This window comes from Apus apus, chromosome 3, assembly GCF_020740795.1.
Source record: "Apus apus isolate bApuApu2 chromosome 3, bApuApu2.pri.cur, whole genome shotgun sequence".
Classification (NCBI taxonomy): Eukaryota; Metazoa; Chordata; class Aves; order Apodiformes; family Apodidae; genus Apus; species Apus apus.
Window position 1 is genome coordinate 23382436 of NC_067284.1, and position 141510 is coordinate 23523945.

At 38.3% G+C, this 141510-nt stretch overlaps 1 protein-coding gene across 1 annotated transcript; it reads left to right on the forward strand.

The window, feature by feature from the left end:
• The first annotated feature begins 48265 nt into the window (after positions 1-48265).
• On the forward strand, positions 48266-104370 carry BMP5 (bone morphogenetic protein 5). Its single transcript, XM_051615641.1, has 7 exons — positions 48266-49454; positions 73152-73344; positions 79123-79271; positions 90772-90969; positions 98194-98270; positions 100023-100133; positions 103721-104370. Exons 1-7 carry the CDS (start codon positions 48971-48973, stop codon positions 103868-103870), a joined length of 1362 nt encoding a protein of 453 aa, XP_051471601.1. The 5' UTR covers positions 48266-48970; the 3' UTR covers positions 103871-104370.
• Positions 104371-141510: the final 37140 nt, after the last annotated feature.

Sequence of the window (141510 nt, forward strand, 5' to 3'; positions counted from 1 at the left end):
GGGGAAGTCCCTAATTAATTTGCCTGGGAAAATTAAGAAATCATTAGTTTAATAGTATTATAGTTAGTTTACTAGTATACTTTGTATTTTAAGAGCTCACATTAGTACCAGCTCTTGTGCTTTGGACATTTACACTGGCTGTGCCCACAAAAGCTTTTGTCCACTTGTTACTGTTTGAGGTATTTATAGACAATCACTGTTGTCCTTACCAGGAGTGTGGTTCCTATTTTCCCCTACTCTAAATCCTACATGAATACATATAGTGCTGATTTCCAGGTAACATTTAAATTATCTTCCTACTGAACAAATGAAATATTTATGAAAGTTATACCAAATAAATCTCTGATATTCTAATAAGGTCATAATTTTCATGATATGAAGGCTTTCAGATTTTGTTAGCACTCTTTGCTTTAGAGTGAAGCCATGTAAAGCATTCAGCAACTTGACAAATTACTTTTTTTTTTTTTTTTCCCCTGATTCTCATGCCACCTTAATCCATAATCCTCAGTGATTGAAATTTCTCCAGGACTTGCAGGTGAATATATCAAAAAAGTTTCTTTCCTTTCTTTTCAGTTGTCTCACAGTAGTCTCTTTGCAGCATAGAGAAGAAACCAAAGTGCTTCAAAGTTGCAGCAGGGGAGATTTAGATTGGACATTAGGAAGAATTTATTTTCTGAAAGAGTGGTCAGGCACTGAGATGGCCTGCCCAGGGAGGTGATTTAGTCACCATTCTTGGAGGCACTCGAGAAATGTGTAGATGTGGAACTTCAGGGCATGCTCTAGTGGCTGAGGTTGTGGGGGTTTTCGTTGGTGTCTTTCGGTGGAGTGTGTGTGGTTGGTTGTGTTTGGGATTTTTTTGTGTTGATGGCTGGATTTGGTGATCTCAGAGGTCCTTTCCAACAATGATGGTTCTGTGATTCTGTGCTACCAGACTAGTTACGCACATAAACAGGCTATATTTTATCTTCCCTCTACTAACTGCTTTTATTTTGTCCACCTATCACTGAAAGCATGTGTATAAAACATATTATCCAAAAGAGGTCAGTCATGGTCTAGCTTTTTCATACATATAAAAGAGTTGAGTAGAATATAATCTGAGCTTCTGCTCTAATAATTTCTGATCTGCTCGCTTTTGGTCCCAAAGGAACCATCAATGCATATGTAGGTTAGTAACGTGGTGGAGTAGCCTGTGATTCAGATGAGCCCTGGCAGCTTTTCTGTAGTGATTTAGGGCCTTTGGCAGTGGCACTTTCTGATACTTCACAAGTCAGCAGATCCATTTTTCCATTCCTTCCCAGCACTGAGTCACAGAAGCACTGCTCTTTGAAAGGTATAAGCATCACTACAAAGACACAGAGTCCTTAGGGTATTTTTCTTTTTAAAATCAGTAGGGTAGACTTCCTTGCTGGTCACCAAGATAGCAATTGGTTATTGGCCTTGGCTGCTGGGGAGAAGCAAGCAGCATTTCCTGCCTGAGGGGCAGCCACATTCCTCCTCCACTGGTGGAGTTGCTTCAGATTCCCAAGGTAACCTGGAGCCTTCACACATCCAGATCTTCTGCTCCATGCAAATATATTTCTCACGTTTCTGTCTGCCCAATTCCTTCTCAAACTTTCCTGCTGTTCTTGAGAGCATCTACTAACAGCCACTCTCGTAATGGACTTTGTAATCCTCCTGACTTTCAGTGGATGAAAGACCAAGTTTTCAAAAATTCCCAATCAGTACATGCATGTATTTATTGGAATCCCTGTTTGCACACAGTTTTCACAGAAGCAGTGGTAGATCTGCCAAGGAAATGCCTACAATGAAGCATTGAGGGTGTTTTCATCCTTGTGTATTATTATGAACTTAATTTTCCTGTTCTGTAATTCTGACAGGAAATTCTCTGCAGCTACCTCTTAACTTCCTTTTTTTCCATGGTTTTCTGTAGGTGGTTAGAGAGGGGGAAATGCTCATTGGAGTATGTTTCTACAAGACTGTGATGATGGAAGTGTATGCAAGTAAGTGGTTATTATAAATTGATCTCTCCTTTGGGAGTTCTAGTGAATGTTGGTAGCCAGGATCTCTTTGCAGAACATTATTTAGATTAGAAAGGACCTCTGGAACTCATCTGGTCTCTTTGCTCAAAGAAGGGCCAATTTTGAAGTTAAATCCCATTTTGAAGTTAGATCAGGTTGCTGATCCATAAAAATGGACAGTTTTGTTAGGGCCCTTTAGTTATGGACAATGCTTCCTATTTCATGTGATGGCAGAGCTATTATTTTGTCTTAATCTTCTATACCCAAAAAGTTTATTTTTGTCTATGTTGAATAGATTTCCTGTAATTTGATGAAGAGCATGCAATACTGGATAAGTTAAAGGCATGATGTAGAAGGGACCAGACACCAAAGCAGAAAAAGTGCCCAGGAGCAATAGACAAGGGTAGGAACAGAAAAGCTGAGTTATTGTTGTAAAACCACTCATCACCAGTGCACCAATCATGGTAGAAGTAATGGAGATAATAGATTGGGAAAGCTTCCCTTTATTGACCTTTTGCATTGTTGGATGTTACAGTTCCTTCACACAAATCTAATATTCTAGATGTTGTGTTCTTGAAGGAGGAGAGAGAGGAGGAAAATAGGAAGGGCTAGACTGAGCTGAGCCCGGAGCAAGTAATAAAATACCAAGAAGGACTCCATACACGCCACACATTCTTGTACAAAATGTGCATCCAAACAGCCTTGGGGTATGTGGTCTGCTACAAACATCTGTATTTTGTGAGCTTGTACAAACACATTTGGAGCATGCTCATGTTTGCTGCTGGTTAAACTGGTTATGTTTTCAGTTGCATAGACTTCTGTATAGTTATTTCTCTTCTATGTCAGTTGTGCTGTTTTCAGGTCAGCACATCAGAAGAAAATACAGTGGGCAATCAGATCTACTTCGGAAGCTAACAGCTACTGCTGTCCAAAGCAACAGCTAGAGTCCTAATAGTAAAAATATTTGCTGGTGGCATAACAGCAAAATCTGTGGTTTTCCTTTGATATCTCTAATTACTAACCAAAGCAACTCCTGTCGAATTTGCAGCAATTTACACTGTAGTGTAGTTTCACCACAGAATATTCCAAATGAACCACGAAGGAATAAGGCAATGTCATATGTCTATTGAAAAACAAAAAAAGGTGATTTCAGAACATGGTTACAGTCATCCAAGTCCTCAGAACTTGTAAATAAATAACCTTACTCATCAGAATTGGTTATTAGCTATTACACTGAAGATTATTTTATTGTACTGTATTATAAGCTTTGCTACTTTTCCTCTTTTTTTGTTTTTCTTTAATTATTCAAATGTGTTGAGTGCAAAACAAACTACAAAGTTACTTAGCATATGTTCTTCCATGCACTGAAAATTGCCAGGAACCATCTAATTTCTAGCCAAATTATTTGCACAGTTTGCTAAGCTGGAAAAAAGTACATGTAGCTGACACAAAATTAAGCAGCTCCCATGTGCAGCTGATCTTTGGGGATTCTTACTTGAAAACTCTGAGCTAATAGAACTACCACATGTGTTGGCTACCAAATACATCTTCTTCCTTGTTGCTATGGTCATTGCCTATGGAAACTTACTTTTCTGCCTAATGTTAAAACATAGCACTTCTTTCTGTAAACATGGTAAGGAGAACTGGAAATTTCCTTACTAAGACACATTATTATAGATGTGAACATGATGTGCTCTAAGTTCATGTATACTGTCTTTTTTAACCATGTAATTACAGATGTGCTGCTTTGCAGCTGAAGCACTCCCTGCAATAACAGCAATATGCAGCAAAGTCTGTTTCTTTGATTTTTTGGCACTCTTCAACAGGCATCAGAATTTAGAATCATAGAATCATAGAGTCATTAAGGTTGGAAGGGACCTTAAAGATCATCAAGTTCCAACCCCTCAGCATGGGCAGGGAACCCTACCACTAGATCAGGTTGCACAAAACTTCATCCAACCTGAACTTAAAAACCTCCAGGGATGGGGAATCAACAACCTCCCTGGGCAACCCCTTCCAATTCCTCATGGCCCTTACAGTGAAGAATTTCTTCCTAATATCTAACCTAAATCTCCCCTCTCTCAGTTTAAAACCATTACCCTTACTTGTCCTATCACTGTCTTCTCTGATGAAAAGCCCCTCCCCAGCTTTTCTGGAGGCCCCTTCAGGTACAGGAAGGCCGCTATAAGGTCTCCCCAGAGCCTTCTCTTCTCCAGGCTGAACAGCCCCAGCTCTCTCAGCCTGTCTTCATAGCAGAGGTGCTCCAGACCTTTGATCATCTTGGTGGTCCTTCTCTGGACCCTTTCCAACAGGACTGTATCTTTCTTGTGCTGAAGGCACCAGAACTGTACTCAGTATTCCAGGTGGGGTCTCACCAGAGCAGAGAAGAGGGGTAGAATCCCCTCCCTGGCCCTGCTGGCCACACTACTTTGGATGCAGCCCAGGATACAGTTGGCTGTCTGGGCTCCAGCACACTGGCAGCTCATGTCGAGCTTCTCACCAACTACCACCCCCAAGTCCTTCTCCTCAGGACTGGTCTCCAGCCATTCTTCCTCCAGCATGTATTTGTGTCTGGGGTTGTGCTCACCCAGGTGCAGGACCCTGCACTTGGCCTTGTTGAACTTCATGAGGTTGGCACTGGCCCACCTCTCCAGCCTGTCAAGGTCCCTCTGGATGGCCTCCCTTCCCTCTTGGGCGTCAACCACACCACACAGCTTGGTATCATCAGCAAATTTGCTGAGGACACACTCAATCTCACTCATTCATGGCAATCAGTAGTTGTAAGCATTTCCTGAGCTGTGGGTCTCTTCTGGGCTATTGTGCTATGTAAACCTCTGACAGATCTGTTCCCCACGAGAATTCTTTTAAGCCTTTTGGAATCTCTTGGACTTTTGACCTCCACAACATCCTGTGATAATGAGTTCCACAATTTAATTTTGCATGAGATTTAATTTAACTATGTGTGAAAAATTACTTCCTTGGTTTGTTTTAAACTTTCTGCCTGGTAAATAAATTGGGTGCTCTCTGATTACAGTACTAAGAAAAATACTGAACAATGCTTCTCTATTCAATTTCTCCACATCTTCCATGCCTTTAACACATCTTTCTTCTGTCTGTCTCTCCAAACTGAAGAGACTATGTTATTTCTTCTTACATTGAAATTACCTTATATCTTTGTGCAAAGATGTGCAAGGATATGAAATGATGGAAAGGTAAGGCTGGTGATGCTCCTCAGGATAGTAATTCACATTAAAATGACTATGATTCCATTCCTTTTCCAAATTAGTGGGACTTCTGGCCAGGCAGGCCTGACTACTCGACTCTTCTGAAGTCAGTCTCTGCTCATATGTATACTTCTCTCAATGTATCTTAACCAGGCCATTTTCATGACTAGTGTATGACTTTATCTTCAGAGATGCTGGTTAAATTTCCAGTCTGGAATTACTCTGTCACCTTTACTTTCCTTTCTCCAGTCTAAAATCCAGTATACTTACCTATGATTTTTTATTTTAATTCAAGAATTTAAAAGTGCCGTTTAATTGCTAGATATTCTACACATCATCTCACCCAGTCACTGCCACAGCTACACTATATCTTCATGACATGCTTAGAGATTAATAGGTTAGTAATGCAAGTACCTGATTAACAGATTTCACACCTACAGAAAATGACATTTTTACATCTAGCTGCTTTGTGTCACACAGCAAAGATGTGAGTCACCTGGTTTGCAGCAGGGAGCTGCTTTGGGCATTGCTGTCAGTCATAGGTGTGAGCAGGAGTTGTGGGAACCAGCTGAACCAGAACTTCTATGAAAAGTGCCCAGATCCCAGATGTGCTTTGTTTTCTTGTTTTTCCAAACGTGGCACTTTCAATTGTAACCAAAGTAATAATAAATGTAACAAACCCTATTTTTATAATATTGATGTTTTTCCCTGTTGTATTAAAATTATATTTTATTATAATATTCAGTGATCCTTTTCCATTAAAGGTTTTCACATGTATGCAACGTATAATCTGTGAGAGAAAGCAAGCAGGAACTTGGGGCAGTCACTGTCTCAGTGACATTAAAATGCACTGACACCTTGTCAATGCAAACCTCTCTGGGCTTTGGCTTTTGTTACACTCTCAGGCTGGGTTCTCTGGGTTTTGCCAAACTTTTGGTGATTCTTGGTCCTATTCCTTCAAGTCAGGGCCTGGTTTTAAGTACTCTGGAAGCTGGACTTGGTTCAAACCTTAGAATAATTTATAGTTCAGGATAATATTTATATAAAACTTTGATTCAGCCAGAATTTAGTGGATTTGCATGAGCTTTATTTCTAGTTTTATATCCTATTTGAATGGATCCATGTAACTGGAATCTGAAGCTGATTAATGCATATGCTTATGGAAAAAAAAATTCTTAGCTTAACTAAAAGTACTAGCTGGTTTTGCCTATTCCTGTGAGGCAAAGAGTGAGATGAGTAATTTTCTTCCATTCTACATAATAAAATGAACGAGGTTCGGGGATCCATTGCAATACAGTAGTTTTCTGGCAAAGTGAAATAATGTACTAATAGGATCACACTGTGATCTTAAATTGTTCTGTGCCTACAGGGGCAAACATATACATTGTACACCTACCCCGTCAATATGAATCACTCCATGATGCTTCTACATTATCTGGAAATAATGTAGCACACATGCTAGAACATACATGAGATCTATTTTGGACTGGAATGTGTAGTTCTCTCACACACAACATTTGGAATGGTTTACCTCTTGCATGTTAAAGCGTTTCTTGCTCAGAGAGAGGTTGCGTAGACCAGCAAAAGACTTGACTGAAGGCCTACATCTGAGGCCCACAATGTTGTCACCTGTGGGTATGTTGCCGAGTGACTTCTCACTGGAGGTTTTCAGCTAAGCCTGAAAACAGGTCCTGAAATGACAAATAGACCCCAGAAGTTTAAATTCCAGTCTTTGTAGAAGACCATGATGTGCCTTAGTGTGAGATGGAGAGGCTTGGATGTGAGCAGGCTCAGGGACCTGGGGAGTTGGGGTCAGTACACACCAGAGGGTGCTGTCACTGTAACAGGAGGACATAGGCTGGTCCAGAGGACACATAAAGGCAGTGTAGGTGTAGGTGATAATTTAGTTCTTGTCTGCCAGGTTAAGTCAGTGTGCCAGGTCAGGCCCCTTTGACTTACCACAGTTGGATTCAGAAACAGAGCTAAGATAATGGAATTTTTTCAAGAATTTGTAAAATGCAAACTTTATCTCTCATTTTGCTTTGTAAGTTGCCTGCTTTATCAGATGTAGATGCAACATTAATTTTATGATTTTGTAAGATTAACGTTGATCAGTGGCTTTTGCAAGAATGATTACAATGTATGATACAAGCAGCTGCTTCAGTTTAATTTGAGAGAATGAGAGGTCTGTTTCTTTGAAAATATCTTAGATAATTGGATTTTGAGGCCTTGGGATTGTAGTTAATATCCTATAATATTTATTTAAAGTCAATCCTTGTGATGCAAAACTGAAAACAAAATGAATGCAAGCACACAAACTATTACAATACATGAACACAATAATTTCCTTACAAAAGGAATATAAACTTTTAGAAGCCAAAAATTAAATAGCATTTAATCTTATTATGATGAATTTTGAAAGAGGTTTAAAGATGCATACAGGGGCACATATAGGCTAGAATATCTGTATGAAGTCCCATCAGCCTGAGAAATTTCATAATTTACCTTTTTCCCCATTAGGGGAGATGATTTTACCTTGCTATTCACATATTCATACCTGCATTAGGTGAATTTGCCTCAACTGAGCCCTCAGTAATTAACCAAAGATTTCCTGAAGGTGCAATTAAAACGCATTGTAATTATTGAAGGCCTTACCTGATCTGCTGTTTTATGTGAACACAGAGACTACTTGGGTAAAATTTAATACTTGGCCAGGTAAGCCCAGCAATGAGAGAAAATTTGTATTCTCTAGAACATAGTTTACAAAATCACTTATGCTGAAATAATCTTTCAGGTTCAGCACTGATTTGCTGGAAAGTACAGGTGGTCAGTACTTCAGTTTTTCTCCAGCATGTCTCTCAGGAGGTCAGTATTAAATTAATGGTACTTGTGATGAGATTACCTATGTATGATGATATTACTTACTTAATCTTTACTCTGACATTTTTAATTTGTAATTCAGAATCTGATTATCTTAAATGCATTATTTATTCCAAAAGGAATGATACTCCTCTGCTTCCAAGACCATACAATAATTTCTGTGTATCCCAAATGGTACTAGACGTCTGTGTGAGGGCAAATGAATAAAATAATTTGTATTACTAAGAAGAATGGAAATGTTTTCCTTTATTTTAGAGAGCTGTCTTATTCTAGAAACAGAATCAAATAAAACATATTTACTTTTTGACTTGTATATGTTATTCCCATGTCTTCAGCTATACTATTAACATGAGCTGCTATCATTCAAACACTTATCAAGAGGAAGCCTTCAACTCACAGTGTGCACAGTGGTCTCAAGCCTTATTGTCTAATCCAAAGTCAGTAGAGTATAGCTGTTGCTATTTCCTAATCAGAGAGCTGTCTGGGGTGAAGAGCTGTAGGAAACTGACAGGAATCTCATCTGGAGTCCTAGGCAATCTGCCCTAACATTACTACCTAGTCAGTTCAATTGATATATTTGGTCCTCAGACATATTAAAGCAGTTGGAAAGACTCCAGTAGACTCCAATGGGCTTACATCAGGCAATTGTATTACTGCAGGAGGGCTGGAAATTGATGGGTTTTTACTTTGCGTAGAAGTTGTTTTGAAATCAATGTAAAATTGTATCAGAGTATCTTACCAGATATTCATCTTAGTGACATATATGTGGTTTCCCTAAAGCACTGCTAGTGCTGAAGAGTAAGGAGTGAATAGATTCATGGTTTAATAAAATATTTCCTTCCAGCTGAGTTGCGTGGGGATGGAAGCTTTGCAGTGTGGAACTGTGAGGGAGCTGGTACTGGCACGAGACTGCAGCCCTCTGCCTAGTGCACACCCAGTGATACTCCCACCGACTCCTTTAGGCACTGGAATGGCTATTTTCCTAAACTAGTTTCAGTATTGCACTTCCACTAAAAAAGTTGCCTTTTGTTTGTCTGACTTAGACAATTGTAGGTGTAATTGTCATTACTTCGTAAAAAAATTAAAAAAGAAATCTAAAATTTACTTTGCAATTTACTATTGCAAACAAGTCTTGGCAATCTGTATTCACTGCATGCCAGGTTAGTATCCAGACTCCTCACCTCTCTGTGTCTGAAGCCCTGAACTAGTGCAAACTTCCCTGTGGGCAGCTGGGAACAGCTCACTACATGTAAATGTTAGAAACAATTGTCCACTCTTCATTTTCTCCAGAGTGTTCTGGAACTCAGTAAGACTACAAGCAAAACCTTTAGGACTGAGCCATTAATAGAAAGCTTGGTCTTTAGGGCTTTCTCATTGATTTATTTCTGTTTGTAATGTACTGTAAGCTGTGCTGTATATAGAACACTTCTGATGTAATATTTAAAGATGAAATTGTGGTTTTGGACTAGTACTGGCTAGAAATCTTCAGAATCATAAATTAATATACTGAAGTCAGAGTCAATCCAAAAAGTAATCCCATAGGCCTGTTTGTTTTCTGGCCAAGCATTGTAGTCTTTCTATACTGATGCTTTGTATTCAGGTTTAGAGTTTCTGCAAGGGACAATAACTTCTAACAAGACAGATTTTTGTTTCTGTCTTTTATAGACTCTAGCTCTCTCAGAAATGCCATGAAGACATTTTCCTGGATAAAAGGGTAAGTCAAGAACCAGCACTGACTTTTTCAAATGGTTTTGTTTGTAATGGTCTGCCGTGTGTACTGTACAACACACAAAGAGTTAATAGAGTTTCATATCATGTGTGCTGACTATGAGGAATCAGTGTTGACATTTATGCATGCTTATTTCTGTAAGGAAGTACTTCAGTTATTGCCTTTTGTCTCATATTAGTTTCCTTTTTGCCAAGAAGCAAATTTTTTCAAATGAATCACTAATTTTTTTTTCCAACATTATTATTTTGTTTAGCTAAATTTTGGGGCCCTCTCAATAATCTGGAAGGAAATCTTGGCAAGAAACAAAACAGATACTGAATTAGTTGTCTGAGTCCATTTTTACACTTCTTTTAAAAGACCAAGGAAACAATCCAAAGTAGTTCAAAGAGAGGGAGTAGAACATTTGGTGCAGATGTGACTTTATGGCATGAAACTGGAAGTGAATGGTACTGCAAAATCTACATTTTGACTATCAAATATAAACAACTTTGTTTTTTACTGGTTTTAAGAGTGGTTTTTCTCCTTGCTTTATTTCATGGGATTAATTTATTGCATTTCAGTAGCTGGATTGACTCTGGGTTTTGAATTGTTTTGGTGTTTTTTTAATGTGATATTAAATCTGCATTGAGTGTTAAGTATTTATCATATGCTTCACTACAGCTTTCATTCAGTTGCAATTATTTTAATAGGTTATGCAGTATTTATAAATTATCATCTCAAATAGCTCTGTGAACAGAGTTTCAAGCAGTTAGATCTTTGACATATTTGAGTCTTGGGTAGATATTTAATAAAAGATGAACTGATGCTGTAGCTTTAAAGCATAAAAAAAAAAATCTGTCTTCTATTGATATGCTTATTTCCATGAACTTAATGGACTTTTTGCCAAATTTGGTTAACTTTTGGTTACTTAGAGATTGAAAGTCTGTGGGTTGAAGTGACAGTATGCCATATAAGACTGATTTTTTTTTTTTTTTCATAAGTATCCAGACAAAAGAATAGCACAGTAGTACTGAGCCTTATCTTGCTGTTCTGAGTCCTTTCCTCTCTCCTCAGCTTTTGGCAATCAGTGGCTTAGGGATTTCCTGAGCTAGAGGCAGCATCTGGACCTTCATATTTTAATAGCCACTGGTGCACCATTTCTCCATGAATTTGTCTAGTCTCCTCTTTAACTCTGTTTATGCTTTTGGCCTTAACAACATCCTGTGGCAATGAGTTCCAAAATGTAATTATGTGTTGTGTGAAAAAGTACTTCCTTTTGTTGGTTCTTAAATACTTGTTATGGGCAAAGTGTGTTTTTTGCTGAGTGATAACACTGATTCCTCTGCTGTGGTAGGGAGCAATCATACCCTCTTCAGTAGGTATTCAAAGCAGCAGGCCAATGTGGTTATATGTCAACGTTGGTGAGAAGACTTTGTTCTGTCATAAGAATATATGTAGGAACATTATACTCGTCAATAGGAACCACACTGTTGGGTCATTTATTGATGATGAACGGCATCCTGGGGTGCATTAGAAAGGGTGTGGTTAGTAGGTCAAGAGAGGTTCTCCTACCTCTTTATTCTGCATTGGTGAGGCCACATCTGGAGTATTGTGTCCAGTTCTGGGCCCCTCAGTTCAAGAAGGACAGGGATCTGCTTGAGAGAGTCCAGCGCAGAGCTACAAAGATGATTAAGAGAGTAGAACATCTCCCTTATGAGGAAAGGCTGAGGGAGCTGGGTCTCTTTAGCTTGGAGAAAAGGAGACTGAGGGGTGACCTCATTAATGTTTACAAATACGTAAGGGGTGAGTGTCAGGGAGATGGAGTTAGGCTTTTCTCAGTGATGACCAGTGATAGGACAAGGGGTAATGGGTGGAAATTGGAGCATAGGAGGTTCAAGGTGAATATACGAAAAAATTTTTTTACTGTGAGAGTGACAGAGCACTGGAACAGGCTGCCCAGGGAGGTTGTGGAGTCTCCTTCACTGGAGACATTCAAAACCCACCTGGATGCGTTCTTGTGTGATGTGCTCTAGGTGACCCTGCTCTAGCAGGGGGGGTTGGACTAGATGATCTTTCGAGGTCCCTTTCAACCCCTAAGATTCTATGTTTAACAAAAAGGACAAGTGTTTATTGTAGGCTTTTCCTCTTCCCTTACTTTGCATATGAACTGGAATATAAACTCTAATTTACCATACATGGTTAGATGAAAGTTTCCATGTTTTTAATAACATACAGTTAATATATTATGCACTGAACACTTGTGTTTGCAACACAGAAATATTGTGGTCTGACCCACATTATATACTTAATGTGTCACAGACTTCAGGATCATTTTTTTTTCTGGCCAAGAGCTCAAAAACAGCAGCTGTGTCATGTGATGTTGTTATCAAACTATGCCCCTGAGCATCAGGATCAATACTTTTGTTACTAAAGATATTTTATTTGGTAGGATTCAAGAATTAATGTTATTGTAGAAGTAAATGAAGGTCATTTTTTTTCACCTGGATTTTAAAGACTAGGATGAAATTATTATGAGGACATACCTGACTGCAGTATAATGTCATCTCTCTCACTTTTCATTAGATTGGACATTTACTTAACAATTAATAAGGAAAAAGGTGACCAAAGGAATGCCTTATTTTACTGGTAAAGGAAAATGAGATCTTGTTTTACATGGCGGTGACAAAAAATATAATAATATCTCTAACCAGTGAAAGTGTCTTGAACTGGAGCCATGAAAATGTGACAAATATCTCATTCCATGTCGTCAAATTGTAGGGAACCAACTGAAAGACTTAAGTAAGAAGGCAGTCTCTGTGTATTCCCATGTACAGGAATACAGAAGAGAAAGAAAGAAATCCAAAAGGGAAGGTTAAATTAAATTTGACTCCTACATCAAAGAGACACAACTGTAGGAGACAATCCATTGCTCCTCATCAGCTTTAACTTTTGGAGGTGCCTGGTTCTCTCCATTAGCTGTACAGAGATTTTAGCAAAACAAAGTTATTTGCTTGAAGTTTGTTGATGTGAATTTCTTCCCTGCAGGTCTTACTTCAGGGAAATGTGAACTCTTTTTTAGGCACTGCTAAGGTAATTCAGAAGAGTGTAGAAAAGAAAGGGAGGGAAATGACAGCATTCATATGGACTGTGGGATTCAGTTAGTGAGGAATTTCACTTCATTCTAGGTGCTTTTCAAGCACTTGAACCTACTGCAGTGATTTATGCAAGCTTAGGAGGATGGAGTGCAATAAATTCACTTAGTCCCCCTTAACTTAAATGTCACATCTAAAATAATTTCCAGTGAAATGTTTTCTTCTTTTGCTTCAAAGGAGACTAGCATTTTTTCATGTTGGTAAAACACTCAGCAATCAAACCAGTTGTTTACAGCCTGGCTTGCATCAGGGGCTCTGGAACTGTGCTTGCACATTTTCTCCTTTAAAACAGTGGTCAGAGGAATCAGGATAGATGAACTACAACTCCCAGTGTGACACAGTATAGTCCTTAAATAATTTCCCAAAATTAACTGGGAAAGTAACAGGTGTTTTTAGGGTTAAATATGTCACATGGTCTTTCTTGAATGTCTGATTGTGTAAATAAATAAAACCCTGTTACTTAGCTAGGAAATGTTACATTGATTGAAATGGAAATTGCTGAACACCATTTTCCAGAACTGGCACTGCACACAGAAGTCCATTCAATTAACAGCTGATCTTGCTTAGACTAATTGGCTTGGGTACTGATAACAGCCTTAGCCACAGCAGCTATGGCAGGATGAATCAGCTGCTGTCATTTTAAAGCAGATTCCCAGGTTTTACCATCTAAGTTTAACTCCCTAGCTTTATGGTTGTACTGTAAAGAGTACCTGAGTGGGTTAAGGTAAGATTGAGGAATGTCCCACCTATAGCTGCAAAGGTTGGCGTAATAAAAACAGTGCTTGCTATTCAATATTTTAATTTCAATATGCCTGTAGCATTGGCTGTGCTTGTTAGAAATATGAAAAAAGTTATCATGTCATACATGTTGCATACAGGAAGGAAAGTATCAATGGTTTGGACTCTGGCTCTTGTATATGGGTGGTCAAATTTTGTTTTGGATTGCTACAAGTAAATAAGAAAGAGGGAGTTGGAGCTGGGCTAAAAATAATCACAGCTTTTATTTCTTTGACTGAGACTACTTTCTGTATGTCCCTCACAGTCATAGGAATTGCATTGAATTTGCACACAATGCTCACTGCATGTACTTAATTTTTTTCAGTTTCTCTTAATAGACATTTAGTTCCCTGTTTGGAAAATAGCCTAGACGGTATATAAATATTACAATGCATATTGTCCCATATCACAATGCATGTTGTCTGGTTAAAATAAAATCTATAAACAACTGAACTTGCTATTTTGTGAAAACAGAAGCTGGACTCCCTGTGAGGTTTAGTAGAGCTCTGATTACACAGCTAATATAAAAATGAATCCAAAATCCCTTAAACATATTGCAGCATAGAAGGAATAGCATGCATAACTGATACTTTAAAAATATTAAGCTTTTAAATAAAACCCAAGAAATCCCTGTATTAGGAAATTAGGGAGGGTGAATAACACAGAGGATTTATTGGAAAATATTTTTAAGTGTTCAGGGCAGGCTTAAAACTTTTATCCGTATGGACAACATATGTATACATTAGCTGAAAGCAACATGTAGTTTCCACCGTCCAGGCACGTAGAATTTATTTCTTACAAGCAATTTTTAGGCCAATAATTGTAAAACATAATTCCTTATACCAATGAAACCTAAAGTTATTTGTTTATTGACCAGAGTAAGCAGGAGAAGAAAATCCCACAACAAAATGGGGAGTGTCCCAAGACTGAGTGTACACATCTCTCCATATACAGCTGTGGGGAGGAGGTCAGCCACTGAATCAAAAGCATCAGTCACTCATATAGTTTGTCTTTTATACATTTAGACATTTGCAAACAAAATACTAATAGCTGAGCATTTCAGCTGCTGGTGAGATTTTAATTTTCTGAACTTGTTTTTGGAGGTTGTTTGTTGTATGATCGTACAAGTGAGTTCAAGGTTTGCAGTTCTCTGCAATGGATTGAACTACATGATATTGCCCCGCCTCCCTCCCAACCCTTGTAGCCATGACTATCTACTTTTGGGTTATACATATTTCTGAGTGGTTTTGGAATTGAGATAAGTGTACACTCTTAGATATAAGAGCAAGCTGCAAATCTGTGACAAGCAGGGCTGTGGTCTAGCTGGGTGGAGCTGATAAAAGGTGGTGAAAGACAAGAACCTGACATTGCAGTGGAACAGAGCTGTTACGATAAACAGGATTAATACAGGCTTCCAGCTAGTAACTAAGATGGGACCTTCGGAAGAGGCGACCAGAAAGTTTCCAAGCCATCACTGTAGAAAGCTGAAATCTGATTGAGACCCTAGAAAAGAGCTTGGATTCACACTGAGTATCTGATGACACATAAGTCCCTGCTACTCAGAGACAAAGATCACATGAACTGTAAAGGAATGTGTCTGGAGATGGTGAAAGTTCAGCTGCTGGAACAAACTTTTATTTAGATTTCTCTCCATTGGGAATGCTGTAGTTTTCCTTACTATGTTGGAAGACTCATTTCTGTGTTCTTCACTGGTGGAATAACATGGCTAAAACTGAATCACTACATGGAAACAGAGACAGGAATTTCTGTGAGAACCAGTATTCATTATTATGGTGGTATGCTAAATACTTTTATGATATTTAGGCTTAAGTTTCTCTTTCTTGGACTGTAAAGCACATAATCGCCACACAAATTTTGTGTTACTGCTGAGAAGAAAAATCTAAGAAACACATTCCAGATTTTTCTTTTTTTTACAATCTTTAGGAGATTTTTAATGTTTCACACATGCTTTGACCTCTTCAGCTGTTGTTCTTTGACAACATTTTAGGGATTACAAGGTTTAGTACAAGGTTGAATGTTGTCAAATGAGCCCATGTAGGCTTGCTGACTTGCAGCTGAACACTAATACTGTTTTACTACAGCTTTTTGTTTTGAGCATCCTTTCCTTTTTCATTAGACTCTTTTAGAAATTGTCAAATTAAAAATTGTCTACAATACAACTGCTCATAAAAATCTGAAATTCCAAATTAAGCAATAGGAATACATAAGACTAAAAACTGCACTTGAAAAAAGGAAGTTGAAATTCTATCCCTTTGAAAAGGTTTCTGCTGAGATTTTCAGGTGGAGAGTAATATCTGCTTATCAGAGCAAATTAATTGTTGTTTTCTGGGTTGGTCTCATTTCCAGTGACAGATTGATCAGTACAGTCCTATAGATAAACTACTTGGAATTAATCAGCAAAGTTCTAATAATCTCCATGAAACAATTTATTCAGCCATTTTTAAGAATACATTGCCATCTGGTGTACAAAATTTTGATTTTTTTTTCTTTGCTATTTAAAATCTAATGTCCTTGAGCAGAAAATCTTCTGTTATTTCCAACTAACATCTTGTAATCAACCTATTGACTTCAGCGAGCTAAAATATAGTCTACTTTTCGATGTCAGTGTGTTGTACAGACTTTCTGAACCTTTGTGAGTTCATGCAATGGAAATAATATTTTAAAAGTGTTTCAGAGACTAGTTGCATTTAGAGGCTATTGGTTCCCCATACAACTGAAGTATCTCTCTGGTTTCATGTCTAAGCTAAGACAGGAAAGTGAACATAAACCTACAAAAATAAATTGTGCTTATATTAATAAGACAGGTACTACACCTAATGTCCTTAAGCAGAAAATCTTCCATTATTTCCAACTAACTTCTTGGAAACAACCTATTGATTCAATGAACTAAAACATCTTGACCTAGTGCAAAGGAAAGTTTAAAAAATGAGAGGTAGATCTTTACCCCTAATTCTATAGATTTTAGGGGATGTTTCTCTGGTTTAAATTAAGTAAAGTTTGGTTCCTAATGTCTAGTTTGATTAAATTGCATCCATGTCCAAAAAAACCATGGCTACCAGCAAATTTTGGAGAATTATTTCAATTTGGATTCCTAATATACAACTCTGAGTTTGTATTAACTCTTTAGAATATGTCTTTGGCTCTTCTGTAAGGGCTTATTGAGGGTGATAATGGTATTATGAAAGCTAGTAAAACCAGTTCCTCAGATAATACATTTAGGTATTATACAATTATTTTCCTGCTAAAAATGCATACATTTTTCTGAAGTCTAAATAAAAATCTAGTGTCTTAGAACCAGCAAAAGACCACACCAACCCCCGCACTGCAATGTAAATCCCATTCTCAGCTATAAACAATCTGAAAAGAAATGGAGCGGTCCCAGTTTCAGACTTAATAATGGCATTGATTCTGAATGTATGTGTAAATATTTTTTAAAATTACTTTAATGAAGATTTTAAGCATTGCCCCCCAGACCCTTCCCCCGTGTTGTTTTTGTTTTTGTTTTTGTTTTTTAAGACCTTATTTCTAGTTTGGGTGAATTTTGGGTAAACTAATAGTGTGTCTTTCTCACAATGGCAGTATACTTGCTGCTTTGTCTCTCTACAGTGTCTAGTACAATGGGATCCACCTCTCCTTGCTCATGAAGGACTGCCACGCTAATAAACATGTTTAACACTAATCTTTCTTATCTGGGGTTTCTGAGGACCTCTTTTTCACTTCTCATGGAATCTGAGGAACAAACACAGGAGGTTACTGGGTCAGGCTCTAGTCCTTCTAACAATGAACTTTGATTTGTTTAATTCTTCTGTCAAGATTTGTTTGGCTTTACATAATTACTTCCAGGCTTATCTGTGATAACTTAATGGCTTACTTTTGTAGTGACCTTCTTGGTAAGGTTGTATATAAAAGAAATGTACTGATTGCTTAAGAGGATGTGGGCAGTATTAGAAAAGACATTTGTTTGATTACATGATAATTAAAAAGAGAGTGTAATGACCAGTTATGACCAGCTTTTGTTCAGTATGACTCTTGTGGAGCTTAAAGGTCAGTCTATGCTATTGCTTAGAGTGATTATTACTATTTATTATATATATGCTAGAGTAAGAACCACAGAAATACAAAAACTACAAAATAGTTCTTGCTGTCCCTTTACAAAAAGTAATGTCTATAGTAAACTTCTAGGGAATTGCATTTTAAAACTCTTCCCATTTTTCTTCCTGAAGTTGCTCGCTGTCTACTCACAGTAGAAAGCTGATCCATAAAAACTCCAGTCATTTTCAACACAGAAGATCTTTTGGCACATCTTGCAGAAAGATAGAGTTGCTTTGATTTTTTTCTACATTCTGTTTTGGGATAATTAATGCTTCAAGGGAAGCTAATCCCTGCTGTGTATGAGGGTTTAAAGATATGGTTGCATAAGAATGGGTTGGCAAGTGAACATTTGCACCTTTTTATGAAAGAAGGAAGATTCCCTAAATCCGCATTGCACTATGACAGCTTTACTTTATCCCTAATAAATGATGATTTGCAACTGATTACTGGTGTGTCAGGAAAATGAGGAATAAACACGCTACAAATTAGAGAGTTGCTTAATTATAAATGTAACTAAGAAAAAGCTAAAGCTGTCTGATTAGGCAAAAGATTCAATAAAAAAATGTAAGTTTTAAGAGCAAGTATAGACTTTTATTTGTTTCCTCATCAGTATGATTTGCAACATTGTCTCTAATATTGTGATCACATTATAATTTTTAAATAAGAGAGCAATCTGTGTTTTTCCAATATTCCCATGCAATCATAGTGAGTTAATCACAGGATAAACTGGTGCATTTTGTTTTCTCACAGAACTGCCTTTTCATTTGGGACAGAGGCTAAGGCTAGAATGTGTGGTCTTGATCTGTGTTTCCACCCTTTTCTTGTTGGTCAATTTTAATATGTTTTAAAACTTGCAAAGCTTTGTAACATACCAGGCATAGTTGCAACACCTACATTTAACAATGGTCCCAGAGGCATAGAATATTGAAATGACATGTCCATCCAGAATCTTGTTGCATAAATTGAAAAAAACTTCCAGATCTTGGAATAAATTAGTTGTGTTTATTATTCTCATAATAATAATAATTTTTAAATTATTATTTGATTACTGTTACTTTATTCCTACATAGTTTTTTGGGGAAAAATGTTTCTCATTTACTTGCTTCATTATGTTGCCTGTGGATAGTGGCTATTTGTCCTTCCCTGTCTAAGATTGTAATCAGCCTTGGATGGCAAAGTAGTTCAGTTCATTTGTGTTTGGATTTTCAGCCAAATAGAAGACTTAATGAGTGTGATAATATTAAAAATAGACCTGTGTGGATGCCTTTCTGAGTGATGTGCCCTAGGGTTTTTTTTGTCCTGCTGTGGCAGGGGGGTTGGACTGGATAATCTTTGGAGGTCCTTTCCAACCCCTAAAATTCTGTGATTCTGTAATAGTAATTTTTCTGCAGGCTTAATGCTAAACTTGGATCCCCTCTTGGGTTTTGCTAATAGAGTTAGCTGTAAATTTGTCTTGGTCTATTTTTAAAGAACTTTAATATTGTAGTACTGTTCCTGATCTGCTGTGCTTGTGCCAAATTTAGATCTCTCCTCATCTTTATTTCTTCTTCTGGAGTTAAAATCCCAATTCATGCCAGCTGCTTAGGTAGCTAATGTCTAGGGGTTTTTTGGTCAGTAAAAAATAGGAAATAGTAGTAAACAGTCACTGTGGGTGGGGAAGATGAGTTGATTCTCTGCTCTAAATCAAGCACAAGCTGTACCAGCTGTACCATTCACACACCAGATGAATCTCCCAAATATTTCTGTTTTGACCTTTGGCTGTAAGTATGCTCTGAACAAGCCTGTAGGTTTGAGCTCCGCTAACAAATTGGGTGTTTTCTATAATGTTACATCTGTAAATGGCAGTAGCTGTAAATTGCTTATGAAGCTCCTTAGTGGAAAGTGTACCTTCCTGTGTGACTCAAGAGGATGGCAGCTTTGAGACCTAAGCTAGTGCAACTTAGGCTGTCCCTTCTCTTCTCTCCTGCTCATTTTTGTCAGGAGCAATGTATGATGTTAAGTTTGGATGTGAATATAGAACAGTTTGGTTTATCCCTTCTTTCCATTTGGCATGCAGGGCAGCTGGCTAATCCTCATCTGAATGTTAACTGATAGTTTTTTATGCTAACCGAAGCCATCTTCTGGTATGCCTTCAGCGAATCCACTTGCCCCTAGCCCTGCCTGGCTAGCGCAAACAGGATCACTTCTGAAAGGAACAGCTGTGGCATATACAGGGATGTAAGATGAAAGTTCAGAAATGGGTGTTTTGGGTGGTTTTTTTGTATCTGCTTCAGAATTAGAGAGAGTTTACAAGATGGCCACAGAGGAGAAGGCTGGATGCTGGTTTCATACCTGACACAGAGATATTTTATCACCCAGTAGAAATTAGTTCAGTGAGTGTATTAGATTTTGCTGTTGCTGTTTTTGCATTTGTTTGCTAGATTTAGTGTAAATGTTTAGACCATTGTGTCACTTGAAAAAAAGGTGGGTTTGAGCCAGGCAGGAATAGTAAATAAATATTTCCCTGATGCTCTTAGTTACTAGGGACCCCATGGAGGGAAAACAAATAATGCAACAAACATATGTGGGGTTAACCTTACTCTGGTATTAATTTCATTTTTACTGTAATAAACAATCTTCCAATGTAGGATGTACTTTTGTACTTTACTGCTACTTTCAGTATTATGAAAAATAATTAATTAAAATATAAATTAATCAGCTCCTCTAGACCCCAAGCTATACTGTGTGCAGGTGCCCCAGCGCTGGCAGCAGGGCTGCAGGAGGGTCTCTGTGAGGAGAGGCCAGGGCTGCCCCGTGCTGAACACAGCTGGTTCCACCCGACCCCCACAGGGGACAGCTGAGCCCTCCAGCCAAGCTAGCAGAGCCTCAGGGAAATGTGAGCAAGAAAAGGCAAAACCACTGTGGGGGACACAGAGGAAGAGAGATGGGGAGAGAGGAGGAGGGAACTGAGGAAGGAAATCAGAGGGAACAGCAAGGTCAGAGAAGGAGGTGCTTCATGGCAGAGCAGGCACACCCCTGGAGGGACTGTAGCCCATGTGAGAGGATGAAGAAGTGGCATAGAGGAACCAGTATGTGCTGACCCCCATCACCCATGCCACCCATCACCTCACCAAAGAGACTGAGTGGGACCTGTGGCAAGAACAAGGAGGGAGGAGAAGTGACTAGAGGGAAGGAATGAAGTGGAGACCAGATGTTGGGGAGGAGAGGTGCCTGAAGTGAAGTTGAGCCTGGGAGAGGAGGAGGGTTTTTTTTGCTCCCGAGTGCTTTGATGTTTGTCTCTTTTGTTTCCCAATACCTCAATCAGTAATTAAACGTTTATGTTATTTGATAATAAATAAATTCCTCAGGTTGAGTCTCTTTTGCCCATGACAGTGCTTGGTAATTGATCTCTCTGTCTTCATCTCAACCCATGAACTTTCTTACTCTAGTTTTTCCTCTGTCTTCTCCCTGGTTCCACTGGTGTGTGAGGAATGAGTGAGAGGCTGTGTAGGAGTTTAGCTGACAATCACTGCCAACCACCACACAAGCCCTTTCCTAATGGCTGTTCTTGGGACACCTGAGTCTCTTACACCTTGATCCTTGTGCTGGTTTGGTGCGGGTTTTTTTTTGTAGCAGGAGAGGGGCCCCAGCAGTGGCTCCTGTGAGAAGCTGCTAAAAGCTCCTACAGCTCAGGTGGCCAAGCCCAAGTGATCAGGAGAGGTTACAAGGCAGGTAGCTAAAGGTAATGTGTAAAATGGTTTCAAGTGGAACAGATTGAGGATAAGAAGTACAGGCTTGGTGACTCTCAACAACTGTGCCTTCTTCATATCCTAAGAAGTACAGTCATGGTTTGTGTTGGAGGTGGATGGATGGCACTTGATGAGTTCTTAGTAAAAAGTGACCCTTGCGAGGCTAAAGGGAGGACAAATGTGGAGCTACAAGAAAAGTTCATTCTGGCAGATGGCGCCAGCCAGAGCATGGCAGCTTTCCAAACAAGAGGCCGTAGATCACGACCCTCTTCAAGGGGTGCTGCTTCTAGCAGATCTACTTCTCTGTCAAATCAAGCTGGCCAGGCAGCTGCCCCATAAGCAGTTGCTAGAACACTGAGGGGAACACTGGTTCAAGGAAGTAAACTTAGACTGTCAGGATACCTAAAAGGGAAGGGTTTCCACTCTGGAGATGACAGCAGCATCCTGTCAACACCAGCTACCATAGTTAGAGCTCAGTTTGCAGAAACCAGAAAAACTCCAAGTAGACCTGGAAGCAAGGCTGGCAGCAGGACAAGTAGCCATTGAGGCAGTGATGCATCTGACTTTGACATTTCAGAAATCCAGTCTGTGTGCTCAGATATGTCAGAGACTATTCCTGCTACCAGCAGACCGACACCCCGAGCAGGTTCTCGGCCAGGATCAGCCAAGCCTTCTAAAATTCCAACTCCCCAGAGAAGGCCACTAGCCAGCAAATTGGACAAGTCCTTGAAGCAATAATATGATTGGCTCAGTAAAGGTCTTTTGCATTAAGTATTTAGATTCATAAGCTGTAATATATTATGTAGAAATTATTGTGAAATGTCACAAGAGCTGGATTTTTAATTCTTCAGATGGCCTTATCTGTGTTTTTGTCATCTTACTTTATGTGTACAATTTTTGTCAGATTTGCTTTGTTTATGCCGTATCCTGATGTTGGTGAGGAAGAAGAGGAAGGAGGTGCCTGAGCAGAAGTTCCCCTGCCACCCACGGTGAGATAGAAGGCTGTCCCCCTGCCCCCTGTGGAGAAGAAACATGGTAGAGCATCCCCTGAAGGTGCTAGGAGGGGCAAATGTGGACCTGCAACCCATGGACTTGGATCTGGAGCCATGGAGGACCCCATTCCAGGGGAGGTGACTTTTTCCAAAGCAGCCTGTGGGAAGCCCATGCTGGAGCTGAGGGACTGTACCTTGTGGGAAGGACCCACATTGGAGAGGTTTGGGAAGGACTCTCTCTCATGGGAGGGACACCATGGGGAGCAGGGAAGGACTGTAAGGAATCCTTCTTCCTGAGGAGGAAGGAGAGGCAAGAACCACCAGCCTGTGAACTGACTCTAAACCCCATCCCCTGTCCCCCTGTGCCGCTGGGGGGAAGGAGGGAGAGAAACTGGGAACAAAGTGATTTGGGCCCAAGAAGAAGTGTGTGTGTGTATGTGGGTAATGTATGTTAAGCCCTGCTCTTTGTGTCGTTTGCGTCCTGTGTGCATTTGATTAGCAAAAAATTAAATTATTATTTTTCCCCAAGTTGAGTCTGTTTTGCCCATGACTATAATTGGTGAGCAAAACCGTCCTTGTTCTTTGCCTTGACCCATGAGCTTCTAGTAGTTGGCCTTTGTCCCCCCCATCCCACACAGGCCTTTCTTTATGTGCAGTCTTTGTGGATTTAAGGTGCAGTTTTCATTATTGCTTCACTGTGGGAACGTGGAGGAATATTGCAGGAGCATTCTTGGATTCCTATCCAACATAAGTGCCAGGCACTGTTTTCCAAGGTGTACTTCACAGTCAGGATTGTACCTGTGTATGTATATTCTGTAATATATTGCATCTTAGGACTGACAGTTCAGATTTGTTTATGTGAGGTATTAAATTCCTTTGAAGCCTAACTAAAAATAAACCTAATAATCAGCTTTGGTACTCTTACAATGTCTTCTGGATTTATTTGGATTAATGTTGTAAAATTCTGGTCTTATTGTATATGGGCATCCTGAATGTAACAATCTAAAGTAACTGGGAGAAGTTTTGAAATCATGTTACCATTATTTGGGAGAGGTTTTGACAAGTATATGCATAGGTACATTGACTTTTAGCCCTTTGCATTTTGTTAGCAAACCACCTCAGGCTTTTCCTTTAAATGGAACCTATTACTTTGGATTCCACCTTCAGATTGCCTGACACTGTGGCACTTTGGTCTTTGGTATGTACTTGATATGCTTAACTACTCAAGTATACACTGAAGTACTTTAAGAGATAAAATTATAGTATTAAACACATCCAATGTTTGAAGTCTTAATTCAGAGAATCCAGTATGAAAGAAAACTTTTCTGGAGAAATATTTACATTAAAGGACATTTCAGAAGTGAACCCATTTTGTTGCTAATTGCATAACAGTTACAATTGCTTTTCCAGTCAGTGCAAGTCTTTTATCTTCTGCTTCTCAGAGCAGCATGGAAAAACCTTGCCTGAAAACAGCCTATGAGTCATATTGCCCACTAGATGGCAGAAGATACTTTGCACCAGAATATTCAGCAATTTATACAAAAATTACGATTACTGCATTTAAATACAAAGATTTGGCCACAGCTGCAGAGATTTTATTTATTAAATGTATATCTGGTCATAAATTATCCAGATTACTTTAAGTATATAGGCCCATTTTCTCTGCAAATAAATGTAAAAATTAATTCACAAGGGTTTAATTACAAAATTCTTTTCTACTTATGTGCCATTTAAATCATACATAGGTTATAAACACTTCTGTATTAAATAAATATATAGAAAAATCTACTAATCCAGACGAAGCTGCAAAGGTGAAATGAATCATAATGTTTCCATTGTATTATGCATTGTACAAGTTTTGAGAGCATATATATATATCATGTTATGTGTATTTTATGTGCTTCATATTAAGCAGCATATTGAGTTGCTGTATGGCAGTTTTTTTACCCAGTAACAGTTTTCACTAACATTTTCATGGATGTTCAATTTCATGTGGTTTTGGTACAACAACATGACAAAGCAGTAGTATTTGTTTTGTCAGGACTGCCTAGAGCCGTTGCCGCTCCAGCAGCTGGAATCTTCAGTGCAAGTGAAGCAGTATGCATGCAGCAAGTAGGCACTGCACATATATATTGAAATCCCTCTCTCTAGCACACACACGTATGCAGGTATGTATCTATGCTTTGACTTACTTTTCCCTAAATGCTTCTCTGACCATCAGGCAAATGCTGCAGTTGCTAATGCCATGGTTTACTGCAAATGTTTTCCATACAAGTTTGGCTTCAGTAACATCTGCAGGCTGAACACACTGAAAAACACAGCTACCTCTCAGGTATTAGGAGGGTGATATAATGTATTCTGAAACATTCAGTGGAAAGCAAAAAGAGTGTCAAGGACCTCAATTGCAACAAAACTTACCCTATTGTTTTATATCCATGGAACAGATGAACTACTGAGTATCAGTAGAAAGTTTCCAAATAAAAAAAACACTTGGAGTTCAGTTAGTTTGCCTTAATTAGCTTATACTTAGTTGACTTGTCTGTAGGACTTGAAATGTTTCCTAGATATTATGTAAATTATATGATATTGACACTAATAGAATCACCCCTATTTTTAATGTTGCCAGTTCTAACCCCCAGTTTTCAGCCCCTTATGATTTTCTGAACTGTAACACTTCTTCAGGGTAGTATTTTATAGTCTAGCTGTGCCTCAGGCTGAACTTTTTGGAAATTTTTGGCTGAGAACATTCAGCCATTTCCAAGAAAGCCTAGATAAAATGAGTTGTATATTCCATATTAAATAAATAAATAAAAATTAAAAAAACCCACCACAATCTGGGATCTTTTCTTTGAATGACTCTTGCTGTCTGGTGCTCTGAATGTAGAATTTGAAATTACACTGGGGAGGAACGGGTAAGAAATGTCAACTTTAAGTCAAAATATGACCTTTGCTTCTCATGATAAAACCTCTACAGGCCTTTGCAAAATCAATCCTTGCACGTAAGTGGTGTAATCTCCCTTGTTCTTGTAGCAAAAGTCTCCAGGGACCCTATGTATGCCAGAGAGGGCACACAGGAAGGGAGCAGTCTGGCTTCATCACCCTTCATTTCAGACATCTGTGTCTGTGTCAGCTGCTTTGTGCTGCTCCCTGTATGGGCTGTCTTGGGCAGAATAACATCATCTCTTTTAACTCTGAAGATGAGCTGCTGCCAGTGGGTGGGATAGCCCAACTAAAATATATACACTTCTAATCTGGATGAATCTGATCTGATGACTTCATTGAAAGAGTAAGATGATACAGTTCTGGAGAAGGAAACTGTGGCTGGCTGAGCATAAAGCAGGTACATATTCTCAGCATAAATTGCTGTCATGGATCTTGTTTTGCCTGATGGAAGAGTATTTCTAACAATATTCAAAGGCATCTCTGTATTTTCAACATCAGACACTGTCCCCACAGTAGCTCCTGCAGCTTAGTGACAATCCTGTCCCTTAGTTCCTGAAGTAAGCAGTTTCCTTGGTGTGCTTGGGTATACTGGTCCACCTTGAACAAAAATTCACTGTTCCTTAAGAACTCCTAAGCTACCACAAACATTTAAGAATGGAAGAAGTCTCTTTTATTCTGTTAAAACACAAAGTTAAGGTTTCATTTGGGTGAAAAGAAAGAGTTACCAAAGAACAAGAAATTGATATGCTGCTGGAATTTAGCCAAGCTTTTTCCTTTCTAGCCTCGAGAAGGAGAATGTGCTCTTGCAAGAACTGTCTTGAGCAGAACGAAGCCTGAGAAAACTACCCTAATGCCCAAACCCCAAACCGTCTAAATTCTCACCTTGTGTAAGGATGAGTAGAACACAAATGGCTTCTCAAAGGACACTCTTTTTACTGTTGTGTAGTTTGAGGAAGTCCATGGCATTATTTTAAACTACTGAAACCATGTCCTGATACAAGAAAATGATTTGTTAACTTACTAGAGCCTGCCCTTTTCTTTCATATATTTGTGTTTTTTATGCTCTCCTTGCTTCATCCTTTTATTAGATAGAAAATATAAACATGGAGAAATTTATTTCCCTTGTTTTAACTGAGATCTCTTTTCTTTTCTAGAAGCAATATGCTGTCTGTTAACTATATTTCTTGAGCAAGCTCAACCTTGCCTTCTCAGCTAGCATTTTCTATTTCAATTGTGAAATTTTACTATTTCACAAATCATTACTCTCAAGAAACAATTATTGTATCAATAATAATTATTGGTATAATTATTAATAGCACTTAATAGCACTGTGGAAATTAACTAGTCTGCCACAGTTCATAGAGACCAATTAGGCTAAATAAACAGATTTTATTCCAAAGTTGGAAGAAAATTTTCTGGACAGTATAATGATGCTTCTCTCTTCACTGCTTTAGGAAACTGTTCCAGTGGGGTCTGTCACATGGGAAGGTATAATGGTCTAGAAATAGTCTTTCTGCATGGAAAGTTGTCTTCATGTATATATATATATAGAAAGAGACATAGATATATATGAAGAATTTCATTTAAAGTACTGCTTAGATAATGTTTTTATACTTTCTATTGCTAAAAATAAAACAAAGAGAAAGTGTTAAGCAAAGGGAAGTGTTAATAGTTCCTCCTGTGAAACAGCTTCTTCTGATGACATTTCCAACTGATCTGAGACCCGCAAGAGTTCTGGGTGGGTTAGGGTAGCTGCTGCTTTGTGGTTGTGGTTCTAAGCAGGTTTTAATACTCCTGCTTATACCATATAAATATTCCAAGAAGACTTACACTTGAAACCAATTAAAAAACCAACTGTGTCATTTGGGGGTATATTTGGGTCTATATTCCCTTTGTTGTTGCTGCAAAAGATAACACAGCAGTCCTTTAAATATACGTTTCCTGTCTCCCATAAAAATCTTGGCTCTTAGTTTGCTTTCATGTTAGCAGAAGAGATTAGTTCCAAAAGACATTAAGAATCAAAGCTCAGCAAATTAAGGTGCCTTGAAAAATCTGACAAATAAATCCAATATAATGGATCGTTTCGTCTTGATAGTGAAACAAACCAAGTAAAAACAACATCCCATATCTGCTAAATTTTCAGTATGTTGCTGGAATGGAGGCTTCCTCGATTTGAAAAGGAATCCTGTTAGTGGGATAAGTAATCAACCACCTGGGAGAATATAAAACTAAAATGAGAGGTGTCCACGGAGACGCAGCAGTGCTGCCAAGTTAAAGATTTAAATCCAAATAAAATATTACAGTAGTCTCAGGTGATAGCATCCATAGAAGTTTGGACCTCATTAGGGGAATTGAAAAGCTTAGAGCTGTTTCCAGTAATAACACTCAATTTAGTTGGTTAAATTAAAGTCAAACTAATCTCCTTTCCATGAAGTGTTTGAGCAAGTTGTAGAAAACTCCCCCATCAGTTTTCTTGTAGGAGAGAATGAAGTGTCTTATAAATAGCACTGCAAAACTGAACTCAAACTCTTCACACCAACCTGGCAATTCCCGTTTACACTTTGGTGTGGTCATATCTCTTCACCTATTAAACAAATCTAAAACCTCAGTGTTTCATCCTTCATCAGATCTTATAAAATGAAACTTCTGGAGAGTGTTTGAGTTCATGAGTGTCAGCTTTACTCTCGTAAAGAAAGTGGTGAGTTCATGATTTCAACAGAAGCTGATGGAATTTAGTTTGAAAGAACTGGAGTAGAGTTTTCCTTTTCATGTGGTGTCCTTGGTGTTTTTTCATGTAGTGCTCAACTGCTTATAAAGATTCTTAGAAAACATTTAACTAGCCAGAGTTGAAATTAAGAGATGAATTTAAAGGAACTATTGAAGTAAGAAACAATGCATATTCCATACATTAGAAATCAGTACTGAACTGAAAATGAACCAAACTAAGCAAAAGCTATACTTCTTCTTAATTAGAGACACAAAGATGATGAAGGGAGTGGAACATCTCCCTTATGAGGAAAGGCTGAAGGAGCTGAGTCTCTTTAGCTTGGAGAAGAGGAGACTCAGGGGCGACCTCATCAGTGTTTATAAATATGTTAAGGGCGAGTGTCTGGAGGTCAGAGCCAGGCTTTTTTCAGTGATGTCTAGTGATAGGACAAGGGGCAATGGGTGCAAACTGGAACATAGGAGGTTCCATGTAAACATCAGAAAAAACTTCTTCACTATGAGAATGACAGAGCACTGGAACAGGCTGCCCAGAGAGGTTGTGGAGTCTTCTTCGCTGGAGACATTCAAAACCTGCCTGGACAAGTTCCTGTGTGATGTGCTCTAGGTGACCCTGCTCTGGCAGGGGGGTTGGACTAAATGATCTTTCGAGGTCCCTTCCAATCTGTAAAATTCTGTGTAATTCAAGGAATACCAAATGCAGAAAATGAATGTACAGCGTATGTGAATATCCTTCAGCAAAGACTTCCATGAACTGTGCTCACAACGTATCAGTCAAATGATAAATTCCAGGGTTTATTGGTGATTAAACGTAATCATTGTCCATCTCAGTCTTGATCTAGCCAGTCTTAAACAGTACTGTTTCCTCTCAGCCTTTGTAGTTTTCTGTGACACTTCTGAAACAAATGTCAGTGGTACAAATTTATTTTTCCAATTTTCCTTGGCATTGTTTATATGCATATATGCACATATATATATATATATATATATAGCCAGGCTGAATAAATTGTGTTTAGATATTACCAAGTATTTTACTTCAACTAAAATTAGAGCACTACAGAAAATGGGAGCTTGATATAATAATACATTGAAAGTTATGGGCACCATGAAGACAAAATTACCTTGTTGTGTATACAGATATTTAGTAAATGCATAGGGAAAAGTCTTGAAAAATATTACATATTTAGGTGCTGTTCCAGCACCTGACCACTCTTTCAGAAAAGAAATTCTTCCTAGTATCCAGTCTGAACCTTCCTTGCCACAACTTCAGGCCATTTCCTCTGGTCCTATCATTATTTACTTGGGAGAAGTAAACCTTACAGCCTTCTTTCAGGTAGTTGTACAGGGCAATGAGGTCTCTCCTCAGCCTCATTTTCTTCAGACTAAACAACCCTGGTTTCTTCAGCTGCTTTTTGTATGACTTGTTCTCTAGACCCTTCACCAGCTGGATAGCTCTTCTCTGGATATGCTCCAGCACCTCAATGTCCTTCCTGTAGTGAAGGGCCCAGAACTTCATACAGTACTCGAGGTGCAGCCTCACCAGTGCCAAGTACGGGGGCACAATCACATCCCTTCTCCTGCTGGCTACGCTATACCTGATACAGGCCAAGATGCTCTTGGCCTCCTTGGCCACCTGGGCACATTGCTAACTCATGTTCAGCAGCTGGCTGTCAACCAGTACCCCCAGGTCCTTTTCTGCTGGACAACTCTGCAGCCACTCTGCTCCAAGCCCGTAGCACTGTTGGGGGCTGTTATGACCGAAATGCAGGACCCAGCACTTGGCCTTACTGAATCTCATACAATTGGCCTTGGCCCATTGATCCAGTCTGTCCAGGTCCCTCTATAGAGCCTTCCTACCCTCAAGCAGATCAGCACTCCCACCCAATTTTGTGTCATCTGCAGACTTACTGAGGGTACGTTCAATCCCCTCATCCAGATCATTGATAGACATTGAATATGAAGAATTACATGAACAGAAGTTTACATGCATAGGTGCTTCAAACTGAGCTGTCCAAATTTCTGCTGCTCTGCATGTGTCCACAGAATCTAAAGGCTGTGAAGTTTAGCTGGACTATGTTGTTAATTTGGGAAAAGCTGGTAAATTTAGGTTGCAAAATTTCAGCTTGACATGTCAGTGTTGCAGGTATGACCATGTAGTCACTGAATGGACTACAGTGATTTCTGAAAAAAATAGTTTCTGCCTCCATCATAGATGGCCAACTGAACTGTGGGATTGTGCTGCAGAGGTTGGATTTAGCAGCCTGGGGGGTGACAGGAGCAGAAAGGCTCATTACTATGCCATGGATGTTTCCTTGCTGACCTATCCAGCCAGAGCTGTTGACTGAGACATCACCAATAATGTCTTGAATAACTTAGACGTGTCTCTAAAATATATTATTGTAAATGCCTTAATAGCTTGAAAAGTTGTAGACCAGCAACTGCCTTTTTTAAAACAGGAAAAAGCACTGCTAGAAAGTTCAAAGGTAAGCTGATATTCCATGTCAGATGGATATACCCTATTTTGTGCAATATTTGAAGCCATTTGCATTCTTCAAAGTACTTTGTGTCAAAGTAATCTGTTACATAACACAGCCTTAAAGACAGAATGATGCTCACCACATACTGAGTTGTTGATTTAGTGAGGTGTTGTTTAGCCTGTACTCTCTTCCTTTCCATGCCTTTTTCCTTCTCCTTAATCAACTTCCTTTTTGTCCTTTACGAAGCCCACTGATACACAAAATGATGTACCGCTCCTCCAAAATGTTCTTCAATACTCATTCTACATAATAAATACTACAATTAAGCTGTACTCATTTGAAACTCCCCTATAAAGAGGTCAAGATAGCAATTTTTGTTGAGACAAAATCCGATGGAAGCTGAGCTGTTGAAAGGAATGCACACTTGGATCCCAAATAATTAAAAAATTATAACATTATTTCATTTTACTCAGTGTTCTTGAAATTGCTAATTGAAGACATTAGATTATAGGACTGTATCATGCGCTTATTGAACACAGCACATTTTTGAAACTTATTTTTCATTTCTGCTTTACTCCTATTGCATAGAAACCATGGAGAGTTTGGTGGTTTTTTTTTTTTTAATAACCATGAATAGCTCTCTTAAACTGTGAGAGTCTCTTTGGAATATAAGCCTGTTTATTTTATTGTGCTCTGTTTAGTTATTCTAAAAAAAAAATTACAGACACATAATTGTAGCCATCTGTTGTGTTTTAAGTCCAATCTAGCCCAAAAGTCAAAAAAGTCATGGCAACGACTTATAAAAACAATGGCAATAATATGAACTCTCTATGGTTACTGGTGAACCTTTATTTCTCCCCTCAAATGAAGTAAGTTTCCTCAGAGAGTTATTTTAATGTTTGATTTATTTCTTTATTGTATTTGCCCACAGTACAACCAGCTTCTCTATCAAGTTTGTCATATAGCTGTCTCCTTGATAGTAAATCTGTTTCTCCAAAAAGGTGAGTTTTGTTGTTATACAAAACCAGGCTCTAAGGGAAACCTCAGTTCTTGCCATATATTACTCTATCATAAAACAGCAAGCAGGATTAAGATTGCTTAAGAAAATTTATTTGTGGGGCTGAATAATATTTATCATATAATATATTTAACCGATACTCTGACAGATTTAAAATCTGTTATTTATAGATTTTAAATATTTGATGTATTTGGTTTAATACTGACATATTTAGTAAATAGTTTCTTCAATTAATTTCATAAAAATGTCAATTACTTTTGTGAGAGGTTGTTAATTTCAATATTATTCTGTCTTCTAGACATACTCAGTTTGTAAGTGTACCACAGTTATTTTAACTAAGAGTGATGCGCAAAAAAATGGCACACGTTTTGAAAATGACCACTAGATGCACTGGATAAGTCAGATAGATGGATGTTTTCTGCTACTGCAGATTATTAGCATTGTATATTTTGTTAGTTCCCTTTTCTCTGTGTTTATGGAAGAATCATGTAATAGAAATCCAGGCGCAACTATTTTTACATAGTCATTCACACAGCTACCTCCTGTTAAACAGAAAAGCGGAAGAGTGTCTGGGGAACAGTGCTGTCCTCTTAGGAGAATTACAGAGCACAGTGGCTTGTAACTCCTTCAGAAAGGTGAGGATGCCCAGAGGCATGAAATTTATCCTGGTAGATCCAGTTCTCTCTTTTGACTATGTAGAACCTAGCCTCACGTTGATTATAATTTGAAGCCTCATGCAGTCCTTGCCATTAGGCAGATGGATATGCCCAAAGGCCACCTCTAGACAGATGGTGGCCCAATGACAAGAATCACATTTCCTTCAGGTGATCAAGCAGTGGGCATTGCTCTGTCCTACAAAGTTCCTTAGTAGTCACCAACAGAGAACGGCGTTGTTTCTGTCAAACCAAATTGGGCATTGTAACAGTGAAGTGAAGAGGGAAATAACAGAGATCAATTTCCAGTTTTTTAAGCCACCTCCATGGAAAATAGGAGGAGTTGTAAGTAGAGTTTGTAGCTAGTAATAATCTAAATAAACCAGTGAGTATTTATATGGAAGGTGAAATAAGAAATATAAAGGATGGTGTATGTGCAAATTTAATCCATGAGTATAAATGTCATGTAAGGCCAACTACTATTTTTTCACTTATCATTTACTGAGTTATTTAAGATCGTGGGTGGGTGGCTTTGCTTTTACTTCTGGTTCTTTTGATAAATATTTCTACTGAGCATGGGGGCAAATGCACTCTCATTAGTATCTGTCTCATACTACAGTTAAGTGATGGTTGGGACGTATTTTTACAGTCTATTGTTAACTATCCTTTTTCAAGAGTGTACAAAAAATATTGGTTTGTAATCTAAAGATGACATATTTACAGAATAACAGTAACCACAAAGCTTTAGGCCAAAATATCAGCTATTATTATATTTTTTCCTGAGAAATGTATATGGAACCATTGTTTATGTGGTCAGACTTCCCCTATATTTTCTTGAGCTTTCTATAGAACAACATCTCTCATTTAGGAGTCCTTGGAGACTGTCCTCCTTTTTGATCTCCTACTTCTGCTTTTATCAGGCTTCTGATTTTGTCCCATTTGAATTAATTGTCTAAGTTTTTATCATTATTTCTTGTTGTATATGCATTTGTGCTGAACTGTCTGTCTTAATGCCTGAAGTTATCCAGTTTGATACATCCCTTTATCATCCTTTGGGGAAGGACTTTTTACAGGGACTTGCAGTGAGAGGGCAAGAGGTAATGGTTATAAACTGAGAGAAGAGAGATTTAGGTTAGACATCAGGTGGAAATTCTTCAGTGTAAAGGCGGTGAGACACTGGAATAGGCTGCCAAGGGATGTTGTCGGGGATCCATCTCTGGAGGTGTTCAAGAGCAGATTGGATGGGGCTCTGAGCAGCCTGTTCTAGTGGGAGGTGTCCTTGCCCATGCAAGGGGGTTAGAACTCGATGATCTTTAAGATTCCTTCCAACTCCAAACATTCTGTGATTCTGTGATCCTTTATCAAACAACACAGTAACTAAAAAGCAACTTACTTTATATCATCCATACAAAGTACTCATTTACTTAGTACTTTATCAAACAAATCTTCTCAGACTTCTTGTATTATTTCCTTAGAAGCAGGTCAATGTGTAAAACTAGAGAATGCCCATGGTCCAGAAGGCAGGTGCTTGTGGCTATAAAAAAAAGAAGCTGTGCCAGACCAGAGTCTGATCAGTAGCACTGTTGGTAGCCTCACTCGGTCATCAGACACAGGCAGCTGGCACTGCAGAAGTTTCTGATGTTCAGGATACTCTGTCATCCACAGGAAGTAAGAGAAACAGTTTTTAGGAAAAAGACCTTAGGGCATTCTCAGTATGCAGCTCAGGAAGATGAAATACTGATGACACCAACCTAAACACAAGTAGGATTTTTTTGGTTGACTTTAAAAACAAGGTTGATTTTTAAAAAATTAGAACTCCTGAAGATCAGAAACTTAAGTTTCTAATCAGAGATCTCATCTGTTAAGCAGGTGGTTGCACATACCATTTGAAAAGTATTAGTGGGATCAAAATATCAGTCATGTGTTGTAGTGTTTGGAATGTCAGTTTGCTCTAAACCTCCCTCCTCCATTTAATCTCTTTCAGTCTCTGGTTATTATTAATCTGGGCTAATGGTGCAAACATTCTGGGTGTGATGCAACAAGGCATAAAAGCATGTTCATAATTTGAAGTATTTGTGTCGTACTTTTAGCTGATAAGCATATGATTAAGTGCTGTGCTGGAATGGGGCCAGAGTACATTTTACAGCTAGCTGGAATGAGTTTGCTCGTGTGCTGTAACACACACCTTAACATCTGACTCCATCCTTAGGCAGGATGGAGTTGGTACATTGTGGACTGGATTGTTATCACACTGAACAGCCAGGCAGTGTTCAAACCACCCTCTAGTGCCACACACACACAAAAAACCCCAAAAGATAGGAATCATGATCTGTGAGTGAATAAACCAGGCCAATTTCCACAGTTCGCATGAAGGGAAAATCTCCCACTGACTTAATTAGGTGCACTGCCTGACTAAAGCCTGCATGACTTGGCCAACGTTTCCTATCATTCCAGTGTTATGACAGAAGTCACCAGAACAATTCCAGCTGAGAAGTAGTCATGTTTCATACTTCTTTCAGAGAAAAAAATGGAGGATGACTGCAGAACCTGCACATGGATTGACAATGGATAATGATACCACATAATCCTGTTGCTCATCTGCTGTTGAGGTCTCAGATTTAATGACCCTTCTATTTACACAGTGACATGGAATATAATAGGCTTTCTGTCAGGTAAACAAAATGAAGCTTTTGCTCTTAGGTCTCGTACATCTTGTATAGGAAGTCCTGTTTTAACAAATCCTGTAAAAAAAGTATTTTGTTTCCAATAGAAACTGTTATTCTTTAATTTGAATTACCTTTTTGTTCTGTCATTGATATCTGGTAGCAGATATATAGTTTCATTAGTTTATTATTTGCATATGATTCTTTTGAGACTGATACCTAATTCTGTTTTCTAGCAGTCAGTCCCCACAGTATTTTTTGTTATCCCTCTTTTCTTCTTGAGTAGCCTAAATTTTGAGAATAGTACAAATTCACATTATCAGACATTTCAAGAGGAAACACTTGATTTTCAAGGACTTCTATGTCTATAGCTGTCCACCTCTTGAGCATAAGAGACAGAATTATTCTCTTCTATTTGTTTCCTCTGTCACACATTTCTTTCTGTAAATTTTGTTTCTGAAATACGTCTTCCTTTTCACATTTTTTGCTGTTCGTAAAAGGCATTATTAACTTCCCCTCTATAGCACAAAATAACAAAGTGCTGCAGTCAAATACATACTCCAAGGAGATGAGCTCTGCTGGTTTCTGATTTTACCTTTGTAGGCATCCTTTTCTGGGAATTAGGCCTCAAACCCAAAAAAACCCATGTGGAGTTGATAAGTATGATGCCAAGAGAATCAGTCTAGCCAGTTTGGATATAGGAGTCAGATGATGGGGCTGGTTGTGTCTTTTCTTTTTCATTGTCACGCAGTCTCCTCTTTTCCTGCAAGATGAAATACTGCTTGAGCTGTATTTGAAGGATCAGATAAAGAGGTGTTTAAACATATAGCCAAGCAAAGGAAAAAATATAGAACTGAATCTACAGTAGCACTTACTGCCATAGTTCTTCATTTTCAGTTCTCAGATCTACTGGCTTTTTTAAATCCCTGTGGTTGCACCTCACCCTGCTTCCTTGCTCTCACCACCACTCCCCTCTCAGGTGGTGATAGATGCTCCTCCCCTTGGACAATCCCAACCAAGTTGCTCCATCCCTAGCATAGCATCAGCTAATTGGAACTTGCTTGAAATCTTGCCTTAAAAGCTTGTTTCTCATTATTAAAAGCAGAGTGCAAGTCAGCATTCAGAAAATGATCTACCCCTGCATCAATTGGATTTTACTGTTCCTTGGGACCTCACCACACCTTGGCTAGATGTGGCCATCCTAGGCTCAGACTCCAGTCTTTCCAGTCATCCTGTAGATTATTGCTTCTTCACCAGTTTTTCTGCCCGAACAATATCTCTGAAGCATATTTTCCTGCCTTTTTTCCTCACAGAGTTGAAACCAATGTCACCTAACAAATAGCTGGTTAAGAGTAATATATAGGATATTTGAGACGTCAAATACAGATATTTGAGAATAGCCTGTTATATAATTTCTGTGCATTTTCTATCAATTTTCTTGCTTTGTATTTCTCCCTTAAATTTTCTTCACTTTGCATTTGTCCTCCAAGGATACAAAATAAATACAAATATTGTATTTTCAGTTTCAGTTAGCTGTAATTATAACTCTTTGGTAATATGATACAGATAGCTGTTTCAGGACCCAAAAGAAAATCAGATGTCAATGCCATTGTTTTCTTGCTATTTTATTATTTTTTTTTGCTAAACCATGTAGTGCCAGATTATCTCCTGTGCTGTTTTCCCTGTGTTCCACTTGAAATATCCAAAGACAGCAAAGACTTTTTGAAGGTCCTTTTGGCTGGAGGCAAAACTTCTGTAGGAGTAAGCAGGGAGAGATCTGCTGGTAAGGCTGACTCCTTTATCTCTTTTCTTAGCCTGGGAGTGTCTTGGAGAAAAGAAAGGAAGTGACATAATCAACTTTTATAATCTCTCCAGTTGGTCGATAGTCCTGAGGGAAAATGACTGCATCATTCTGAGGCCAAGCCGAGTGAAAGAAAGGGGCTGCAAGCAATGCTTCCAGCCAAAGTTTTGCTGTACCCAATGCCGGTCAGGCAAAGAAAAAAATAATAATCATTTGAAAGAAATATTATTTGAGTGCTGGACTGCTTCAATTAATATCTTGTTTTTCAGTCAAAAATGTTAAATGCTTCTGTCAATCTCGTTTGTGGATGTGCCTGTGTGGTACTACTATTACAGCACATTAAATTACACGTGCTGGTGTGACCCACTTAATTTTACACATACTAAGGTCCTTCTCTGAATACCTAATTACCATTGTGATTTTCCTGTCAGAATCGGGTGTGCAACACCTGTTGACCATACAAGTGAAGGGCTGATGTAATTTGTCGCTGTTGGCTCTGAGAGGACACAGTCCAGTGACATGAAGAACAACTGAAAAGAAAGCAAGAAACAAGGGCTAAGCTGAAAAACTGATTGAGCATGTTTGTAACAGCAACTGCTGTAGCGAGAAAGGGTGAGGGCCTAACCCCTGCCACTGGAAATCAGCTGATATTTCTCAGGCTACTGGAGTGCTGCATTTTTATTCCAGCAACAAATAACAAAAGGAGCTTGTGAAAGTAGTAAATACTGCTTAGTGTCCAAGAACTGAAATTGTCTGTAGTGTCTCAGCAGAGAAGCCACAGAGCGGGAGCTGCAGTGATGCCCATGTCAGAGCAGCATAGAGAATGTCCAAGAGTTTTGATGTCACTGGGTAACAGGCTGAAATACCTGCCTAGGGCATTAGAAGAACACAGCCAAAGAACATCCTTTCTTATGGAAGGCCTGCATGATACAGATGAAGGCAGATAATGCAGATGTTATAGTGTTGTATTTCTCAAAGATCTAAATTGTAAACCTTCCTGGTCACAGATGTGAAGAACAAAAGTCTCCATTAAAAATACAGAATAACTGAATCACCAAAAGACAGTTAATAGTGACCTATAAAATACATGCAATCTTCCAGTCAACAATATAAAATTTATTTATAATATGTAACCGAGAAAGACTACTACAGGCAACAGTCTCTTTTACAAGGGTGTCCTGGCAAGAGGGGCGGCATAACAGTCAATTATTACAAACAAAATCCAGGTTTCTTAATTAAAATACAAAATACTGGCTCTGCTACATAGCCCGTAATAAGTTATGTCTTGAGAAGACTGTAATTATGCTGGCGCCTGCTAGTGCCGCCATAGTTAAATCTGTCACCATTTCCATTATAAACCTCATTTTTAAGCAACTTATAATGTAGCCGTAAAAAATAATTTTAGATTGAAACTTGGCAAAGAAGCTCTTAGACCAAAAAGTTTTGTTTCTTTTATTTTAAATACAAATAATCTGTTTGGTCATCTTTATATTTTTTTTAGGAGAGCACTAAATAAGCCAGAAGTTTTATGGTTTCGAAACTTTCTGGCCTTCTTGTAATATAAGCATATTTTCTTTTTTCATCTGCATCAAGAGGATCTTTCTTTCATTGCTTGGAAGCAGGGGTTTTTAGTTCTTTGAAGGTCCATACATGCAGGAAAACAAACTTCACTATTCTTTACAGAAATAGTGAAGACTGATTAACTTTGAATTACAGTGAAGAAATGAGACCAAACAGAAATCATGTGACCTTGGGCTTCAGAATAAATAATTGCAAACTTTTTCTGCCATAAGACTGGCTTTGACTTTCTAGCCTCCTTCTCATGACAGAGGAAAATGTGGCTGGAGCTGGAGGCAGCAGTATCTCCCAGCTGCCTAAACATGTCTGGTGCTTCTAGCAGTGTCTACAGGAGGATGACGAAAAGATGTCTGAAAGTCACAGAAAATTCTCATTACTTTGTGCCAATGCACATTTTATCATCAAAGGGTGCTAAAGAGGAGAAAATGAGCACAGAAAGCAGTGGGCATTTGTTTTGAGAAACAGCAGTAAGAAGGTAGACGGGTGTGCTTGAGCTATGTGGAAGTAAAGCTATACCTGTTGATCACTGTTGATTTAATGCCTGAGTAAACTAATAAAGTTCTCCCTGCATCATCCTAATCTAAGCTATGAATGAGCAAAAATCTGTTTATTTTTATGGCCTAGTGCTGAGTTTCTAGAAAGGCAGATAGATTTTTTGATGAGTAGCACTGAACAATATCATTGTGAATCCACTTCTCAAAGAAAAAAATTCTCAGCAGCCCCAGTCTACATCTGTAGCTGTCTCATAATTTATGTGGCTTAACTAGAATTCCTCCAGGAAATGCCATTTGTTCCAAATTTAAGGTCTGAATGCTTAAGAAAGGAGCACTGAAAATAATAAAGCAGGAATAAGAATTCCTCCTGTGTCTCTACCATGTTGACATTACAGTGCAGTTTCAGATGCAAAGGTTGCAATGTAAATCATGCTCCCCTTGCCTATGCCTTGTTCACAAGGGACAGGGATTACTCTCCTTACAGAATCAGAATAATTCTGGTTGGAAAATGCAGGATGACCTTTAGGATCATAAAGTCCCACCATTAATCCAACTCTACCAAGTCCAGTGCTAAACAATATCCCTAAGCATCACATCTACTCATCTTTAAAATGCTCCAGGGATGGTGATTCAATCACCTCCCTGGGCAGCATGTGCCAGTGTTTGATAGCTCTTTCAATGAAGAAGTTCTTCTAATATTCAATCTAAGTCTCCCCTAGCACAACTTGAGACCATTTCCTCTTGTCCTGTTGCTTCTTACTAGGGAGACGAGACCAATCTCCACCTTCCTACAACCTCCTTTCAGGTAGTTTAAGAGGGTGATAAGGTCTCTCTTCAGCCTGCTTTTCTCCAGACTTAACAATTCCAGTTTCCTCAGATGCTTCTCATAACACTTGTTCTCCGGACCCTTTACCAGCTTTGTTGCCCTCCTCCAGACTCGCTCCAACACCTCAGTATCTTTCATATACTGAGGGCCCCAGAACTGAACACAGTACTAGAGATGCAGCCTCACCAGTGCCGAGTACAGGGGCACAATCATTTCCCTACTCCTGCTGGCCACACTATTTCAGATTTAAGCCCCACTAAACGGGTCATCCTGTCATAGAAGGAGATTAGGTTCATCAAACAGGACCTGCCTTTCATGAACCCATGCTGACTGGGCCTGATCACCTGGTTGTCCTGAATGTGCTGCATAATGGCACTCAAGAATATCTGTTCTGCAACCTTTCCTAGAGCTGGGTACCCAGTGAACAGCTGGTCCTACTACTAAAAACTGAGGAAAAGAAGGCATTAAGTACCTCAGTCTTCTCATCCTTGATCCCTGTGTTTCCCCCTGCATCAAATAATGGACAAAGAATGGAAATAATTCTCCTTAGTCCTCCCTTTGTAGCTAATATATCTGTAGAAACATTTTTTGTTATCTTTGATAGCTGCAGCCAGATTGATTTCAAGTTGGGCTTTGGCTCTTCTAATTTTCTCTGTGCACATCTTTGTACTCTTCCTGTGTGGCCTGTCCCTCTTTCCAAAGGCCGTAAACTCCTTTTTTGCCCTGAGTTGCAACCAGGTCTCTCTATTCAGCCAGGTAGATCTTCTTCCTCACCAGCTTGTCTTTCGGCACAGGGGGATGGCCTGCTCCCGTGCTTTTAAGAATTTCTTCTTTTAAGCCTTCCTTGACGGGTTTGTCCTTCAAGACTGGTTCCCAAGAGACTCTGTCAACCAGTTTCTGAAACAGGTAAAAGTCTGCTCATTGGAAGTTCAAGGTGGCAGCTCTGCTGACTTTACTCCTTACTTCTCCAAGAATAGAGAACGCTATCATTTTGTTATCACTATGGCCAAGATGGCCTCCATCTGTTACATCTTCCAAAAGACCATCTCTGTTGATGAAGAGCAAGTCCAGTGGGGTGCCTTTTCTAGTAGGCTCCCACCAGTTGTGTCAGGAAGTTATCCTGTATACACTCTAGGAACCTCAAGGACTGTTCCCTCTCAGCTGTATTATGTTTCCAGCTGACATCTGGAAAGATGAAGTCTCTGATGACAACAGGGGCAAGTGCTCAAGAGGCTTCTCTCAGATGCCTATGGAATATTTAATCTGTGTCTTCATCCTGGTTGAGTGGTCTATAACAGACTCCCACCAAGATGTCTGCTTTGTTGGCATTCTCCCTGATCCTTACTCATAAACACTCAATTCTAGGGATTCACGATACTCCCTAACATACAGGGCCACATCACTGTCTCTCCTTCCTTGCCTATCCCTTCTGAAGAGCTTGTAGCCATTGATTACAGCACTTCAGTCGTGTGAGTCATCCCACCACATTTCTGTGGTGGCAAGTATATCGTAGTTTTCCTGCTGCACTGTGGCTTCCAGCTCCTGTTTGCTGGCCATGCTGAGCACGTTAGTGAAAATGTGCTTCAGTTGGTCTGATGGTCTTGCCACCTTTTTTGCAAGAAGTTTTAATTCCTAGCTGACTGTTCTCGGGCACTTCCATGGTAACTAACCCACCATGTGAGCTGTCTCACCATGTTTCAGTTATTCTTAAATTTCTAACTGCACACAGAGCTCCAGTTCCTCCTGTTTGTTTCCCAGACAGTGTGCATTACTATACATAGGTTTCAGATGGTTGGTCTTTTGAGTCACGTCTAGGGAGGCAGCTAAGGAACATTTTTCACTGCTCCAATTGCCCTGGTTTGTTCCCCAGTTGACTGGTGGCATGAGCATTGCTGTTTTGAACCCTACCCCTTCATTTAAAGTCCTCCTCACCAAGTTGCCCAGCCTACTTCCAAAGAGTATCCTGCCTCTTTTAGACAGGTGGAATGCAGTCCTAGCAGGCTATAGTCCTTATAGAAGGACTTTAAAATGTCAGTGCATAACATCATTCAGATCCTGTTTTCAGACCTCTGGCTACAAAAGGAAAGTTTAACCGCTGAAGTTAAATTTTTCAACTTCCATGCACAGATTTTAGAGCAGAATAGGTATATAACTTCTCCAATATTTCAGTTTTTCTCAACCACTGTAACAAAGCTCTGAGGGAAACAAATGGATTTTCTAGGCCAGCAGCATAAACTGGCTTTTCAATTTATTCCTTTGCTCTGCTAGTTTAACAAAGTCTGGCTTGAACAGACTGCTGTAGTATATGTTGGCAGCCACTACCCATTGTTGATTAAATAAATTTCATCAGCTGTGGCCAATTGTAAAACTTTGCAAGATAAAGACATTACATGCTAGGAGGGAGTATAGCCTAATGTAAGAAATTCAGGAACCAAATATTTTATTTTAAAGACTTTTTCTAACTTGTGTTAGAGCCATTCCCACCACACTGCTACTGCATATTGGCTAATTGAATAAATCCAGCCCTGGAGACTTTAAATCATTTACATGAGGTGTTCACACACTTGCCTGCCCCCATGCATTTTGGTTACTGCCTTGTTTTAGTTTCTTAGGATGATAGTTTAGTAAAAGCACACAGGATACAGATAACATCCTTTCTGACTGACCTAGAGTAGAAACAATGCCAGTAGAACACCGTTTACGAATATTACTGGAAAATTTACAAAATCCTTGGTATCATACTGCTGCTGACTCTGACACTGTTTTCCTGAGAAAGCCATTGTCATTACAGCATTTTGCAGCTGGGTTGTTGTCAGTTCCTCAGCCAGCTCGGGGCTGCTTCCCTCATGGATCACCATGCATGAAAAAGTCTGTGTAGAAAGATCAGTCAGCACACACTGAAGATTTTAGGGTGCACATAGTCTAGCAATGGTCTCAAGCACATCTTTTTCTTTCGCAATCCTCCAACAGCAAAAGTCTCTCAAGGACTGTGTGATTCATGGTAGTGCTCACTTAGTTGAAAGTGCTGGAGCAGCAGCTCCTCTATTACTTGCCTGAGAGGCCAGCTGATCTCTTACAAAGGGGGAAACACTGCTAAACAAAGGAAGTAATTTTAAAAGTAGAAAATAACATCTGTCTCCAGATATGTGGGGAGGGAAAGAAGAAATGTGAAAATGGAAATGGTGGGGGAAAAAGGCTTAAAGCTTAAAAAGCTGAAAAATAATGGCCATGTGGGATCAGAGACAGAACATCCAAATAGCAGACCAAACGTCAAGAAACCTAGTGGGAGGAAGTATAGGAAAGAGAGGGATAGCATGTATTAAAAAAAAAAAAAACACACACAGGAAAAATATATAACACTCCCCCCCCCCCAATAATTTAGATATTGAGAGGCTGCTGCATCATCCAGTTGCCAGTAGAGGTGCTAAAGCCACGGCTATAGAATTTAGTGGCAAAATGCTCAAGGGAAGAAATAAATCCTGTATTAAATAGGTAGCATACTTCACAACATGAACAATAGTGGAATGCAGCTACCTAGAAGGCATCCGTTTAGGAGTGAATTTCTATACAGATCTGTAGATGAAAACAGAAAGACAGCCAGCAAGATGCAGAAAAGATTTTCAGAAAAAGTGCCGGGGCCAGCCTGGGACCACTACAACATGCTCTCGGTCGTGCTGCAGCCAGGGAACGATGAGACCAGCAGGTACCAGTTTGCAGCTAGGGCACAATAAAACCTCTCTACAAGCTGAGCCAAAAAGAATCTTCTTTAAAAGTGCTATGCTTTGCTACTTGTCCAAATGTTTTGTATTTGCCTCAGTGCAGTTCCTTTTTTTTTTTTTTTTTTTTTTTTTTTTTTTTTTTTTTTACTAATTAGAGGCTTATAGTAAACCAAAGAGGATTTCTGGAAGTTCCTTGGGTTTTTAAATTGTGCAAATGACAGCACTCTGATGTTGGATCATATTATTAATTGTATATTTTGCAGTTTACGTGTTCTGAGCAGTATGTGTAAAACAAGATTTTATTTTCCAGTTCTTTAACAAAATAAGTTTAGAAAAAAAAGCCTTCAGGCAGATTGCAAAGTTATTTTTCTCCATTTTCTTAATGTTAAATAGGAGTATATTTTTAATGCTACGGACTGTTCTGTGCTGATAGATAACTTTACAGCATTGTGCGTGTACTATGAATAGAACCAATTTCACAGATGATTATACTTAGAGCTGGAGGTCTTTCTGTAAATTTTAAACAAAATGTTCTATTAAATTTCATCTATGAAATGCTTGCTGACTTACATCCTAGGCTGATTTGTGTTTTTGCCCAAGCTTTTGAAATCCTGGATGAAAAACTCTTTTGCTACAGGAAACTGGTTTGTAACTGAAAAAATAGTACTATAATCCAAGTATTGAACACTTCTACATAGCAATGCATTCCTCTGCCTGCAGCATGAAATGGAAGTACTCTGTATAATGCGTAACGATCCCCAGGAATATGCATTTAGCATAAAAATGTCAGGTAAAACTCCAGTGGTTATCCTAAAATTCCCCAGTCATTAAGGAGCACAGTTATGTTAGTAGTTCAGGACCTGTCCTGATAGGAAGTTAAATAAAGTAATAACATCAAACAAATTTTCTGTTCCAAAAATTGTCATTTCTCCTTCTGAAATGATTCCTATCTATCAGTCTGCAAATGCTGTGAGATCATTCAGAGTAAAAGATATTTATATAAATACACAACGTTTACAAATATCATACTCAATTTATGTCTCAATTGCCAATTTCAGAAGCTAATTCTACCAGTTTTCACACTGTGCCCATTACAAGTGGAATTCCCTTTGCATCAGGAGACATTTTTCATCAATACAGAAAAGAATGTTTGTGTTTCTTTCTCATGTTGGCAGGATAAGAATACAACTGTCATAGAGCATCCAACTCAATAAAATAAAATAAGAAAACAAGTGAAAGATGTCATACATGTTTTGTTGATTGGACATTTAGAACGTATGCACATATGCATACTTATGTCCAAAGGCTCATAGATACACATGCAGTCCATACCACTATAAAACTGACTTGGATACAAGTAGTAAACTAGGTATGCCTAACTATGGTGTCTGTGTAACACTCCTGTCCCAAGAAAAATCCAGACAGCTTGCTTTCTTTTTGCTGGGGAATCTGTAGTTTTAACCTCTAATGATTTTCGTGCTTCATGAAATCTTTTCATAAAAGTCTTTCTCCATGTACCTTTTGCAGCAATAGCCTTGCAGAGAAATCACAAGGACAAACTGACGCATTTTAATGCTGGATTATCTGTTTATGCATAATATTGATCTGAATGCCAAATCTAGCTGGTCATTAAGTGGGAGAGAGCCAGCAGAATCATTCAGCATGCATGTGTGGGTTTCAGATTTAGACTGAAAATATCTTGGAGGGGGTCTGCATTTAGTGTATTACGTCAGACAGTTACAGAGAACCATTGCTGCAGCAAATCACTCTCAGTTGATGTGACACTGAGGACCCAGAGGGACTCTGCATTTGGCAGCCATCCACTGATACTATACATTTTTGAGTAGTGGGCATTGCCCATAAAAAAAGTTGCACCCTCAATGATTGCAGTGACCTGCTGGGTAGTTACAGTTTTTTTCACCATTGCAGTTTTATGATCCATTGGAATCAGAGGCTGGCAAAAGCTGGATTCCTGGGTTTCATTAATTCCCTTACATTATTTGCTCTAACATTTTTTAGGTTAGTACAAATGTAATGAGCTCTGAATTCACTCATCATGTACTTATATTCCATATTGTTTAAGAAATTCATGTAACTGCTTCCTACCTTATGCTGCCAAAGGTAACTGCATGGTGCTCTGCTGCTCTCCTGCTCTGGAGGTGCTCTGCTGATTGCATTCTCCTCTAGTAGATACCCACCACTAACAGGAGCTCACTTCTCTAGTAATTTTAGTTTTCTTTCTTGTAAAGAACTGGATAAGAGCTGGTCAGATGATTTCTTATGTTGCTTCCAGGTTGAGCATCTGGGGAAGAAAGGTCTATCTGTGTGTAGGCTTTATATGTCAAAATTTCAGTTTTAGACACAGGATAAAACTGGAATCTCTGGGGCTTTGTGTTCAAATCCCTGGTTTTGATTTTGGGTCAATACTTTACACTGATCTCAACTGCTATTTAGATTTGAGCACACCTAAAAGTGGCGTAAACAAGGCATTTCTTTTAAGTCTCCATATTATGCAAACAGCTCGGAATAATTCTTGTGTGGTAAAACGAAACCTAGATCTAAGGTGACTTTGAATTTGAACCCTAAACTACATCCAGATATCTTGGCCAATCTGGTTATATATATTATCAAATAAAATATCTTGACATGCTGAACCTGTATGTGGTATTTTTCTATAGAAAGAAATTGGTTTATATTGGAAATATCAAGTGGGACCTATCTGCTGTTACTGATCCCCTTCTCTAGCAAAGATTTTAATTTTTGGAGCTGGCTATATCTCCCATATATGAAATCTTCATGCTAACAATGATTGTTTATGGGAAGCAGGTTTACTACAAAAGGACGTTGTGTTTCATTAATAGAAATTATTTACATTTTCATGTTTTAGTTAAGAACATTTGGTGCCTCAGTGTTGGGTAGGTTAATACAAAATAAATCCTTTGTGCTTAGGTTGCATGTTTGGTTGTGGCTCCGTCTGAAAATAACAGGAGCTGTTTTCATCGAACATACGATTATTAGTTTGCATGTTTTCTTACTCAGTTTTCTGTCTGGAAAAATGTTTACAACATAAATGCATCCTCAAACTTGAGGGCATTTTTGGCTTTTTAAAGTGGGAAAAGACTCGAGACACTCTAGTGGGATAATATAGGAAGTTTCTATTGCTGGATGTACTGATAGGCTGAGGACTTAAATTCTCTGAGCAATCAATCCACTGGCTTTTATGAATGCTTAGGGAAAAAAAGGAAATATATTGCTGGAAAAGAGAAATAAACCTTGTTGCAGGATACGTGATGGCCAAATTCAAAAAAGACATATGTAGGGTAAAGTCTCATGTATCATTACAACTGTCTGAAAAGGACAAGTGAAAGCAAAACAGAACCAGGAAATAAGACTTTTCTTATAGCAAATGGATTTTGAGGGAAAACCTCAGCGAGAAGAGTAAGCAGAGTCTGATTCTGACTGCTCTTCTCCTAGAAACAGGACTTTTGCTAAATAGCTTTGTAATTAATTTTAGTGTTAATTCAGCAGGTCTACTATAAGATAAATCCTTCCTTGGTAGTAACATTGTCTATGACGTGTGCTGATTTATGATACACAATCAGCTCTATTTTAATAATGGCTGGACTAGACTGTAGGTATAGACTGGGACTCACAATATATGAGGAAAAAATAGCTTCTGCTTAAGATACTAGATAAATTGTTCCTGGCTTCTTAGAGTGTGACTATACTTGCTGTCACACTCTCCAGTTTACTCAAGAACTGTGTGATTTGCTGAATAGGTGCTAGTCATGTATGGGAAAACCCAACGAGATGTATTTTATATACCTGTTTTTTTCTTCAGCGTCATGTGTTAACCTTTTTTGTGCTTTTTTCTCCCCTCCGTCACAGCAAAGTCTCCTCAAGACTGAAGGCAAATAATAGGAGTGGGGAAAATGTTCACCAATAATATGAAATTTAACTCTGTGATTTTGTGTTAGTGAGAGGAAAATATCAGTTGCTGCCTGTGATACAACTCTAAGCTGAACTTTAACTTTGTGGGCAGCAGTTTTAAAATCTATTTAATATTTCTTATTTTTTCAGCTAAGCTCTTTCATTCTCCAGATAATAATAAGTTGTAGGATTAAATCTTAGCTTTTGATACTTATTGGGAAATGTAGTATAGTGATTTAGGAGTAAAAATGTACTTTGAATAAATTATCATTGCAAATTACAGTTTATGAAAGTTGTGACTATAACCATAATTGCACCATTGGCTATGCACAACTTGAAATCTCACTTGCTGAATAAATTTGGTTTTATTCAGGTTGCATTCCCGACATTTTTAGAAATAGTGAATCAAGCCTCACTGACAAAATTTCCTACAGAGTTTATTAAATAGGTCACCTTTGTTTGCTAAACTTACAAAAAATATAAACATTTCTGGAATTAATGAGATGCTATTTTAGTCTGTTACGAGAGTTTCCTATTCAAGTTTACTATACCAGAGACTCACAAGGAGACTCCCCAGAGCCTCCACATTATGCCATGCCTTTAGCTATCTACATATCCTAAAATTGTTAATCTTACAACTGATTCTGCAGCCTGTCAGGAAAAAAACAGCCGATAACCCAAATCAGGTATATTACTGTAAACTGGGGGACAGAGGTTTAGAGCTCTGTCTGGCAAGAGAAGGGTTAAGGACTTTTTTGCTATACCCGTTTCAAATTACAATGAGAAGCCTCTTCTTTCCCAGCAGGGTTGTGCTTACATTAGTCTTTAGATCTCTCTTGAAGAGAGCTGTTATATTTGTGCCTGCTAGAGTTGGAAATAACAGTTCAGAAGCTGAAAAGGGTTGACTGGATTTACAGGTTTTTTTTTGCGAGTAAATTCATGGCAACACATTAATTTGATTAGTACATGCTTTAGAATTACTTCACACTCAAGCGAATCAAAAGATGTTAAAGTTATCACCAGGCTGCTGGACAAATATGTGTTACACCAGCAAGGTACAGATCAAGACAAATCTGTGACTCAGGATTTTATCTTGGGAAGAGCGCAAGGTGTACGAAGAACTCAGAATAACGAGGGAAGATAACTCTGGGAACTACAAGGTGTCAGAAGAACAGCTCTTGCTAATACAGCTCCCCACCAAAGACCTGGTTATCTAAGGTTTATATAGGAATGCCTAGGTCAGCTGGCAAAATACTGGTCTTCTGCTCCATAAATGCAGAAAAAACGATAACAACAGTGGAAAACTGGAAGTCTGAATTTCAGCTTTCTTAGAAATAACTGCAACCTGACACATTCCACAATATTTAAACAGGGTGGGGGGAGAGAAATCGCCAAAGATGTTACGTTTAGAGATGACACTGACATGAAGAATAGGTAAATTTTGTTTTTCAGCCACTGGGAAAGCAGACCTCATAGGAACTCAGAACAAGTAGGAGAAAAGATTTTTATTTTTTTAATTATTTTTTTTTCCTTGTTCTTTTTCTTTTCAAAGATGAACCTAACTGCGCTTAAAGCTTTTGTGGGCTTGCTCTGGAATTGCTGGGTTCTGGTGGGTCACGCACAGCGAGGTTTAGGAGACAATCATGTCCATTCGAGTTTTATTTACAGGAGGCTGCGGAACCATGAGAGAAGGGAGATTCAGAGAGAGATTCTCTCTATCCTGGGTTTACCTCACAGACCCAGACCATTTTCACCAGGAAAGCAGGCTGCTTCTGCACCCCTCTTCATGCTGGACCTGTATAATGCCATGACAAATGAAGAGGATACTGAGGAGCTGGAGTATTCGCTCAAGGGATCCATGGCAGGGGAGAGCAGAGGGATACGGAAAGGATACCCTGCCTCTCCAAATGGATATTCGCGGAGAATACAATTATCTCGCATGACCCCCCTGGCCACACAGAATCCTCCCTTAGCCAGCCTGCACGACACCAACTTTCTGAATGATGCTGACATGGTCATGAGCTTTGTCAATTTAGGTACGTGGAAAAAAAATTTATTTCTGCTCTCTTTGACAAACTGCTAGCCTGATCTTGTGAGGGGCAAACCTCTTGGCTGGACCGTAACCTGTCCTAAACTGGCAGGATTGGGCCCGGGCTACTGTGCCACTGGTAAAAGAAAAGTCTTACTGATGGTAAAGTAGCTACGTTGTAGGTGGCCATGGAAAAAGATTTTTCTCACTGTTTATATAAAGTCAGTTTCTATAACTTCCCTCTGTTGGCTTCTGTTTTCTTTCTTTCATTGATGCAATGAAAATTCTAGCCTTAGGCCAACTAACGCTATTTTTTTTTTTAAATCTCAAAAGATCAAACACGTATGCCTACTGCTCAGTTATTTCCCTCACTGTTTTGCTTAAAGCTCAGACATGAACAAGCATCAGCTGTTAATATTTGAAAGCCTAGAATGTTATGAAATGGGGAAAAGTTAAACCATTTCCGAAAAAAAAATATCTTTGGTTGTTTAGTTGTTGTTTTTTTTTCTACTAGTAAAAGTCAGAGTTTTTATTATCTGTTCAGCTGGATGGCTGGATTTTAAATAATCTGTTGCTGTTTCTTTGTTATTTCTGTTTAATAACCACAGGCTGTGTTTTATTATACTGCCATGATGCTCAGAGTTCTCAATGGTTATTTTCTGTGTCATAAATACATTAAATAACAAGTAAAGTATTAAACACAAGAAACATGCCAGCAAAGAATGCTTTTGAAAATGATATCAATTCAGACAAAAAATTGATAAAAACGAAATTATATTGACTTCTGAGTGTAATAAACATGCTTACCAGTTATGTTGTTGCTGAAAAGCAGTTACAGATTTTTTTCATAGAAGGCAACTTAAATCTCGTTAGAAAGCTGCAAATAATTCATGAAATGTATTTACTATTTTTATAAGCATTTAAAATGCTGCAGGACTTATAAAGCCAACTAAAAAAACCTCTTTCTCTTTTGATCTGAATAACAAGAGATTTATTTGAAAACTTGAAGTTTCTTAATAAGCTGGTACAAAATGTAATGAACTCTAGCTTTCCAGGACAATGCTTTCTGTGGAAACTTTTTCGACAACGGCACATGTTCTGAAATACCTTTAGATTATCACTCACATTCTGCACCTTTTACGTCTACCAGGTCGTTAATATTGCTGCAAGATTAAAAATGTTTCAAAATGCTAAACTCCTCAACAACTTGAATTTCTAGTAAAATGACACCCTAGAGTTTGGTTGGCATAATAATAAAATTACTTTTCATTAATTATTTGGTAGATCAGGAGGTGTTCAGTTCGGAGATCTTTTTCCTTAAGAGTAATACATGTCTGCAAGTCTAAATACATTTACTTGTCTCTCTTGCTCCTGAAATAGCAAACTAGAAAAATGAAGTATCTGTTTTTTGAAAATGTGTTCCTCATCCTTAAGAAAGGGTTATGTTTTATCTGAGTATTACTTTGAAGTTTCCATTGTATGCCTCAATTTACCCAGTGTCTGGAGTCAGCTTAATTTGAAATGGTGATGTTATAAAGGAAAGTAGGCAATGCTCTGATCTCCTAAGGATTTGTAGAAGCCCTGATCCTGCAAAAGTTTTCCTCGTGTGTTCTGAGAAATACCCTTAGTAAATATGTTGCAGAACATTTCACCAATGGCTATGAAAACTATTTACAGGAGACATAGCCTTTGATTTAATGAAATGTCTTTGATTTCAAGAAGATTTGTTGCAGTATATGAGTACAAGTCTTTGACGGGTCATTGTCAGATATTTCCTAACCTGATCCTGCTGCACTTTCCCAGACAAAAACCCCCTCTGTAAGAACGCAGGTTTCCACCGAGTGTTCTACCTTGAAGTAGGGAAGTTTCTAATATTTGTCTCATTTTGTTGGGAATTTAATGTTGCCTTAAGAAAGTAATTGAGAAGCTAAAGCATATCTTATGTTTCTAAAATGTGAAAACTGGAGATGAGATGTTTTACTTTTACAGTGATTATGATTAATAGACACCATTAACTTATAAAAAAAGCACTTTGTAAATACCAGGTTTTGTTTGGCCTCTGTAAAACTAAAATGTGTCTCAGCTCTCTGCACAATTAAATCCTAATTCAGTTTAAATGCCCTTCCATGCATTTTGGAGATTGTGGTTTATCACACATTCCACCATGCAACAAGTGTAAGAAATACTGATGACCAATATAGATTAGCTTCAACATTTTTATTAAACAATCCTATGTTTCAGTATAATTAACATAAAAATGAAATAAATCATGGAAACAAGTAACCTTTTCATGTGATTTATGTCGTATAAAATCATGACAGATGAGGGCAAGCTCTTTTAATGTACAATGGGGAAAAACATGCAGTGATAAGTGAATGCTAACACTATCCCTTAAAATCAATAGATGCTGATGCAGCACAGCAATAACTCAACTGGTTTTAGATTTGAAACCTCAGTCAACTTGTATCAAATTAATCCGCTCTGGAAACAGTATTCACCATGTTCATACTTGCACACCATTAATTACATAAGGTGTAATTATAAAGCTTTATTAATCATCATGATATTTTAAACTGAAACTTATGTATACAGTTGTATCCAGTTATAATAATTTAAGAAATATGTACCTAAGATGTTGGACAGGAATTATTAGGCATACGATTGTAAAGGTTGGATAAGATTTAAAAGCAAAAAAAAAAAAAAAAATATAGACCAGGACAAATAATTTTATGTTAAATAACAAAATTTGAAACTTTTATGCTAATTTTGATAAAAATCGAACTGTCAGAATTGCAAATACCTCACTTTCAAAAACTACTTTAAAAAAAATCATCAAGGGAACTGCAATTATAATTCTGTCAAGCAACCAGGGAGAAAAACAAGACTGCGTTTTCTTCTGCTGACATAAAAATTGTAAACACCTGCTCTTTGTACTGGAATTTATACCAGAATTTCCATCTCTTTCTTGAAAGCTATGAGAAGACAGAGACTATGTCTTGTCCTGTATTCTGTATAAGACTGTGTGTGTTGGCAGCTCTCCATAAATATTGATGAGTGTAACAGAAGAGTTAACTGGGGTTGGTCCAGCAGTCAAAGAATAAATCCTCCACTAAATACATTGGCGTTTTCAAAGATCTGATTATATCACCCACAAGTTCAGGACTTTGTTTTCCCCACTGGGTGTTTGTTTTTTTTTTTTATCCTGTTGTGTTTATTATATTGCTGCAAAGCACGGACTGTTTGGAGTTCTTTTTGGCCCATCTCCCAAAATGACATATATAGGATACCCTGCTCCTCAGAGCACAGGCAAATAATACTCATATAGTCCTACTCACTTTTCTGCTCACTCAAAATTTATTTAGGGAAGAACTTGGTTAAGATAAATGCTAGTGTTTCCACTCTTCACATCTCACAAAAAGAGGGATACTGAATAAAAAAATATGTACATGACTGAGGCTTGGAGAAACAGCAGCACTTTCATAAAATACATTTAAACATTTCAAGGACTGAATTTTCCATTAGCATCAAAGTGATCATTAAATCCACTGTACTTAAGTGTTTCTTCTCATGCAATTCAAATGGCCTGTGTTTTCTTTTGTTTACAATACATCTGTGAATTTTTCTCTAAACAGATTGCTGCCTTTATTAAGCAACTCTCTTTTCTTTTTCCATATTTTCATATGAATTTTTATTAACTCTCTGTAAGATAGGGGATAAATATATACAACTTTTGTGTTTTTGTTATGTTTTCTTCCGTATTGTTTTAAATTAATTTTGAAAACTCAAATGTGAAGATAATCATAAAAGTTGTGACTCGGCCTACACATACTAGTTTAAAGAAGGATATGTTATTATGGAGATTTTTAAAGCTACCGATACACCCCAGAAAGACACCTTTTCTTTACACACAATATGATTCCACAATCTTAGTTGAAATAAAACCCAACCCACACGCACTGTGATCAGTTCTTAAATCAGAGGCTGAAATCAAAGGATATTTTGCCGGGTTGAAGCACTGCTCGCAGTTCTCCAGCTTCTCTACTCCGAGTTAGTACGCTGTCTTGAAGATCACATTCTTTAAAATCCAAATCACTAAACAAATACACAAAGTCACGAGATTTACAGCTCATTGTGCTAAATGGACAATGCTAACATGGCAGAGAAGAACTTTTATACAACTACTCTGAGAAACCTACAGTATATTAACCCACACCAAATACCTGTACAAGTACATTTTTCTAACACATGAAAAAGAAAGGATTACTAATTGCAGTCAGACCTATAGAGTATATAGTAGCTAGTTTCTTAAATTAAACTAATTCAGTTTCTACAACCTTTTACTCACAGCTAACATATCACCAGTGAGGGATATGGAGTGCTAAGTTATAAAATGCCAGGAGATGTGGAAGGGAAGCTGGGTTTGAAGGATACACGCAAATAGGCCTCAGGATCATTAACTTCTCTCCTCACAGTGTAAGAATGAGCACTCTTTCTTTCTTCCTTTTCTACTGGATGTTGCTCTCTTAATTTTAACGTTACATGAATTTCCTTGGTTGTAGTACAGTTTTAGTCCTTAAAATGCAGGCTTCTAATGAAAATATTGACACAGGCTTAACTAAACTGACAGAAATAGTGCTATTATCTTGCCTTGGACAGAGGGACGCTATTACAAAGATAAAGCTTGTTAAATAACAAATAGACCCCATGTCTTTATTTGTGGAATTGGATCAATACTGACAAAACAGTGATTTATTTTTTTTTAATGGCAACCTAATGTCAGTAAGATGGCATTTCCCACTTTTTTACATAAAACTTAAGGCAAATTAGATCAAGGAGGTTTCATTTAATCTTCACCCAAAGTAGACATCTTGAAATTGGTATTGTGAAATCCTTAGATTTTTTTCCCTTAAGAAAATTTTCAGCACTTAGTCAGTGAGCAAAACTACTTAGTGGTGACCTAGGTGCGCTATCAGGTATTAGATCAAATTAATTATTAAGACAGCTTTTTGCAAAATAGATTGTTAGGGTTTCTTTTTTATATTAAGAAAGTAATATTCTCAATATTCCTTTTTGGAATTACACTACAATTGTTGTTTTATATTGAAATATTTTATATTTCCTTTGAAATCTCTCATGTTACATGAACCTTATGAACTATATAGTGCTACCTCAAAATAGGTTTGTGTGTGATCCATAAATATCATCTAGCAAAATAATGTTTTTATAACTGTCAATTATTTTTTTTGCCAAAGTTAACACTTTTAATCCAAGTAAATAATTGTATCTACCCAGCCAAAAAAATGTCAAGCTCTCCATTAACTGGGGTATAAAACTGTCTGACTTTCCTTGCTGACAGATTTTAAAGAAATTGCAGATAACTGAAGAGAAACTGGTTTAGCAGATGGTTAGATGTGCATGGTGAAAAGCTATATATATGTATGGATATATAAATATATATATTATTATTCATATTTTTCCCATTGGGAAGAATGGCTGACCCAGTTCCGCTTCTTCTTTAGAAAGTGCTCCTTTCCAGACTAAACACAGACTTTGGGTGGGGTTGTGGGGATTGTATGTATTGTACAGTACATATTTTCCCAGGAAAACACAATGTCAGAGTGACTCTGGCTAGCCATGAAAGAGAAAGAGGGAGGTTTGTGGAGATGCCTCTGTGCAGAGGATATTAGGGGAGGAATCTGTCTGCTATGGAGTGGATGGAGAGCTTCTTGGTTCTCTTCCTAAACCCCGGATTATTTTCTTAAATAACAGGACACCTTTGGCAAGTACATGATCTCCCACACTTACTGCTCCTGTTGTTGTTTTCTCTGAATGTTAAATTATGCAAAGAATTTTACCATGGCTACCTGCCTACTTACTGCCTGAGTTATGGAGGTAATTACAACATGGGCAGCTTCTTTTCCTTCTCTTTGTAGCCACGGTGGTTCCTTTCAGCTTACTTTCATAGGCCCACAACCTAATAGAATTTTGCAGAAAATTGATTGATTACAGTCTGATCATTCTAGGTGCTGTCTGGTGTTTCCACATAGCTGAGAATGAACAGTTTATGAAGTGCCAATTGCAGCCTCCAGCTAAAGAAAGACACCCCAGGGCTTCAGGAGAGCTCTAGCTGCTACCAGACTTCATAATTATTTCCCACACTTTTCCCCATCCTCTCCTACTTGTTCTTTCCCTTGTCTCTAACCCCCCTGTCTAGGCAGGGTCACTGAACTTTAATTTTATGTCAGTGGCATTTGGCTGCAGAAGGGATTAAAGGCCAAGAAGCTGTGAGACTAGGCAACAGAACAGAAGATGGAGACAGACGGAATGAGAGGAGGCATGAGGGGAAAATGGCAAAGCACCGACCAAGTCTTACAAGGAGGACAGCTCTCCTCTTCTCAATAAGCAACAGCCAATGTGTGGGTCTGGTTGCAGATCTGCTGGGCATGGGAAAGGTTCACAACAGAGAAACAGCCTCTGTAAGAACTGGTATTACTGAAAGACTTAGTCCCACTCCTCTGTGCTTCACATGGAGTATGATGTTGTGCACAGGGAGCATTTCCCAGGATGACAGAGTTACAAAAGTGGAGGGAAGATCATCACGGTAGGGAGAAGAAGGTGCATACAGACAAAGAAAGGGCAAACCCAAGAGAAAGTGAGGGACAATGCAATAGACATAGATAATGTGAAAATGAAAGATAAAATTAGTCCAGGTATAAGTTTCTTCTAGTGAGCCTTGCAGGTAAAGGGAGTAGTTTTCTCAATCCCTCATGGCAGAGTGAGTATCTCAACCTCTGCAGCCACTTGGCTCCCTGAGCAAAATTTTAGTCCTTCCAAAGAAAATGCAGCTCCCCCCACCCTTCAGTATATGTGTGCAGGGAGTATGCAGACAGGCTACTAACATTTGCAGCCATAAATAACCTAGAAGCTAGCTTTTAAAAACCGCAAGTTAAAGGATGAGGACTGCCATGACGCACACAGAGAGGTTGAGATCAGAGGAGCAGCTAAAAGGGGTCGGGAGAAACAATGAATTCCCTTGTTCTGAGTCATATTTATGAGTGCTCCATTGCACCTAAAGTTCATACTTTATTGGTTAGGCTATGGGGTTTCCCCATTTGCTCATCTCTTAAAATAACACCCCTGGTTAAAATTTCCTATAAAACACAGCAATGCTACAGCAGGCAGAACTTGTCAACCCTGACAACTACATTATTTAAGTTTGTGGGTGGGGTACACCAAGTAGGAGATGGTTTGTATTTTGCTCTGAATTCTATACAAGAAATTATTGAAAACAAGAGGAAAAGGAGGGGCTTTACAATTTAGCTTTCCACTCAGAAAATTCCCACTATTATTGAGACATGCTCCAAAAGGTGACTGTTTATTATAAAAAACACTATTATAAAACTGTGTGGTACCTTGCCAGAATGTGGCTTTACTTTTTCCCACTGTAATTCAGGGCAAACTGAGTCAACCATTACTAATGAGTCACAGCCTAGAAAACTAATCAGGACAGCTAGTGATGGTACATGATACATATCCATAGCTGACAACCAGTGGCTTTGTGCAAGCAAAATTCCACCTAACTCTCTCTTTGGAGGAGAATCAGATGGAGATAGGAATTTGAATAGCTTAAATTTCTGTTAGTTTATCTGTATCTGACTTAGAAATATTATATATTTGGAACCCCTGAGAACCTAAAGGTGTTTTCCAACATCAATGATTCTGTGGTTCTATCTCTTTTTAGACAGTGTCTATCAAATCCAATTATTGTTGTTGCTCTAATACTAATGTATTTGACTGCAGTTGAATTAATAAAGCTATATTTATATTATCTGGAAAAGCTGTACCCATGACCAAAGTAATGAATAACAATTTGAGCATAGAAGTATGGACATTGAATGATTTGTGAGTCTGGTTTTGGAGTAGCAAGCAGATGGCACCTGATAGCACCTGATGCCTGGAGTCATAGGATTCTATTGGTAAGGTTTGCAAAAACATGAGCTGAGAAATCAAAAAAGTGGACAGTAATGTGGTTGATAAAACCATTGGAGCAACAGCAAGCCCAGCTTATAGCCCCATGACAGCTGTAGTCTTTGTGGTGATTTATGATGGCTGAGATCGAGCAGGAACATAGCTTTGGGAAGGTTGTTCCCAAGGCTACCTCATCTGGGGTATCTGTCCATAACTACAAGTCACAACGTGTTAGGGATCCAGGAGGTTAATCTGCTACTCCTGACCAGGTTACCTTGCTGCCTCACGAGAAATGTGTGCAAGTGTTTTGCAGTGAGTCTGTCCCGGCCCCAGCCAAGCCTAAACCTCAAAGTCAGAGTGAAATGCCTGAGCAGGCAAATAGGAAAAACCTGAAGAGCCTCAGATAGAAAATGAAAACAGTGTGCCTCTGTTTTCCAACCCATAAAATTAGGATGGGCAAATATTCTGTGTTCATTTCTACTTCTGTGCACTCTCATTCTTTGACACTGAAGAGTAGTAGAATAGCTTCTTTCTTGTGGCCGTGTGCTCTGTATAATACCTTGCTCCTAAGAGCCTTGCAGCATCTTGTGTTTCCTCCTGAAGCATTAATTTAGAAAGGGCTAAAAAGGTTCCCTTCTGAATGGGCAACAAATCTATTTACCGTTCTTAAAACAGGCAGTTTTACAAACAATGAAAAAGAAAAAGAAACATTGGAATCAAAGCAGTAAAACTGAGATTTGAGATCTGGTGCAAGGAAGAGACAATGTGTGGTTAGTCTAGCTCTTATTCTCAGAATACAGACTTGTGGCTCTCTGAGGCATGTGTACATGCACATCAGTCTGTGTGCATGGGTTTGTGTGTGTAATATAGAAAGCATGTAAATCTCTTCAGTTTTTGTCTATGGGATTTTTTCCCCCTTAAATCATAATATTCTTTCCCATCAATACTATGTGGCTTTAGCAGCCCTGACCTTTCAAGCTGCCTGTTTGGGCCAGTGTTTATCAGATGACCGTTTGACCTCCTTGTTAATTGTACTTAATTACATCCTGTTGTAACATTTTGAAATAAGGAGGAGAGTTTATGGATCTGCTCCAAAGAGCTGAAGACTAAAATAGCAGCAGAATTCAGTGGTATGAGGTGCTGAGTAATCTCTTAGTTGGGTCAGTAAGAGCTGTGCCTTGCCCAGATGATTGCAAAATTGGATCCTTAAACCGTTTCTTTTCCATTTAGGATCCTTGATACTTCTGAGAATAAACTCACACAATTTCCTTTGTTCTGAGAAGGGCTTCTTCCCTCTGATTCTCAGCTTAGATCTTTCTCCAAAGATATCAAGGAAGGAGTGAGAGGCCACACTACAGCAAGGACTGAAGCTCACATTTAATAATATAATAGAGAAAAGCTGCTGTTGCCACAAGTGATCTCTCTGATTTTCCAAAACTTCAGAGTTCCTTAGGCTTCCCTGAAATTGCCAGTTCCCATGAGCTTTTTGAGACTTGTCTAATATTCGCTATGAGATTTTCTGTGCATTGATGATTTATGGGCACATCTAAGGTTTCATTAAAGAGCCACAATTATCCTCTGTAGTTGCAGAAAAACAAAACTGAGAACAAATAAACATCCAAAAACAGATGCAGTTCTTGAAAATAGGTACTCTAAAGGCTTAGAACACAGCTTCCAACACCTCTTACTTCATAATACTCTTCATATAGCTGATGACTCTTGAAGCACATAGGGTTGACCAAATGATTTATCATGCATCAGGAGTCATATTCTAGATAAAAAAAGACAAACTGCTGAGTGCTGTGCAGTGAGAGTCTAGGCTGACACAGCACAGCCCATGACTATCACTGTGAACTAAACAGTGTTGTGGTGAAAGCGACAAACCTGTACAAAGTGTTTCAGTTAGTGAAGGTTAAATCTATAGTTCAGCTACACATGACTGCATTTACATAGTTAAATGGTTTTTACCTGTTGATTTAAATTACAAGCTTATATAATTAAAAATACAACACAGATTTTGCAGAATATCATAATAAGGTATTCAAAAGATTATAATGTTTAAATCTTATGTTAAACAATAGTAAGTATGACTGAAACAATACGATTAAATATGACATTCAGGGAGGGCTGGTTTACTTTTCAGAATTTTGAGTGGTATGTGTTACATGACAAAATATATTATTATTTATCAAAGGAGTTTAAAATTAGGTATTTTTTCAGAATAAAGTGATTTATTTGCTGCTTTATTAATGTCATCATAGATCTATTGACTTCAGGTCTTTAAATATATTTTTTTCATAATCTCTTAACTATTAACAAACATGTTTGGTAATGTAAAATCCAGAGACAGTTTATGCTATGGAGTGAATAAAAACTAGGTTGAGTTCATGTTGCATTTCACTGGGTCAGAATGGAGGGAGTAAAGTAATTAACAATATATTGCCCCTATTTTGGTCTCTTAGCAGTTGTTTTGCATTATCCATATTTGTATGTAGTCCTTAGAAATGGAAAAATACAAGAGATGTGCTTACTAGCATGTGGGTATGTACAGGAGAGACCTAATGTAAAAAAAGGTTCATCACAGTACTCAAATCAACAAAACAGGCAAATGTGTGAACTGGAAACTTAGCTCCATGGGCACAAGTCCTGAAAAAGTTATGACCTACTCATCCTTGTTTACATTAGCATCTGCTGATGTACAAGAATGAAACTTATTTTATTAATATCATATCACCTTATGTCAATGAGATTTACTGTGAACTCCCTTAAACCATGCTGCTTCATCTTGCCATAAATCCATGGGCCCTGATGGGATGCATCTACAAGTTTGGAGAGAGCTGGCAGATATTGCTAGGCCACTCTCTGTCGTCTTTGAGAGACCATGGAGAACTGGAGACGTGCTTGAGGTCTGGAGGAGGGCTAATGCCTACAAGTATGTAAAGGGTGGGTGCAGGAAGGAAGGAGCCAGACTCTTTGATAGTTCCCACTGACAGGATGAGGGACAATGGGCACAAGCTGGAACACAGGAAGTTCCATTTTAATATAAGAAAGAACTTCTTTTTGGTGAGGGTGACAAAGCACTGGAACAGGCTGCCCAGGAAGGTTGTGGATTCCCCTTCTCTGGAGATACTTAAGATCCACTTGGAGTAATGTGCTGTAAGTGATCCTGCTTTAGCAGGGGACTTGGACTAGATGATCTCTAGAGGTCCCTTCCAACTCTGACGTGCCCGCACATAGGGAGTGTGCTCTCATGAAAATGGAGATGAAGAAAGCTCGTAATAGAAGAAATTGTGGTGCTTCCAGTTTTGGGGATGGGCAATGGATAGTTTCAAGTTACTTTAAAATAAAAACCAGGTCTATCACCAAATATTAGGACAGTAGTCACTTCTAATAGAAAATAAGGGTTTTTTTTCAAACATCTGCAAAAGCAAAGTCTGATCAGATGCTGTAAAGTGCATGCCAAATATTCTTAATGGTTTTGTACCAAAAAGACTGCATTTGAAATAAAGGCACTATTTTAGGCATTATGTTCCTACTCCCTGATCATTCTTACCCTCTGCTCAGAAAAACACCACAATTTTGCCTGAGACACATCAGCTCAAGTATTAGAAGTGGAGAGAAGCCACTACTATAATGCATTATGCAAACTTTGGGAGATCAGCTTTGGTGCTCCAGAGATGTGTTACACCTATAGATACCTCTACTATCAGACTGGGTATTGAGTTTGAAGTAACTTGGCAAGGAATATGAGAAATACAGTCCCAGGTGGGATAACAGTGAAAATGCAGGAATGATACCAGCACGTCCACAGTCCTGGGAAACCAGCTCTAGGTTGCTCTTTCTAGGAAGGAGGTTGGAGCAGATGACCTCCTGAGGTCATTTCCAACCTCAGCCATTTTGTGACCCTGTGCTAGAGTGGTTACAGAGAAGGAGGATCTTACTCTTTTCTTATACATTGTTGTCACCATTTGACTTTGGTTTGACAACAATGCTCTTGATCTCCTCCCCTTCCCACTCAGGTAGGGAAGGAGAGAGAGCATTGTTACATTGACATCAATAATTCCTACTTTTTTTTTTTAATAGCTCAGACAATTGTTGGATGAACAGTTCTGTGTGCTCAAAGTGTAATGCTTTTTCTTTCTATTTTGGAAAATATTGTCTTGTTTTTTATGTAATTTTGAGACTCCTGGTCTCTCTCTCCAAGTCTGTCCAAAGCAGCCTACTGTGAGGGATCAACACTTACAGTCACATTACCTGGACCAAATCTGAACTCTTCCATGGCACAAATATTCTTTTGTGAAGACTGCATTTTCTTTCTTCTGGCAGTGCAGGTGTAATGCTGGATGGCCAACCCAGAGATCTGTTAATTCACTAACAGTTTCTGCCCTGAAAGAGGGCTGAAATGTTTGTTAACTTTTGTAAGATTTAAGATATTTTCACAGGAAAAAAATATTCAGGTGTTTTTTCCTTCTTGTTGAGAGCACTTATTCTGTTTAGGGGATTATATGTGCTTGAAATAATCTCTTTCTGCTGGAATAAATCATAATCGGATTAACTAACAGAGCTGCAGAGGAGAAGGTGCAGTTTGAATCAGTAAAAAGAGCTGTTAAAATCACAGCCAGCTCCCAAGCTGGCTGTTAAAACCTGCTGTCTGGAAGTGCCACTCCTCACCACCACTATCCAGTCGCCTGGCGGCTCTTCCTCCCCATCTTCCCCGTCTGCCCCTGGGTGTAATGTCTGGGAGGTCCTGTCCCTGCTGTGCTTCTGGCCCCATAACTGTTTCTCAGCAACACTTCTCAGGCTCTCCTAGGTGGGTCCTTGGTGGTGGTCAATAGCAAGCAAGTACAAGGCAAACCTTCAAAATGAGGCCTAACAATTTATAGAAGGTGAAATTTGCAACTCTTTATGTTTTTAATTTTTAAGGTCATGACTCAGTCAGTGCAGCGTTGGGTCCCGTATATGCTTGTGAACAACAAGTGCAAACCTGAGGAGCTCTGAATTAATTGGAGCCATGCTGAGACACTAGCTCAGCACATGACCCGTGATCAGCTACTCTTTGGAAATTTATTTAATATCCTATCTATAATATAACATATATATAAAAATTATTTTTTTTCTGTAATAAAGCATTTTTCTACTCTCTAAATGAGATGTTCTTGAGAATTTCCTTCCTCATCTTTGTTACAGCTGGACTGTTTTTTTATGGAATGCCTGGTTAGTGTTAATGGGTATGTGTATTATTAAAATACTCACATGTGAGCACAGTGTAAGCAGAAAACAGTGCCTATCCAGTCTTATCCAGTTTGGCACACAGACACAACCTCCATGGAATCTTTTCTGACAAATTCCACAGTGGGAAATGGATGGACTCTATTAGATGTGTCTGAATGGCAAATGGTGGAGTGACTTGTCATCTCGGGGTGGAAGTGAGCAGAGGGTTAACAAGAGTAGGACCTAAGGAGATGTGGGAAGATAGAATGGGCTTTAATGTTTAGCTTTTACTCCCCTGCCAGTTGCCCTATGATGATATATGCCCTTTCACCCTTCTCAGAAGTTATGTTCCATCTGTATACTTTTACAGTGTCAAAACAGTTATAACTTACACCTATTTTCTGACCATTGGATCCCAGAGGTATAACTTTGGTTCCTATTCAGTTGCACTCGAACCCGAGAGGGATCTTTTTTTCTGTCATTTGTTAACCTTGAGGTTGTGTTGATCTGACATCCTGACTTTCACACACAGTCAGAAACCTGGGAATAATTGTTAGTTTTCTTTGTGGTGATCTGTGATTAGAGAAAAGCAAAATTAAATATGAGAAAAAAATTAAAGCCTCTTGATAGATGGTATAAAAATCTACTGGTTTTGCCAGAGCCCAAAATAGACATAATTGGAAATGATGCAGACAAAATTAACAACTTCAGGCATGGTGGCATAAGAATTAGCTGATTTATCTATGTGTTAACTCAGGACCACCTAGTACATTGATCTGTTCTTTGATCTGTTGCATTCTTTCAAATAAAGACTTATTTATAACTGATAAAAATGATGAGAACCAAACACCTGGTGGATATGCATTTTTAAAATAGGTATTTGTCATCGGAGTGTCTTTGTAATATAGTGGGTCTTAAAACAATGAAGAGATTAACTTGTCACATTCAGAGTAGCAAACTGCACGTGAATTTTTCTTCATTGCTTCCTCCCAGACCCTTGCTTGTGATGCTTCTCTCTTGGCACATGTTACTACTGACAACACAAAATACTTCCAAATACAACCTGTTACTGTTAATCCTAGAAGCTGTGACCAGCCGGACTTTCAAGTATAAAATTTATGGAAGAAAATTCGGCTAAGACTCATTCTACCACTGTTAGTAGAATGAAAAATCACATATATGCAGTGGGTATTTTATTGTGTTTTTTGCTACAGCTGAGCAACTGGAGTGAACGTTTTGCATTTGAGAGGCTGAAGAATACAGAGGATTGTACTGTTGAGACAAGAAGAAAAATGAGATTTTGAGGAATCATTTTGTCAACTATCTTTTGCATTAGGATTGTGATAATACCCAGACTCTCATAATTCTGTTCACTTCCAAAACTCAATCTCTTTATTCTGGTTACTTATTCCTACTGTTGCACTGGTCAGGATCAAACCAGCAGAAGAAAAGCAGAGTGTTGCTTTTCCACTTATTCTGTATCAACAACTGAAAGCCTTCCAGCATTTAATTATTATTGGAACAGCTGCTGTGTAGCACTTGTTTTGACTTGTTGAGCAAGTGCATTTGACTTGGAAGATACAGAGAAGAGTAAACTGAACGAATAACACGGGTTTACCAATGAATTTTTCAATAAAACATGGGTTATTGAATGAAGACCAGCAATGTTATTTAAACATCCATTTTATCTCATATTACAGTGTGCAATAAAAGAAGGCATCATAGATATTCTCATGGTGTACAGAACACCTGGGAGATTACGTGTGAGAAAGCTGAGCTTAGTTATACCTCTTTGGTTGCAGCATTTCTTTAAGTCTCTGCTTATAAAAGTTGCTGGCAAGCACTGTTACTCAGTTCCTGGGAACTCTTTCCTGCTCAGGGTGAATGCTGAAAGCTTTTAATTACTAACTGCTCTCTACTTCTTTAAATACTGCATGGAAAAAATTAAATTTATCCATTTACATATTCACTAGTATTCTACCATGTTTTTCTAACTTCAGTTGTTTGCCTAGTTGCTGCCTATGACTTACTACATTGAATGTACATCTTTAGGGGATTAGAAAGTAAAACTACAAATATTAGAGAGTAGAATATAATAATAATAGAAATATTATAATAGTAGAAGTATAATTTCAAAGTCTGCCTTAGTAATAATATAGTGGTTCAAACAATTCTGACTTTTTGAAGTGTGTATTTTGTTAACTGGTAAGAAACTATCGGATCTCAGTGACTACAACAAAAAATTTAAAAACTCAAAAGGTGTAACAGTAAATCCTTGGGTAAGATATCTGAAGATTATAACTATTTTTTTTTTAAGTATGGCATATTAAAACACTTCTATGAGGTATATGAAGTATAAAGAAAGGAAACCAAGATATGTTTTTAAAAATTCAGGCAATGTGTTATTCTTTGTTTTTTTTTTTTTGTGTGTGTGTGTGTGTTTTTTTGTTTGCTGTTTTGTTGTTGTTGTTTGTTGTTTTTTTGGTGGTTTTTTTCAATTATGGTTTTCTTTTTCATTCTTTTTGTAAATTCTGTTGCAGTCACTAAAGGCCTTCTCAATGACTTTATCTTGATTTCAATTACTTTGTAATTCATACAGTTCAGTAATTCTTCGCAATTATGGGAGGGATATCCTATCATTAATATTCTGGATTCAATAAACAATAGATGATTTTTCATTTATTGAAACAGCCATTAACTGCACAATATTTCATCAAACAACTTAAAATTGTCCCTAATTTAGTTGAACAAAATACCAAAATGTTGCTCACTGATGTCAGTTACTGACTGAAAATGAAGAATTTAGTGAAATAGCTAAATATTCAGCCATGTTTATTGCTTCAGAATATGACCTATCAAGGTTTCTGCTTTGTGTTTTAATAAGAAAGTATATTTTATGTAAAAGCAATTTACATCGTTCTTTCAAAACCACATCTGTAAATCTATAATTACTTTAAATGCAGCCAGTCTAATAATAATAAATACAGAGAAACTCAAATATACAGTACTGCTGCAAAGCAGTTCTTCAAAAACAGAACTGTTGCAGTGAAAAAAAAAGTAAAGCTTCTGCTGACTTACTCTCCCTAATTACATAAAATTCTCACTAGATACAGAAATAGTTTTGCCTCAAAGGGATCAAATTTGGATTAAGTTTCTGACAATGAGTTTTGTGTTAAGAAAGGATATGTGTGGAATGCAATTTTGGGGACACCTATTTTCAGCCTCTGCCTACTATATGCCTGCTTTTGGGATCTGAGTATGAGCTCACTCATTTTGGAGATGAGTTTCTAGAAGATCTCAGTTCAGAAAGTAAATGCTGAACTTTCCCTAGACTCATGAACTGACAAGACTGAAGCTTGTGCAATGCATTTTCCCAGCACAGCCTGGGAAAGGAGAGGAGGAGGGAAATGAAAGGTTATTAAGCCTAAATCACCCACTTTCTCTCACTACTGGTCAGGGAAAATAGTCAGGGGGGCACCAGCACTCCCATGCTCTGCTGATGAAAATAGGGAAAAAGAAGTGCAGAAAACTTGGTTTTAAAAGGAGAACAAACAAGTGGGTGTATGACTCTGAAGCTTTGTAGTTAAAACGCTGAGCTGAATGATTACTAAATGCCTAACATCAAATGAATTAAAAAAATCAGATTTGGGAACAAAAACCTATTTCTTTCCCATTTTCTCCCCCAAATCCTTTATTTTTTCTGTGCAGTGGCCCAAAATGTCTTACTGCCAGGCTACTCAGCATCCTGGCAGTTAGCATATGGTCATCAAAAGCAGTTGATAGGGATTGAAATGTCCCTTCACTGAGCAAAGGCTATCTCTTAGTCCTGTTCTCTGGAGTTGCAGCCCTCTGTTCTTCTTGCTGGCTCGCGCAAGACAGTTGACCCTTAACAAACAGAAGTGTCTCTCCACTGAATCAAACAGCCATCTCTGGTGTCTGAAACAATCCTTTAAGGACAGGTGACTGTTTTTATCAGCTTCAGTGCCTAACTCAAAATAGTCTTCTGAGTCCATTTCAGGATTCTTACCATTCTACAGAACAGATAAAACCTATCAAAGCAGCAGTACTTAGCCAAATATTTATATTGTCTGCTTTTTTTTTTTTTTGCCTTTTTTTTTTTTTTTATAGTCACTTTAAGAAAGTTTAACCTAAGTTTCTAAGTGTAAAAACCTAAACAAAGTTACAAAGTTTTAAAATATATTTTTAAAAATCTGGTATCTGGTCCCAACTGAGAATGTTGTTCTGGTGAATGTGCTCCTCTCGGAGGCATTTCATGAAAATATTTACACCTAGCATGACTCTTTTTTTTTTTTCTTAATATCTCATTCTGCTGTAGAATCACTTGCCCTACAGAACATTTGTTGCCTTATTTTGTAAAAAGAGAGTAATTTTAGTCTAATTCTGGAAGAGACAACTTGTTTCTAGAATTTGAATTTTGGAAAGAAGAGCAAGAATGAAGTAAACAGCTATTTGATGTCTGCCTTTTCACAGTAGCACAATAGCTAATTCCTACAACCTCTGACCTTTTAGTGTCCTGTAACAGAGTACTTGCATTAATCTATTGCTTATCTGTCACCTACCACATTTGATATTTCCAGCCTCTGCTTTCAATTATCAGTCATTTGAGGCAGCACTGAGTAATTTCAGGAGAAAATGCCTGAAACCTTTGACCTGTTTTTTTCAGATAACCACAAGTGTTCACTGTAGATAAACTATCATTTCATTATATTCGAGATGTAAACGAGTGTCATTTGTAGTGTATCAGCTTACTGCAACCTTTATCACCTTGAAGTGATTAAAACTGACTGGTTTACTTAGTGCTTATACAAAGAATTCGGAGTCAAACAGTGAAATTCAATGAGATTAGTGTAAATGGACCCTTATAGTCTGTAAAACCCTCTGCTTTGCCTTGGCATGTATATTTAGTAGTTAAACAGTGACATTAAGCTGATTAGTGAGGCTTTACGGTTTGGAAATCCAGTTGGTACCCCGGGACTCTGTAATCAGCTTTTTACAACATATCTTTGGTTTGTTCACTTGTTTGCCAAAGAAGCTTTCACTTTCCCTACATGTCACCACATACCAGCCTCTTCAGGAAAAGCACAGCACGTCAGTGGGGAGATAGTTACCAATGAAGGAGCACATCTAACAGCCCCTCATGCACCATGGCCTAAACTAATTGCTAGCAATTATTCATTTTTTAAGTTCAGTCACCAGTTATTCTGAAATGTATAGCTGAATTGGTAAAATGCCAATTACTTATTATACTGTCCATCTATATATGTGCTTTGCATTTTTTGCAGAGGACAAAATACTTTTGTTAATGAAAATTTGTGCATTATTTTTTTTCTTCATTTAAAGATGACCCCTTTTCTAAAATAGCTTTTGGGTGTAAATTTGTCTTCACTCTTCCTAGAGTTGAGCTTAGTGTTAGTACAGTATGAATGTTTCATCAGTTTGCCACACAGGTGGAAAATGTCCTTTCCCATCTTACACACAGGTGTTTGTGATATTCCCCTGAGCTGTGATTTGTCTGATGTAACCATAGTACTGGATATATTAGTTTGAGGTGGTATAAAAATGACATTTTTAGAAGTTGATGCTAGGAATCCTGATCAATGACAGCAAATGAAGAATTCTGTTGTGATCAGCCTTGACTGTAATAATCCAGTTGCTTTTACTTAGAAAAACTATATACCTCCAATGGCTAAAAAACGACTTCCCGATTTTCTGAGCAACCGATTTTTAGATGCTGTGATCTGTCCCACAGAGATGCATCTTGGCAGATGAACTGATCAGACCTGGATGACATGAGAATGCTCTGGAAAACCTAAACACTTAAATATCTTAACCTGTATGTTTTGAGCTGCTAATATTGAAAAGCTCTCACATGTGAAATAAAAATATTTGAGACATAGTGCCTCCCCAGTACTTCATGCGATTTCAGCAGGATATGGGACATGAGAGATACCCTGCTGGGCATTCAGTCTTCCCTGACAAGGCATTTATTGGATGCAGAAGGGATCAAGACTTCTGTATTATTTTTGGTATTAAAAATACTCAATATAATTAAATCACATTTTTCTTTTATAACTTGGCCAGTGTTCTAGTAATTAGTCAATATTGCAACATCATGGCCACAGCTTTATTTGTCTACTATGTAATGCAAGATCTTAACTTGTCTAAATTTGTAAAAATTGCCTTTATGCTTGGTACATTGGCTGATAGAAATTTGCAGTTTGTAATTATGGCTTCATTGTAGAGAGTGAGATCTCCTTGGACTTCGGGTTTTCCATAGTATTCAGTGTCTGTTTCCTACAGCCCTTCATTTCTGCAGGATGTTGCTGCTCCCGAGTCCTGGCCTGTCTGTAATTGCTGTCTCAACCCAAGGATATTTTGAACTTCACACAGAATCACACAGAATCTTAGGGGTTGGAAGGGACCTCGAAAGATCATCTAGTCCAACCCCCCTACCAGAGCAGGGTCATCTAGACCATATCACACAGGAACTTGTCCAGGCGGGTTTTGAATGTCTCCAGTGTAGGAGACTCCACAACCTCTCTGGGCAGCCTGTTCCAGTGCTCTGTCACTCTCACAGTAATGAAGTTTTTTCTGATGTTTACATGGAACCTCCTATGCTCCAGTTTGCACCCATTGCCCCTTGTCCTATCACTAGACATCACTGAAAAAAGCTTGGCTCCATCCTCCTGACACTTGCCCTTAACATATTTGTAAACATTTAGGAGGTTGCCCCTCAGTCTCCTCTTCTCCAAGCTCAAGAGACCCAGCTGCCTCAACCTTTCCTCATCAGGAAGATTTTCCACTCCCTTTGTAGCTCTGCACTGGACTCTTCCAAGGAGTTCCCTGTCCTTGAATTGAGGGGCCCAGAACTAGAGACAATATTTCAGATGTGGCCTCACCAAGGCAGAATAGAGGGGGAGGAGAACCCCTCTTGACCGACTAACCACACCCTTTCTAATACACCCCAGGATGCCATTGGCCTTCTTGGCCACAAAGGCACATTGCTGGCTCATGGTCATCCTCCTGTCTACCAGGACCCCCAGGTCCCTTTCCCCTACACTACTCTCCAGCAGGTCAGCCCCCAACCTGTACTGCTACATGGGGTTGTTCTTCCCCAGATGCAAGACTCTACACTTGCCCTTGTTGAACTTCATCAAGTTTCTCCCTGCCCAAGTCTCCAGCCTGTCCAGGTCTCACTGAATGGCAGCACAGCCATTGGTGTGTCAGCCACTTCTCCCAGCTTAGTGTCATCAGCTTTTTAATAATATAAATGAGTTTAATAAATAGAAGTCACTGAAAAAAATACATGTTAAACAAGCAGTGAGAGGGGATTTACAATTAAAAAATTGTGTATTCTTATTATACCTTGCCCCTAGCCACCTCTGATGTTTCAAGTTGTATATCCAGATCCTGAAAACTTGTGTCCCTTTCAGATGGCAGTGCTGTGTCTTTCTTGGGGGTACATGGGAACACAGATAATTACTATCTGTGTGAGCTGTAAAAAATAATTTTGGGCCCATCAGGAAGTGGCTATCAGTATTCTTCCAGTAGTTGTGAGTGGTCCTGAGAGAACTCCATCCACGCTATTGCAGGGTATTGTAGAAGTTTCTCTCCAAACCAGAACATGTAGGGAGACAACTGCTGTTTCGAAACTAATGTTACTAATTAGAAGGTACTTGCATGAAACTAGACAAAAGGAAACCTCAAACCCAAACAAAAATCAGGCCAGGAGTGCCGGCATTTAAACCTTTTATTCAGCGTCTAATTCTTCAGTGCTTACTCATAGTAAGTAGTGTTTAGTTACCTGCACAAGCTGGTAAATGCTTGTTGAATACTAACCAGAGATATCAAAGAGGGTTGCTACATTAAGTCTGCCTTTAATATATTTTTCATTTAAAGGTTATTGACATATCTGTTTGACATTATCTTCAAAATGCTCAGTTATAACCTTAGAAACTTGCAGCAATCTCTTTGCACTAGACAGGTCCTTCCCAGTTCAGTAGATTTGCATACGGTTATCTCTGCCAACTTCTCTCCAAAATGAAAGGCTTACATGGACATTAAAAAAAAAAAAAAAGGAAAAAGAAAAAGAAAAAGAAAAAGAAAAAAAAAAAGAAAAAAGCAAACAAATGCCAAACCTCAAGTCAGGTTTCTGTATATATCTCACAGTTTAGAACCGGGCAGTGGAGCTGCTAAATAGCCTGTATCCTGTTTCTCTTCAGTAGCAGCCCATTCATCTTCAGGTACAGAGCAGCCAGTTTACATGATTCTGCCTCTTTTCTGCTTTACTTTTTCTACATAGCATATGATGGCAAACCCATGTAAGCTAAATATGCACTTGAGCCAAGAAAATCTCACAGTTAGCAGACAATTTTCCTTTTGTCAGTCAGGAAAAAGTTCATTTTCACCAAAGATATGGTGTTCTATATATTTTATTTTTTGTGGTTCTTCAAGCAATATAGATTTGTACATCTAAAAAAATATATACCACTGAAAATAAGGATAATTTACATTTTTGAAGGGGTGAAAGGGAAGTGTACTGTAAAGGACTAGCTACATGGCCACAGGTGACGTAACTTGTAACTACTGCTCTGAAAATGTAAATACTTTTTCTTCAATAGCTCTCACTTTAATATGTCAATAACTGTACCCTTATACAGCAAGCCCAAATTGTTGGGATTTTTTTGTTGGTTTTTGTTGTTGGGGTTTTTTGTGTGTGGTGTTTTTGTTTGGTTGGTTTTTTTTTTTCCTTTTAGTGCATTTCTGTTTTTTAAGACTACACATACCTTATAATAATACACAAGGACATGTAGTGATAAGACAAGGGGTAATGGTTTTAAATGGAAAGAGGGTAGATTTAGATTAGGTATTTGGAAGAAATTCTTTACTGTAAGGATGGTGAGACACTGGCACTGGTTGCCCAGGGAAGCTGTGGATGGCCCATCCCTGGAGGTGTTCTGGGCCAGGTTGGATGGGGCATTGAGCAACCTGATCTAGTGGGGGTGTCCCTGCCCATGGCAGGGTTTTGGAACTAGGTGATCTCTAAAGTCCCTTTGAACCCAAACCATTCTATGATTCTATGTATATACACACATGTAAACACACAAGTGTTGTGTACGTAGAAAAAAATCGCTTGCATGTACCCACATATATGAGAATGTAAGGATAAATATATATATATAGTCATAACATACACATTTCATTATTTATACAAGTGACATTTAGTAATCTAAATATGCACTTTTTCAGAAATGACATTGCTCCTTCCTCAGGTCTGAGGACTGTTAATATTAAAAGGCAATTAAAAAGCAGGGGTTATAGGAGGGAGCATTTAGTGGAGCTGGGTGCAGTCATAAATGTTTAGCTGATTACCCAAACCAAATCCCAGCTGTTTGTGTTTCAAGCTTTGTCCACCATCAGTAAAGCAAAGAACCTATCTCGTGAGGCAGGTGGAACTTCTCCGGAACTGTGAGAAGTTCTCTCTTCTCACAGAGCACAGCTGCTTTAGAGGTCAATGTTACATTGCACCCTGTGGCAGTGGAAACCATGGATTATTTTTTTTCCACATCTGTAAAATCTGAAGTATTACATAAAATGTTCATCAGCCATTACTGTGGCCTGTAGGTTTCCTTGCCGCATCAAAACATGTATGACATTGCAGAATTCACTCCTAACACAGGACTGCAGCAGACAGTGGAATTAGCCCCAAATCAGCTGTAAACTCACATAATTTAAAATCCTCTGCTTACTCCCCCTTAAAATTCCATGCAGTCCTGAATTAAGCAATGATGAGGTTAACTTTTTTATTTTAAATTATGGCAGAGTCAGAAGCAGTGGAAGCTGCACCTGCCCACCTGTTGGAAGGGACACCTTAAGCCAGGAGTGGGGCTTCCTTTGCTGCTGGGGTGTCAGAACTGATTCATGGCTCCTTCTTCTGACTGCTGGCAAGATTAAATTTATGCCATTAGAGTATAAAATGTGTTAATTTGTATGATGTGATGGCTTCTTGAATACATAGTTGTTGCAGTTGACTTTAGTACCAGTTTAGAATTTACTACTTTAAGTGGAAATGAGCAGCATTTCTCTCATCTGCCTGGCTATTAGTAGCCTTAGTGTTTTCCAAAGTCATCTATGGCTCTGACATTACTTCTGCTGCGCTTATGACTACACTGAAGCCCTAAATACTTACACAGCTTTGAGTCTGTCCATATTTCTAGCTACTTTATAACATGCCTTCTTTCAGCTTTTTTTTAATACTCTTTCCATTCCAGCTTCTGGAATTTGTATAAAAGTCACCAAGGTTTTTTTTTTCTTTTGAACTGAAGACACTGTGCTGGTGGAATTTCCTTTAACTGGAAGTATGTCTGGGCTTGTGGTTTTATTATTTGCACAGTTTTATATTGTCCTGTTTGTTTACTCCCAGGCACAGGGAACACTCCATTAATCATGGGAAATAGACATTGGTTTCACCTCTTTAATTCACATTCAACTCTTTTTCTCACAGTTGAAAGGGACAAGGACTTCTCCCACCAGCGAAGGCACTACAAAGAGTTCCGCTTTGACCTGACTCAAATCCCCCACGGAGAGGCAGTGACAGCAGCTGAATTCCGGATATACAAGGATCGAAGCAACAGCCGCTTTGAGAATGAAACAATTCAGATTAGTGTATATCAGATCATCAAGGAGTACCCAAACAGGTACCCTGTTGGCATGAACATATCACATGTTGAATAATGTCTCATCTTTCTGTCTTAGTTACAGAAACAGTAGTGGATCACAAACGTCTCTTCGGGGAGGCCTCATTGCTATCACTGTGGTTTGTGCAATATTAATTCTTAGACAATGACAAAAAATATTGAGCAAGGGCAAAACTTATCTTCAATGTAATTTATTCCAGGTTTATGGAGAGTTACATATCCAAATAATCTGCCCATGCACAGAGGGGGTGAGGGTTCGTGCTCTCAGTGAGCAAATGGTGGAGTCGTATGTAGAGTCTAAGCATCTGGATTTGGGAAAAGCACCATTTGCTGACGCTGAGGTACTACCAGCCAAGATTAATTTAGCTCCTTAAAGGCAGATAAATGGTTCAACTGTGTTTGTGTTTGAAGGAGCATGGGGTTTTTGCATGTGTTTTAATATTCTGCTGAATGTAATTAAAAGATAAAGTCATATGCTGACTTTAAGATGACATATGCACACTTAACACATGCAGCTCTCCATAACTGAAAATTAAACTAAATATGATGTTACACCATAAGCAAATCTCTGCTTCTGAGTTTGTGGAGCTCTCTGTGTTACATATTTCCAAGACTCTGTAAGACCTGAGTAAATGACCAGATTCCACCAGGCAAAGTAGCAAAATACCTGAAAATTCCCACTAAAAACTACTAATAATTTCAAGATGCTTCTGACAAAAGCTACATATGCCCACAATTTGGGTTATGAAATTAAATTGGTATATGCCTTTATGCATGAAAGTGGGAAAAAACAATTTTGTTTTAAGATAAAAAAGAAATTCTCCCTCATCTTGGAACAGACAAAACTTTTCTAATCTGAGTATGTTTAGCAAAAGGAAAAAAAAATGTCAGCCTAAACTTACGGAGTATTCTGGAGGAAAAATGAAATGCCCCATTGCCAGTTAGTTTGAATTCTGGGCCGGAGTTCAAATCTCTTTTCTGCTCACAGTGCCTTGAGCTTGTCCCTTTCAGGTGAGATCACTGAACATCAAGTTCTAGAATTTTTATGTCTAAAAAGAGGGAGTCGTGTATCAATGCAGTAGAATCAATGGGAGGGAATCACTCATCCTTCCATAATGCTTTCTGCTCTCTTAGTAAATCTGGACAGCAATAAAACAGTGCAGTATTATTATTTTTTTTTTACCTCTATATCCAAGTTGCAAAAGTTGTTTTTGATGAAGATTCTAGAAGAATCTTCTCGGAGGAAGGAATTAAGTGGGAAGGAACAAAACATATACTTTTTTAAAGAGCACAGGTCAAGGTAAGGGTAATGAAAGCTTTTCACCTGCAATCTCAATAGATTTTTGTTAAGAACTAGGGCGTAAAGTTAGTTTTTCTAATAATTTGTTGCTTTTTTTTTTTTAATGATTCCCAGTAATGGGTTTCTATTCTGTTTTAGAGAAAGTAAAATTGCTTAATACACTGAAGTAAGGTCACACTTTAATATTATCTGACTTGTTAAAATGACAACTGTCTCTGTGAAATCATTAAAGAATGCTCTTGATTTCTTTCAATACATATATATGATCATAGAAACATTTTTTATTTCCATTTATAAAAACAAAAGGCCCATACCCTCAAGTGGAAGCACAGTGCTGGAAAGGGGAATATAAGGGGAGCATTGCGATGCTCTATCACCCATTTGATTTCACCAGTTCAAATACAGAAACTTCAGATATCAACTAAGTGTTTCCCTCTTACTGTCAGTGTTGCTAGTCTCTACTTGCATATGGAGTATATAGAGAGAAGTGCCTCAGTGGGACAGGATAGGAGAAGGCCACAAGCTCACAAGCTCTCCACTGTTCAAATTAGAAACAGGAAACTTTTCCCACCAGATTCTTGACACCTCCAGACAGAAAAGCTTCCAAGGATATTTTAGCCACAGTTTTTGCTTTGGAGCCTAGAGGTCATTCCTGTTATTCTTGACTTTGTCCCCTCAGATTTGTTGTACATAGGTACATGATATTTTAGGTGTAAAATTTTCAGAAGCTGCAACTGCAGAATGTGAGAATGAGAGAATTGTGAAGGTGTTGAGACACTGGCACAGGTTTCCCAGGGAAGTTGTGGATGTCCACTCGGGGGAAGTGCTCAAGACTGGATTGGATGGTGCTTTGAGCAGCCTTGTCTAGTGGAAAACATCCCAGGCCATGCAGGGGCATTGGAATTAGATGATCGTTATGGTCCTTTCCAACCCAAACCATGATTCTATAATGTCCCACACTCCTTACTAGTGCCATACCACAGCAAACCTGCTGGGTTTGACCCTGCTCCTCCACCCTTTTTTGCTTTGAACAGGAAAGATGGGTGTCTGTCAGGGCTCAGCCATCCCAAACACAGACCTGCTGTGCTTTCAGGCAAGGAATGGTCAGGGTTTAGCATTTCTCAGTTGCAGTCTAAGGATTATGTTGTAGTCCTGAACATTTTTGTCTCTGTGGCAGCATGACTGCTGAAGTGTGTGTATTGAATTTTCTGTTTTCTGAAATTACAGTTTTTGGGATTGAAGTTTTCTGTTTGTTCTAAGGAAGCATGTACAGCACAGCCTGTGGCAAGGCAAACTTTCCTACGCAGCCCTGCCAATGTTCTCCTGCCTGGGCCTTTTCTCATGACAAAAGTAATGTAGTCCAACAGGCCAAATCCTTGTTCATGATCTGGTGGCAGCTAGCCACTAATTTAACTAAACCCCAAGGATTCTTCTCACAGTAGAGAACACTCAAGTGACATGAAGACACTAAAGCAGCTTTCTGGAATGAAGCGAGAGGTGAGGAAGCGTTATGGGGATGGCCTGTTACGTACTGATTATGATCTGATCTGGTTGAAAACTTCACTGAGTTTCAAGGAACATAGAGATGGTTTATTCCACCTTTACTTGCTTAAGTGACTCAGGAGATCTGAAGCTTCTTAGACATTCTGCCCACGGTCTCTTTGCTGAAATTCTTGCCTGTTGTAGCATTTCTGCTGTAGACAGCTTACCATTTGGGACCAAACTGAGATCACTAAACTTAAACAGCCCCCATAAAGGTAAAGCAAATCAGCTGTATTCTGCCTAAATGTGTTCACTGTTGCATTTCAAGCTATTTATGACATAATATCTTACTTTTTTTATTATGTGTTGTGGCCTATTTTTTATATAGAAATAATTTTTTAAATTAGAGCCAGAATTTGCAGCTGTTCTTCATTTTAAGTGTGATAGGTTGTTTTTTTTTTCTTTACTCAGAATAAAGGATAATTTCAAAATTAAAAATTTCACAAAATGTGATGTGAAGTTTGAGTGAATGACACCAGCTAATGGGGGAATCCTAATCCCAGAGTTCTCACTGTCTTTGCAGGAGTCAGGTTTTCATCTTACGTTTATATCAATTGTGAAAAAGTTGCTTTTTTTTCCCTGACAAATACTTTGTAGTTCTGTAGCAAATTGCTGTTATGTGGCTAAATAATTAACACTGGTCCAGAGACATTTTCTCTGTTCTACTGTGTGTTCTAGAGAATCAGTTCTAGTTTTCTCTAGGTACTCACAACTAATTTTTTAGTTAATGAATAAGAACAATTTGTCTCTTGGAGTCTATTACCTTACTGAGATCACTATGCTTGTAGGAAGGCAAACAAGAAGTTTGACATATCAATACCAAAGACACTAGTGTGAGTTTCTGCTGCAGTACAAAATAATAAACTCACACTGAGGTGAGATCCATAGGGCAAAGTTGTCCTCTCTAGGGATTTCTGGACTGTACCATTAATACTGCCCTGTTTTGATTTGGCATATGAGATGTTGTACATCCTGGCTTTTGAGAGCATTTTATATCAGTCCCAGCAAAGTTTGGATCGGATAGAATCTATATGGGAAAACAATTATGTGGTCTAGCAGGAAACAAAATAAACGTGAAAACCTAGCACTGTTACATGGTAGTATTTTATAGTCCAAACAATGTTTCAGTTTTCTATTAAATCTACTGAATAATACAATAAATATTTATAAATGCCTGAAAGACTGTAATATTCAGAATTAAACCCTTCAGCTTTGAAGTTCTGATAAAACTGCTTATTAGAGAAAAAAGTGGGAATTTAGGGCTCCAGAGAGTGCTACTTCTGAGCTTACATTACATTGTTAATGTGTTCAGTGCTAGCATAGCAGGTCAGGCTCTTTTGAATTGTAAGAATTTGAATTGTAATTGTTTTCATGTTAGCTCCAGAGGAAGAGCATCTGTTTTTTCCTTGTGTAGTCATTAGCACAGTGCTACTAGAATGGAAGTGATAAGAGCCGAGCATAAGATTATCCTCTAGGAGAAATAAAAAGATGACTTGAAAGACAGACCTTTCAATTAATTAATGTATTATTATTTTTTTTAAACAACAAAAAAACCAACAACAACCCTTCTTTATAATTTCTGAGCTCTTTAGCCCATTTCTGCAGATATTTCTCACATGTAAGTAAACACATGTTCGTGATGGCTCATTAGTTATGTCAGGACAGACTTCTTCTCCTGAGTGTTGAACCACAGTTTCAAGAGCTACATGTGATGTTTTGTTTCCGTATCAGACCTTCTAGGTGCATTCACAGTGTTCAGTCTAAATAAGACAGTATCTTCCTACTACGTTGTTGCAATTAAGCAACTTAAGAATACAGTGACAGGACCATTTTAAATCCACTTTCTATACACAAAACCTATTATTTCTGTCTTACCCCTTTAAGGATATATTAACTCTGTCTTTAAGCTAACAGTATGATTCCAAGGTCTGTGCAAGCTAGGTCTATCTTTAGTTGATTCGGATAGTAAAAATTTAGAATAAAATACTTTTTCTTGTTTTGGTTACTATTTATGGCAGAAAAGAAATATGTTTCTATAACTATAGACTTAGGTTTAAAAGGCTAACTAGTGAAAACAGTTTTTAATAATGCGTGATGCTTTGTAGAAGCATGTAAAATGAAACCGATGAGAGTTAAATATCTTGGGTTTAGTGTGGTCATTGTAGTAAACTATTTGTAATACAGATGTGGTTCTGGAACCAATTGTTCAGGAGATATGTGAAAACAGAACAAATAAACGATCCATGCAAAACATTCAATAATACGATTACACCAACTCCCCTGGGCAGCCCTTCTGAATTACTGGGAGATTTCATGGGAATGAACTTGAGAATATGCCAGGGAACTGAGGGTTAAAATGTCACAACTATATTCTTGAATAGATATACAATTTTGACTTTGATATAGAGACTTATTTGCTAAACATCTGTACTATTATGAAACTGTCTGAACTGTCATCTATTCGTGTTTTGTCATATGACATAGCTGCTGTCATATGTTATTAATAACAAATTTTTTAGCAACACTAAGCCTTTGAATTTTATTTGAAACTGGGATGTGATTTTGACATTTTTTGTCTTTTACACTGAGTGGTTTATAGAAGTTAATTTTCCTGAGACATTCTAGTACTGAAAGATGAATCCCCATCCGCAGCCTCAAGAATATATTTTGTGTATTTATATCAGGAAGCTGGATTTTTCAGATTTTCCAGAGCTGTAGATTTCACATGCTGAGACTCATTTCAGAAAGGCCTCTCAGGGGAAGTACCTGTACTATACTTAACAACTACATGTTAGCCAGAGCACGTGCTGTACTGTGTTGTGATGAGGGTATGTCAAAGGATTATTAATTTGGATTCTGGGAAGTTATTGTCAGCAAGAAAATTAAGGACAAAAAATAATAATAATTGAATGCCCTAACTCTATTTTCTCATTTAGGGATGCAGATTTGTTCCTGTTAGACACAAGAAAGGCTGAAGCTTCTGATGTGGGCTGGTTTGTGTTTGACATTACTGTGACCAGCAATCACTGGGTGATTAATCCACAGAACAATCTGGGCTTGCAACTCTGCGCTGAAACTGGGGACGGTAAGATCATAACTGTAGATCAAAACATCATATATGCTCTTGTCATCTCTTACTGGGAACCTTTTCTGGGTGGGTGTTTTGTAACTTGACTGGACAACAATTCACTGGGAGGTTTAAAAAATGAATGCAAGTCTTATCCTGCCATAGCTGCAGTTTGCAAGCTTTCTATTTTTCTTAATTTTGTTATTCTTCATTCTGTAGAATATGGCAATTATAAAGCTAACTGAATTAAGTTAAATTAAATGAAGTTTGGGATAAAAGCTCCTACATAAAAAAAGACATTCCATTTTAATGTTCTTCCACTTATTATTACATACAAAAACTCAAGCAGATTTGTGGAATTTTTGTTTTTAGAAAGTTTCTGAAGATCTTTCTGGGCTGAAGTACTGAGGAAGTATTAAAAAACAGCCTCAGCACAGTTCAGGAGGTACCTCATAGGTGCTGCTAGTGATGTTTGAGATAGTTTAACAATAGAGTAATGTGGGAATTTAGTTTTATATAATTTTTAAAAATTCAATTTTTTTTACCTTGAAATGGGTTAAAAATTTAATCTCTTGAAAAAATTAAGTCACTGAAAATTAGAAAGAACACTGTCAAAATTGAAGCCAGAACTGTGAGTTTCTTAGTACAAATTTCATAGGCTACTAAATTATTTACAGTTATGCTCTTCATTTAAAAGTGAAAATGCATCTTAATGAAAAATAATATTTTTTAGAAGAAATGTTCTATACTTAGACTTCTTTAGAAACTAATAAAAAGAGACTTATATACGGGTTTTTTTCTGTGATGGTTCACTTAATCCATATTATTTAGAAACAAACTTACAGATTTAGCTCTTTATTGTCAAAAAGCTTTTACTGTCAGAGGTCAAGGGATCTATGATGCTAGTTAATCTAAACCTTAGCTGACATAATGTTAATGAGTAGCAGAAGAGATGCTGGTGTAAGGATTAATTTATTTTTTTTTCTTCTTTCTTTGTTCTGGCTACACTTTCTCATTGTTTTTGATCTGAATTCTCCCTCAGGCACAGCTGGGCTGTGAACAAAGCCTCTCATACTTTTTCAGCAAGTGCTCTGGCTGCTGGAGAGTTATGCAAAAACTGTCCTCCTTTAAGCATGATACTTAAAAAAAGGAGTTGTCAGGCTTGAATCCCAGTGGACAACCATTACGCCTAATGCTGCCTGTAGGATGGGAGCACAGTCAGTGGGAAAGGGAGGCAGCAAAGCAGACCAGGTTGTTGCTGCATTCAGCAGCCTTCAAAGGCACAGCACCTGAGTTTGGGCTGCTTGGGGAGCAGCTCTGCTCGGCAGCCTGGTTTGGTGAGGCCACTTCTAGGCCCCTAAAATTCTGGAGAGGTGACACCTCCATCAAGCATCCAAACTAGGTGGACTGGCTTCTGCCCAGCTTTTCTGCTCCAGGACAAACTCCATCCTTGAGGTTGTTTTTGGTTTTTGTTTTGTTTTGTTTTGTTTTGTTTTCCAGGAGATTAAAATACATAAATTATTGAAAACTGAATATCCATGAAAGGCATTCATTAAGAAACCCTGGAACCACCAATTTGTTGGTTCTAGCCTCAAAATTATATCCGTTCAATAAACAGCAGTGAAGTTTGTATGGGTAAAAGGAAACCTTTAGGTTAACACACTGAAGAAATTGTAGAAGAACAGTTTATGTAAATATTTCCCCTGTCCTACTCCCAAGATCAGAAAGGTGATAGATAAGTTTCTATTTTAATTTCCAAAGTCACAGTCAGCTTTACCTTCTGCACCTCACTTATTTGAATTTCTGAACACAGCTGCTTGAGTGAGGAGGGAATTCCCCTCTTCCCTCACTTTCTGTTCCCTTTTCAGTTTATTCATGCAAGAAGAGTGCCCTTCTAGGGACTAAGATTTCCAAAACCATAGGGAAGACCTATGCTATACCAATTCAACTTAGCATAAGGAAAATCATCCTTTCATGCTCTTACAATTTTGCTCTTAAGGTTCTGATTATTTTTATTGGGTTGCTGTTACTTCTGGAAGCTATTAGGAGCACCAGCAGTTGAATGACATGTTTGTGTACAGATGGAACATGAATTTTTATACATGACTCAGTACGTAGTGGACTCAGTTTGTAACCCAGAGAACCCCACCCACTTTCCCTCCAACGAGTTTTCTATGAAAGCTTAGAGACTGGTACAAGTCAACCAAAAAACCTTCCCTGGGCTCAAGTGAACTTTAGGTTGTGCAGGTCTGAAGCACGTTTCTTCATGCCTTCAGCTGTCCATTTAGTTTAGAGCAGTTCTGCCCCCATAACTGGAGAGACATTTATGGTAAGACCGGATCTATTAACCTTGCAACAGACCATTAAACTACATGGGATTCTGTTAAGTTGGGGGATCCCTGTTTGAGGTATTCAGGTGCTACACTGGGACTTTGGATAATTGAGTCTGTAACTACATCCTAATTTTTAGATTTATTCATACATCACCTTTAAAATAGGGTGCCAGTAATGACTGAGACTCTGGAGCGCTACTACATTGTTAACCGTTAGTAATAATCTTTCTTACAGTTATTTATCTGTGACTTTTTAGGCAATTACTTGGGTAGATATATTTCTTTGGTGATCCCTGAAGATAGTGTGTAAATAATAATAATGTCCACATGAAGAATAAAAAAAAATTGTAACTATTTAGCATAACAGTGTGATAAAAACAACTTTGGAAGAGTAGCTGGTTGTTGTAATTCACATTTTTCCCTTTTGAAAATGCTGAAAAAATACAAAAAGCCACATGACATTGGAATGTGTTTTCTTTTTTCTTTAAGACAGTATTTGGTATCATACGCCTCGTTTTAGCATGAAATGTAGACTTTTTCTCTTAATGGGACATTTTATTTTGAACAGTAAGAATAAGGGTTTGCATGACACATATGGAAGCTGTCAATATATAATGCACTGTTTCCCCGGGGCTATGGTAAATCAAGGATCAGGTTTTTTTTATTCTCTTTTTTAATGTCTCCTCAACATTCTGTAGCATCCCCTTTTGGCTGATTCCCTCCTTTTGACACCAAAACTCTCCATGGTATTTAAAATGAGAGGTGATCATTTTCACACTGATGGAAGTGTGGGTGTTAGATGAATTGCAGCATAAAATCAACGCAGATGCAGAAACAATTCTAAAAGCTCCATCTGATGCTTTTCCTGTATATAAACCATATGTCTCCTAAGACTTAAAACAGGTTCCAGTGAATCAGCACCTTTGTATTAGCATTTAACATTTTTAAAATTGGAAGTTAACGATGGTTTGAACATCACTTTTACTGGAGGATTATAAAAAGCTGCAAGACTACTCCCTTTGCTGTTTATATTATTGCTGAAGAGAAGCTGGAGTTGTCTGCAGCAAGTGGGAGTGGAAGACAATGTACAACAATGACTGTTGATGACCCACAGAATAAAACAGGTTCCAAATCTACAGCTCTCAATACAACATCCTGGCTAGCCCTCACAGCCATGTGGTTCTGTGCCTTTTCTTACATTACTGCAGCTCTCAGTTATTTTCCATCTGCCTGCACATCAGAGGGAAAGAAACTGGTGGTATCTTTGATGAGCTTTAGCTGATTAAGGTGTTTTTTGTTACCGCATGGTGCTACAGAAGGCTTCTTGGGGCTTTCTTGTTGTTTGAGGTGGGAAGGCAGCAGGAATCGTCAGCTCCCTGAGTCTAACTCTTACTTTGGTGGTTTTCTTCCTCAGAGCAAAGGGAAACTTGAAATAAATAGGTTCCTTGATTCAAGTGAAGTCTGGGAAAGGCCCATTCTCTCTCCAGCATGTACTTGGGCCCACTCTGACATGTGTCCCCTGGAAAGGAGTTTGGCTTCTAATCCTACATGCTGCAGGAAGGATTGGTGAGGCCCTTCTCCAGTGATGATGAGGGAGGTATTAAAAGACACTATTTCTCTTTTTCTATCCTCTCCTCTTTCAGCCTTCCAAGGTCAAAGCATTGACACGTTCTCTATGTTGCAGAGTGTGGCTGGCTTGCTTTCAACCCATAGCAACCCATGGCAGCACCCTAGCTTCTTCAGGTACTTGGCTGCATACTTTACAATGCAGTAATGAGACTCATCCTCACCTTTGCAACACTTACATGTCAGCACTTTCATGCTGAGGTTGCCCCCAGTCAGCCTAGGCACCTAATTTACATGACCACAGTAGCCATCAGGCACCCAAGGATGCTGCTGGGTTGTCACATCTAAGTCTCTTGGTGAATCTGGAATTGACAAGGCAAAGTATCAGGGGTGAGTTCACCTTCATTAGTGTCCTTACGGTGGGAGAACTTAGGATACGTATATATATATGTGTGTGTGTATACATACATATATATATATATATATGTATATATACACACTTTGGCAAGCAATAGCTCTGCCTAAATTCTGAGCCATCTGGAAGCCATATAGCCATGTTAGCACAGCACTGAACCCGAGCTAATATATCCTGCCCCTCAGCAGGTTTTATTAGCTTGGGCTCAAGCACTGCCTAAGTACAGCTACATGCGTTCTGGTTCAGAGCTGACTTTGGCCAAAGTTACACTAGTAAGTTAAACATTCTCAAGAATACTGTGGTGTGAAATGAGCTGGAGGGATGACTCTCTCAGCCTACAAAACAGGATGACTCCATGACAACTGCCCCCCTCAGGAGAGGTCGCTGCTTCACTGACTTGGGGTGCTGGGGACTCTGTGGTGGAGCTGGTGTAGGACATAGGTGCACCACGAGCACCTTCCGAGCCTGAGTAGAGCGGTTGATCCAGCCTCAGTGCTTGGGAGCACTCCTGGGAACTGTAATTTACTCAGATAGGTGTAACCTCTGTTCCCAACTGGGTGAGAAATACAGTCAGCACTTTCTTGCCTCTGCTTGTAGCAAGTGGTGTGAACACACCCGCTGCTACTATGGTCATACTGCCTTTAAGCAGGATGGTCAGGGAGGTGGGACAGGCTCCTGCCCCATCTGCTGCCACCACTGCATACTGACACATACTGCTCCTTGCTGTACAGCTATGCAACTCCCCCTCCATCAGCTCCCGAGACAGAAGATGGATACATCTGCTTCTCAGCACCACTATTTTAGAGATGACAAATTTGTATTTAACTTCATTCAGAAGACTTTTATCCATTTTGTTCTTTGGTAGACGACCAATTAATCTAATCTCTCCTTGATTAATAAACCAAGACAATAGTCTTCCTGAACACATTTTTAACTGTGCAGAAAAGCCCTAGGATTCCCACAAGCCATTCACAGTTAAGTATACTAAAGTGAAACAATAAAACCAGTACTTAGAAAGCATATCTGTGTAAAATTACATCTGATTTTTTGTGTAAGCATACATGGTACTGCCACATTATACAGCATACAATGGTTCCTAACATGTTCCCAAGTGCTTTCTTCAAGAGCTTTACGAATACCAAAATCAACACAAAAAAATACACAAAATTTCCCTTCAAATGAACTGAATAAACCCAACAAATATAGTATCTTAAAAACAAAAGCTGAATCTTTAATTTTTTTACTAAAGCTGTGAAACCTAGGAAATGCAGAGCCATCCAAGACCACCCATTTTTCAGAATTCCTTGAAGCCTCCGGGGAGCAAAAGAGTTAATAAAACACATGAACCTTGTTTCAAAAGCATATTTTATGTTGATATAGATAAATGTTATATAGATAAAAGTGTCCACCAAAGGAAAAGCTTGCATAACAGTTTATGTAGCTGATACAACTGAGACAGTATAAAATATTTTGGAGTTTGAGTGGTGAAGATGTCTTATATATGGACCATCACATTTTTGTTGTTAGGTCTTCTAATCTGCTTTTTTTTTTTTTTTTAATGAGCTTTTGTTTAAGCTTTGTAACCAAGCTTTACCTCAGTTTTTTTGCTTCTGTGAAGTCCATTGCTCTCAAGAGCACTGTTCAGGCATGAGAAACGACACAAGTTTCTGTCTAATTTTGAAAACCACTTTTCAAGTTTTCAGATTCAGATTCAGGACAGTTTTTACTCTAATATTAGGTATTACTGGACCTTGCATGCTCAGGGTCTTTCTCCAAAAGGCCTTTCCCAATCCTCTTTTCAGATACCACTCCCCAAGGGAAGGAAACGATAGGTGTGGCACTGGAAATTATTTTTTTTCAGCAAACCAGAAATTAATTCTTAGCCTACTGAAGTTTTCATTTCTATCCACAAATACATAAAATGATTACCAAAATAACTGCTCTGACCTAGCAGCAGTGGTTAATCTGTAAAATATGTTTTGTGGCTTGTTGAACACTTTTGAAAGTAAATAAGTGCTTGTTTTTCATAACAAAATGAGTGGTTAGCTGCAGTTTGATGACTCAGGACAAAATAATGGATCTTGGAATCACTCATTGTCCTGTGTTGCCAGTGTAAATCTGGCCAAGACGCATAATGGCTGAAAGCTCTTGCAAAATTAGTATCTGCTCGATGCCTTACATGAAATTTATACTGCCTGCTGAGAGACAGCCAAATCACAAATCTTACCACTGTCACTGGCATCTATGCTGGCCATCTCAGAAAAAGTCAGCTTGCTGAATGTCATGAAAAACGAGGCAATGTCTCCAGGTCATGACTATGAGACAGATTGTTCTTGAAAACTTGAGGAGCTCTTGTATTTCCATTTGGAGCAGCTGTGGGGGAAAATGAACTTTTAAGATGGAACTTCATGAAAAGAATTGTATGATATGACTGCATGTAACAGCAGAAGAGTGGATGTAGTGACACAGCAAATAGCCTCGCAGTTACCATCCCGACTGCTATTCCTAATTTTGTGGGGAAAAAAAAAAGAACGTATTATCAGGATTGTCGAGGTGGGATGTTTTTATAAGCTGAATGTCACAGTTATTTTTGCAGCAGTGATTCCTTTATTATAAGGGGGGAAAGAACATGAAAAGGCAAATAATATTCATTCAGGTCAGTCAGTCAAACCGACACTTCCATACAACCCTTTACGTAAACTGCTAAGAGCACTTTACTATCAAATAGAATAAAATAAAAAAATAAGTTCAAATGCCAAGTCAAACAAATACATCTTGCCAAGGACTCAAAATCTTATGAGTAAGGACTGGGGAGTTCAGCAGATTTGGAACATAATGCTTTAAATAAGTCTTAGTCTCCAAATATACCTGTCAATATGGAGAAGAGATAATAAATTATCATAGCAGGACTGAGAAGCACATGCCAGAATGTGAGGAATACAAAGGCTCTGGCCTGTCCCCGCACACAGTAAGTCCATGTCATAATTATTTATTTATTTTTAGGTGCAGGGGCAGTTGCAGTGGTTGGGTTCAATGGAGCAGGCACTAGCTCACTGCTGGCTTCTTGCAGTTTCTTCTTTTCTTCTAAAGTCTGAAGAAAAGTCTTTGAAATCCTCAGAATTAAAGATATGATTGAATTACAAAACCAAACCCATTTTTCAGAATGCTTCACCACCTTCAATTCTGGTTCAGAGATGTTAAAGAGAAGCAGAGAGGCACACCTTGCTGTTCTGGTTTTATCAGCTTCATGTGGGTGAAGCTCCAAGGGAAGGTGTAGTTAAGCAGGTCAGCGTGAGTCATTAGGCTGATTTTCATGGAATCATAGAATCATAGAATGGTTTGGGTTGGAAGAGACCTTGAAAATCCTCTAGTTCCAGCCCTCCTGCATAGGCAGGAACACCTTCCGCTAGACCAGGTTGCTTACATCCCCATGAAACCTGGCTTTGAACACTTCCAGGGACAGGGCATCCACAGCTTCTCTGGGCAACCTGTGCCAGTTCCTTACCACCCTCACAGTAAAGAATTTCTTCCTAATGTATAACCTAAATCTATCTTGTTCCAGTTTAAAACCATCACCCCTTGTACTATCACTACACATCCTTGTAAAAAGTCCATCCCCAGTTTTCCTGTAGGCCCCTTCAAGTACTGGAAGGCCACTGTAATGTCTCCTCAGAGCCTTCTCTTCTTCAGGCTGAAGAGCTCCTACTCTCTCAGCCTGTCTTCACAGGAGAGGTGCTCCAGCCCTTTGATAATTTTCGTGGTCCTCCTCTGAACTTGCTCCAAGAGCTCTATGTCCCTCCTGTGTTGAGGGTTCCAGAAACAGATGCAGTACTCCAGATGGGGTCTCACAAGTGTGGAGCAGAGGGGCAGAATCTGCCCTGCTGGCCATGTTTCTTTTGATGCAGCCCAGGACACAGTTGACTTTTGGGACTGCAAGTGCACATTGCCAGCTCATATTGAGCTTTTTATTGACCAACACCCCCAAGTCCTTCCCCTCAAGGCTGTTCCAAATCCATTCTCCACCCAGCCTGTGTTTGTGCTTGGCGTTGCCCCAAACCAGGTGCAGAACCTTGCACTTGGCCCTTGTGAACTTCATGAGGTTGGCCTTGGCCCACCTCTCAAGTCTGTCAAGGTCCCTCTGGATGGCATTCCTTCACTTTAAGGTGTCAACCATACCAGACAGCTTGGTGTCATCAGCAAGGTGTCATTGCTGAGGGTACACTCGATCCCACTGTCCCTTTTGCTGACAAAGATGTTAAACAACACCGATCCCAAGTACCAGTATTTTAAAAAGTATTGCTTGAATATCACATTATGGAACAACTGCATGATGGAGAGACCTGGATTTTCAGTCATCATTGAAGCCAATAATTTTCTAAGTGCACACAGGCAATGGTAGATTAAAACCGCTTACCAAAAATTTGGCCCATGAATGTTTCTGTCTACAAAGGCCAATTCAGGTTAGGGGATGATTTTTCTTACTGTTCTGAAATCCACACTAAGGACAAGGGTGAGGAAAATCCAACACGAACAGAATACACAGATGGAACTGCTGCTGTAGCAGAAAGCTTGATGCATTTCAGAGACAGGATGCTTGGAAGTACCTCCTGTTGAGGAAGGGGCAAACTTAGTGTTCTTAGACTGAAGGAAATCTCCCACATGCACACTTTTTTTTTTTTTTAAGGATAATGGAAGTTTTGTAACTGCAAACTTTCTTTTGCACAGAAGCAAAATGGAGACAACATATGTGGTTTGAATTTCCAAACCAAACAGTTCAGAGATCCTTTTCAGAAGAAATATAGCGTCTCAAGGGCAGTGTATATTTTGATTGCTTCGTCTTCTGGAAGTTGCAGCTAAGCTAAGGTATATGATAAACCAAAATAGAAAAGTTTAATGATGAACCCACAAAAGTCAATAAAAGTTTTCCTAGTAACTGCACTAGAATCATATTCAGTGTAGATACCATTCATGAATTGAACAAATGGGCCCTAAAACCTCAGGTTGGCAGCTTAAAAGATCAAGAAAATGAAGGAATAAAGTCATATAAGCTGCTTCTCTGTGTAAAAAGGCAGTGGGTTACAGGATTAATTTTTTATAGTATATCTCTATACCCTGAATAACCAAGTAAGCCCTAACTTGTGGAATCTTAATAGCCATCTCATTGCTGAAGTCTAAAGGAAACCCAGAGGAAACTTAATAATATTAAAAGTTATTTTAAAGGGAGTTCACATTGGTTTGAAGGGTATTTTGCTTCTCACACAATATCCACCATTGTAAATTCAGAGAACCTAGATTTAAATTCAGAAAACCTCCACACATCTTTACAGCCCTCAGTATATAAATCTAATAGTATTCTTAAAATGTCCACCAGTAACGTATTAATCTTTTACAGATAAAATTAAAATTCTGAAAGTCGTTGGAACAAAAAATAAAGAAAAATAGTAAAAATATTCCCTCTAGAAATGAGGGGAAACTTGGAACTTTGTGGTAAGAGGCTAGTTTGTCCATGTTGCAATGAATAGAGAATAGTCAGTACAGTTTTTCATATCTGACTTGCAAGAGAAGATTGGAACATATAGAAATTAATGTCACTGAATTATTTAATAGCAACCCAAACACATGAAAATAAGAACTAAAGAGACACAAGACTGAAAAGCCATTTAGAATGAAATCAGAAGCTTCAACAAATACAGTTTTCCCTTGCAGTCAAAAAAGTAATTATCAAAATTGTTCAGAATATGTTGCCAATTACTCTGCTCTGTAACTGCTAACTTTCTCAGTTCTTCTCCTGCCTTTGCTGAGCTCTCTGTCACTGGAAACATCTTAAACCAATTTAAAGTGCTACACCTGAATAAACATGTTGTAAAAGTGTTTATGTATTGAAGTGGGTCAGTTCAAGGTATGGTATTTGGCTGGAACTTCTAATTTCTCCTTTTACTGCAAAAGGGCTGCCAGGAGGAGGAAGTCTGAGCTGAATTAATACATTTGTTACAGTGGAAGTAGAATGGAAACTACTTTAACCACAAATCAAACTGCCTCTTTCATTTATGCCAGTGATAGAGTTTTTCTAAGAAATATAGACTCTGGCGTACAGCCACTGTAAGTTTGTGTTTGAAAAGGAAACCTATATGCTTATTTCTATAAGGTTTACTCCTATGCTTATTTGCAAGTTCTTTTTCAGGATGATTGAGTTAACAGTATTATAACTTTGTGAGGCAGATGCTCCTTCCCTGCCCCCCGCCGCAAACTTTTCCATTTGCTTTAGAAGGATCCCCAGGCGTCCGATGCTGCGCAGGGCAGGCGGTGCCTGTGCCCGTACCTTCCCGTTTAAAGGACCTCTGTGTCCCTCACCCAGCACAGCTGCACAGCTTCACATGACACTGTCTCATTTTCTGACGGTTGAAGGGCTCTGCATAGTACACGTACGCACAAAAATGTTTATGCTGCCAAAATAAATTCTGTTAAGAGCAAGGGTTTATTTGCTAAAATGTCACTGATGCCGTTTCAGTGACTTGTTTTGCTTTCTTTTCTTTTAGTGAGGTTTAGATCCTATAATATAGTGAGGTTACCACATAGTCCTGACTGAACAAATATTTTAAAGAAATATGCACATCCCCTGGGAACAGAACCAGAGTCAATAATGTACATATTTCAAACTCTGTTCTCTTGAACGACTGACTGCCTTCCTACCTTTACTAGTGAATGAACATCAGTTTGAGTAACACTGCACAATATTTATTTTTAAAGCAGAAGTATATTTATTATCTACACTTCTATTTGCTACCAATTTGCTTCGAGGATATGAGGTTCCACATCTCACACTAAAGTAACGCAAACATTTGATGATGGCATTATATTATCCTTTTGGTAGCCTGTAGACTTTAATGGGGCTCATTTATTTTTCAGTTCTCTAGATGTGTACATGAGACTGAATTAAAATACCTGTGAAATTAAGAAGGTATATAGCGCACAGAGACTGCAACTTTATGCAATGACAAACTACCTGTAAAGCTGTTGAAACTTGTGTAAATTGTTGAATTTTCTGTCTTTTAAGTTCCATTCAACAAAGTGTGTTTAGTATTCTTAATCACTTAGGGTTATGCGTAAAATCCTCACCATGCTTCAGTCAGCACCTGAACTCCCACTGCAGCTTCCGGAGAGGCAGAAGTTCACCTTTTAACTTACAATTTCTGTTACTTTATAGGTAGAAGTATCAATGTTAAATCTGCTGGTCTGATTGGAAGACACGGGCCTCAGTCAAAGCAACCGTTCATGGTTGCATTCTTCAAGGCAAGTGAAGTGCTTTTCCGTTCTGTCCGAGCAGCCAACAATAAAAGGAAAAATCAGAACCGCAACAAATCCAGTACTCACCAGGAGTCTTCGAGGATGCCAACTGTTGGGGGTAAGATGATTTCCTGATCTATTTGGAGGAGCTATGGGCACCTGTTCAACTACAGTAGAATCACAGCAGCCCAACAAGATACTGCTCACTGGCTGAATTGTCAGAAACTGTGTTCCCGCTCCATGTTGCTTGCCACACCCCCCCTCCAGCTTTGCTTAGACCTCTTTTGATATGTTGGCCCTGAGCATCTACCTTCTCTGAGTCAGGCCACTTACATGTGTCACAGGCTAGTGACTGGTGAAATGCCGAAGCAGTTTGGGAAAGGCTGGATCTGAGCTTGAATCTCATCCTGTGTAGTAGACAACTGGATGAAATCCTTGCTACACATGACAAAAAGCTGAAAGAGTAGAGAGAAGGGTTGCACTCCAACTGCTTACCTAGGAAGCCTCAGCAAAAGACAGTATTTCAACTCTTATTTAACTGCCTTTCGGCTGAAGAATCCAAGATATAACACAAAAATCTCAATACTAGAAATGAGGAAGCTTAACTAACTTGTGAAAATGTGAACTGTATATGAGTCCAGACCAGCCAATACATACTGTAAATGCACATTGCATCCCTGAATGAATTTGATCCCTTATTTACCCGAAAGGCACTGGCAATAATGCACATGAAAACAATCTTAGTCTGATTAGAAACTGGAATATGTTTTGCTCCAGCTCTTTCCTGAAATGCTCATTTCAGCTGGAGGCACAAAGTCACTTACTAAAAATTACCACTTTTGAACAAATATTTCTACTTTTTGGGGGCAGGGTGTGAAAACATATCTTTCTAAAAGCAGGGCAGATCTAGTACAAGCATATCAAAACCTCAATATAGATGCTATTCTTCAGCCCTGTGGATTTCTACAAGTAAACAAATAATTATTTAGTGGAAAGATTGTAGTCCTGGAGTGGAGCTCATTCATTTGAGGAGAACCAATATTGGCATTATGCATTACTTCTATCCATCTCAGAACCTTGCAAGGGGTATTCTAGGGATTCCTCAAATATAATGCATGAGCCTTTCCCTGGTCTTCTGCACAAGGATCAGTTTTGTCTTAACAACCACAAACTCCTGTTGAGTTGCAAAAGAAATCACATAAATTATTTGAATAAGTTTCTAAACTTATTTGAAGTTCAGCTGGTGATCTACTGGAATCAAATCCCAGTTTAAGGTTAAAAATTAGTATTAAAACATACTCTGAAAAGAGTTTGTAATTCACAGCAGTGATTAATACCTCTTCAGTAGTGGGCTCAATCCTATTTTCATATTATGTATAAGTAAAAAAAAATACTGTGTTATTTCTTTATATCAGAGAGAACAGTTTGGCTCAACATTCCCCATATTGCAAATAACATTTTTTTGGGGGCCACTAATGATCAGATATGGGATTTTTCATTCTGTGAGTGATTCAAAATACTTCTTCTTTCAATAACTATTGCAAAAACACCCATTAAAATCTGCAGCTGAGTACACTTATGGCTACAAAAGCACTATGCAGATTCTATTTAGATGCTCCAGTGTGCAAAAAACACATGGAGGAGAGAACACATTCTTACTCCAACATCTTCACATCTTTGCAGAATATGAGCAGAGTTCTTCCAGGGGGAGAGCCTGTTACCAGGGAAAAACCATGCCCCTTTCCTCCTATTCAGCAGTCCCAGGAAGGTACAAGTGCTGTGGATATGCCACATCCCTGCAGGCTTGTGGGAGAAGGCTGGTTCTACTGGTTCTCTACAGTTTCCAGTAATGAGCAGTGCTTTAGAAGTATAATTAATCTCTTCATATTTAAACCAAAGAAAAACACAAAGAATTCCACCCGTCATCTTCCTCATGATGGCCCATCAATGGACCACAATCAGTTCTCATCTAGCCCTTGATCTGGTCATTGTTGATGTAAATGACACAGTGACTGGCAAATGTATTTGTGTAATGTAGGTCCTAATTTCTAAGCTAATTCCATAATCTTGTATCTACAGCATCTAAGTCAGCCATTGACAGTGAAAAATGCTCATCTACATGGTCAAAGGTTATGTAGCCAGACTCAGATAGGAATGCTGTCATTTATATATCACAGGCTTCACTCTACACATCAATCCGGACTTTACTACATTCATGTCTACTTTTTCTCCTTGCTTTTTTCTTCTTCACTTTCTGTTTATTTTTCCCTTCCCTTCCCTTCCCTTCCCTTCCCTTCCCTTCCCTTCCCTTCCCTTCCCTTCCCTTCCCTTCCCTTCCCTTCCCTTCCCTTCCCTTCCCTTCCCTTCCCTTCCCTTCCCTTCCCTTCCCTTCCCTTCCCTTGCCTTGCCTTCCCTTGCCTTGCCTTGCCTTGCCTTGCCTTGCCTTGCCTTGCCTTCCCTCTCCTTTCCTCTCCTTTCCTCTCCTTTCTTCTTTCTCCTTTCTCCTTTCCTTTTGCCCTTACCTTCTGCTTTCTTCCTTTTGCCTTTTGCTTTCTTCATTTTGCTGCCTTCTATTTCTAGGTTCTCAGACCTCAGTGACTAGATTTACTGTATTCTTAGCACATCAAAGAGGAAAGCCCCACTGGGCAACTCAGTTTTTTCCCTTCCAGTGGACAACACATTTTTAATATATATTATATAAATACAACACCAATAAAATAATATCTTTATGTGTCAGTTATTGTAACAGCTGGTCAAACCTTGACAGATTTGGGGCAACATCCCTGTCTTACTCAGAACTTGAAAGAAGAAGACTTCAGTGCAGTGCAAAGACAAACAGAATTCAGCTCAGTGTTCAGACTCCACCTGCCTGCTAAGGACAGAGGACTAAACTCTTTATTACTTACCCAGTATGTCACATAACTCTTCCTTAAAGCAACGTCTTGCTTAATGTTTTTACATAATCTAAAAAGAATGACAGTGTAATTGGGCACTAGAGGATATCCACAACTAAATACTGAATAGAGACACCGGGATGCTCAAAAAAAGGCTACAGTTTTTGTTCATAATGTAGTGAGATAAAAACAGAAAACAGTTATTAACTCTGCATTTCCTGTATTTTATTGGCTTGTGTCACACTAATTAATTGAAACAACAGTACTTTATGATAGCATATATAGACATGTTTATACATCTTTATTTCCCTTGAAAAAATATATATATTAAAAAAATCATTTAGTTTCTTATAAATATATTTTCTTGCTCTCCTTCCACAGCTTTTTCTGCCACATAGGGGTTTGGACCCCAACTGCAGTCTGTGAATAGCTAAGGAACAATGCTTTCCTAGTCACAATATCCTGTAGTTTTGATTCTTGACCAAATAAACATATGGACCTTGAAGCTACAGTATGTGAATTTGGATCCTTGGCACCAGATCTTATTATAAATGTCACAGTTGATACTTACATAACATGTTGCATTACAGACATTTGTCTTCTATGAAAGACAGAAAACAAAGAAGGAATACAGAGTTGCTGGAGCCTCACTTTCTTCATAGGTGTGTGGGTTAGATGATTTACAGGTATATGACTGCATATGAAACACAATTTCATCATGTGTTCTGGTGTGACTGCTCATCCACTGCTGGTTAACCTATATTCAGGTAGTTCAGAGTATTGAGACAACGAAGACAGAAAATGTCATGAGCAAGAGAAAACCAGCAAAAGGAAAATGCTTAGTGCTTCTTAATTAATTAATTAATTAATTAATTTCCCTCTGCTTTGATGTTATTGAGCTATCTAGCAGATAGTGACTTTCCTGACTTTTTAGTATTAATATCTTTCCTGTATTTTTCGGTCACAGGTGTGTTTTTTTCGGTGAATTGCTGCTTTCTATATGACTGCATTTAAAATTTCCACTAAAGGCTGAAGCAGAAAATCTCAATATTTGCCTCCTTTGAGCACCGATATTAGTCAGAATCAGTATACAGATCCTTGTAAAAGAGTTATCAGTGAAACATAGTTGCATTATTTTTAACTTAAAGTTCCTTTCCTCTCTACCACTTTCACCATGCTACTAGATTACAGAAAACTCATCACAAAGGATGTCTAAGGGTTCTTGGTTGTATTAAAGGTATATGGATCATTGAAAACTCATGGCATCCTAGGGTATTCTTCCTTGCTTCCAGTGGCTAATCCAGAAAGACACACGGCTCCCATAAAATGTGAATATAAATTTTGACACTTTGAGCTCTGTGGCAACTAAGAGTATCTGAGATGGAAGTAGGTCACTAACTACCTGTGGAGAATCTTTATGACTGTCATTGAGAATCAGCCATAAAGAATGAGGAAAATATCATAGGAAAGAAGGCAATATTCATCTTTAAAGAGTAATCAGGATTTGGGGTATTATAGCATAGAAAGACTAACTTAACATCTCTGATAGTACTAGAACAAGTTATTTAGCACTGCAAACGGAGATACGGTGACTTGTGCACAGCTTTTGACACAGTTTCAGGAGACAGATTGGAGCCCAAGTATATTCAACAGAAAGTAAATACATGGCCTGTTAAAAAAACAACAAACCAAAAAACCAATTAAAAAATCCCAACATTTTTGAAGAGCATGTTACCAATAAGAATAAAATTTGAGTGGGTATTTTGAATGGTATCTCATTGAGCCTCTTCTGGATTTGATTCAGTGCAACATTTTATTGGCAATTTGGATGACTGATGGATCAATCCTTCCAGGTCTGGTATCCTCTGTTAACTTGCAGAAAGCACACTCTGTTCAATTGTCTAGGTTACTAAAAAAGATACTAATCAGCACTGGCACCAGTACTGATCCTTTAGGGTCATCCCTAGTAACCAGCTGCCAGCTGGACTTTGTACCGCTGATCACAACCCTTTGACCTCAGGAGCCCAGCCAAGTTTCCACCCCTTATACTCTTTACCCATCCAAACTGTATCTGACCAATTTGGCCCTAAGAATACTATGAGACACCATATAAAAAACCTTCCTAAAACCAAAGTGAACAACATGCAGTGCTCTTCAAAAGCCCACAAAACTAGTCAGCTCATCACAGAAAACAATTACGTTGGTTAGGCACTGCTTGAATTACTAAATCCATGCTGACTGTTCCCAAACACCTTGTTCTTCACGTGCCTGGACACAGCTTCCAGGAGAATTTGCTCCACAGACTTAAGCTGGTTAAAGTGGTTGCTCTTCTTGAAGATGTATGTGACATTTTCCATTTTTGAATCATCAGAAGTATCCTCCAGTCACTATGAACACTCAAAAATGTCAGGGAGTGACTTTGCAATTATATTGGTCAGCTCATTCCTCATCCTGAAATTCATCCCTTCCACTCACATGGGCTTGTGTTTCTTCAATTTGTTTGTGTGGTTCCTAATACTATTTCTTTTACTGTGGGTCACTAGGCTGAGGGACTTGGGAGTCCTGAGGGTAAATCTTGCCAGTAAAAAACAAGACAAAGAAGTCATTGAGTCCCTGAACTTGTTCTGAGTCCTTGTCACTAGGTCCTCTGCCCTGCTGACCAATGAATTTGTATTTTTCTTAGTTTTTCTATTTGCTATTAATGTACCTGTTACAAGTTCTGCACATGAAAGTGGACTTACCTTGTGCTTCTGTCATGCACTATCCTGGGAGATCAGTCAGCTCTCTTGGTCTCCTTTGCTCTCCATGCCAGATTGCCATGAGATCATGTGAAACAGATTTCTGAACAAGAAGAAATCTGTTCTCCTAAAGTCCAGAGTTGCAGTGCTGTTGTTGATCTTGGTCATCTCTCAGAGCCTTTTGAATTCACCTTACTATGGTTGCTTCAACCCCATCATATTACAGTTCTCATCAACATCCTCACCTCCAAACTGTTCTTTATTTGTAACATCATCATAATGCAACTAGACAGGAGTATATAAAAAGAACGATCTGAAGCTGAAAATTTGACAGTGTGGTTTTGCTGAAAAACTCCTGCTCTGGGATATACTGCTAGAAAATAATCTGGAAGTAATAGGAAAGAATTATTTTACTTTGTTTGGCACCGTGTTTAGTTTTAGTCATCACACCTTCAAAAAGACATAGACAAACTGAAGAGCCTAGAGAATCAATGCTAGCACAGATCAGGACAGCTGACAGGAAGCAGTTGGGAAATTTGGAGAAAACCCTCTTTAGACCACTGATTTGGAAGAGTTTTCTGCAAGGATAGTGAATAACTACAACAGGTTATTTCACAGACTGTAGAACACCCTTTCATTTTATGTGAAAAAGTCCTCTCTCTTAATTTTCCAAGAATTTTTTAACAGAGACTATCCCATCCCAGTCTCAAGTCTCTTGCTTCTAAAAAACCCATTTGATTCCTGAAAATGAGTGTTTTGTTTCTTTTTCAGTGGCATCCTGATTAGTTTGGGGGTTTTGTCCTTATTGTGACATTTTTTTTTAATTATTATTACTTTTTTTCCTACCGCAACGGTTATTTTGGTCCAAAAAAGCCACTTTAAGCACTCTTGAAATGGAACCAGAGCAGACAGCCTCTTCATCACATGCCTCGTTGATGACATCACTTGAATAGAAACAAATGCTAATGTGGTGCTAATGTGGTGAACAGCATGACCCTATTCCCTTCCTTTGCTGTCACTCTGGGGCAGTAAGGAATAAGTACTAGAGCTTCTCCAGGTTTACAATCATCCTGGAGAAGCATGTATGGAAGGTTTTCCATGTCCTTGTATCCTGAAACATCTTTGAGACTGCAGAAATATTCCAGCCTTTAAAAAACATCTGTTTGTCCACTTGTTTACATTAGTGTGACCAACTAAAGATCAGCAAGTTGTGAATATTTCCAGAAAATATGGTAAAAAATGAAGAAATACAAAATGTTCTCATGTTTAAATAACAGACTTCTGGAAATTCTGTTGTTTCAGGAAAATTTTTATCATTGTTAATTTATCTTTTGTGTTGGGTTACTTTATTTACCTGGCATTTAAATGTGCCAACATACATGCCTTTCCCGTCCTGGATTAGGCACTCACCTGTCTTCCTTTAATTACGTGTGTGACTGTTATCTGGTTAGCCAGCAAACAGACATCTTGCAAACCTGTTTCCCCTAATGCTGAATGCACCATTCTGTCTATGTACACAAATTGTATCAAGCTGAAACTGCTGATTTTGCATTTCCAAGTTTACACTGCCTTTACGACCAACCCTTGGAATATAAATGACAGCATGCTTTTTCCTTTTCTTTGTAAAGCTTTGTCAGAATCTCAAAAATAGGTAAGTCTTGTCATTTGAAGCAATTTTTCTAAAGAATTTTTTATTATTTCCTCCTGCAGATTATAACACAAGTGAGCAGAAGCAAGCATGTAAGAAACATGAACTTTATGTGAGTTTCCGAGACTTAGGATGGCAGGTATGACTATAAATGCTTTTTCATATCAACTCAAATCAGAACACTCTATTTTACACTCTCCCATTATTTACAGTCTGTTTTTTTCCCTAGTAATTGGTATTTCACTGGTGAGAGACAAATTCTTTAAATGCATTTTGTAATGAATCCTTATCACTATTGCTTTATTTGGCTGCTGTTCTCTTGAAGACATTAATGGCTTAAAGATCCGGATTCACTGACATAAAGATAAATCTGAGAAATTATTCAAGATATGAATACATCAGTAAATGAAATCAAAATCCCCACAGTAGGCAATAGAACTTTTGAAATTTGCACTTGAATTCTCCCTGGTTTGATGTTGTCTACTGCAAGTCAGAGATTTCGCTGTGAACTTGAGCTTGGATCACTGCTTGGTGATCTTTATGACACTAGAGACAATTTTAAGTAATTTCTAGGAAATTACTGCCATACACAAACAAACAAAAGAAGGTAGTTGTAGTGAAAGGTCATATAGACAGAGACAGGATATCGACAGAAATGAAAATAGAGATCAATTTAGGTTTTTTTTCCAGAAAGCAAGGCGCTCTCTATAAAGAAAGAACAAGAAGGCCATCAGCAACCTATAACCTAGACATATTGCATATGTAGGTAAGAACTCAGAGGTGGCAGTCTATGCATTTCACATTTCTTTAAGTTATTGTAAAACAATCCTCCATGAGCAGAACAAGTCTATGGGGAGAAAAAGTGTGCTATCTTTTTAGTGACAGCTCATCCTTTACATATATATCATATGGCCTCATTGCTTTTTAGTATGTTTATACTCACAGTTGCCTGAAGAAGTAGGCAGAGACTGTTTCCCCAAGTCTACAGGGCATAATCACCCTGTCCAGGGCCACAGGGCAGGCTTGTGGTATTGACTTGAACACAGGCTACTGAACAAGTGAGCCATTGTGTCTCTGGAGATCACAGATTTTTCCACATATCACCATTTCTTTTTTGAAACAGTAAAATTCTGATAAGCACCAAGATGTGCAAGGATCTCAGATTGGTCTTTCAAGGTGGCCACAGAGAAAAGGATTTTATTTTTTTTTTCCACAAAAAATACTTGAAAAATTAAAAGTTTTGGTTGGAAAGCCAAATCTCAATATTAGATCCGTGAAATGCAGAGTGAAATGAGAAAAAAAGAAATAAAACCCAAGAAGCAGGTACTCAATCCTCTCCACCCTTTTCTCAGCACCTCCATCACCTTTGCCTGGAAAAAGGAGAAATTCAGCAAACTAAACACATAGCTTTCATTAACATGTTAAAAGATTTTCCCTCTTGTGGTCTTTTCTGCATGTTGTGTTGCTAGAAATAATCAAAAGGCATGATTCAGAGACATTCCAATGGGTAATCTCTAACAACCCTCACTCTCATGCAATAATACAGTTAATGAGTATGCTGAAGAAAGATGATGCATTTAAATTACTTTGGTTTTGCACCGACAAGGGCTCAAGATTTTCAGTTTGTGAAGAAAAATATTCAGACAAACATATTTGGGCCTTTAATTCCTGTCAAAGCCTCATTAGTTGGTATTCAGTACAGATTTCTAATTTAATTTTCCCCTGAGTTCTGCATGAACAAGAAACACTTCCCTTTTTTTGGAAAAAAAAAAGTAATCGAGCATGCCACATTCTGTAGTTCATTTTGTCTTTGAACAAGTCTTAGTTGGATATAGTTTTTAATAATCTGAGTGAGAAAAAAAAAAAGTGAGTTTATTTGTTCTTGTTTTAGGATTGGATTATTGCACCAGAGGGCTACGCTGCATTTTACTGCGATGGAGAGTGTTCCTTCCCCCTCAATGCCCACATGAACGCAACAAACCATGCCATTGTTCAGACTCTGGTATGCCTCTGCCTATCTTGTCATTGCCTATTTTGCAGTTGGAAGTGTCTTGGGACAGGGGCTGTATCTTCCTCTCTATTTACTACTATTGGATTTTTGTTATTTCTGTGTAAATGATAATCCATTTCATAGATGTGCTTTGATGGTTATGCTGGAGAGAGGATGAAGTGTCCAGAGTGGTCCGTGTGGTAGGTTTCCCTTCTATTTCAAACGCAGTAACACGTGAGAAGACTGTGTCATATTACTGGAGAGTTGTGTAGACAGAAACAAAAGGGGCCCCCTGGTCCCACTTCCAAGAGGTTTTTTTGCAGCTTATTGAAGCCCCATGTTAACATCTACGTGCAATACCTTCCAGAAATGTTGACACTTGGCCACTCTACGGACCTCTGTTGTCAAGTGTTGGCAGAGATACTTAAACTGTAATTTAATGTGAAGCTTTGCAAGCAGATGCATTTGCATGTAAGAAATTGTGTTCAATCAAGCCTGGCTAACAAATGAAATTTATAAATAAGTGTGTTTGGATCTGTTGCTCTGCCTGGTACTTGTAAAAGGGGATTTGCAGCCAGCTTTCTGCCTCTGCTAGTTCTTATGTTAGTCCTATGCATCAACTGGAGCAGTCAAAAAAGATGATCTTAGTTAAAGCAGCTGGCTAGGCCTCCTCTACCCCACCAGTGTTCAGCTATGGTTCAAAAAACACAGCATTTAGAGAAATCAAGACCTTTAGACTGCCTAAATGTAGTGCTGTGAGTCCAGTGTCTGGTCACGATTGTTCATTTGTGCCAGCTGAAGAACTGGCTCTGAATCAGTATTAGGAGAATGATTATGAACCAGAAGAATGTGAGATAGTGCATGAGGAGGGAGTGGGAGTATGAAATCAGAACAGGAAAGGGTTGCCATCCCTAATTAGTTTCTGGATAGGCCAAGGCACTCAACTGCAATTAGAGAAACATCAGTTTAAGGCTCCTTCAGATTGAAATTGATGATAGGAAAGCATCCTGACCACCAGACTATGCTAATGAGTCTGTCTATGGATGGTGATCTTAGAGTTTGACAAAAACTCTGGGCCTGAAAAACCTTTCACCCTTCAGAAATTAGTGCAGGCATTACCCTCCTAATAAAAAGAAAACAACAAACAACCAACAAACCAAAGCCAAATGCCCACACGTTTCTGTAGACAAATTCTGCTTGTGAAATTACCAAGTACTTCTACATGAGAATGACATTTTTAAAACCTCAGCATGTGCTGAGACCTTTTCCTTACCATCCAACTTTTCATTTATTCACTTTCTAAAAGTCCAGCCACCAATGCAACATCATTCCTCTGTGCTAGAATTCAAGTCAGCAGGATTCACAAAAAGAAGGGAAAAAGTCAGAGGCTGAAAATGAACAGCAGAATTGTGGTAAGGGGTTCAGGTGAAGTGGAACAGAAAATGCTCTTCGGCAAGGAATATAGCAGTATGCTAAGGAGATGATGAAGAACAGCATATTTACAGTCCTGAGCAGAACAGAAAGAGGTCGGCAAAGCAATAGGTTAACATTATGCAAACATTGTCCAGAAAAGTTGTCAATATGAGTGAAATCCCCAGGTTAGAGTTCCCTCTTACAATTATGGACTGTAAAATAAGAGGTTGCCTAGAGTAGTACTTTCTCTCAAGCATCTAGTCTTTCAAAAAATGGTTTATTTCCCACGGTTAAGAAATTTTTGCAGTTTGTCCTATTTTTAAAACTGGATACTTGAATTTTCCCTCCTTTTTTATGACCTTTTTGGAATAGTGTGTCTCCCTTTGCATGTACTGTACATGAATTTCAGCTGTGCAGCCAAAAAATCATGAGGCTAATTAAATTTTAACTGCACATAAATTAGATGAGATAACGGTAGTTGAGTGCTTTCTGGTTTAAATTATACAAAATTCAGATTTACACAAGGTGTGCACATGGGGATGGCTTGGGAAACAATTATTCATACACCGCACCCTAATCCAAATGTAATCATGTCCCAGCCATACTGATTACACCATTCTAAAAAAGCCCACTTGTTGGGTTGGGAAGTGATTGCTCCTTGGTACCCCTCCAAACTGTACTAGCTCTTTTGTTTTTTTCTTTTATAACAATAATAGGAGAAATACTGTGCCAGTACCCCTCTCTCTCTTCTTTTTCTGAGACTGAACTTGGGCAGACAGATGATACAGACACGGTAAACACAAGATAGACTGCATTTAATGGTCTATATAACCTTTCTTCTCCTCTCTCACTTCCCATCACCCTCTGAACAGGCGTTGGGGTAATGTTGGCCTCCTGGTCATGCCAGTTGATGCATCAGCAGGTTGCCTGGCATGGACTGCCAGGCCCACTCTTGAAAAGGCTATGAGCATCAGTCTCATGCAGGGCTAGTAAGGCCATGGAGCTCCCAGCTGGGTGGCAGGGGCTGGTGGGACCAGGAGTTATGGCAGGGCAAACATCTGCCTAGGCAAGACACAATCATTCTTTTCTCCAGTGTTTTGCTATTCATTTGCTAAATGGTTTTTAAATGTGTGTCTAAACCCTTACTAAACTGCTACTTCAGGATTTATTATTACTCATTTCAAAAGACCTTCTCATGGTAACAGTTATGTAAAAATCGTTTCCTGTTGTCTGGCAAAGGCTCTGGGCTTATATCACTGCAAGACAGATGGCTCTAACAGATTTACAAAGACTTAACATACAAATGAAACCTATTATTGCTGAAATCTTCATCCATGCCTTAATAATATCTTGCCCTCTCTTTTACAACTCCCTCTTTTCTGGCCTCCCCAGTTTCCAAGTCTTCAGCATGTGTAGAATATTACATCCAACCTTCTTTCAAGTACAAAGAACATGTATTTCCCCCATTTTAAGATATTTCCACTAGATTTTGTTTGTTCTGGGATTCTGTTCAAAATGTTTTTCCTTCTCTTTAAGCTTTCATTGATATATTTCAGCCTAGTGTACATAAAGCCCTCTCCACCTCAGTCCTTCCCCCAGACTTTCTCTCCAGCTGGCATCAACCTTATGAATTGAGTTTTACTTCAGTGGAAGTAGAATTGGATCCACAGATACCTAGATAAGACCTTAAAATGCACTCATGCCATTTGGGAACTCACATGTTACCATTTCATAGGCTGAAAACACTTCCAGAATGAGCCTTTGCTGTCTGCAGCAGCCTTTCCTCCTCCCTGAGACCCTGATGCAGGGAAGCGTTTTAGCACATGCTGGGGTCCTGGTGAGACATGGGACTCGAGCCTGTGCTATGTGTTAAGCACTGTCCTCAGCAGAGATGGTACTGACAATATGTTTAAGTGTTTTCCTGAACAGCTGCCTAAGTCCAACCTTTTTCTAAATTTCATCTGAAAACCAACCTTCTGTCTTGGCTCTGCATCTGCTGCTGTCATGTAACTGTGCTCAGGCAATTGAAATCAGAGCAATGTTCTGGAGGTGAGTTGTGTTTAAAGCTGGTAACTGAGGAATATCTGCAACGACAGCACTCTGAATTGCAAAGACATATTTTGCACTGACTTTGTCCTTGTACCTCTATGTTTGATATATGAGCTATGTATTTATCTGTCTTTCAGGTTCATTTGATGTTCCCTGATCATGTACCAAAGCCATGCTGTGCACCAACAAAACTGAATGCAATCTCCGTGCTCTACTTTGATGACAGTTCCAATGTTATTTTAAAAAAATACAGGAATATGGTGGTGCGTTCATGTGGCTGCCACTAGAATAAGAAAAATAATCTAAAGCAGAGGTTTTTATACAGAATTGTAATAAAGTCAAGATATGAGCCTTGCTGATGAAAAGGCAGTCCTAAATTTATTCCATTTCATGTCATCTCTCATTTAAATGTACAATATAATGTATATAGTAGCTTTTATTTATTTAAAAGTATATAGTTTCTTTTGTGTGAGCAAAATTTCAAACCCATTTATTTTATAGATCTCCTCACGATGCAGGAGAATTTCACAAACTAATTTTTCAATCGACTGTACTGGACTCTATTTCATTCAATGTCAATATTTTAAAGTAAAGTCTTTGTATAGATTTTTTTTTTTTAAGGTAGAAACCCCAGAACTTCCGTAACTGCTTCATATTATTAAAGGAACTATAGTAAGTTTGGTCACATTGTGCCAATGAAAACTGTGGTAGGTTTTTATTTAGAAAAAGGCACAGAAAAAAAAAGTAAACAAAACTGCTTGGCTAAATATATTTTTTCTGTTAGAAGTTCTGCTCCATTAGAAAAATTGAAATGTTGAACAGTATTTAAGTAAATAAAGAGTAGATCGAAAATAGAAGTGAAAAGATTGCACATAATTGTTATAACTATTTTCTTTGAAAGGATGAGTGTAACTGGAGGAGTATGTTACTTCTTGGCTTGTGGGCTGCAGAGTGTGCAAAAGGTTCTAAGCTTCAGGAATTCTGTACAGACAGACTCCCACCTCTGTCTGTGACTTTCCAAGTTAACTCTAAAAAGTGGACAACATTCTTACCACAAATCACATCAGTCATTATCCATTACCCTTCTCCAGCAAATATTTTTAGTAATAACAAAGTAAAAAATCCAGCCAAACAAACACACACAAAAAACCCAAACAAAAAGCTGAACACCCAAACACACAAGCCTTCCCATTCTATAGGTAAGCTACTACACACAAATATACTGGCGACAGGGCATGGAAGGGCTGCGACAGGGGGTGCAGCAGCCGCATGTAGTTGCCTTTTCACAGAGTCACAGAAACATCACGGTTGGAAAGGACCTCTGAGATCACCAGGTCCAACCATCAGCACAAAGGAAAGGAAACAAACACAGTCACACACACACTCCACCAAATAACACCCACAAAAAACTCCATAACGTCGGCCACTAGAGCATTCCCTGAAGTGCCACATCTGCACGTTTCTTGAATACCTCAAAGGATGGTGACTCACTGAAAATCTTGTCCCTGATGGTGGCTATTGTCATGGAAAGATAAAAATCACCTTTCTTAACAAGCCATGGGGTAATTTGGACCCTACTTTTGGTGCCATCTTGTTTTAACTATTGTAACTTGGAAAATTCCTAAATCCATACAAATAATTTTTAATCTCCCTAAATTTTTGGCCTCAAATGAAATCCTGTGGTTGTGAATTGCACAACTAATTACAGATTATCATTCTCATCAGCATTATCCATATCCTTATTTTGAATTTACCACATTTTACATCTTTGGACACCCCTTTGTTTTATTGCTAGGAAAATGAGAAAGCAGAAACTCTGTTTTCTCTTCATGACATGGCTAATTATAATATATACTTTTATCATTAATTACCTTGATTTAAAATGCTTCATTTAAACAGTTCTCAGAGTGTTGTTAAAAAATTAATAGGACATACCAGTTTCTCCTTAGACAGTCTACTCCTGTAAACTCTGACTTCTCTGTTTATTTAAAGCATATTTCAGAAAACTGAGATTATTATAGACTGATAAAATCAGCATGTACGTGTGACTTTGTGCATGCATGTGAATGTGCAACTTTCTTTTTTGCAGAAACTAATTTATTTTATCATGCTATTGGAGTAATACATACATCTTTTTGATGCATACACTCAGATTTATTTTTTTTTTAATAACAGTTTTCATTTCACTCTTATGAGCTCTTTCCCCTTAATACAATATGTAAGTTCCATTTTACGTTTTCATTTCTATTTTATACTGACATTACCTACATATCCACATTTAGTTGAAGTTCATGCACAAAGATGTATAGAAAACTATGGTATCTCCAACTGAATTAACTTTTTGGAACAGTTAAATTCTTGGATTGCCTTCAAATTATACTGATTTCTGTATAAATTGGGTAAGTAGAAACTAAATTTTGGGTACATTAAGTAATATATTTTTAAATAATGGTGTACCATTTTGAGAATAAGAAACTGAAGATTGTTGTTATATTATTCTTTAAAATATGCTGTTGGAATATATTTCTATATTTTGAGACATAATAAAACTCTAATACTATTTTCTTCTGCTGTGATTTTGCTTCTGAGATACATGATAAAATGTCACCAGCCTCATGTACTATTTTTAAAGGTAAAAGCAAGAGATCATTAACAGTTATGGATACACTTCATTGCAGTTAATTTTTTAATACAGATATTTTGTAAAATCACTTTTTTTTTTTTTTAATTACTTCTTAAGTTGCAGCTGGTGAAACATCTACACTGTTAATAAAAACTGTGCCTCCAAATCATGCCTCCAAATGCTAATACTCCACTCAAAATATATTAGAAGGTAGACTATTTTTTTTAACTCCACAACCCCCTATGCGGTCATTCCTCTGTTTGAAAGGAAGAATAGTAGCACCATACCTTCTGCATGCCCTGGATAAGTGTACATAAGTGAGTTTTCATGTGAACTTGTACAGGTAAGCCCTTCTTTAGCAGAACCTAATGCTTTTTCTTCTGCTAGATCCCCTCAAATGCCTTCCATTTTTTATATACATAATATATACACACACACACACATATATATAGAATGCAAATGATAGGGTGTGTATGTCATGTTATTAAATTATATTAAATACATATCTATATCCATATCTATTTATATAGTTATGAAGACCATTCCATTATCATTTAGACCACAAGAGCATGTATCTTTTAAAGTTGTTTAAGCTTTCTGCAACTCCAACTGGAAAGAATCTAAAGGGCTAAACTGTGGAAAAACAGAAGCAGGTCTATTCAGAATTAATGTTACGTTGTGGGTCAGAGCTTATTAGTTTTTAACTTATTCATAAATTTAACATAATTGCTACACATTCTAGGCCAAAATCAAATGTTTACAGGATGTTACTAGTGACTACTGCTATGGCTTAGGAGTATTCACCCTGTAGAAGTCAGTTGAGAGGTGAATGCTATTCCAGCAGTGATTTCATCTCCCTTTAAAATCTCATAGTTCCCTGAGTGTGATTTTGATGTCCAAGACAAGGTGAGCTTTGACTGACTAAAGTGTGAAGCATTTGTAAGTTCTTTGATATGCTAAGCTGTGAACCCACATAACAGTCTTTGGTTAGACTACCTGATGGGCATCTCTCCTTCAGGTGGATGCACATTTCCACAAAGTATTTATAGGGTCATTTTTTTTTCTGATTTTGGCCAAAGGTTCTAAATTCATTAAAGAGCAGTGATGGAAGACACTTGCTGATAGCCAAAGTTGTGCTTGTTTGGATTGCATTGGCCCTTTTTTGTTGTTGTTGTTTTTTTTAGATCATAGAATCATAGAATGGTTTGGGTTGGAAGAGACCTTAAAGATCATCTTGTTCCATGTGATCAAACTAAAAATTAAATTTGCATCAAGTGGGCAGTCAGCTGACAACATAGCAATCCATCTGATCAGTACAAAACTGAGCTAGAGATACCTCAGGCAAACATTGGTGGGGATATCTTCAAACAAAAAAAAAGGATGATCATTCCTTCATGTCTGAAGGGCTGTCCTGATGGATGTTTCACTTACACCCCGTGACTCTTCCTTCTGCAGCAGCCTGTTTAGGGTTTAAGGAAAATATGCATTTGTGTTGAGTGATTAGGTAGGTTATAGAAGTAGAGATATAGAAGAGCTCAGGTATCTTCAGAGAGAGGAAACCAATCCTTTATAGCTGCAAAAGACTGCTGCAAAAGCTGCAAAAGCCGTTTATTATGTATGCTGGCAGCTATAGGACTATAGAATAGTAATTAGTCCTTGTATTATGATAGTAGTCAATTTTTAGGCAACTTGGAGCCTCTTTTTATTAAATGCTACATATATGGGTGCTGTGAGTTACATCTATACTGTAGACACCAGAACTGAGACTTTTTTTAGGGACAACATAGAGAAGTTGCAGTTCTGGATTACAATTCACCCATTTCTCTACTACACTACAAATTACATTGAGGACAGTAGATCTGCATTAGACCTTGTATGAGCAACTGCAGCAAATTACATTTCCCGACACCTTTAAAATTATGTAGCATTGTTGAAGAAGTTGAACTGTAATGTTTAATTGGGATGAAGAGCTTTGAGAAATCTTTGTTATTATGATGGGATGTCAGACACTTCCATTTTGGAATATAATTTTCTCTGCCATTTACTTAGAAAAGGTTTTATTGCTCATTGCATATTTTTTCTATTCTGGGTTGATTTCTTTGTTGAGTTGTTTGGTGTTTGGTTTTTTTTTTCAGCTCGTTCTTTAGATAGTTTCATTGTAAACTGACTTTGATTCAAAGATGGTTTAAAAATAAAAATAATTTAAGTTGTACTGATAAGATTCTGAACTGTCTCAGCAATAACCATAGGTTTCTAATTACCAGGACTTTAAAACTATGCTCTTTGCAATCTCTACCAACTTTTCTGCTTGCACATTCAGCTGTACGTAGGGAGACTCTAACATGTGGTGCTTGAATGACAAATAAGGACGTGAATTATGCAGCATTATCTTTTACTATCTCATCTGCAGTCACAGAACTTGCAAACTGTGATTTACAATGTGTTACTGAATTCTTACTCACATGGCTTGAGCAAGAGCTTGATTAAAAACAAAAGAAAACTAAACAAAAAATCCAACAAAAAACAGTGAGAGGAGATTTTCTTGCCATCTTAATTCAAATAAATCAGCACCAAACGTGGTACATGAGGGATCAGAAATCTCATGTGAATTAAATGGGCCCTTTGTATTCCATTTTCCATATTTACAACACATGACAGACACTTCTCCTGACTGCTATACTGCCAGCTAAATACTTTCTGTTCTGTTTTGCTTCCAGATGGGGGCCATCAATTATTATTAATATGAATTAAGATATTTTCATTACTTTAGCAGATGCTAATAAGCATATGTTATTAGTACTGTTACTTTAAAGGTACAGAAAGGTGGAAGGACAGCCTAAGAGAAGAGCAGATGAGAAGCAGCATAGAGGAGACAACCAGATCTCCAGTATTTCAGAGCTCTAACCCCTGTCCCACAGTGTTGGTGGAGTTATGCATACACTTGATACTCCTGTCCCTGCATCTCATAACTTTTAGTATGACAAGCGATCTTAGGGGATACATTGACCTTTTTTGCCAAGTACTTTTCTAGTTTCATGATTGTTTGTGGAAATCTGGGCAGTGACTGATAAAATCGAGGTGGGTGCAACCCACAGCTTTCCTATGTGGGGGTGGTTATAGTTAAAAGCTAGTTCTACAGAACCAAGCAAGATCTTCTCGAAGCAGATCTTGCAGCACCTTTTCAGCAGTGTCGTAAATCTGCACCAGTAGAGCTGAAGGCAGTGATGCATCCCTCCCTTTTCTTCCTTACATTTCCCTCCTGCTCAGTGGGGAGTTCAGCAACACATTAAGACTGAGACTGTGTTGATATCTGTGTAGCAGGGGATCTCGGCACAGATGTTGGCTGGAGATGTGAGGGGAACATATTTTCTAGGGAACAGTTCCCTCAGAGAATAATATAGAAGCAGAGATGTGGGAGCAGGATCTTCGCTGCATGACTTGTCCTGGTCTCTTCTGGGTCTCCAACTGACTTGTGAACAGAAACATTTGTAGAAATGAGAATGCTCTGTAATGAAATTGTGAGGAAAAACTTGGAGGGTGTTTCTTCTGGCACTTCTACCCCTCAGAAATCCTTCCACAAGGGACAAATCGAGGCTCAAACCTGGAGCTGCTCAACGGCACAGAAATCAAAAGTTGGACAAGACATGGTGGAGAAACATGGTATATATATCAAACTCCCCAAACTGATCTAATTGGAAAACAAAGCTTTTCATGCCTGACTGTTTTCTTGGTTGCTGAGCTGCTACATATTAACTTGCCACAAGAAAGTGTGTTCCCTTTTATTTGGGCCAATAATGCATTCACCATTGGGATTCCTTTTCAAAATTCGCATCTCTCCCTTAACCTCTGAAACAGCTCTTTTCAGCCTTCTCTGCATGTTATCTGTTTTATTATTCAAGACTAAAATCTCCCACTGGGAATGCTCTTTCCTAGACTGTGCTGCAGAGGTGGAACAAAGATGAGACCTGCCAAGTCAGTTACTTGTTTAATTGGGATGTGAATCTTTCAGAAATATTTTTTCTTACTTTTTCTTTCTTTTTCACATGCATTTTGGGGTTTTTCTTGGTTTCCTATCATGGTATGAATTCTTGTGAATAAAGATATGTAGGTAAGCACACAGAGTTCCACAGAAGCTTCCTGTAAAAGGTATTTAGCAAGAAACAAAATATCATAATTCCTTTTCTCTTTAAAAATGGAATTTATATCATTTGTAAAAAAAAAAATTGGATTGCCAATATGGAGACAATTTTAAGTGAACTACTGAGCTTGGTTACATTTCATGTTTTGAAATCTATTAATTTAGTCAAAACTAAAGAGCTGCTAGTCAGCAGGACCTACATTGCTTACCTCAGGATATATACCCAGGGACCAGATTTTCATTCTCAAATATGTTGGTGTAAATACATAATCTATCAAAATTAACAGTGCCCTTGAAATACTTGTTAACATGTTTGTGATTCTTTCTGTTTATCCGTATTGGACAGTGAGGTAATGAGAACATTATTCATGCCAGGAGACAGTTAGCTGCTTAATTCTCAAATCTCTTCTCCTTATAACCAAGCCCTTATACTCTTTCCTCTCACACATCTACCAAAAAAGGCTGAATATAATGACTTAAAATTCTGAAGAAAGATTTTCACATTTAAAAATTCAACTGAATGTGGAAATTCTCGAACTCCCACTAGAAGTTTTAAAAAAGATAATGAAAACAGGTTTTAAAAAGCTTTTTAAGAGGCCACTGCTGTTCTGCAGAGCCCACACCAGTATCGTGGAAGTGGTCCCTGAGGCAGGGGAGCCTGGGCTGTGTCCATACCTCCCAGAAGCCCCAGCAGCCTGGTAGGGGCTGTGACTGTGAGGCACCAGCGTACCCTGAGGAGGAGCCAGGAGCCCTGGAAGCTGCAGGTTCCCATATGTGTGAGAAGGAGCCTGGAAGCTGCAGGGTGCTCTTCTCTGACACAATCCAGACACAAGGGCTGTCCGGGAGCTCTGCGTCTTTGTATCCAAGGCAGGCAAAGAAGAGAGGTGTCTCACAGAATGGTGCATGGTGGAGCCTGCTGGAAATGCCTGTATTTAATCAGAAAAGTGCTTAAAGATATGGCTCCGTTTCAACAGCAGAAAAGTTTTCCTTGTGAAATTCCCACACTGGCTAAAATTTCTCCTGACATTTCTGAGTGAAGCTTCACTGACATTTTCACAGGGGTTTGCTCGTTTTTGGCAGGAAAGAATTTGACCTCTCTCTTCAATCATGTCACACCCCATTTCCACTGACTGTTTCTAAGCCCTTTTCCATTCTCACAGTTTCTCCCTCGGTGTCAATAGGCAGTGCAGCAGAAGCAGAAGCTGCTGTGCTTGTTCTAGAATGACTAAGTAGAATTGCAAAATGCTTCCTACTATACTTTCTTCTCACTAACCTTAACCTTTCCCTTCAACTGACCTCTGGTGTTGTAAAAGCTGTAAGAAATCAGTCAAATAGTAATCGTCAAGGCAGGAATCAGGTGACATGCATGTATTTATGTTTGGGTTTTTTTAATTAGGTAACTAAATGCAATATACAACTAGCCAGGGATATAATAGTTTTGCATGTAATAAGGGCACTGTGGCCTATCAGCCTTCCAGGTGAGCTGTCTGCTTGAGCATTCAAGTGATGTCAGGTTAATCAACCTGTTTGAGATCACAAAGGTGATTTTTTTGCATTTTTAAAACAGATTGCTCCACTAAAAGTTTACTTAATACAATAACATGCTTCAGAAGGGTACCAAAGTACAACCAGGAATGGCAACCTCTTTCATTTATATACCTGGATCATGACAAGGACACCTCTCCCTAGCTGGATTTTCATGATGTAAATGTGTGTTCTTGATATTCTACATATTAAAAATTACACTATGGCTTTTCTACCAAGAAAGACAACTCAGTCAAACAGTAAAACCCATCTATGTTGATTTCTTCTTAGGAGTTCTGCCTTTTTTCTATAATCTGATTTCCACGATTGCCTGAAGCCTGCAGAATTCATCAAACCCATCATATCAATTACTGTAATTAGCTTTTCTTTGGATCACTCTAATTTCATGCATTTTTAATCACACATTTGCTATGTGGGCAATTACTGGACTCATTTACAGGCAACCAGGTGTTTTGGCAATAAATTCTTGTTTGCTCATTTTCCCACTAACATCAGCTTTTTCTCCTTTGCAGTCACACTTTAAACTTCTTACATTGCAGAAAATTTAGTAATCTGTTTATGAAAAGTTGGGCACCTTCATGTTTTCCAAAGTGTTTCTAAGTCTATTTCTATGTGACACAGAATGGTAGCTCTGTGTAGATACTTGAGCTTAACCCTGATCCAGGGGCAGAGCAAATTGTGTTACAGCACATTTCCAGGTTGTTTGCAATATCAGCAGCAATTCAGTAGAAACCTGTATCTTGACATAGAAGTGTACTATGTGGTGTAGACATAAATTAAAATGTTGTTGATCATTTGAGGGCCTCTGAAGTGAGCTGGTGAGATCCAAACAAGTTTGCAAATGTTTGTGAGTGGCAATTAAAGTGTGTTTTTCTGTGCACTTCCCCTTCGATGTCAACTGTGCAAGCAAGTCAAGATGTAGGATCAAAGGGTCTTTCAGTTAATACATTTCTGTGAGGTGTATTCAGTGAGTTGCTCAGCATCAGCTTGCATTGAAATCAGTTTTCCATTTATACTTGGGGTTTACTTTGTACTGAGTTTCCCTAGTATGCTTTGGCTGCCTTAGAAGTTCTGTTATAATAGCACTTTTTTCTGACTAACAACCTGACAGGAGTACTTCTGAGTATTTCTAACTTTGGGTCATTGCATCTCTAAGGGTCCTACTTTTGTGAAAAGGTGACTGCTCTCTTCCTTCATGCATTGCTTCAAAGACACAGTGAAGTGATTAACCATGTTAGATACTGAGCAGTACAACCATTGGTGCAGAGCTGAGAATTCCTTAACTTTGGCAGCCTGATATTGAAATGTATGCACATATCCAATAAAATGCTGTGAGAATGAAATTAAAATAGAAAATGTTCCACTGACATTTTTGATGCTCAGTGTTGTATGAGTAAGAGCCACTGACAGTGAATGTCTTTCTAATCTCTTCAAAGTCAAGATTGTATGATATATATATTCAAGAGTCTACTACAGTATAAATACAGTCCAGCTAGTCAAGTTTTAACCTTATTTAACCTTTCCTTTGTTATGAACAAAGATGTAGATCTTCAAATCACTAAAATTGGTTGGAACTATTTCCCTAGAGGAGTCCCTTCATTTGTATAATTTTCACATAATTTCTACTTCAGCTCTTGGCTATGTTCTACTACAGATGGATCCTTTGTTCCCATTTTTGTCTGGACAGTAAAGCAAAACCAGTAGTGAAGAGCAGCTGGCTATCAAGCCTATTTAGTAAATTAATTTTGGAAAGGCTGTGGATTGATGTTTGAAGTCACATATCCAGTTCATTTAATATAAATTATTAAAACATAAGGTACAGTTTCAGGGGCATAAAATCAGTCGTGTGCTTCATCTGCACAAGAGAAAGAGAAGGACTCAGAAGTTCTGGATTGTTTCCCTGCTTCTGTCACTGATTCACTATGAAGTTTTGGAAAACAAATATTCCATACCTATGTGTATTTGTGATGCATTTATAAAGGACAAATGAAATTGATTAGGCTTTGTGTGACATTTTTGTATGCAAATCTGTTGGGCAGAGTGGAAAGACTACTATTTTTGGCATTAGATGTTGTTGGTTTATTTCCTTAATCTAGTATACCATGCACTTCTTTTTGTGATAGGCCAAAATTTGCAAAGATGTGTGTATCTTGTTCAATTCTCACTTGTAATACATAAATGACAGCATTTATCAATATCACAGGAGAATTAGGAGGATAAACACCTTAATATTAGTGAGGGACTCAGACACATTAGTGGTTGTGTAACAGCATATATGCTACTTGCATATACATGCCATCTGATATATTTCCTCATTAGAAAATTGTACCTGTTACTCATCTGGGATGTCCTTTTATTCAATTGTGCTCACTCAATTTCAAGGTAATATTTTGTTCCATCCTAAAGAACTGCCTCAGTCATTACTAAAGGCAGTTACTTGCTCAGGCAAATAACTTGTATTAATTCCTTTCAAGTGTCTTTCTCCAGTCTGAAATGTTTATGTTCTCATTCTCTGAAATTTCTACATATTGTAAAAAGGTCTGAGAAAAATAATGTACAGAGCTGATGGTTCACTGGAACTGGATATGCTAATGCAAGTTGCAGGACAGTAGAGAACTGAAATAAATGACTAAATATACATGCAGTTGTGTTGATCTTTATCTCTCTGGTGACATTGATCTATGAGTGAATAAGCTGCAGAGAAATACAGGTGGTTGTAGTAATATTCTTTACTGTATAGCTCCATTAGGATATTTATTGAGTGTCACTAGAAACTGTAGGGTTTGGGGTTTATGCACACTCAGTGCCATCTACAATTTTTCACTTTGGAAGCATATCTCCAAAATCATGGTGAACTTGCTGGATCAGAATACTCACTGATATCATTCCTCCATTTATTTTCAGACCCAAAGAAAAGGTAGATGTAACTATAGGTGTCACCTCAAAGCTCATGAGAAAGAGGAGCATTCAGTTAAATTACTGGTGAAGTGATATCCCCGGATGGGTTTAGTTCTTGTTTTGATTTCTAGCTATACGTATTTGTTTCATCTCCCACACAACAAAAGGTAGACTCAGAGCATCCTGAGAGACCAAAAGCCCCTAAGGAAGAATATAGATGCCTTGAGCCTCAAGAAACATTTTTGTCTTAATTTTCTTAAATGTATACCTTCTAACCCTGTTTACACTGTCAAACCTTAATGCATATTCAGTACATCTCCATTAGGGATTTTATCCCCTCAATATCTAAGCACTTGAAGTGCAACCCCACCACTATCATCAAGGTCTGCAATCTGCACCTCTGTCTGTTACACTAGTACACGTTAGGTAATTTTCCTGTTGAACTGGTAATCAAACATCATCACCTTCCATTCTAAGGCCTGTTCAAACAGTTATTTGTCTGACTAGTCTCTTCTTATTTCTTTGCGCATCTCTCCTCATGCTAGCTGTTAAGATATCAATTTTGCAGGTAACCTTGTTGGACTGCCTGTTTTTCATAATAATCTCTCTGTACCTTTTCCAATCACTGTTCTCCATAGCCTGATCTCCAAATCTGCCTCCCATTTCCTTCAAATTGTTCTTCAAGCTAAGCTTTATAGACCAAAAAGGTAAGGCAAAACTGGTGGGTTTTGGGCAGTGCAACATTCAAGACAGGATGAAGTTGAGGAAAAGCAACATCACCTCTTACTACATAGAGCATGGCAATGCAGATGTCCATTTTGCTGCAGCAACATCTGCTCTTTTAGGTCAGTGTCTGATAAAATACCACAGAATATTTATGAAAACCTATTTCTGTTCCAAATCATGATCATTCTCCCTTTACTGATTTTACCCTTCCCAGAATCACCTTTTGCTCTGCCATCTTTCATTTTCCTCTTCATGTGCAATTGTTGCAAAATGGTTTTAGGTATCTATTTGTTAGCACATGTTCCCATTATTTGCCCACATTTTCTCATCTGTGTCCCTTTCAATGTGATGTTTGTTATTCTCATACTTTATTTGCATGTATAAATTCAGAAAATATCCCCTGTTGGGATAAAGATTGGCCTTTGAAAAGCATGTTAATCATCCAGATTTGGATGAAAGTGTCTTATGAAGAATAAGACATTACAGACTGAATTTTTAATACTTCCTTTTTTAAGAAGCAGGAAACAAGACTGCATGAGAGTGAGTTAGCACTATAATATATATATATATAATTAAAAAAATATTGGTAGATCTTTTTCAGCTGCTTCTTCTAGTACTAAAGTAATAACATTTATTAGAAAAGACTGCTTTCAGAGAAGTTCTGACAATCATGATAATAAGATTTCCAAGAAAGATGTATCTGAATACACATAATACGTTAATGAGTTCTATGCTGCAGTTGGAGTTAGAAGTCACTTGTAAAACACAGAAGTTTTTACAGTGTTTACAATTATCCTTGGATGGTTTGGAAGTATAATGGCTAAAATTCTCAGAGATACACAGGCAAATTAGTGACTTTCATCACATTTTTGAATGTAGCTTTGATACCGAGAATTAGAAATCTCAGATTGATCTTGGAAACCAAATACTGTTTAACTGCTGGAAAAAAAGTCTTAATCCAAATGTAAATTCAGAAAAATGTTAATTTAGGCATCATCGAATCCTCAAGTTGCCTAAAGTCTAATTCCTTCCAGTGAAGTTCTCTAAAAAGACTTTAAAACCTCTCCTTGAGAACTCTAGGTTTGGCTACACTTGCTTAGTAACTAGAGGCCTTATGCTTATAGTGAAGCCCAGGCAATCCCTACCTGTTTTGTTGGCTGATTCAACAGGCTGGTGTGGATTCATAAACTGACTTTAGCGGTTGCCAAGGTCCCACCCTTTTCCAGAATCTTGGCCGCACCCTCGCAAGAGTTGGTTTGGCCCCCTCTGTGCTGAGTCATTTCAGCATGCAAATCCAATTGAAAATGGATGTGAAAAAGGGGGTTGTTTCCTCAAGCCTGCTGACTGGCCTTAACACCATGCTAGTCAAATGCTCCAGTCAGCACAATAGAAAGGGTAGGAGCAAAAGGTGGTCAGGACCATCAGCTGGCTCAGCTTGCTTTGGAAACCCAACATCAGAGCATGCTGGATTAGACCACATGTAAAACACAGGAACCAAAATGTTTTCTCCACCCCAGTGGTTGTTAAGGTTCAGTTGCCAGTCACTTAAACTGTGGAAGATCTGCACTTGTGTTTATTCATCTGTTCCTATTTGTTCATGAGCAGTTTAAGTTGGGATCCTGTTTGGAGGCCAAATCACCTGACTGTATCACGTGAGCTACTGCACATCCAGAATTGCCTCAGTGGTAGGATGTGACTCAAGAACTGAAGCAGACACTGCCAGATCTTCCTGGGACCTAGCTGAGCATCCAGCCCAGCCTGCTCCATCCTATGGGAGTTTAGGCAGCCACTGTCATCTTCCACCCATGGATTATTCCTGCAGTTCCTCCTCATCCTCTCTGCATTCCCAAGTACGTGGTATACAACCTGTCGTTCCAGCTATATATGCCTTAACTAGGTATTACAAGGTGGCTTTCCATTCTAAAGGATATTTTGGGGAAAAGTGGTCTTAATATTGTCTGACAGAATTGTTCTTCTTTCAGTGACATACTTAAATCTTTGTGTAGGAGAGAAAATATTATTATGAGGGTCATTACCTTAATGGCTGAAGAACTCACGTGGGAAATGTGGGCTATAACCCCCTCAAGCTGCTCTGAACCCCAGGTTACCACATCCTGGTCTCTGAGCCTCAGCTTTTTAGGTAAAAGGGAATGCTGCCATGATTACCTTTTGCCACCAATACAGTGTTTTGAGTCTAAGGCTGCCAAAGTATTAGTTCACAAAGGAATTAGTGGCCTCAATTCAAGCTACACAGGGCCTACTGCTCTGACAGGTCTTTCAAAACTGCTTTAGCAGTATCTGCTCATGAGCTTAGTCAGATCTCTATTCAGCTTCTGGACTCCAGAGACAGCAACCTCATGCTTGCTGAGCACTCTTGTGGATGGTGAGAAATGTAAACCACTGGGGCTGCAGTGCCCAGCTTTCTGCGGACTGTACCCTAGACAGACCAGGATCCTGGCTGGAAAGGGGACCTACTCCTTTAAGTCCCTTAGAAGCTTTTGGAAGTTTCAGTGCTTGCTGTATTAGCTGAAGAATGTTTTATACAGAATGTGATACTCCCCGATTGCTTCAGCATGTGTAATCTGGACTCTGAACCCTGTGGTCACTGTGAAGCTTCCCATTCACAGACATGTTAAAGAAATGTGGAGCAAGAAGCTTATTGCATTTCTCTGGTGAATGTAATGTGAGACCCTCACACAGAAGCTAATCTAATTTTCATCAGACCCAGCTCACTATTTTGGGGGATTTCACTGCAGAAAAGAAAGGAATTGTTTATACAACAGTATTGTAGCAAACAGCTTAAAAGTACAGTATCTTTTCATCCTTGCATTGTTAGCTTTAGTTCTGTTTCATGATTGCCACTTAAAGTGGTGCTTTTCATGTGACTCAATTAATTTTTTTGTGACTGCAGTGCTTGAGAGCTATGTATAACTAAACGATTGTAAGACCATGCAAAACGGATATGCGAATGCTTACAAAAACTTTGTCCATTTTCTTCATCTGTACATTTTAAATATATGCCATGAAGCAGGATGGCAATTTTAGTCACTCTGTCCACTCTAACTGTAACATGGGCAGGGCATGGGTTCATCTTGTTTCTGTGTGTATCCTGTTATGCATCTCCAAACTGCTGGCTAATCATTGATAATACTCTCTCTGGATGTAGTTTTGGCTCATGTTAGTTAGCTTTCTCTCATTTCTAGGCTCAGTTTAGTGATGGTAGGGCCTAGGGGTCTGTTCCCAACAGGCAATATAGAATCATAGAATGGTTTGGGTTGCACGGGACCTTAAAGATCACTTAGATCCTCCCTCCCTGCCATGGCCAGGGACACTTCCCAGTAGTTCAGGTTTCTCAGAGACCCATCCAACCTGCCCTTGAATACTCCCAGGGATAGGGCTCCCACAGCCTCACTGGGAGGGTGAGGCCATCTTGCATAGCGGGGCTGGAGTAGCCTTAACTGTATGGACGTATGATTCCATGGCATGCACCACGCCAAATCATTTGTCTGTTGAGCCACAGAATGAGCCCTGGGTCATTTTGTTCATTAGTATGGATGTAGTTTCTGCTCACAGGAGACAGACCCACCTCCAGGAGAAAAAGAGCATTCAGCAATTATGAGATCTTTGTTTCAGCCGACTGGTCTGTCCAGACTTCCCGAATAGCAGAGTATAGAAAAGAGTACTCAAGTGAACATGGCCACCTGACAATATGCCATTTCATTTTTCTCCATCCAGATTGTTTTGCCACCTGATTTCACTCTGATGTTTTAAAGGAAGAGGACTGCGAGAGGTGCCAGTGTCAGGGGAAAAGGGTTCTAGTGGTGAACAAAGGAGCAATGACCCAGGACTGTCCATGCTTCCTGCAGGCACTAGGGAAGACTGATGACAAAGCAAATAGCTGTAAAGGAAAGGGAAAAAAAATCAACCTAATTAGGCAACTCATCCCACATTCAGAAATTATTGACATTTTCTGATTTAATCCTGCTGATTTCTGAGTTAAAAAATATATATAAACAAATGAAATATCAATTATTCAGATTTTCTACATAATTGTGAGTTGTACATGTTATATTGTTTCAAATTTATCTGATGTTTGATCTCAAATATTTTTTTAAAAAAATATTTAATATGAGTAGGGTCATTAAATTGGCCTTGAAGGTTTTTGTATTCCTCCCAGGATACACAACTTTGTTTATTAAGTTTAATAAACTGTTTATCAGTAGCCATATAATTGTGGTAAGCTTGTGATATTGAATTTCACAAGGTAATATTAAAATATTTCTTTTATAATTTTCTATTTTTATTCTCCTTTAAACTCTCTGTTGTATAATTAAAATTATTTGAAATACTTAATTTCTGTTTATCATATTGATTATTTAATGTTCCCTTTTGTAATGTAGCAGAAATGATAAAATCTTTCATACGGTTAGGAAATTTTAAAAGCTGTTTAAAAGAGACATGAAGGAAAAGTTAAGGGAAAATCAAACACTGAGACATATACTTGACAGAAAAATATTTTTTAACTGAAAGAGATAAGACCTTTGTGTTCTACAACATAGTAAAAAATGCCAGGTTTAAGGAAAAAAAAAAAAAGTATTATTCCTCTCAATAGAGTATAATTGTCTAGATGTATTTGTACATGCTAAAGGAAGACTTTAAATGGTTTTTTTTTGTTAGTCTGTCACTAGATTTGAAAATTGATAATGCATTCCCTGAACCAGCTTTTGCTGAAGATGGCAACAATGTAACTTTTGAAGTGTGTTTTCTGCTAATACAGCTACTTAAGTTTGCACAGCTGGGAAACCTCTATTTTTTCCTGCAGACTTTTCTCCGCCCTCTCCCATTCTGATTTGTTATTGTTTGAAATTCTGAGAATGTTTTACACACATTTCCAGTGTACAACATTTGGACACTGATAAACGAATGACAAGTATGATAGAAAGCCTCATGGAAGACCCTGTAGGGTCTACCCTGGGAGAAGAACACATCTGTCTCCAGCTGTGCAGCTATTTAAGAGTGAAATGACTTGTTCTGGGTTGGGCAGAGATGGTAATTATTTTTGTTGTTGATGTGAAGATCAAAGGTTATTCTCAGGAAGTAAGGACAAGGACTGTGGTATTTAGCCAGAAAGATTTATACAGGATATAATTTAGTACATGGTTTGCACATTAACCTGGTGCTAATGTATGTAGATGACAGAGAAAATGTAAACAGTCCTGATATAAGATAAATTATAATTTGTGAAAAACAAATTAATCTACTGCTCATGAATCTCCCACAAGTTAGCAGAATCTTGAGCAGCTGTTACATTCCACAATCACACTTTGAAAAGAGGCTGCTTGATCTGTGGATTTCTTGCTATAGTGCAAATGACTTGTTCCTCCTGTCCCAGTGTGGTTCTTTTTTCCTTTCTTTTCTTTTCTTTTCTTTTCTTTTCTTTTCTTTTCTTTTCTTTTCTTTTCTTTTCTTTTCTTTTCTTTTCTTTTCTTTTCTTTTCTTTTCTTTTCTTTTCTTTTCTTTTCTTTTCTTTTCTTTTCTTTTCTTTTCTTTTCTTTTTCTTTTTCTTTTTCTTTTCTTTTTCTTTTTCTTTTTCTTTTCTTTTCTTTTTCTTTTCTTTTTTTCCCTTTCCTTTCCTTTCCTTTCCTTTCCTTTCCTTTCCTTTCCTTTCCTTTCCTTTCCTTTCCTTTCCTTTCCTTTCCTTTCCTTTCCTTTCCTTTCCTTTCCTTTCCTTTCCTTTCCTTTCCTTTCCTTTCCTTTCCTTTCCTTTCCTTTTCCTTTTCCTTTTCCTTTTCCTTTTCCTTTTCCTATTCTTTCTTATGAAACCCTTACTTGTAACAATGGCAGCCAGTCCTAGACTAACATAACCCACATATTTCTTTCCAGTAAAGAGAATCCTATCAGTTTATTATTTTCAAGGTGAAAACTAAGAATACACCCACAAAACCACAGAGGTAGTAGATTATTAATGACTTCTCATAACTTAGTGTCCCATGACCCCATGGTCAGTAGATGAGATGTAATGTTTGCTTCTCCAGTTTCCTGATACCAGGCCAGAAGTGCATGAAATAGCTTTCTAATGTTTCTCATTCCTAAATTTTACTTATATATATGCAAATAGTTTTTCTCTGTTAAAAGTTAATTAGTATAAACCACAAATATAAAAATTGTGTGAGCAAAGACAAAAAAAAGCTGAAGAAATGACATGGATGAAAACACTGGGATCTCTCAGACAAACCAAGATTTCACTAAGATTTATGCACTGTGTTGTGACATGAAACATTTTTCAATACTGTTGACATATGCATAAAAGCTTTTCTGTTTAAAAACTATGAATTTCACTATCCATAGGACTTTAGTTGCCTTTACTAAGTCAGATTCTGCTCAGATTTGTACTGTTTTAAATAAGGAAAAATGCCATGAGCTAAAATGAGTTACAATGATGTGAAACCACAATAAATGTACTTTGAATAAGCATAAAATGCTCATCACAGATTCCTATGACAAGGAATAGCCCATCTGGAGGAGCACTGGCTGAAAAAGAAGAAGCAGCAAAGCCACTTCATAATTGTAGCTCACTGACAAATATTCACAGAAACGTGTTTTGCCATGTATTTTAAAATTCAGGCATCGAGTCCTGGAATAATTACTAGGCTATTGAGAAATAGTGAAGAGAATAAAGTTCTAGACTTTTTTCCCTTCTTTATCTGTCTTTGTTTCCATTTTCATATATGTAAGACAGCACATCCAAGGGATCAAAATATGTGTTCTTCTCAGATGGCTTTGCTATAATCCAAGCATCAGATGTCTGAGGAAAGCAGGTAATGGTGGATTGCACATGCTATTCCTAAGCAGGCTTTGACATAGTAGAGAAGTTTTCACCATGACCAGATTTGGTTTTCTAAATTTTTTGCAGGCACCAGTAAATCCCTCTGCATAGAGTAATCTGCTATTACAGCAAGTGCAGCCAAAACCCAGAAATTCTCCAGCTAATTCCGGCTGCAAGCCAAACCTCACTGTTTTCCCACTGTACTGCCCTCCCACAGAACAAAATGTTACTGGATTCCCTTAAAATAGCAAATTAACTTGGAATTCATTGAGAGAAAATCAGCTCCAACCAACAAAAGACAGGCTGCTAAGTCTTCCTATGGACTACTCTTAGTTTAACACACAAAGTCTTTATATAACATGTATTTTACCATCCTTCAAGAATGCAGATAAATGTAGCATTTCTGTGTAATTAAACCAGTGGAGTGGTGTGGACTGATGGTGCCACAACGTAAAGTCAGCAGCAGTATGGCGTGAAAGAAGAGACTCCGTCACTGCTCTTTTTCAGATAGAGTAAGCAAAGAACAGCAGGTACAGCAGGGCTTCAAGTGACAAGATTACCCATCATTACAGAATTGAGATTCTTAAAAACTGACCTGCTGAGAGTTTCAGCTATTTAAACTGTAGCTTTCTGATTTACCTTAGTGATAAAGAGCTTCCATGTTGAAAGATTCGGGTGCGAACAGTCCTTAGTATCAAATTGCTAAGAAAGTAGGTCAAGGGAGGTTCTCCTCCCCTCTATTCTGCCTTGGTGAGGCCACATCTGGAATATTGTGTCCAGTTCTGGGCCCCTCAGTTCAAGAAGGACAGGGAAGTGCTTGAAAGAGTCCAGCACAGAGCCACAAAGATGATTAAGGGAGTGGAACATCTCCCTTATGAGGAAAGGCTGAGGGAGCTGGGTCTCTTTAGCTTGGAGAAAAGGAGACTGAGGGGTGACCTCATCAATGTTTACAAATACGTAAAGGGTGAGTGTCAAGAAGATGGAGTTAAGCTTTTTTCAGTGATGACCAATGATAGGACAAGGAGTAATGGATACAAATTGGAGCATAAGAGGTTTAAGGTGAATATCAGAAAAATTTTTTTTACTGTGAGAGTGACAGAGCACTGGAACAGGCTGCCCAGAGAGGTTGTGGAGTCTCCTTCTCTGGAGACATTCAAAACCTGCCTGGACGCCTTCCTGTGTGATGTACTCTAGGTGACCCTGCTCTGGCAGGGGGGTTGGACTAGATGATCTCTTGAGGTCCCTTCCAACCCCTATGATTCTATGATTCTATGATTCTATGAACTTCTTTACTGTGAGAGTGACAGAGCACTGTAACAGGCTGCTCAGAGAGGTTGTGGAGTCTCCTACACTGGAGACATTCAAAACCCGCCTGGATGCATTCCTGTGTGATATACTCTAGGTGACCCTGCTCTGGCAGGTGGGTAGGACTAGATGATCTTTCAAAGTCCCTTCCAACCCCTAGGATTCTGTGATTCTGTGATACTCCAGTAGCTCAGTGTCTTGAGGTGCAGCCTCACAAGTGCCGAGTACAGGGTCACTTTCCTAGTCCTCTTGGTCACACTATATTTAATGCAAGCCAGGAGGCTGTTGGCTTCCTTGGCCACCTGAGCACATGCTGGCTCATATTCAGCTAGCTGTCAATCAACACCCTCAGGTTCTTTTCCACCAGGCAGCTTTTCAGCCATTCTTCCCCAAGCCTGTAGCAATGCCTGGGGTTGTTGTGACCTGGCCCTTGGCCTTGTTAAACTTCACACCATTGACCTCAGCCCACCTATTCAATCTGTCCAGATCCCTCTGCAAAGCCTTCCTACCCTCAAGCAGATCAAAACTCTTGCACAATTCGGTATTGTCAGCAAACTTGCTGAGGAAGCACTCAATCCCCTCATCTAGGTTGCTGATAAAGATATTGAACAAGACGAGCCCCAAAACTGAGCTGTGGGAGACACCACTAGTGACCGGCCACCAACTGGATTTAGCTCCATTGACTATCCTGTTTAGCCCCATGGACTTCATACATCCAGTGGTGCAGTAGGGCACAAAGGGAAGGGAAGGAAAGGGAAGGGAAGAAAAAAATAAAAGAAAAGGAAAGAAAAGAAAAGGAAAGAAAAGAAAAGGAAAGAAAAGGAAAGGAAAGGAAAGAAAAGAAAAGAAGAGTATGTATTTCCTTCAAGCCATGCAGCTCTCATACTTTTTTTTTTTTTCTTTGCAAAGACAATCGCTGAAGATCTGTTAAAGAAAATTCTCATTATGTAGGAATGTTTACGGTCATTAGCCTTCAGGCAAAGTTCATCAAAGGAATACAGACAACTAATTTAAAAATATCTGGCACTTAAAAAATACCTCAATGGCACTTAACTCATCCATTGTCAAACTGTAACCTAGTTCTACAGGTTATTGCAGAATTTGACTGCAAAGAAAGCTACCGCATGTGTTGTAGATCAGCCCTCCCAAACCATGGGTCTGCTGCTGCTTCAGTACAAAATTCCATGCAACACCACATTCCTCACCATGCGAATCACGGCAAGTCACAGCTTCTGGATTTGAGTGGATCACCTTGTTCAGTAGAAAGACCAACTGGCTGAAAGAAAGGAGGAAAAACAAACTGATTTCTTGGTAGCAGAGGTAAAAGTGACATATAAAAATGTTTCTTTATGCCAATCATGATTGGTTGGTGGACCTCATTGCTGCATTGAGATGGGATCTGAGGGACACTGGACATCTATCATTATATTTCTAACCCACAAGTATTAGACTAGTGAAACCTAAATATACAGATGAGAATGCTAGGAGACATAGAACATCACATATTTCAGGAAATATGCCAGCTTATTGTTCTAACAGAACTGGTATTTCTAAGTGGCTGAGAAACAGTGATCAGACCAACCATGTTAAAAGCTGACAGTGTAACAATTTGACAACTGCTCACAATTGGGAGTACATTTCGGACCTGATCAAAAACTTATGCAGCAGTTCACATTTTTCACATTTGGGAAAAAAAATCACATAAAAGAGAACATAATGGACACACAGAATGAAAACAGGGCCTAGATAACAATGAAACAGTGGCAACTGGACAAAACTGGATTACAATTAGAGAAAAACATACCCCAAATAGTCAACAGCCTGGCCTTGAGACAGGCCTACAGGACACCTGCAAGACAGATGAAAGGGATGGAAAGGAACACTCCCCACAGCTTATCTTGGTTACAGCCTTAAGCACTGGGTGAAAAAAAAAAAGAAAAAAAAAAAGAAAAAAGAGAAAAAAAAAAGTAATTTAAATCACCATATTAATATATTTATAAGAAATTAACATATTAACATTCACACCCACTGTCTAGAGGGGCCCATACTAACAACAAGCCCCTTACTCTTTGAGCAGGTATAGTGAAATTCCTGAGCTCTGCCACTTCAAACGGAAGCGAGGAATTAATTTCCAAATAATGTGTGCGAGTGATAGAATAATATTAGAGACAAAGTTCTTTATCACATTTTTGGGTATAAAAATAGCACCTTCATTTTGGGGAAACTGAGCGTGCTTTGTGGAATACCACTCTGTTCCATTTACTGTGCAGAACTGGATATTAAAGCAAGTATCTCAATTCTGTGTGCGGATTGACTTCTTGCACACTGGGTAATGGAACCCCACTTTCAGGACAGCACCACTGTTTTTGAATCCTAACATTTTTATTAATTCTATGGTGTTTAGCTACCAAATCATCTTAGCTCCCATGAGAACTCAGACTTTTATTCCTGACTATCACAGAACCTTTGGTGCTGATTGTCTGTTCTGCATGTCTGGAATAAGACCACTGAATGTTAGAAATGGTGGAGTTAATTTGGTGGGTATATATCATGCTTCATCTTGCATTAATTAAATCCAGGAAAGTCAAAGGGATAAAACTCTCTTAATTTAAGATGGAATGCAGTGAGAAAAAATTCATACAGAGGTAAAGATCTATGTGACAGCAGAATCTGTCAAGAAGAATCCTTATAGTCACAACAAAATATTGATGCTGCTTTCTGAAATCTACTGTTCCTTATAATGTTTTTAGTCTTTAGAATCCATAGCTGTTTGGTGTTGAAAGTAGATGAAGAAAATTTCTATTGCATCTGGACTGTAGATATTTGATGTGCTTTACTGAGCAATTACAATGAAGCAACAGTTAAATCCTCAGTAGAAGTGAAAATTGAAATCTTATAAAAGCTTTAGATTTAGCTTCAAGATAACATTTAGTCTTTGTGGCTATAACTGTTCACTGCACTAAAATATAACACCGGGAGTCATCTCCTGTTCTGGTCTCATAGTCTTGTCATTGGGAACTTTTTAAGGAAAAAAAGGCAGTTTCAGCCCTCTCCCAGTACGGTACTTAAATCTTTCTTACAATACACGTGCACGTATAACGTATGCATGATTGAAAACACAGGATTTAGCACTAGCAAGATTTTTAGACAGCTGTATATAGGCAACTCAGTCTTATGTAAGTAAGCCTCTGCACAAGTTTATTGGCCTTAACTTCAATGCCGTTGCAGAAGGTTGTCTGGTAGTGACGCCTTCCCATCACATGCACATAGTACCAGCAAGGAGTCATACAGTCTCCTTTGCTGCTGCAGTGTATTTGCCCCAGCTCCAAGTCTCTGACTATAGGACCCTAGACTCTGTTCGTAAATATCATCTTTGAGTAGTCATTAATATTTATTTTCAATTTAATAACACACTTGTTATGCTTCTTTACTTTTTGTGCTTTCACTTGAGAAAAGAGAACACAAATAGTCCTTTTCACATTGCAAAATCTATGTATTTGGGCCAATCTTCAATGGGTGCTGTACACTGTAGTGGCATTACCTGGCCCAGTTAAAAATTTGCTTTAGAACAACACTTCCATTGGGTGGTGAAAATTCTGTATTTTCCACTACCAGGGAAATGATTGCTGTGTACCAGTTTGAGAGCACACCATAAATGACACCACACAGTCTGACCTGGGCTGCACAGTTTGGCTAAAACTGTAGAAGAAGAAAAGGAAGACTACTGATGTGCTAAATAGACACAAAGGGAAATTAGGTGCAAAAAATCCTTTGGAAATATTCCAAGAATAAAAGAAGTGCTATAAAACCCTTCAAATGCATCTCTTCTATAGCTTAGTGATTACTTGATTTGGTTTGGTTGGTACCGTATTTTGCATATTTTGAGTCTTCTATTGGAGAGAATATTAGTACATAATGTTGAAAAAGGATTACTGCAGACTTAATGAATACTCAAGAGTTCATTTGGAAGATAAGGGTTAAAGATGTATATCACTCAAGAGTGCAATTACACATTCACTTTGGTTTAGGAGAAGAAATTAAGCCTTTGAAGACTAAAATATAGTTTTTCATGTTGCAATTTTAGAATTATTTTCCATGTATTACATGGATTCAGATTAATTTTAATTTTTAAATGGTTAGAGAACCCTTCAGTATTAATCAACAGATTTTTCCAATGAATAAATGATTTTTCTACCTTCCTTTCTTTCAGTCCTTGTATTTAATAATGTTGGGATTTCCTCCTCCAAAGATGGATCTGCTAAATAAATTTGAATGAACTAAAATATTTTTTTTTTAAAAAATGGAACCTGTTAAAAATATAGTCTGATAAGATGAGGAATCTGAATTTATAATGCCCAGAACATGACAATCTGAAATTAAATCTGAATCAACATGTTCTTCAACAATTTTTATTCAGAAACGTTAACCTCCTTTCTTTAAAAACCATTACCCCAAGCCCATAACCTGAACATGAAGTTCATATAGGAAAATATTCTAGAATAAGGCTATTATTATACAAGTCCCATAACTCCCACGGAATTTCCCTTACAAAAGGGAACTCCAGGCTGGCTGGTTGGCTTTCCAGTCATCTCTGCTGGTAGAGACATTCAGTGGGGTTATTATTGTGGGTAATGCCCCATATGCTTACTGCATTAAGAAGGTGAGGGGAGATGAACACCTGCCATGACATAACTCATAATGAAATTCACTCTGCAAGGTAGAAAAGTCCTAAAAAATGAGTGGAAAATCTCTATTTCTGAGTTTGAGAGTGGAGTTGTAGAGGGCACTTCCAGCCAAAAAACGATCAGGTTTTGAAACGAATGAGAGGGACGGTCTGTATCTTGCATTTGCAGGATTGCAGAAAAGGTTAGAGAAGGAAGAGAAGAAAAAGGAGTTGCCAGATTTTAAAAACAGACTGGCGAGTTCTGGTTTTGGATGGCAGTGCTGACAGGTCTCACAGGTTCCTTGGTGTTAAGGCATCATACAAACACAAATGTTCAAGAGTAAAAGTACATTCCTACGCTCCCCACTACAGATGGTTTGTAGAAAAGGCAGAATGAACTGACACTTAATAATATGACTGTACTTAGAAGCAGGTTTTATGATGCCAAGTCCAGCATACATCTGCTAAAATGTAGCTGTAAGAAAAAAATAGCACAAATCACAGATTTCAATTCATTCATATGACAAATGTGTGGGACAATCCCATGGCAGTAGCTGGGAGGTATGGCAGGAGGGGGCAGGAGTATCACTTTTCCCAGAGCATCTGCTGTAACTCCTGCTCATGGCTTTTCATATTTTCAAAAAGGAGCAATACAAAAAAGACGTGAATTGCATACTCCTCAGTTTTAATTTTAGTTAGTTTGTCCAACCTTTCAAACAGAGCTGCAGGAGTGATTTTTTTTCTTTTTTCTTTCTTTTTTTTTAAAACAAACAAACCTATACTTTTACCTCTAAGCCTTTTCCAGGTTTGATAGGGTGTATTTCACAAGGTGAAATTAAGACAGGGTGAAAGCACCATAGGTGTGCAGAATGGACATGTTGTCAGGTTTTTAGTTATCACTGTGCTAGCAACCCAACTCAAATGCATTGTCATTAATTAAGTAGATGAAACAGAAAACAGAGAGAAAAATTAGCTCATGTTCAGTGGTTACTTGTTGGAAATTTGTAAATGCGCTCTCCACTGTAGAGATATGTAAAATAATGCTCCTGTTAAAAGTTATGTGGAAAATAAAGGTTCTCAGCAAGCTAATTTTACTCTGTTAACAAAGCATGGTTTCAAGCTATTCTTGTTAACCATCCACCCACTTTCTTTTCCTTCACCACCTCAGATTTGCAGATAGGAGGTACAATTACAGACCTTTGTTTCATCCTGAGATCTCTTTACAAAATAAAGTCTGCTTTTATCCTGTTGAAACCTATGTGCTTTCCTTCATTGTGTAAAGCTAAAGGAGCTGAAGTCTAACTTTAAAGTAATCCTTTGTGTTTCTTTTTTTCCCTTCCCTGCCTCTTTGTTGTAGGTATAGCCTAACTGTGTGCCTTCAATTGAACTTTTCCCCTGCCAAATCACACACTTCATGCAGGAAAAAAGAAACTGGGGTGAAATCCTGGCCCCCACTATGCTTAATGGGTTTTAACAGCGTTAGGTTTCCACTCTAGTGGCCACTGCTCTTTCAGTTGCTCCTCTTAGTGCTGCCTGAGACATTTTTTCCCTTCTGAAATGGAAGTGCTCCCGTGCAAATTTCTGGTGGAGCTGATCTGCTGCAGTGAACAGTGCCTCAAATTCATGCGATTTAACTTCTTGTGACACTGCCACTTGACACAGTAGTGGGCTAATTCTATAAGGATTTAAGTATCCCACTATTAACATACATGCAATTCCTACTATGACTGCAAAAGGGTGAAGCAAAATAAACCATATATTTTTATTTCTATTTGTATTTCATCTACTTTACTGGCCTTTTTTCATCTGCTAGAGCATGCTGGGCAGACTGACTTTCCCAGTGTACTTCATGGGGTGTTCTGGGCATTTGTAGCAAAAGAGTAGGTTGCAAAATCTAAGAAAGGAGTCTAGAAATAAGGAAAGTCAGCCAAAATAAATTTAAAAACAAGCACATAAACCAACAAACAAAACCAATACAAAAATTACCAGGATAAGTTTGATCTCAGTGGTGGGGATCTTGGCCGCTGAGCTGGCCAGGGAGGAGGAAGGTGTTTGTCAGTGTGATCAACCTAGTGGCCTTACAGGGACAGAAAAGTTGAGATGTTGATGCTGGAGTGCTTCTCGTGGTAGACTCTGCTTTTACTTTCATGCCTGCAATGCAGCTGTTCTCTGAAGGAGTCACAGGAGATGGGATTGATAGCAGGCTTGTCAAAAGAGTGTGTGCCTGAAGAATACACCCTTCCCTGTTTCTCTGCCAGTAGCTTCAGAATGTGCTGATTTCCTGGCCATCTCCTTCATTTCCATTAAGTAATCCCACTGAGCTCACACTGAGCCCTCAAGGCAGCACATGCTTTGTGTTGAATCAAATCCACAGGGATGTAGAGATTGGAATAGATATGCTTGATCAAATAGAATGGGCAGCTTCACATTTCTGTATCTTTCCCTTCCTTCCTCAGTAAGACCCAAGATGTGCACCCTCCTGGGAGAAACTGATTCTTCCTTACTCAGCATCAGCTCCTCTTTGCAACTGAGGCACACCACCTCTCTGAAATCAGTGCTGTACAAATGGCTATACTTCTACAAGCCTCCATGCTTCTTCCAGTGAGATGTGCAGGGCACCCTGAAATTGTTCACAAAAAAGCTGCTTTATTGTCCAGCCAGCCATACTCCTCCTACCACCTAGACTCATCTTAATTTTAAAAGGAAAAGTAGTTCCACTGTGATCATAGAGTCTTTTCTCCCTTTGTATTTCTCTTAATATATTTTTCTTATTCTGTTCTCCTGAGTCACTAGGAAGCTCATTTTTCCTTCCAAATCCATCCATGAAACAGGTACTAAAAGACATTTTAGACATCTCTGGTGTTTGCATTTTGCGTAGGATGTTGAGAAATTGGAGAGGCTGCAACATGATTTGAGAGCTGGAGAAAACATCTAAAACCTCTATCTGCTTAGGTTATCAAAAAAGGGACAAAGTGATGACTTGATTACTGTGTTTAAGTACATCTGGTGAAAAGTTTCAACATTGTAAACTCATTCAGAACAGGAGTTTCATGAACAGGACTGAAACAACCAGCAAATGTCAATGAATTCAGAGCATAGTTTAAGCCAAAAGTGGAAAATTATTTTTTTGTTGTTTGGCACTTTTAAAGCTAAAGCGTATTCCTGCATTTGAAAATAGTTTAATTAAAAAAAAAAAAAATTATCTAAGTGAAAATAGGTTAAACAAAAGAGCCTACCTGATAATTTTGTATTGACCCAACCCTTTTGTTTGTTAAGGCAAATACTGGGCTGACTCATTATGTTGATAATAACTGTTCTAGCAGTCCAGCTATCTTTGTGCTAATTATTCTACCACTAAAGAGACATCCCCTCTGGTGGGCTTTGTACCCTGAAGTTGAGGTAATTTGAAAAAAGTGCAAGACCCTGGAACCATCTGAAATGTCTTGAATATTCAAATAGCCATGGTCTTCTACCAATGGGAAAGTTAGAAAATGGCCTACCCACACCTTAATCTGATAGTTTGTCTCACACATGTTGAGAAGAAGAGAGAAAATGTAACCATTTATAATGGGTTTTAAGTTTTTTTATTTGATGATTCTCAGCTTTATAAAAAGTATTTGCTAAAAGAATTGTTTGGAAGATCCCTGCAGAAAACACAAAATATTTTAGTTCATTTAAACTCTTGTGTACTAAGTTGTTGGAAATGCAAAAAAAATAGACATCCATATTGTTGAGTCAATCGAGGCAATGGACCCCTCAGGGAGATGACCTAAACTTTCCTTTCTGCATGAGGAATCTCAAGCTCAGGGCCAAGATTATAGAAGGAAAAATTGTGACACGAAAGGACACATTTTCAAAAATCTTTTGAAGCAAAGTAACTTTCTGCTTATGCAGTTCTTATACTTGCACTCTGCTGTTTAGAATAAGTGGTAGTATTTGTGTCTCACTCTACAAAATATCAAATATAAAGACAATAAAGATTAACAACAGCAGTACTTGTGTCTGCTCCATAGGCCAGCCAGCAGCTCTGGACTCCGCCAAGCTGTTCTGAAAATGAAAGTATTTGTCTAATTGGACAACAGTGCTTGGTGGAGCTCTAAAATAATCACTAACATCCCTAATCTTTCCCAGTACTAAATATATATTTGAACTCTATCTTTTAATCCTGTTTTTTTGGCAGAACATCTTTAATCTCCTGCCTTCCATACTAAGAAAAATTCATCTGCATATGAGTTTAAATAAAAGTTACTATTTATAGTAGTTTTAAGTGGTTTATGTTGTCTAATTTTTTGTTATACTCTCATGATAAATTTACAGGGTTTTCCCTAGTGTTTTGCTTTGAATAGAGTCTCAGATGTGTGTTCTCCTTACATTTTCTAACTACTGAAGTTGGAAGTTTTCCAGAAACAAATACCTTTACCCCTTCCTATCTTTTTCTAAAATACTATTTGAGGTCATTCAAAAATAGTTGGAAATTTCTCTTGAATTTTTTTAATGGTTCCCACCAAGTGAAAAAAAACATACAGACAACAGTTGGAAATGAGAAATTTCCAAACACTTTAAATCCTAGGGTTTGGTTCACAGCAAGTCTAACGTGCCCTTCATAACCCTCTTTTGCCACTATCAGTGCACCCATAGTTAGAATGCAATATGTTCGTTTGGATGTTTGCTTAAAAGATGTCCTACTCAAGACATTTACTTACTTACTTCTTTTTTGGAGTGTTTTCAGCCTTTTCCTGTAGAATAGAGTGTGATTATTCTGTCTTCCACTACTTGCGAATTCTTGTTTAAGCTCCTAAAATATATAAGAAATAATTAATGTTACTTCAATTAGAAAGAGAGGAAATAAGAAGTGTAGTGTACATTCTGGTTCTGTGGACGTATCGGAGAAGCAATTATTTGTACAGCCCGTTACTCACGCACTTAATTTTGGGGTGATGATTTCCTGGATACATTATGTTGAGTTAATGAAGAAATCTGATGCCGTGTTTTGAGTAGGGGAGGTCTTTTAGACGGGGTTAGTCACTGGCCTAAGGACTGCTTACTTCTTAGTGACAATTCCATAGGATAACCTCGTTTCTTAATGACTGCTTTATATAGTTTTAATTCCACGGGTTTTGTGACAGAATTAATTATCAGACATAGGAAAAACCAAGGCATCTGGGTTCAATTAATTATTAACCCCGTCATGGTTTGCAGGAAGCTGTGGCACAGTGGGAATAAGGCTCTAAGGTCTTACTAAGTTAGACTCAGTTCATGGTAGGGTAAGAATTTGTCAGGAGTTTCTGAATTATCAAGAAAGGATTTTTCTAATGAGAGATTGACAGACTGCAGGGCACATCCTTCCATTTTGATCAAGCCTTGCTGTACCCAGTTCTGGGCCTCACACTTCAGGAAAAAATGTAGTTCAGAAAGAAAGGACAGCAGAGGGAGTAATCTGAGATCTTGAAGACATGGTTTATCTGGAAAGAATGAAATGAATTGTGCTACGCTTAAAGAATTGCACCTGGTGGAAGGATTTGAAATAAACAAAAAGGAAGAAAAAGCTCTGGTTTCTCCATCAGTGAAGGACTGGTCAAGAAGTAATAGGCTGAAACCACAGCATGGAACCACAGTACAAGTTAACAACAGGAAAGCTTTCCAGTGATTAAGAAGTGAAGAACATGTTCTTGTATTCCTATGACAGGAGAGACATACTTCAAAACAAGCTAGGCTTGACCCTCTGACACTATCCTGTGTTTTACCATATGTGCTAGGAATAGGGGACATTTTAGTTTTGGTCATCTTCCTCCAGATGAGTGCTGTGAACTTGAGACCAGTGGTTTCCAAATTGGAAAAGAAGGTGTGAGCACAATGAATATGAGCTATCAAGCCCAAATGAAAAAGCTCTAGTTCTGCAGGACAGTATCAATACCAGATTTTGGACTAGTCTGGGGAACACAGGAGGGTCTGGAGCCAGACTCAATAGTGCACAGGATAGGGCTGAGTGATGTTCCTGATGCCAGGTAATATAAATACTGGGTCTATTTAAGTTACTTACCCAACTGGTAGATACTTGTGTTTCAGTCCCTTATCTAGGGGGAAGGCATTCACATAAAATAGTTCACCTTCAAAAAAAAAAAGCTGAGTCTGCCCACTTGCTGCCAGGGTACATTCTAACTTTCAAGCTGATTTTAAAGATAAGGGTTAAAATCCTTTAACCCAGAGAATTAATTAGCTACTGGCTGGAATAGTACTTTAACCCCTGAGCTACTGGTTAAAAAGAACAGAGGAAGAATCTTCACACCAGTTTTGTGAACAATATAACTTAAATAAAATTAAATTAATGTATGAATTCAGCAGAATTTACATATAGTTTTAGGGTGACTGAAACTAAACTATTTTTTGAGAAAACACCTTTTACCACTGTAAAACTCTTGCTAAGACAATCTAGCACAACTGATTATATTGCATTTAGGAATAAAAGGTTAGATTTCATGTTTGGACATGATGTCTGTGAATGTAATGTCTTTGTTCTTTTCTGGAAAGACATGACCTGACAACAGCTGTTGCTCTTATGATTTGTTTAGGTGTCTACTGCTGTTTAAAGTGGTTTCAGGAGATCAATGCACAATGCATCTCTAGTTTCTTTTACAAAGGGATCAAAAAGTTAACTGTGGATCCTAGAAGGTAAAGAACGGGGGTGAGGGGAAGGCAGCTTGTTTTATAATTAGTGCACAGTATGTTCAAATACCTCTTTTTGACTCTGCCCACTGATATAAAAATGCAGTACCCATTGCAACAGACCTAATTATTTATGACATGACAACCCTTTTTCTTTTTTTGTCATTTGTCAAAGTGACAGGGTACTAGAACAGTCTTCTGCACAGTTTATGAATTATAGCAACAAGTTTAAAATAATACCTCCACCCCACTTCTTGCTTAGCTACTTGGGGAACAACTGTGTTCTAGTCAAATGTAAATGCTAATAAATGGATTATTGATTCCAGCATATAGAACCTACACATTCCTTAAACAGCCTAAACAAGTACTTCCCCATTCCTTAATTCCCCACTCCCCAAAGGGGAGAATGATTGTTTTCTGAGCCTTGGATCCGACTATTGTCTGGATTTTTTTTCTTCTCTTTTTGGCTCCTCCTAGTAGATCTCCACTATGCAGCTATCAGTGACGGTACTGAAAACCAGCATGGTGAGGAAAGTGAGTTCACAACTGTAAAAAGAGAAACACAATAAGCAATATAAGTGGTAGCCAGAGCAACAACAAAAAAAGTCTACAAAACAGAAATAAAATAATATTTTTTGTATTTTCTCTTTCTATGTTAGCGTTTGTTGCTGTCACTCCTAATTTCCAAAAGGAGTTTGCCCAGTTTAACTTTAACTTACCTTTTTTATATTAAAAGAAAACAAAACCAGCAGTAGTAAAGAGCTCTATGTGCAGTTTTTAATAGGGGAAAAGTCTTAAGGACTCAAGAGCAGATGAAGGGCTGTTGAAGCCTATAGCTGTGACAATGCTTGTGGGAAAGTCTAGAACAGCAGGGAGGAAAGCGTCAGCCAATAAACCTGAAATATAGTCCAAACACTATCATAAAGTCCTTCTTTTAATAATGTGGTTTTAATTTTAATAATATATTATGATTTGGTTTGTTTCTTAGGGACCTGCGTTTATTATAAAGCACTCCTTGAAGCTGTCAGTCTATGAGAGCTTCCCTAAACTCCCTCAACATGTAGCTTTAGTGGTTTTCCTCTGCTTTGAGAGGGTACATTAATAACCACATACTACTATAGGCATTAAATAGGCCACCCACCCTCCAAGAAGTACAGTTTCTATTTCTATCCACTTTTTGTGGCAACTAGCCTAATGGGAATGATGTCAAGGGGTGCAATGAAACATCTTGTGTGTCTCCACTTCTATCTTAAGGAGGATCTTTTCATGTTTGACAGTCATTTATTCAGTCCAGGATATTATAGATGAGCTGATTTAGTGCTGCTGAGAAAGGAGGGGTGCCACACACCCTATTGTCATTAGCAGACCTGGTGTCCAGCCTCTGCTGTTACCCTTTGGCCACGTCTGCACACACATGACCTGTAAGCTGCTCTAATTACTCATAGCTCCCTAGTTTATCATTCACACATGCTGCATGACCATGACCTATGAGCAACGTCTGCAGTGGTGGGAGCCTCATTTTCTGGCTGACTCCAAAGAGTTCATGCTTGCTCTCATAACTATTCTTCCCATCTGTGTCTGGCCAGCTCTGCTGGGGCTGTGCTGGAGCAGACACATGGGCACAAATGAGGTTTTTGAGGAAGTGCATGTGTGTGCATATGTGTATGTACAAATTTTTTTACTACAAGCAGGGCTGGCAGCTCTGTTTATTTAAAGTTGCCCAACACTTTCCAGTATAAAATCTTATTTCCAGTTGTTGCTATTTAACTATTTGATCTGAAATGGTTCAAGTCCATAGCCCACTTCAAAAGCCCAATTACAAAAATCGTAAGGGGCATGTGATTATTTATTTGAAGTTACCAGGCAAGCCCCTTCAGTGGTTTCCTGAAATTCAAGGACACCGAAACGTAGCTTTACAAGCAGTACATTTCTTCTCCCACATTAAAAAACATAGTTCTCTGGTGAGAACTAACATCTTCACAGTAGCAGGGATGACTGCCAGCTTGGCTGGCATATTGGTGGCTGCTGGTCTAGGGGAACACTCTTTCAGTGATAATGTGTCCAAATCTGGCTGAAATTGAAGCCAACACCTCAGAAATTGCAGCCTGTCCTGTAGCTGTAACTTCTCTGTTGCTGCAGCCACATGAGGGAACATAAACTGGTTGTAGGCTGCTCTCTAGTGTCTCTTGATTGACTGGGCTCCACACTGTGTTGATGTCAGAACTCATGCGTCTGACACATATGTTACAAGTCCTTAGGACATGCCTTGCAAGACATCATGCACTCACTAGATATACCCAGTAAGTGCAGATTATGCCAGTGGTCACCTTTCAATGATCAAAATGTCCAGGGGACCATCCTCTAGCTCTGAGAGTTGGTAACTTGGCTGCATTTATGCTATATAACACTTGGATTGGGGTGCCAAAATATGTGCAATGTATATGTACACCTAATGTAAAAGCTTTCAATTGTGGTACACCAAATTACTGAGTTGAGCCTCTCTGAGTTACTGAAATCACTACAGTTCCTGATCCTTGCATGCTTAGTAGCCATTTCTTTGATATTTCTCACCATTCAATAGCCCAGTCAGAGCCACTTCGCAGACCAGAAGAGCAGATGGATGGAGTAAACAAATACCTGCAGGGCAAAGATTCTATTTGGAATTTAAAAATAAGGGTACTTGTGACAAAACTCAGATGTTCAGTAACCATCAGTTCAGTCAGATTGGTGAAACGGACAAAACCAAAGCACCTTAGAAGGGCCAGAAGGGATCTACTCCAGCAGGCAGAAAAATCCATACTTACCAAATGTGACCCTTCTCCAGCCCGAAACCCAACACTTCTCCCTGCCATCACCCTGCTATCAGCAAATGCTAACATGACCTACCCCTTCTAGTGATAATGAACAAAGAAGAAGACCACTCTAAGTGTATTATCAAGTTACTTCATTTGTTCAAGTGGAAGAATTTTTGTCTGGTGTACTGGGAGATGAAAGGGCAGTTACATAAGGTTTCTTTTTTTTTTTTTTTTCTGTTATCTTTTCTTTATTTAAATTTCATTTAAAAGAAAAACCTCAGACCTTCCTCACATGTAAAATAATTGTAATCCAATAGCCTATTCAGAAATTCAGAATATAGGAAATTCCAGAGTAAGAAACATTTCAGTCCTGTTAGTGTTTATTTTAAAAATAATATTATTTTCCTAAGATTTCCCTAATACTATTTTCCAATGTATCACTGAAAAAATCCTCAGTTTGATCCTTCCTTCTTTCTAGAATTGCCAATCTTGAATAATGAACCTAATAATTTTGGTATTCCCTACTTTATTTGCCATTTTCTTTATGTAAGTATCCTGAAGGTTAATCCAATAAATTAAGAGTAACTTCAATCATAAGAAATGCAACTGCATACAAGAAGAAAATTACATAATACAAAGTAATACCAGACTGAAAAGTCAATCAATTGTTTCTAATAAATTTTAGTGTTGCGAAAGAGAAAAAAAAAGCAAAAGCAGCACATGATGTTTTCAAGCACAGCAGCTTTTAGAGAGCTTTTATCAACAACAGCTGTCACAGATGGGTTTTGTTATTTAAGAAGATTCCAAAACAGGAAAAAAAAAGAATCCATGCTTATATAAATAAGAAGGATATCAGCTTGATTATAATACTCTTTCACAAAGAAAATATACAATGTTGAGCTTGTCTGTGTTTGCTTAGATGTGGCTATGGAAGTGTAGACCATAAAAATACAGTTCAGAGCACCTTCTCATACCTAAAAAACTTGCATCTATTCACATGCTCAGTGATTAAACAGAACACAATATATCATTCTGCATATTTTGAGGACTTTCTAGCAGCCTGGATGAGAGAAGTGCTAAAAAGATCATGAAGCCAAACACTGAATTCTTTAGTCAAAGGTTAATACTTTATTGCCAGGTACATTTCTCAACACAAGAGATATTTTTTTATCTTAATGTATTACAAATTTATGTAGTTATTAGTTTTTACTCAATCTTTACACAACTTTAATTAAACAGAACTGTTCTCCATAGAATTGGGACAGATAGTCACAAACCAAAAGGTATTAATAATCTGAAAATGAAAAAGACTTTGACATGATCTCACAGTTCAATATTTTAGTCATGCCAACAGAATTAACTGGAGTGCAGTCAGTGATTCTTGTAATCTGTGTTATAACACAATGCTTCATGAAGTGAAAATGATGATTGTTGCATTTGTCACTGCATAGTCACACAGAAGAATTAATCAGCATCAGAACACTGATTTGAGAAATATTTCTTCAGCCAAATCCACCAGCATAATCTGATAATAAACTTTCAGTTTTTGCTGTCACAATTTTGTTCTTTCTTTTCTGTCTATGTAGTGTAAAGCGTATAGATGGAAAAACACAAGCATGTACAGAACACTCTCACAATCATAGAATAGCTTGTGCTGGAAGGGACCTTTGAAGATCATCTAGCCCAACCACCCCTTCCGTGGTCAGGGACACCTTCCTCTAAACCAGTTGCTCAAAGTCTCATTCAGCTTAGCCTTCAACACTTCCAATGATGGGGCTTCCAGAACTTCTCTTCGCAACCTCTTCCAGTGACTCACCACCCTCACAGGACAGAATTTCTTCCTCATATCTAATTCCCCCTTGTCCTATTACTATGTGCTCTTGTAAAAAGTCCCTCCCCAGCTTCCTTGTAGGCTGCTCCATTTGGTTCCACAAATTGTGTTCTTGACAGCCCAGTGGTGCCCCTTCAGCAAGACAATCAATAAAAAGTTTTATATTCTGGAAGAAGATAAGGATTGAGTCACATATTATTAACGTGGGACCTTGGTCACATACCCTAGGTGGCAGAATAGTGTGTGAATAGTGATAGCACTATTGTCACACCTTGTCTAAAGAACAGACCAACCATTCGTATACAAAGAACAAATGTAATGCTTTAGGTGCTGACAATAGTTTCAGCATCTGAATCCATCTTACAGAGCAGGTGAAGTATGCGTGAGGGTTGGAAGCTTCTCCTTTGGCTGTGGCCGTCACACTGATAGAGCCTGATGCTGTCTATCCACACTCTCCTACAGCAGCTAGCTTTCTCAGTTTATTGAACAGGGAATGTAGAATCTTGACTTAATGTTATGGATTCAGTTTCCTAACCCTGGTGCTTGCAAGTCAGATGTAGTTAAGCCACAACCTTCTTGCTCTTCTCAGAAAGTGCCCAAGCAAGAGAACATCACTCACACTAACTACACATTACATTATAATGGCGTTTGAACTGGGCAAGGTGTTGGGTGCAGAAGATGAACTGGAAACAACTCATCTTTGCATGCACTTAGCCACAACTACACTGCTTTTCAAACTATTTTTAATTTTCTTTATACATATTTTGGCATGCTGACTATATCAGAAAGGTTTGTTTAACCAGCTGCCTGACATAACCATTGGCTTGTTTTGGGCAAGGAGGTGTTGGAGGAATCTTAGGAGAATGGTTGCTGCTTGTAATTTGTGGAATAGAATATTTAAATCCAAGGGATCTGGCTTTGACGATTACATTGTAAATTGGTGTTTCCAGTAAAATCATGAGAGCTGAAAATGTGAATAAATGAATGGGTTCGGGTCGCTGAGTCCTTTGGAGAACATGCTTCCCTAAAAAGTGTCTTTCGGTTCTTTAAGGACTAAGAACTAAATCTGTTCTCCTGGTGCTGACATCCTCCTTTATTCAAATGGTCTGAATAATATAATGAATTCAGAAGAGTTGTAATCAGTCTGCACTTGGCTTGAAGTTTGCTGCTTGCATTTCAAGTCAGCCAAGTCCCATGTTCCTAAAAACTTAGCTCTTATTTCTAACAGTATTGTTCTAATAAATACGTAAAGTCCCCCTAAAATCCCTGAGCTGTGTTATTGAAAATCACAGCCTAAAAGAATCTGTTGGAGATCTATTTTGTTAAGTATGTCTGCAAGTTCTTCCTGGGTATCTGCTAAGTATAGAGATATTTCTAAACTCTCTTTAAGATAAGGCATGGGCAATTCTATGTGGGAACTGTCATATAACACATTGTAAAACTTTTTAAAGCTTAAAATGTTTCACTTTATCAAGAGGTCAGAAAGATAGGAGATCTGGGGAAAGGAATGTGTTATTTTCCTTTTAATAAAGACAAAAAGAAGGGCCAGTAAGTAATCTACACTAAAGCTACTAAAGGACTAAAAGGTGCAAAGTTACAAACAAAATGATAATTCTATTTAACAGTAATTACATCCTAAATCCTAATGATTTTGTAAATTTTATGTTTTTCATGTGCACAACAGAAATGTATTTAATACTAAAAGTAATGTTATTTTGAAAAAAAATATATTTCACAATATTATAGATTAAGAAGCATTCAGCATTTATAGATAATAAAATGATAAGTGGCGATAGAATCTGTCGTAAATGGTTCATAAAAGCAACATAACCAACATCTAAACAAGATAACAAACTTCATTCCAAACTGATGGTAAAATGGAATTTGTTTGGACACAAGGTCTTCAAGTAGCCC

Coding starts and splice junctions, on each gene's coding strand:
- BMP5 (XM_051615641.1), top strand. CDS start 48,971: ATGAACCTAACTGCGCTTAAAGCTTTTGTGGGCTTGCTCTGGAATTGC. Junction 49,455..73,151: donor CATGAGCTTTGTCAATTTAG/GTACGTGGAAAA, acceptor TTTTTCTCACAG/TTGAAAGGGACAAGGACTTC. Junction 73,345..79,122: donor ATCAAGGAGTACCCAAACAG/GTACCCTGTTGG, acceptor TTTCTCATTTAG/GGATGCAGATTTGTTCCTGT.